This window comes from Diospyros lotus, chromosome 1 (genome assembly GCF_014633365.1).
Source record: "Diospyros lotus cultivar Yz01 chromosome 1, ASM1463336v1, whole genome shotgun sequence".
NCBI lineage: Eukaryota > Viridiplantae > Streptophyta > Magnoliopsida > Ericales > Ebenaceae > Diospyros > Diospyros lotus.
In genome coordinates this window covers 45,269,906-45,414,084 of record NC_068338.1, presented here as the reverse complement: position 1 = coordinate 45,414,084, position 144,179 = coordinate 45,269,906, and the positions used below count along the sequence as shown (strand labels likewise).

The following is a 144,179-nucleotide window of genomic DNA, read 5'->3' as shown; positions in this document are numbered from 1 at the left end:
CACAACAACAGTCCCACCGGTCATGTACTCACACCCATGATCACCAACACCTTCTACAACAGCTTTAGCCCCAGAATTACGAACACAAAATCTTTCTGCTGCCATTCCATTAAAGTATGCCTCCCCACTTGTTGCTCCATAAAGTGCCACATTGCCAATCACAATGTTTTCCTTCGGATCAAATTTGCTTCCTCTTGGGGGATAAACAACAATCTTCCCTCCTGAAAGTCCTTTACCAACATAGTCATTGCTGTCCCCTTCAAGCTCTAGTGTAATGCCAGGGCAGAGGAAAGCCCCAAGGCTCTGGCCTGCACTTCCATTGAGTTTGATATATAATGTATCAGCTGGAAGCCCTGTCATGTGATAGCGCTTGGTCACTTCATGGCTAAGCATTGTTCCAACAGCGCGATTGATATTAGAAATTGGTGTTTCAATGTACACTGGAAGACACTTTTCTAGAGCAGCTTTGGACATAGATACAAGTTTTTGATCCAAAGCCATGTCCAAACCATGATCTTGTTTCTGTACACAATACTGGGCAGCTTCTGGCCGTATATCAGCAGCAGGTCTGAGTAATAGGGAGAGATCAATGTTCTTTAGCTTCTCATTATTCTTTGTAACGTCTTTATCCAGTTCAAGCATATCTGACCGACCGACCATTTCATTGATTGTCCGAAATCCAAGTTGAGACATTATTTCTCTCACCTCCTCTGCTAGCATGAAGAAAAAGTTTATTACATGCTCAGGTTCTCCAGCAAATTTCTCTCTAAGTACAGGATCTTGGGTAGCAATGCCAACTGGACAAGTGTTCTTGTGACATTTCCGCATCATTATGCATCCAAGTGTAATAAGAGGAGCTGTACTGAAACCAAACTCCTCTGCACCAAGGAGTGCAGCAATAGCTACATCTCTTCCAGTTTTGAGTTGGCCATCCGTCTGGAGGACTGTTCGACCACGAAGGTCATTGGCAACTAGAGTTTGGTGAGTTTCTGCAAGACCAAGTTCCCATGGGAGGCCAGCATTCTTGATGCCAGTCCATCGGGAAGCACCAGTACCCCCATCATGACCAGAGATCAATACATGATCAGCATGCCCCTTCACAACCCCACTGGCAATCACACCCACACCAGCTTCAGATACCAACTTCACACTAATTCGAGCACCTGGATTGGCATTCTAGAGATTGTAGAAAGAAGTTAGACACACTAAATGATACCATTAACATGAATCAGACAATATACAGAAGCAGCTTGGAAGCCTCCTGCAATGACAAAATCATTGTGAACTCACAAAAGTTGCACAGGCTGGAGTGCATGTTATTACCTTAAGATCATGAATCAATTGAGCAAGGTCTTCAATTGAATAGATATCATGGTGGGGAGGTGGGCTGATTAGCCCCACGCCTTGAGTTGAATTCCTAGTGACAGCAATATCTCCAATAACCTTGTGACCAGGAAGTTCACCACCTTCACCTGGCTTGGCCCCCTATGTAACATGATAGCCAGAAATTAATAATAATTCAGTGCACAAAGGATAAACAGGTTTAGTTTATATTCAACCTCACCAAATGCCAAAGGTAGGTATCAGTTAAAGATGCAAAGACACCCAGAGGTGCTTTGCAGACACAGCATCATCTGTCCATGAACATAAATTCATAAACAAAGGGAACCTCTGTTCCAATAGGAATACATGGGCTAGGAGGGATAGGTGAATGATAATGACAGAAGCATTAGTCTGGTAAGAAGTTTTTACTCTCAACTGTATCATCAGCATATACCTGAGCCATTTTTATCTGTAATTCATCTGCATTTGTTAGGTAATAACTTGAAACTCCAAATCTTCCACTTGCAACCTGCTTGATAGCACTCCTTTTTGGATTCATTGAACCATCTGGAAGGGGTTCCATGCGAGATGGCTGCTCACCTCCCTCACCTAGAAAGAAATTGCACACAGTAAGTTGAAGGAATGAAGCATGTAGGGAAACATCAATATCCTGGACAAGCAACTGAATTATCTTGTTCTTATACATACATATACATATACACAAACACTTTGGCTAAGCGAAAACAAGGTAAAGGATTGTACTGCTTATTCTTCTCTGGTTGAATGAATTTTCACTTGTCCAAAAAATTAAAAAAAAAAAAAATAGATAGGTTGCAACTAGTGTGGCAACACTGCCTGCGGGTCACCAACACAACCCCTTCCTGTTGGGACCCATAAAGGAGGAATAAGGCAACATAATCGACTGGTAAATTCTAGATATAAAATGAATAACAAATAAATGAATGCCTTCTCCACAAGGTAATACAACAAAGATGAAAGTATGATGTATAACTGAATCAAACATCAATATTCCTTCCCAGTTTTCAGATTTTTGGGTACACAACTACATAATTTAACAGAAATACTCAATGAGTCTTAATTAAACCATACCTGTATTGGACTTTCCCCCAATCTTGTTCATAGCAATGGCAAGAGTTGTGTGTGCCTCCAAGGAAATCGATCCATAACTCATGGCACCTGTACAAAAACGTTTCACAATCTCGCTGGCCGGTTCCACTTCATCTAAAGGAACCTTCACCTCTGCCTCTTTGAATTTTAATAGCCCACGGAGATTGCAGGTTTTATTCAATTCTTGTATCCTCTTGGAGTACTCCTTATAGGCAGCAACACTATTACCTCTGGCAGCCTCTTGCAGCTTAGCAATAGCAAGGGGGTCATTCAGGTGGATCTCACCACCTTTCCTCCAGTGATAATCCCCAGGATTGGGCAATGATACAGCCTCTGCACTTCCAGTAGGGAAGGCCCGGGTAGGAAATGCCAGTTCATGCAAGTGAAGTGCATCATGGGCAAGCACTTCAAAAGTTGCACCCTCAACTCTACTTGGGGTTCCAGCAAAGCACCTATCCATCACTTCTGATGAAAGGCCCACAGCCTCAAAGATCTGAGCACCCTTGTATGAGGCCAAAGTAGAGATCCCCATTTTGGCAAGAACCTTCATCATTCCATAGTTGCTAGCTTTGAAGTACTTCTTGACCAGCTCATCCTTGGAGAGGAACTCACCACTTGCTTTGGGTGGAATTTTTCCATCAACCTGCAGTCTCCAGATGGCCTCTATGGCTAAATACGGACATATAGCATCAGCACCAAACCCAACAAGTGTACAGAAGTGATGCACTTCACGGGGCTCGGCAGATTCAACAACCAAGCCTATTCGAGTTCGTTCAAGCTTTTTAACTAGATGATGGTGGACGGCACCAACAGCCAAAAGGGAGCTTATAGCCACACGTTTTGGCGAAAAGCCTACCCAAATGAACAAATTACAAATTATTTCTGATACTAATAATTCATTTTATAATAAAAAATAAAGACATTCAGAGATGATCTCTGGCATTTTTAAGGACAAAACTAGCATAGGATGCATAATTTACCTCTGTCAGAAAGAACTAGTACCGTATAACCCTCCTTAATTGCACGATGGGCTTCAGAACATATCCTATCCAAGGTCTCCTCCAACCCTTTCCCGCCACGATCTCTAGAATATGTTATGTCAAGAACTTTGCTGCGCCAGCCCCTGTAGTTCATCTTTTTAATTGCTTCCATTTCTTCAGTGGATAAAAGGGGGCCTTTTAGGGACAACCGATGGCATTGTGCTTCAGTGGTCTCTGTGAGATCGCCTTCTGGACCAATCATGCACTCCATGGAGGTGACTATCTTCTCCCTGATAGGATCAATAGGTGGGTTTGTAACTTGAGCGAACATCTGCTTAAAATACTCAAAAGTGAGCTTCTCCCTGTCTGACATCACAGCTAAGGGAGCATCATTTCCCATTGAACCAAGGGCCTCAACCCCATCCTTTGCCATTGGCAGTAGCAGCATTTCCAAGGACTCCACAGTATAACTGCATAATGGGCAAGCATTAAATTTCATTTCCACAAATTATTCCAACAATCAAAAGTTCACTAGAGGAAGATAAGGGAAGAAGAGATAAATACCCAAAAGCCTTTAAAGGAGCCAATAAACCATGAATACCCACATTTTCCATGTCATGATCATCATGAGATGCCTGGTTACAAATGTAGTTCCAAGTTCAGAACTCTCATAAAGAGAGGCATGATAATAAAGAATGCTAACTCAATGTGGAGACAAAGGATAAGCATTAAGAACAAGAAGTTACACTTACTGGTATAACACCTGCTATGGTTGGAGGAACTCTCTCAGAATTGCTAACAGATTCTACTATGTCTTTCAGCTCTATCTTCTGTCTTTCCAGCCACTCCCCATATGGTCTTGCAAGGGAATACTGCTGCTTCAGTGCTTCATCATCTACAACAACATGCTTATCAAAGTCTACCAGAAGCATCATGCCAGGATTAAGTCGTCCTTTCCTACATACATCTTCAGGTGGAATATCAACTACTCCGACTTCACTTGCCATTATAACTCTTCCACTGTGTGTGACATAAAACCGACCAGGCCTTAATCCATTTCGGTCCAGTGTAGCTCCAAGATAGCGACCATCAGTAACTGCATATTACTTTAAGTAAGCACGGTAATGCTGCAAGGAAACCAAATCAGTATGGAATGAAAAGTTTTGGAGAACTCTTACATGATATCAGGGCAGGCCCATCCCATGGTTCCATGAGGGCTGAAAAGTATTCATACAAGGCCTTCCGATGAGGATCCATATTCTTATCATTTTGCCAAGCTTCGGGAATCATCATCATGATGGCCTCTGGAAGACTTCTACCAGCTCGAACCAAAAGCTCAAGAACACCGTCAAAAGCCCCTAAAAGAAGAGGAAAGTTCAGATAAGAAGGCAATCAAAGTAATGAAGCAAGAGAACTTAGAGAATTAATCAGGGCTACTACTCCTTACAATATGGAATTTAAGTGCCATTATGCCGTTAATCAAATTCATGCACCATTATGCAAGCACAAAAACATATAGCTAAATTATAACACAACCTGAATCAGATGAACTAGCATCCACAATTGGCAAAAGCTTCTTCATCTCATCCTTTGACAGGCCAAGTTCCTTGCATTTCAGGAGACCTTCGCGTGCCTTCATCCTGAATTATGTTTGATAATATATCAACTCTTTTAAATAGAAACCTCAAATGGAAAATCACAACATACACTTAAATAATAAGCCATTTGAGAGGCCCACAAGTCCCAGCAGCAACCTTGTCCATGGAATATGGTCCTGAAGTTACCTTCAAGGCCTATTTCAGATTTTTAATAAGTCCGTGTATATATCTTAATCATTTTTCAACTTTACTGGTCAATATAAAGGTCTGTTACCGTATCAGCAAGGCCTCAGTAAATGACAATGGCATCTGAGGCCACAAGATGTTCCTTTTCTGTATTCAACTAATGCATTGAAGTGAAGAAAGATGCATATTTCCTTTGCCTAACAAAAGAAATATGCACATTACTACTAGATCTTACTAAATCAGATGCATATCAGTTCTTCATTTTTATGCCACATCATACTCCTTTTCTGTATATAACTAATGTGTTGAAGTGCAGAACGATGCATATTACTTATACTTCTTATCATTATATCAGACAGACCACAATGGTCAACAAGACTACACTCGAAAAGTAAAATAACATCAATAGCTTCACAAGTAAAATTCTGACGCAACAGACCCAGGAGCATTAAAATTAATTGTAAAAGGTAGAGTGAATACAGTAAAAGAACTCTACAACTTTCCACTTGCAAAGTGGAATGCTCGCATGCCAACCATTCAACAAGGTATTGTTCGAAATACATGAAGAGGATGAAAGGTTCCCATAGCAAACTTAAAAATTTCACAAATATTGATGATTCTCCGATCCACCAATAAGCCATATTACAAAATATGGCTAGAAACTTATCAAATTGTTCTTCAGAATATAATTCCTAGCATATTCAACATCCCAAGGGCAGCTCTAGTAGTTCAGAAAGGATACCAAAGAACCCAACTGAGAATAAAGAGCATTCCAACACCATTTAGTTAGCCACGTCAAATGAAGCTAAGAAGGTGTGGCGAATGACTGGTAGAAATATCCAACTTCTCCCCAACCAATACTCACGAAAATTCACATTCATGAACAGTTAATCCACTATTTGCTCAACAACTTACCAGTTGACATTGCCCCGAAGTGTGTTAATTTCACCATTGTGACCTAATACACGCATGGGCTGAGCACGATCCCAACTTGGAAATGTGTTAGTTGAGAATCTAGAATGTACCTGCATGAAGAGGAGAACCAAAATTTACAACCCAGTTCTCATCCAAATTAATCACGAAATATGGTCCAATCTCTACAAGTGCAAGCATGTAATTGTGTTCAGGGCACTCCAGTAAGGAATATACAACAGTGCCAGTAGAAATCATCACAGAAGCCCCAAGCTACCTTTTAACCAAACACATTTTCTTTTCCACCACTAAATGGAAGTTTATCCTCAACTGATCATAGAGAACACTGCACCAAGTTTCTGCAAACACGATTTACTTGATAATGAGGTTCCTTACCAACTCACCCAAGAATCCAATCTGGCATCCAAATTCAAACAGTGATCAAGGGAGTGGAAGAACTTAAGAGATCATTCATACTTCAATGCCTCAGAAGTCATTCCTCAACCTTGCATCTCTTCGGTTAACTGGTTGATCCTATTCTGTTCGTTGTTAAAGTATGGAGTCAGTGGACAAAGAAGAAAGTGAATGGATTATATATTTACCAGGGCCATGTAGCTCGTAAACCTTTCATTGCCTAGATCTGCATAATAGTATTCCTTCAACTGGACGGGCTTCAACTGACCCTTATAGACGACAGTCCTGAGAAAGTGGCAGGAAAGTATTTATAACCTGGCCAAAATAATAGCAGTAAAAAAAAAAAAAAAAGATTTTTTTTGCTTTCAAAGGAAAGGCCAAAGCAAACAAACCTTGAGGAGAGAGAACATATGTAGAAGTCCCTTACCCCACCATGTTGAAGGTTTAATGCAGCCCGAATTGCTACCATTGAAACCCTCCTTAATATGTACAGCTGTTGCAAAACAAAAAAAGGAGAGTAAACAAATTGTTGTAAAATTTTCAAGCTCGCAGAATAACTGTATGAAAGACTAAATAAAGATATGGCTAGCATCTCTAAGTTCTATGCCAAAGTTGATTTTGCAAATTAAACTGGCCCATAATACAAATGTTGACCGCCAAAATGGAAAAAAAAAAATCGTTTCTCCACTAAAGGAGAGTGAAAATAGCTGAATATAATTGGTAACTACCTGTTGCTCAAAATCAGCTTTCGACCTGGGAGTCGGTGTAAGAAAGACCTGCTCAGTAACAGGTTCGGTCTGCAAAGCAGAATTACCCAACCCTGAGTTATCTGTTGGAACTGAGCGCCAGCCAAGAACAGTATGACCAAGTGACTCCGCAACCTAGAGATGCAAGCATAAATTTTGTTAGGCAAGTATACCAAAAAAAGATTGAAACATACACAACCTCATCCAGGAAAATGGAGGACAACTCAGCTAAATTCACTTTGCAAACACACAACAAATTCATGTACACAATTCATCTGCAGAAATAGCAAAACCAAGAAATTCTAATCCTGAAACTCACCTTTGTAAATACAATTTTGCTTTGTTCTCTTCGATTTCTGGATGTGGGCAAGAAGAACATGCCCACAGCGTATTCCCCCGGACGTGGTAGCTCAAAGCCCGATTCTTTAGCAACCTGAAAAAACAATGGAAAGACCAATTACAGGTATCAGTCAGCAATATTAGAAATAAACCAAGCAACACCAACAGAATTCAGCCTTGGAACTTCAAAACCACTCTTAAAGTGCTATTTTCTCTATCAAACTTAAGGAAATTTCTTTCCCCACCTCTTTCCAATGTTCACGAACAATTTCTTTTATTAAAAGAGACACAAAGGACTTGTAGATTAATATACCTCTCTGTAGAACTCGTGAGGAATACCAACTAGAATGCCTGCACCATCACCAGTATTCGTCTCGCAACCACAAGCCCCTCTGTGGGCCATCCGCACCAACATCTCCAGTGCATCAGTTACCTATAAACGAAAGAACAAACAGCAATGTCAAAAGGCAATAAACAAACTCAATCAAAAAATCAAACACCGAAGAACAGAAATATTCCTTGTATCGAAATATTTATTATGCATATACCGTTTTCCGGCTGCTATCTCCGGATAATTCGGCGACGAACCCGACCCCGCAAGAGTCCTTGTCAAACGAGGGATCGTACAGTCCGAGGGGTTTCTCGGGCACCAGCGACAATGCGGATCGCACCACCACTCTCAGCTCCGGGGCGCGCCCGGGACCGTCGGATCGCCAAAGATGCAACTTTCCAGGACCGGCCGAGCGCAATCGCTTCCCGTAGAATCCCTTCTCCAGTACACTACACCTGCTCGGGACAAACCCACGAACCGACCCGACCCTCCCCACGCCGACCCGACCGAGACGCACCGCGTTCAGCTGATGGTTCACAAACGGTTTGGCACACATCAGCGAGTCGTTCCGAGTCGGAACGGTAGAACTCGGAGCCACCGACATTGCCAAAATCTCTTCCGCTCCGCCTAACAAAGGAGCCGTTCAGAATCTCAGATCTTCCCTTCGCCAAGCAGCGGGAACTTCCAATTTTCCTTAGATCTGTGACTGATTAAACAAATCCAGAACGAGGAGAGGAAAGAAGAGCAAGCTCCGAACAGATTCGAATTCGATTAGGTGGAGATTACCATGGATGACCAAACCTGCGAATGATTAAACAAAAAGGAAGAGTCCTTATCCGGTGCGAACTCTACGAGATTCAGTGCTGGGGGAGCATAAGGAGGATCCAAAAAGCCGAAATACACGGGAAGTTCTGATTCTAAAAAAACCTAGAGAGAGAAGAGGGCAAAGAAAGAGAGAATATACGGATAGGAATAGGAAATGGGAATGGTGGAGGAGCTGGAGCTGTTGCGGGTTCTTCCTCGGCGAGGTTTAGAGCGGTGTGAGAGTTTTGGATTTATAGAGCAGAGAAGGGATTATGAGGCCGAGATAGTGGGCCCCGCTCTGCCTCTCTGTAATTTTTTTTTTTAAATTACCATCTTTTCTTTTTCTCTAGATTGACACGTATTATTTTAATTAAATAATAAATTTCCCGGCAAATTAAAACGTACTATAAAATTGGATTCTTTTTTTTCAATATTCTTTGTTGAATTAAAATTTCAATAACGGAGTTGGATGATCCGTTAATATCCAGTTTTATGATTTGAATTTCGGCTTTTGGCTCAACTGACGCGACAGCTCGAAACTCCCTGTCGAGTGCCACGTGTGACGTTAATTTTGCCCGATGCGGCACGCGACAGCCGCGCGTGGTGGGGCCCCAGCGGCGGATGCCGATGCCCTGGCCTTGGCCGCCTCTAGGCTCGGTTCCCCCGAGCCTCCGTGGCTCGGGCCCGGTTAAAGAGGTTAAAAGCCACACATTTTTTCGGTTCCGTCGCCATTACCGAAGCGGGTACAACGTGTTAATGCGTTGTTGACTTCCCAGATAGAATTAAAAATTAAATCAAAGCCGTGTTTGGAAATCGATTAGAAGTGGGACATTAAAATATTTTTTTTAATTATGGGTTTTGAAAAACAATTAGTGCCCTTAATATCCATGCACCTAAGCGCGCGCGCGCTATTTTTCTTCTTCTTCTTGTTTGTTTTTATGTTTTTTTTAAGGGTCATTTTCGGAAAATAAAAGAAATGGAAATGGCAGGTTAGGTGGGTAGTTGACAACATGAATGGTGACGAATGGTGACGGTATGAGTGACGTGAGGAGATAACGGATGTGGATTGATTAGAATTGCCATGTATATATATGTATATATATTCTGAGATACGCGGCGGGCCAACGGTATGCGGATTGAAGCTCCGGCAGTTTTATGCGGCCAACAGTAACAGGTTGAATTTGTATATATGCCGTCGCGTGCTCATTAGCGTACTACGTACGAAGTCATGAACATCTCGTGATTGGTATTGGGATTCAAACTCAAATGGTCATTGGCGATAAATAAGTTAGATCGATTCACCGATTGGGCCTTGGGTCACAGTCAAAGCCGCTTAATTTTTTTAATGAATAATAACTTGTAATCACTGTAATTTTTCAAATGTGTATTTAATAAATTTATTAATTAAAATAACGATTCACGCACTAAGTGTACCAAACAATCACAAAAAAAAGTTTGTGTTCAAACTCATTTGTAATGAGATTTGAACTTTAGTCATAAATAATATCATTATAATTTTCACATTCACAATAACTTGTTATGGTGGTTACATTAAATACTTTTTCTTAATTGGAAATTCACTTAATCTTATTTATTTAAGTGATCATATAAAGATAAGCTTAGTATTGAAAAAAGTTGTTAAGATTATGGACCTCCAAATTTTTTATATTGGTATGATATGTAGATTCTCATGGATTTTTTTTTTGAATTTTTATCTAAAAAGTCTCATACTAATGGAGATGAAGATGTTGTCCACACTTGTATGTCATTAATCTTTCTTATGTCTACTCGACTAGGGACTTTAATTTGCACATCTAATAATTCTATTATCAAATAAAAGACCACATCATTGTGATATTTTTTTTTTTTCAGTCTCTTCTCCAACGAGATCATTCATCTATCTATTCCATTGAGATCAATAACTTATTTTCACTATGGGTCATCAACACATCCATTAAGTTCCAAATTGGCCCCTACCTCAAGAGCCCGTTATAAATAAAACCCAATCATGGATCCAATCATGAGTTTAACCAAGGGCCACTGCCTTTGTCTAGCATTTTAAGAATTTTCTCTAAAGATTCTCTTGGCTAAGTCTATAGCTTAAGCTCTGATACCATTATTAGGACTATAAATCTCTCAAATCTCTATATTCATATAATATTGTTCACTTTATGCCTAAATTTTTATGAATTTGCTTTTGAATTTTTATCCAAAAGTCCTCATATCAATTGAAATATCGTCCTCACTTATATGCGCTTAATCCTCCTCATGTCTAATTAATGTGGGACTTTAGTTTACACACTCAATGAAAGTACGTGTCTTCGTTTATGATTTTAATATAACATTTAATTCCATGCATTGACATTATCCATTTTAATTTTTCTTCTTTTGATCGTTCTTCAAGTGTACTAAATTATGTGTATTTATGATATTTTATAAATTATACGATATACATTCGTTAGATAAATATTAAAACTCTATATAATATAAAAAATGGAAAGAACATTTCCAATAACTAAATTTAATTATACAAGTTATTTGATATAATTTTTTAAACACTATAAACAATTAATACAATTTTTAAAAATAGACAATACTCTTATATTTATAATAAAATTGAGAAATTAGAAAGTGTGTTTTTCCTCAAAATAATTGGATGTACCATCCCCACCAAACATTCAATCATGAAAAGACACAAGTAGCCCTGTGGGGGTAGGGGGATGAAGAAGGATGGTATTGGCATCTCTGGTAGGTGAGCGAAGCGATCGCCAATAGTAATCCCAAGTAGCCAATGCACCAAAGTCAGCCAGCCGCGTATACCGTACCAACACCTCAAGGGCATAAATGTCATTTCACACTCAGTTTTGCACCCCAGTCGTCCGCCCTAACCTTCATTTATTCTACGTCACTGACATGCACGAGAGAAAACGGTCACGCAACCTCGCAAAGTCATTATATATTTTATTATGTAATAATGATTAAGATATTTGAAAAATTTTCTATTATTAGAAGGTAGAAAACATTATAACTAATTAAAAAAAATACAAAAATATGTTAGTAATCTCGTAACTTTTAGACGTCTAAATTAAGACTGGTGACTGACTATAAAATTATCAAATTTAAAATTATGGTACGCACAAAATCATCATAAATATCCTCCTCTCAACCATCTCGATCAAACTATAAAACATATATTTTCTTTCAAAAAACAGCCTGATCGAGCATCCCATTTTATAATTATAACTCTATTGCCAGATGGAGATACTAATTAATATGTGGTCTCAGATTCTTTGGCTATCAATTAGATTCCGACCTGATGTTTTTGTAGCTTTCAGCATCGTTGTTGCAAGAGTTTCAAGTAGACATTATTGGCATGTATGACGTAGGAAGGATTGATTTTTGGAATTTGGACCATTTTTTTGTGGGTGATGACTGATGAGACAAAATTGACATCGTGGCTTGATTTTGAAGCATTTGGATGGTCCTGTCTCTTGACCAAAAAGCCCTTTTGGATATATATATATATATAGTCTCACACCAACCTAGCTCATCAGTACTATCCAAATGCATCTCAAAAGTCATCCTATCCACAGTGTCCATCGTTGTATCAATTATCGGTTTCAAGAAGGCATTTTTATCCAAAGTATGTATGAACCATAAAGAGACAAATTGGGTTCAAGGAGGAAGGATATATCTGATCACCATCGGTCATCCTTTTTGGAGTGAAATGGAAATGGGGTCGATAAATAGAGTTATCTAGATATTATATATATAGTAACATTATTCGATATTAATAACAAGAATAAAATGTAAGTTGAATTATATATAAAGTGTGAGGACAAACTTTTTAACTATTTGTTATATCGTAATTAAGTTGGTAAAAATAATAAATGTTTAACATTTGTAGTTAAAAATAAAAAATGAAATTATTTTCATAAAATATATTTATGTCATATAGTTGTAATTATAAATTATTTTTTAGTATATAAACACTAATGAACCGCACTACTATATATATAATTGAAAAAAATTTAATAGAACCTAACAACGCAACGCTAGTATCTTACATAACTCGACTAGTATTTTTGTATAATTTAAAAGAGTTAAGTGTATGGTATATATATAAATACTGCACCATTTGAGTAGCAGTATTTTGTATATATAAATATTTTTTGAGTTGAATAAATTACTAATATTCATGAATATTATAAAAAAATATTTATAAAAATTCTCATAAAATACCTATACCGTTATACAGAACACCTTTTGCATGTTAAAGATGTTTGCTTTCCCCCTTAAAGGAAATGGAGAGATTGGCCGGGGGGGGCGGGGGGGGGGGGGGATCCATGAAAAATCCAGCACTTTAGGTCATTTTAGGGTCCCGTGAGGAGGAGCCACGAGCTGGGGAAATGGGGATAAAAAAGAAATTTTTTAATTGCATGGCAGCTGTCATGCGGGTCACGAGGATCCTCCGGTTGCATTTAGAGGTGCATGTGTTAAACGCGATTAGATAAATAATACTTTTAAAATTTATATTAACAGATAATGAGTTTGACTTATCATTCTATATAAGAATTAAAAGCTCAATTTATGAATTTATCTCCCTTACTTAAATAGAGGACACGAGCAATACGAGTCGCGTAAGGGTGGTCATTCCAAAAAAATATTTTTTTCGTGATATCATGATATATTATGTTAAGAAAAATGCTTGTATATCATGATTTATATCTTAGGTTATATAATATAGTTAAAATGTTTAAAATACTCATTACTCAAAGTGATGAGGCAACATGAGACAATGATGTATATGATTAAAATATGTTTTATCTAAGGCGGTACGAAACGGTGAAACGCGAAAGGTATTTTTATCATTAGTGATGTATTGTGTAGTTCAAAAAATACCAATAACATGGCCTTTTTGTTAATTTATTTACGTGTATTATAGTTGTTGGTGTGATGAACTTTATTTTGGTAGGTTTTTTAAATTTATCAAAAGTCATTCATTATAATATATTTAAAATTTAGATTTATAAGTTATCAAGGTGATAACGTAATATCACATTTGTTTTAGTTAATTAAGGATTCAAACGTAGGATTGTTTTAAGTTTCATATAAATTTAAATTTAAATTAATTATAATCAAGTATAAAATTTAAATCATATTAAGAGAATTTTGGAAGAAAGGTGATATAATATGAAAAAACAATGGAAAATAGAGAAATCGTGTTCTTCAAGATGTTTTATATATGTTTGAGACTTTTTTTTATTTGGTAAAAATAATATTTAGAGAAAGGTGATATAGATGATTGAGACATGTTCTCTTACTCAAAAAAAGGTAGAAAGTGGTGCACTTGCAGAGATATGGCATCTACATTAACCTAATCTTAGTAATAGACATGACATTGCATGGTGGAAATTCATTAGATTTTTTAATAATAAGGTGGCCATGATCTAATGCTTCATACACTTTGGAGCTTAACATCATTCTCAACTAAATATCATTTTCTGCACGAGGGTTTGTCTGCCCACATTGCCAATTATGAGCATTTTTGACAATTTTGGGAGCTGAGCTTCTGAGGTTTGTATGCCTAAATTTCTTAGTTGATATTTGAAGTTGTAGGAAATGTACTCTCTTTGGGCATGGGCATGGGCATGGGCATGGGCAAGTGGGCATTTTTCTACTTTGAAGATTCTCTTGTCCCACTCTTTAGATGTGAGTAATTGGTTATAATTAGGGTTAAGTACGATGATCGAGTACTTTGTGTCGGATTGAATGTTTGTAATTGAAAGCAAATTAAGTTGTGATTAGTTAGTAGTAAAACAGATAGTTTGAAGGACGTGTACTCAAAATAAGCTTGAATTTGATAAAAACATTCTATATAATTAGAGTTTAAGTACTTGATTACTTGATGTTGAGACTAATGCTTGTTTGTCCAAGATTACAATTTTCTTTCCACCAGCTACTGTCAATCTATTATTGAAGCAATCTCACTCCGACATACAGAGGTTAAATTTAGAGATTAGTGGGATTCAATTTTAGTTAATTAATAGTGATTAATTAGTAATAAAATATATATTTTTCAGCATATATGCTAGACATAGGTAAGAATTTGGTGAAAATATCACAGATAATCTCATAATGATAAATACTCACTGATATCATTATGATGTGTAATATATTTTTAACAAATTTCATTATTTATTGTTCGTTCGAAACAAATTAGACCACCATAATGATAGTCTAACGATTGGGGAGACATTCTTTATGGGTGATGATAGAATCGAATAATAATATTCTTAAATATGAATCCACATGCAATAATAAACTTGATCAAATATAAAAGTTCACTCTGTGCGTTATAGTGTGACTAGAGTAATTAACTCGACTTCACAAATAATAGCTATAGTTCAAACAGTCTCTACCAGAAAAGATTTTTATTTGTACTCTTAAAAAGGGTTGTTATGGTGGTTGTTACTTGTAAATTGTCTCATATTTTTCTTGTTATTATAGTAAAATAAAAAATAAAATAAATTCAAATTTCAGAAAATTCTTGTCATTTTTCTTCAAGAATTTTCACAATAATTCTATATATAATGTAAATATCCTGGAACGTCATGAATAAATAAGCATAATTTTTGGTATACGGGCCATAGTAAAATTATTATAATTGTAGTGTCTATAAGTGAGTTTAATAGAGTTAGCATGTGTATAAATGGTATAATATGTATAAATTATAAATATATATAAGTCTTGAATAAATAAGTAAATATAAGGTATAAAAACATATTTATATCGTATAAAATATATATTAAGTAATGAGTTTAAACATGGTTATACCAGAAATTATATATAAAGATTATGTATTAAAAATTAGAATTTTCTTACAAATATTATTATATAAATTCGTATATATATATATATATATTTTATAAAAAAAAAATCAATCAATCAGACGCCATGGCCATGCTCTAGCCACGTCTGAAGCAAGAAATCAGAGATTATGGCAAGTTAAGGCCAAAATGGCCTGAGGTATGGTGCTTAGGGCATGGAACTGTCCTTGATGGAATAAGACACGTCTGGATTTGGGCTATAAATAACCGAGTTCAATTAAGGTTTTTCATTCAAAATTTACTTCGAAAAATCGAGTATTAAGGCAGCGTTTTGAGAGTTTGGTGAGAGAGTTTTTGATCCTTAAATCGTGGGCAAGATTTCTAGAGAGTTTGGTGACCAATGGAGTAGAGGAAAGCAAGGAATCGAAGCTCGCTGGAAAATCGCGCCATCGCCGGAGCCGAGGCTTTAAACGTCGATTTGAGGTATTTTTTGATGTTTTTTTTTAAATTTTAAAGCCATATTCAGTGTCAAGAGGTCGAATTTAGGGGGGATAAGGGTTGTTTCGAAACTTGAGGACTTGGGAAGGTTAGCGAAGGCGAAGTGGCCGCCGAAGATGACCAGAAGACAGCGCGTGGTGGGCACGCACTATGGGCGTGGGAGGCAGCACATGAGTCATACTCGCACGGCAAGTAAAAAAGAAAAGAAAAAAAATAATAAAATAGGAAGAATTTTCAAAAACCTGAAAAAATTTCAGAAAATTTAGAATTTAATTTATGCCTTATTTTGGAAAAAAAATTCTGGAAATGCTAAATTAATTATTTATTTTGTAATTTTGTTATTATGGAAAATAGAGAAAAAATATGAATTAAATCTGAAAAATTGCAAGAAAATTTCAGAAGTCTAGAAAAGCCATTTTAAGAATATTATTGAAGAAAAATTGGGTTAAATAAGGGTTTAGATATTTATTGTGAATTTTAATAAAATAAGGCTTAGGAAATAAGGAGAAATTATGAAAATAATGAAAATTATGAGAAGATTAGGAAATTGATATTTTGAAATAAATTTGATGTTTAGAAACCCTTGAGGCCAAGGATTGAGAAATAGCACGTCTAGCATGTCTCTCGATGTTGACACGCTTACGAATGTAGTTTAATTTCAAAAGGTAAATGTACTTCCACAAGCTTTGTACAGTTATAAATTATATACCCTTAAGTAGGTACTTGGTACTACGTAAGTGATTATGTTTAAAAACCCGATCCTCATGAATATTGTCATCATATTGACATACCCTGATATATATTTATCATGTAAATTACATACATAACATGATTATGAAATGCATATGTACACGTTGATATTATTGATCATGCGTATTGAATTCGTTTGGGAATACGAACTGGCACCGCTACTTTACCAAAGGTACTCCCATACACCCTGATTTCGAAAGAGGTGATTGTAAAAATTATGAATAACATGAAGAGTGCAGTTGACCCTTATGAAAACGTAAGACATTGTATACATGCATGATAAAATATTTTTTGCCCTTACTTAGATGGTTCATCATCTAATTCGTGTTATGCCCCTGGAACATTTAACGTTCCAGTTGGGATTTGCAGTGAAGGTGCAGAAATCAAAGATGTGTAATGATATAAATTGTCGAGGAATGAACAAGTTATACCATGTTTTGTTGTAGCATAAGTATTTCAAGTATTATGTACTATGTCATAGCAAGAATGTATGTATTAAGTCGTTTTTTGAAAGTTTATGTATTGTGTCTCATGTACTCAATTTGAAATAATTTTGTATCAAAAACCATGTTCGGTTACCCATATATGAGATGTCATGTTTAGATTCGATTCTAATTTTCGCTATAAAAGATTTTATTTCGGTCTAATGTATGAATTGTATAGTCTTGCTTTAGATAGATTTATGAGAATTTTAGCAATGATTAAATTTAGCAATGAAAAAGATTTAAAAAAAATTAAATTTCTTAAGTTATAACACGTCATGAGTAAGTGGGGGTGTTATATATAATATAAATTAAGGTAGTCGTTATTTAACTAAAAAATCTAAAATGAGAGATTTTTGGCATTTTAAGGTAGGGTATAGGAAAAAGTTAAAAGGATTGTACAGTTGGTTATTAATATCATGCAAAAAACTTAAAATGTGTATTTGACAACTAAAAAGGACAACGCATTTATGTAAGTTCTTTTAGCTCCCCAATGGAGATCCCACTCATTAATGATATTTATTCCAGAGAATGAAAAAGACGTCTTACCAAATCTAAACTCACAACCACAACGTGCATGTACAAGATCCGTCGTTATAAGCCTTTCGGATTAATTAATTAGATTATGATAAGTTAAATTTATATTAATAATTTATAAATTTAATTTATTCTCTTGTATAGTAAAATAAATTTGTTATTTATAATTTATTTCTTCTGTTACAATCAATGATATAAATGATAAAAAATAAAGCAAAAATAATAATCTCAAAACCCGTCATTATTTTAATTTTCAACAACCCATCATATCTATATAATATATTCTAAAGGCCATTTCACAAACAAATTTAATTTTAAATCTCTTTATATTTAACAACAATGTACTAAATTTTAATTTCAATAAATAGAAACGACTATATAAGTTTTAATTCACTAATTATCTCCATCCATAATCATATATTTTATAAAATCATCATGTATTACTCACGTATTTAGATATTTTATTTCACGCTCTTTAACATAACATCTTAAGGTGTATTTGATAACATGAAAAATATCTCGTTCAAGAAATTAAATTCTATCTTTGGTGTTTAACACATTATATTTTCTATGAAATTCAATTTCATAGTACAATCATTAAAGTATTTTTTTAGTTATTTTTCATGAAAAATTTCATTTAAAAGGAGATAATTTTTATTTTTCATGTAAGTTAAAAAATATTTTTCTTTCTACTTAAATGCTATCAAATACGTTCATAATTTTTTTTGAATAAATTATCTACATTGTATAATCATATTATATTATAATAAGATTATTATAATATATATGATGCTGCAAATCGGTGGGCGTGGGCCAGCTGAATGTGGAGAGCTCAAGCAGCCATGCTGATTCAATAAAACATTTGTCTCATTCATATCTCCACCCAACACCCTCCCTCCAATGTATCTCCACTATCATAATATATATATATATATATATACACATGCACACGTGTATAAGACTTCAGTATCCACAACAATTACAGCCATCCGAGCCTAGTAAAGGGGGCCAAGGTTCGGTGGCTCGCCCGAACCAAAACCTCGGACATGGCTCCTGAGGCTGCATGGGAATCTGCTACATAACTTTCATCGACGACCAAGCAAACAGAAAAAGGATAGGGGGAGAGAGGGAGAGAGAAATAAAAAAAAAAAAATTAAAAGTGGGGTTTCAAATGGCTTTTTCTGAAAGCTCCGACTTAGTTTAATCATGCCATCATCACATTCAAGGAACAAAGCATAAAGTTGCAGTTGCAGAGAGCAATTAATTAATTAATTAAGCCATTAAATTTAAACTAAACTATGCATTGGTCCAACCTTAACTGTAAACGTACGCAACAACAAAGTGTCTTTAATTTTGAGATTACTCAATTAAAAATGGCATGTGGGTGGGTTGTGCATGCCCCTCCCTTGTAATTTCATTTAGCATCTTAATTATTTGTAGTATTTTATGTTGCATTGTTGGCGTACGTTGTTGGTGGCGGCAGCTTTGACCTTATTATCTCTAGACATTAATCAGCTTTTCTTGTTAGTAATCATGCAGTTGTTTATTGACCAAATATTTTTTTTTGTTGTTTGTTCCATCTCAAAAACTGATTTTGTTTTAAGATAATATATGTAGTAACTTCTTTATAATTAAGATTTAAAATTTATTTTATACGTCAAACGTATAAAATTTGTGTGTTATGCAATGTACGTCCGTGTCAAATAAATTTATTAAATAGGCACTTAAAAATAGTGATACAAATTTTCGTCATCGATGATAAAACTATAAAAAATGAATATTAATAATAATTAAACTCAAATATTAATTTTTCATCTTTCTCTTTGTATGGCAGTATTAATATTTTTTTTGAGTCACTGGGACAATAAGGTTTCAAAAAATGAAAAAAAAAAAAGATAGAAAAAAAAAATTATACACTTTTGAGATTAGCATCCTTGCATGGTTCCATGTCTCTCTTATCCTCGATTTTGATAAATGAGGTAAATCGCAGGTGAAGATTTTGTCTCATTACGTAAGGTTAGGAGTCGAACCCATGATCTATTAGTACGAATCCCAACTTATTATGATCCAACCACTTGATCTGTGCCCTGCTGGGGATATAATTACTCATTCTTTATTTATAGATCGATGGTGATGGTGGGTGAAAAGGTAAGAAAACGAAAAAATAAAGAAAATATCTATATTATTATTTGTTTTCGGTTAAGGTATGCTTTATCGTTCTTGTCTAATTATTATTGATTTATATTTGGATTTGGTGATCTAATATGCCTAATTTGTATCAAATAATTTTTTTTATTTGGTGATCTGACGCGTGCCTATCGAGAGGTCGATAGCATTTTTAAGAATAAGCACATGTCAGTAGAGGTCTCAATTAAGGGTGCCATGTATAAATATTGCTACATTGATAAACTCTGGAAAACAAAAATGGATTAAAATTATTTTAAGGTCTAAAGGTATTAGTATTTTTCTTAAAATTTACCATATTAATTATGATATATTATTATAATAATTTATTTATTTAAAATTAACAATATTTGATCCAACGAATCTTATGTTGACTAATGGTTAAAAATACAAAATCAAATAATCTCAATTGACATCCTTCTTTCTTTTTCACCAAAAAAGATGATAAACTACTAAAAGATTATGAAGAACATAGTATGACAGAGAAAAAGAAACACAATTTCGAATCCATTTGTCTAGTGTTCTTAAAAGAGAAATAGAAAAATAAAAGAAGATAATTGCCAAAAAGTAGAAAAGTAGGAAGTGTAAGTCAAGAAGAAACAAGTGGCCTCCTCCAAGAACTTAGAAAAAAGGAGAAAATTGCTTGCTAAGTGACAAGAAGCCAAAAAGCTACTTGCACAATATGCGTATTACTCTAAGGAGAGATGCGGCGACAAAAAATGGTTTGTCACTTGAGATGTGTCGCTGAAAATTATGTTAATTTAGGGCACAAATTCAAGAAATAATGTAGCAATGTCTGGAGGTTAGGGGTCATGATCCCATGTTATTAGTATGGCCGGTTAAATGGAGGGTTTGGATTTGATACTGTGGAAATGGATGGCTTTGATCGACACACAATCATGTTGACCTTTTTCTGATCTTAGATTTGATACATTGATATATAGTTGAAAAGTTTATACAAAATTTCTCATATTTTTTTAAATGAATATTTATATACAAGATGAATATGACACGGCTCATTAAAATAATAAAAATTCATGATATCTTTGGTTTGATAAATTTTACGCTAGTAGTTAACATTTAACAATAATATATGGAGAAGAACACTCGCTAAAATTGTTCATAACTATAAAGTATTATTTTGATGGTATTTTTTTATATAAAAAAATTACATATTTTTGGGAGTGTGAAAATAAACAATATGAGCTCATTGGCCGTTCAAATGGACGGGGAGACCACACTCCGCAAGTCTTCACTCTTTTGCTGGTTCCAAGGGACATTAGGTTTGCAAGTCGCTAAGAGCCAGGGCACCTACAAGGGCCTTAAGGAGCCACTCTCCTGTATCCAATCATTGATGTCATTGCAGTATTATTATTATTATTATTTTGTGAAGTTTCCATTTTTGGGTTACTTTCTCCCGTCTGATTTCTTTTCAAAGTAGAAACTGTAGTATTTTACAAAAAATGTTCAGAACTGTCACCGAAGTTGTGATCATATTTAACTAAATTAGTTTAAATAAATTTATGCTTCAACTCTTTCGAACTCAAATAAAAGAAAAATATTGTGTTAGATTATCAATAGCAACATATAAAACTCATAAAGTAGTGAATTTAAGTTTATATAGTTAATCCCACGTAGTGAGACTAATAATAAGACTTGAAATGATGTTGTTTAAATAAATTTAGTTTTATTATTATCGTAGCAGCTTAAATAATTTTGAAAACAGAAGGGGATGAAAAGAATTAAAAATCAGACCACAAAATCTGGGTTTTCAATTAATTGTTGTTGAATGTTGAGTGGTGGACTTGGCATCTTGTATTTGCTAGTTATAATAATTAAGTAAAGATTCTTGCAGTTTCTGCCACTCGGACTTCATTAACAAGCAGAGATTATTGCCTAATCTTTTATGCTGAGCTCACCAGATCTTATAGCAGGGTTCATTTGAGATTGTCGCATTTCAAGTTTATTTTTTTTTAATGTATATAAAAAAAGATATAGTCTATCGACTTCTATTTAAGTGGAATATTTGAGTCAACATCATCTTTTTTTTGTTTTCTTAAATTGATTAACTATATAAAGTTTGATTCAAGTAATTGTTAGATACCATAATTAAAACTAAAAATCTTAGATGCAAAAAGAGAATTGACGAGATTCCACTCTTTCTTCACCTACCCAATATGAAGGTGAGAACAATAATGGAGCTGCCAAAAGGTCGTCTTTGAGATGGTTCATGCATTTCCACTGCTGACAATAATGGACTGAGGCCTTTGGCTTGACGGGCAACACTCCCTAATAAAGCTACTTGTCTGGCTGCTGACTTATGCTGAAAATATGTTTCCCCCAAGGAAAATTTCTTGAATCTTCCTATAAACTTCTTGGAGAGTACTGGTAGTAGAAGTTGGTCTTTCACCGTGTTTGGAACATGAGAAAAGAAGTGCAAAGTAAAAGGAAGTGGGAAAAGAATCCTACATCCATGATTAGATTAGGATGGAAGTTTCAATTTTCTTTCACTTTCTTTTAGTTTCGCACTCTATTCTTTCTCTAGAAACCAATCAGGAGAGAATTATTTAATTCTCATGTTCTTTTCCTTTTCTCACCCAACCAAAGAGAGGAAAATAATTACTCTTCCTGTGTTTTCTCTCCATTTGAGGTATGCTTCCTTTCTCTTTCCCTTCACCAATTCCACACGGAGCCTTTAAGAAAACACATGCTCAGAACCCATCATCATGGAACTTGGTTGATCTAGTATTATGCCTTTCCTTTTTAGTCCTTTATCCCACCTCATAAGTCATAAGCCAATTTCATCTGGCAGCATTTGGGCGTGCACCACACGTAAATTTACTAGACACACATAACATGATATCTTACAAATTAAGCACGCAAAAAGTTAAATACAGACTCACCCGCAAGGAGGTTCGCGTAGAAAGCCCTAGAACCTCTTTTATCACCGTTAAAGTCTTGGGTTCCACTAGTAAGTTTCCACAATAATTTTCCTGTGACCCACAAACCCACATCTCTGAGTAGGTTTAAGGCACACAGTCACCTGCAAGATGGTAGTAGGTTGATCACGTAGTGGTTGATGCACAATTGGAGAGGTAGCTGGCACTTCTTGATGCGGATTGATTGTGAGAGACATGGGCTTCCCACATGGTGTTTGGTTGGCATGAAAATTTAGCTACTAATCATGGCAATCTAAGGTGCCTCCACCAACCCAATTACTTAAGCAGTCTCTTCTTTAAGCTTTTGAATAGTCAAACCAACTTTACTTAGCTGTCTCATTTGTTTAATGAGAACATCCTCCCCAAAAAGCACCTTGGTTTTCCAAACCAAACAGGGCCTAGGTTTCCGAGGTTCTTTGGATTTTATTAACTTGGAAGTGGGTTTCCAGTTGCAAATATAACTATTTCACTCGATGCAAGTAAAAAAAACTACAAAAAAAGGGGGGGCAATCTTTCTTGGATTTATTATTGCAGTGTTTCCTTTTGTACATCTTGTTGCACAAAAATCTAACACCCTTCCCAAAGGTTGGAGAGGTCGCATTCTGTCAGGGTTGGTCGTGGCCCATGGGCCAACCCTTTTTGCTTTGCAAGGCTTTGTTTGATTGCTACTTTATTTCCAGTACCTCCGTGGTCCACCTCTAAGGCAGAAAGCAACTGGTGGGGCTAACAGAGCACAATAAAGTAGAAGTAGATTGTGGCATCAGTGAAAACTGAAAAGCTTAATATTATTGGAAAAGTCGTCTTCCTGTCAATGCAATTCCTTGTGTGGTAGGTGGCTAACATTGTAAGGTAGTTGAATGTGAAAGTCGAGGTTCACATTTCCCTGTTTGGCTGAAAATGGCAGCTTAGAATCTACCTTTCCATGTGGCTCCATTCACCATCTGTAATTGGCAAGCAACAAGCGATAAGAAGCGTTAGAGACAAGGAGAGTCCATGAGAAAGACACGAGCTGTTGCAATTCCTTATCAAGGTAGAAGTCGAGAGGTTATCAGAAGAAATCGATTGCCATCCGAAAGGGATATCTGATAATCTACAATATTTGTCACCAAAGGAGTCACAAGCCCGCAAACCAACACCAAACTCAGAATGAGAGATAAACCCCAAAGAAAAGGGAAAGAGTTAACAATCAAAGTAAGAATCAAACAAATCTCAGTGTTCATTGTGTTTCTCTTTCTGGAGCCAAGTGATGAAACACTTCTTTCAAATGGCAGTGTCTATATTTCAGTGTCAAATAAACGGATTGTCATGTCAGAGACCACCCTACGAGCAAATGGAATGTAACTCAAACTGTACCTGGAACAATGGAAAAATCCTTGCATAAGCAAAATGGATGTTGAATTATTGTATTAACTAGGCTCTGATAAAATGCATTTCCAACCAAGCCCCCCTCCCCCCCAAAAAAAAAAACGAAAAAAACAAAAAAGAAGTTTCATTTATGTGAAAGAGCACATGCAGAAACAAGCAAAACTGGGAACTATAGAAACCCCGAGTTTGCGCACAATATTAGGGAGGGAGAGCATAGAGAAAGCATGAAGGAATTGGGTACAGGAAGATACTCACCAAATAAGGGCACAGATCTCAATTATAATTGCCAGTATTGTCAAAACTTTACTGTGGATCTGCAAGACCGAAAAGGTGAAAGAATCAAAGTATATCCCTGAAAAAAGTTACTGTGAACATCGTGCAAGTGCTAATTCCGAGTTTAAAAGCCAAGGAACAACAAAAATTCTTTAATTGGACAAGGGAGACGTTAGAGAAAAGACCATGAGTAGAGAAAGAAGGAAAATAATTCTGGATGCAACACTAATGATTGGGCAATTTTCAAACTTTTGTACTTGATTTGTGGATGAATGTTGGAGAGTTTCTGAATTGCCAAGGTTGTCTGTTGGACACTGTTGCAATTTATGTCAGAAGGAAAACATAAAATCCTAAAGACCAATGCACAAAATGTATTGGGTTGGATAAACTCTACCATCCTATCTCATTACATATTAGTAGAGAGAATTAAAAACTGTACAAAAAAATTTCTCCTATGAACTAGTTTGCCTCATTGGTTAAGCAGTTGAAAAACTTAGGGGAGATTATCCATCTTATGCCAACATCCACGTGATGGGGGACTCTACTGGAAGATTCTTCCCTCAGGTCATGCAGTTGAGTTTTTACCAGCTTTTAAGATTAAGATATTAGATTCATTCTACTTCATTCAGTCAAAATATGGAAGACTTACCCATAGAGCGCAGATGAGGGCTAAGACAACACACCCGACATAAATAGCAGTTGCATAAATACGAACAGGATCAAACATCATTCTTACTTGTTGACGAGGTCCAATAAGGAAAGCTGTGCTGGCACACAGAATCTCAAGTTTAAAGTTTGAACAGAAGAAATAAGGGAACGGAATATCCAAAATAAACTCAACTGAGACGGTTATAGGAAAAATGTTATGCATAATTGCACTCAATATGAATATATACAGCAGCTAAGCACAGTGAAGCTGTTTTCTGCGACACCAGTGGTGAGACAATAATATAAGTGTCCTTGATGATTGACCAAGAATCCATCAAAAGCAAGCTTGCTAGCTTAGCTGCTGGTGTCTAAGCACACAACATTAGATGAATAAGATTGGCTTGGATCAAGTAGCATAGCAGCTACCAAACAACAGAAAACATGTTGCTAAAGTTAATAATGATGGATTCCTGACGGGTTTTAGACTTGAGCATAGATGAAATAACATAAACTGGGCCAATCAGCAGACTGACATACCTTCCAACAGCCAACACGTTCCCAAAGGTGAATAATAGCGCAAATTTGATGGGCTTGATAAAAACAATCAATGACTGAAAAAGAGGTACAAGGAAGAAGAATTATCAGATAGGCATCACCCATGGAAAAGCACATTTGCACAAAAAGCACCATGAATTGTCTATGTTACATAGATACCACAAAATTCAATCTCAAAACATATACCAGATCGATAAGACATTTTGACTTCAACATCAGTGACTTGGTACTGTTTATTATATATTTTTGGATGAGTTTAATAACATAATAGAAATAAGATCCTACAACAAACATGATTTCAACAAATAATCTACTTGTTTGCTAAAGAGAAGCCAGTTTCCTGAAATGTGAGATTCAAGAAATTGGATTCATGTGAAAAATGTGTGCTTTCATAGACTATGCAATCTGTTATGCCAGAATAGATCTTTCCAGTAGGTCCTTGCGAGAATAGATCTTTCCTGGAGGTCCTTATGACCAAGGACCTTAAACATGCACATTAGGATAAATGCAGTAATCTGTCTTGCGAAACAATGGTATACATGATCTCACACATTAGAAAGCCTGACATTAAGGGTCTGAGCACTCGTCACAAGGTCTTACCTGTGCGGTAAAAAGTCAACAAAGTTGTTTGGAAGTGGTGTGGTGTTAACAATCAACTTGCAAACTATCACGGGAAATTTTCTCACAGACAGCATTCTCAGGAAGTGCTGTGCTTTCTTATTAAGAATGCTGGTTTGACTACGAAGCTGAGAGTCTCAATCCAACAAAGTGTGTCAAAGGTATTGCAAGGAGCAGGAGATTTGGTAATGATATCATATCAACCAAGATTTGAGTACTACAACCAAGAACAAACATTAAGGAACCGTTCCTAGCAGTGTGTGACACCCAAAACGTCCTTAGCAGGGGATAGAAGAGTGCATCTTCTAAAAGCTACATCACAAATGAACAGGTCCATGGTCTCCTACCTAAGAGATGCAGGATATGGCAGCAACTTTGTTGATTGAAAATTTAAGGGAAGATGACAGAATGTTGACCTTAAGCAAGGTGCAATACATACCAAGCCTTCATTTCACTATGTAGGGTCAGCTACATGAATTCTAGCCCAGCACTCATTCCTATCTATGACCTTATTTTCTATAAGACCCTTATAACTAATATTGAGTGTCTCCCACCAAGTTTTTTTCAGTCCTCCTCTACTTCTTTTTGCCAGATACTCGTCTGATAGGCCTCCAGTGCTGCGAACCTACCAAAGGCGCTTCAGGAGTCAAGGGCAGGAGGGTAACACAGCTGGGTTGAGTAACAGCCAGCATGTGCACTAAGGGTAGAATTGGAACTAGGCTGGTTTGCGGTTATGGAGGGAGAATAACAACCTGTAAATAGGGAATAGAAGAGAGAGGGAGGGGAGGAAAAATTGAGTAGACACTACAGGAGAGTTCTGGGCCTCTCGAATTCCCATTCTTTTACTTTCTTTTCCTTGTTTACCTTGTTTCTTGTAATCGGGAGTTGACAAACCAGCAGCAAATTCTTTAACTAATCGGAATTCTATCCGTTTTCTTGAGATCCTATCATCATCCTATTCCATCCACTCTCCTTAGAAAGGCCTATATTACATCGTCTCACATAACCAAAGAGGTCTGATTATGTTTCATGCATCTTATCTTCAATAGAAACTACTCCAATCTTATTGCGAATAATCTCATTTATAATTTATATGTTCTTGTATGGCCGCACATACATCTTAACATCCTATCTCCACCACTCATATTTTTTGTACATGTTGGTGCTTTTACTACCCAACATTTTATATCATACAACAAAACTGGTTATAGTTTTCATATAGAATTTTCCTTTCAACTTTAGAGAAACCTTATTATCATATAAAACACTGGATTCACTCTTCTATTTTAACCATCCAATCTCATTCTATGGGTAACACCGTCATTAATCTCCCCATCTTTTTGGACGATTGATCAAAGATATCTAAACTTATCTTTTATTGGTATGACTTGATATTCTAATTTTACCATAACATCATCCATGATATTTTTACTAAAATTACAATCCATATATTTGGTTTCCATTCTACTTAAATCTTCTAGACTTAAAGTGATCCTTCATTTCTCGAACTTAGTATCCATGCTTTCTTTTGTCTTGTCCACCAACACAATGTCATATGGAAATAGTAGAAAAACATAACCAATGCACCTCTGCCTAAATATGTTTAGCGAATTCATCTATTACTAGGGCAAATAGGTAAGAGCTTAATGCAAATCCTTGGTGTAATTCCATTATAATTGGAAAAGCCTCCATACCTTTTCCACATGTTCTAAGACATGCTTTTGCTCTATGATACATATCTTTGGTAACCTGTATATAAGCAATTCAAACTCATTTATTCTCTAAATCCCTAGAAACTTTGTCCTAAGCTTTTCTTTTCTTTTTCTAAATGTATAAACACAACATGTAAATCTTTTTGTTTATAACTTTCAATTAGGCACCTCAACAGATATGTGGCTTCTGTTGTTGACCTACCAAGCATGAAACCAAATTGGTTTTTCAGACACCTTGGTTTCTCATCTTGATATTTGCTCAATCACTCTCTCCCAAACTTTCATGGCGTGGGTCATTAATTTGGTTCCACTATAATTTCCACAACTTAGAATATCCTTTATTCTTTTAAAGAGCCACTAAAGTACTGAGGTAAACATGAAAAATTAGATCCATTTATCTGCATGGTTCATTATTATAAACTGGACAAGCACAGGATTCAATCAAGTATACCCTCCCAAAAAAAGATACAAATAACTAACCTGGATTAGAGAATCAATCAGTTCAACACTGGTAAATATCAACTGCTCATGTAAAGCTCACAAAGTAAAACATGCCATGGTTTCTATAATGTTAAGATTTGACTTAGTAAATTTCTTATTATATTGTCATTTTCCTGATCTGCTCTATCAAAGTTTCTTTTAGCATAAATTTGGATTTGAGAGATAAAAAAGAAGCCTTTATGTTTGTATCACATAGAATACAATCACAGAGTTATAATAAATCTTCCTTATTCATTCTATTCTTGATAAACTACATTAAGCAAAGTCCTAGCTTTCAGCAGCCTTGCAAGGTTTGCAAGTGGATGATCACAGAAAAAATGTTCATTTTCCAGCTTTCTGACTACCGACTAGTGCCGGCAAAGAATGGGATGAACATAGCCAACACAACCCAGGTTACAATGATTATAGTCTCTTTCACCAGGGGGGGAAAGACATTTTAAGACAAAAAACTTTTACAGCCATAAAACAAGAAGCTGACCCCAATAGTGAGATGATGAAATATCGTTGTTGTAACTGCAAGCCAAGAATATGGTAGTCAGAAATATCCATTTTGTATTAAAAATTCCATTAAGGCTCCGTTTGCTTGGGGGAAAGTGTTTCCATTGTTTGGCTGTAACCTGAAAATGTTGTTGGAAGACCATTTCCAGTGTTTGTCTGGCACTTAGAAAATTACAATATTTTTTTTTCTTTATCATCAAAATCTATAACATAAAGATAAAAAAGCATAATAAACATATAATAACAATAAAGATCAAAACATTATAATATAATAAATTATGATATATATGATATGTAATATCATATATATAACATTAAAGAATAAAGAGAGAGCCGGATAGGGGGCCAAATGGCAAATGGTGGCCAACAAGAGGTGAAGTGAGACAGCAACATCGAAAGGCAGCTTCTGTGACATAGGAGAAGATGAGAGAGGTAGATCTCGACGGAGACAGATAGAGGTGGAGAAGGATAGAGAGGCAACCAATCTGGATGAAGACAGACGGAGATGGAGCTTGACGGGAGACGGTGACCAGTGCAGCAACGCAAGCGGAGGCTAATAGAGTGCAATAGAGACGGAGAGAAGTTGATTGACCTAGGCAATGTGAGGCTGGGCTCAACAGATAGAGATGGAGAAGGCGTTAGAAGCTCTGGAAAATGACTTCCTCTTTTTAAGTCAGGAAGTCACTTTTCGAAAATCCTTCACGTTTTAGCATTTCACTTTCCATTGACTGGAAAGTCATTTCCTTTGACTTTTTTAACGCAGCGTGTAGCGCGAGTGTGAAGAAAACACACCAAAATAAACCCTTAAAAGAACAAACTTCAATGGCCAAAGCTTGGCTTTCAAAAAAACACAAAAACAAGACTGTTTTGTTAAGAAAACCCAAATAGATTACTTAAATTTGTATTGAGAAAAACTTGATTACAAACTCTAGATCCTAGGTATATTTATAGTATTTGGGTAATCCAAATCCATCCAATATTTGTAAACAAAATCCAACTAAAATTCTAATAAAAATAAATCCTAAGTAAAAGTCAACTAGAATCCTAATAAAAATAAAACCCTAATCAAACATGAAGTAGAATCCTAAATCAAGTAGAAACATGAAATAGAATCCTAAATCAAGTAGAATCCTAAAACTTATGAAGTATTAAAATATTATTCTGGTGATACTGTTCCGGTTTGGTTGGGTCGGCCTTGAACCGAATCTTGATTGGTGACCGCATCATTTCTTGCTTCCCTGGTACCAAACAAAGGAAAAAAAGGAAAGTGTTTTTCGAGAAAATGTTTTCCGTCGAACAAACAGAGCCTAAGTGTGAGAAGAAATGAAGCTGCTACGAGGGAAGTACACAAACTAAATTTGACTTGCTGTTAGAAAATTCACCTTGCAAAGGTGCTATCTATATGGGATGCACACAAGAGTTTTTCCTACTTTGTAGCCACACTTTAGTGTTATTAAAGGCCCAAGGCACAAAAGGGTGTTAGAGCCTAAAGCGCAAGGTGAGGTGCGCACCTGATGGAACTAGGCGCATGCTAACTAAAAAAAAAAAGAAAAATATATATTCTAGTTGAAGAATAAGGTATAAAATAAGTTCTAACTTCTAATAACATATTCACAAGTATGTTACCAATAAACTTAAAAAGTTTAACATATATCAATGAAAATAACAATAAAAAATGTCAAAAGATGCAATTTAAAAGTCTTTAAGCCAACTTAAATTAAATTTTAAACAATTTATAAGTCTTAAATCTCAATTAAGATTAACTAATTATGCATTTTAAATAATCTAAAAATCATCCTCATCATTGAGATCAAACATTTCCATATTTTCATCTTTAGAAGCATCATCTCTAATATCCTATTCTTCCACATCATCTCCCTCTCCATCTTCATCAAGTTCGAATTCAATTGGAGCATTTGAAGTAGTAGCCTTTTTACTCATTGTCAAATTTGTAGTTGAAGCAATAAATATAAATCCTAAACAGTAAAAAAAATTAAATAAAATAATAAACAGAAATAAAAACCCTAAAAAATAGTTAAAAAAGTCCAGGCGCGCCAAAGCCCCAGGCACCTTGGGCCTAGGTGCAGCCAGCTGGTTTGAGCCCGCCCGGAAGCACTCCACGCGCACCTTGCGCCTAGGCACACCTTTAATAACACTGGCCACACAGCAACAGATGTATCATTTTCTTTAACAAATGATGCAGTAAACACATCAGTACCTTGTTGTCAGCAAACAGTTTGGTATTCTAAAACAACATGGCAATTGGTTTAAGAAGCTGCTAGGCTTACGGGTTAAGGGTCTCCTTCTTGTGAACCCTGATGCTTAAATAACCAAAGATCAAGCAAACAAACAAGAGTCTTGTAAAAGGCAGCCGTCAAAGCTAAAATCCCATATTTTATCAATACCTGCTTCTTGATATACCCAAGCATAAGCAGCTATATTAGGCTATCACATCCTACACTTTTAATACTCGGTCTAGCTAGCGTTTTTTCATAACACTTTTAGAATAATGGTTTCTAACCACTGGCTTGTAAAAAATATGATATAAATAATATTGACTTATTGGCACAATAATGAGTCAAACTCGTAGTGGATTCAAACTAACATAAGGTTCAATGAACACTGCAACTATTTCCTCAAAGTTTCAAACAGAGAATTCTAAGACGTGATAAAGCACTTTACTCTCTGCATACAGTTTCTTATGACTTCCCAATTTGCAAATAAGCCAACCAAACATTTACGTTAATGAACACATTATCACACATACCCTTCTACTTGTAAACTTCTAAACTTCATTTGGTTCTAAAACAGTCTATAAAAATTCTTGCAACATTGTTTGGGTATCTATCGTCCATCCCAAGCCAATAGTAGCCCTCGGACATTGCCCCACTATAATAACATCAACATGTGGATTACAATCACTGCTCAAGAAAATGCCAACTCGTGTATCATAGTATTTACTTCAATAGATTGGGGGCTTTTAAACAAAAGTTCCCCAGATTTCAGATACCCATTTAAGCAAATTGAGTTAAAAAAACTAGAAATTCACAGTAACAAATCGTCTTTCAGCGAAAGATTTACATCTAAAAGCAATGGGATATCAAGTGGGTCGTACCAGGAACATGCAAACCAAGCCAGCGACCAAGCAGGCAGCAAACCCATAAATTCTCTGCTCAAACAAGCAGCATGAAAGAAATAGTTCAACCCGGTCGGAAAGAAACTATATAATTTTTCGCAATCTTTTCTGTGAGGCTTGGTGTAAGTATAACTCGAAGTACCTGCAAAGGGGAAAGGGAGCAGAGGCCTTCGGGTTCGTACAACAGATTGTCTTGCATCTCCTCATCTCCGCCCAAAACGGATTGATTCAGCTTCCACATTGCTATGACAGCTTATCGAGCTTTCTCGCGCATGAAATGGAACGCCTCCGATTCTTAGCCAGATCACTGTTCGCCCCTTCGGCTTTCACAGGGTCGGCATCACTACGGTGGAGCGTCCGTCGAAGAATGATGATTCTGCTTTAATATTGTTTTATTTGCGAAACAGCCCCAGTTCTAATCACTATTTCTACATTTACCTATTTTTACTATGAAGTTTACACATTTACCCTCAGACAACAACTGCTTGATTATCCATGCAGCTCTTTTTCTGCGCCAATTTTATAATAGTTTCTGATCCCTTTTGTTTAGTTAATTTTCACAAAGACATTTTATGGTTCATTTAGTATTTTAAATTTTTATATTTTTTAAAAATTAAAAATCAGCCCATTATGAAGAATATGCCTTTTTATTTTATAAATATTATAAAAAAAGTAAGTTTTAACCACTAGGATAGTAATTTAGTAGTAAGTAGCTCTGTTGGTGAGTCTAAGCACTTGTGTTCCAGTTTAATAAGCCTTATATTTACTCTTTTATGTCCAATATGCTCTTTAGCTATTATTAGTTGTGTTAAAAAATGAAATGACTAATAATTCAAATTACACAAAATCTAAATAAAATTTATTTTTATAATCAAATGATTAATTTACATCGTCCATAAAGTTAAGATTTATCATTTTATAAGACAAAATCTCTATTTATGATTTACTTCTTCTATCAAAATCGAAAACACGGACGGTGAGAGACCACGCAAGAATAATAATTTCAATATTTATTATTTTATAAATTCAAGATTGTGTCATAATAGGTTATGCTTCGAATCATAATCCTATTTATTTTTAACACTCTTGTGTTATAATTAATAGTTTTTTATTTCTGTAAATAGGGTTATATTATATATAGGTTTGGAGTTTTAAATTTAAGATTATTGATGATATTTCTAAGAATAGTTTGATAGAGCATGAATGAAGACCAAAATGCATTGTAGATCACACGAGGAGTATCCCACCATGCCATATTTATGGTGACATTTAATTCCTCCTGGGACCTCAGAAGCCAGTCGACCGACCAAGGTGCGAAATGCTTCAAGCCGGTGGCTTCTCACCGCAAGGTGAAGCGCAGTTTCCCCCAAAGCTGTTACATCTTTGATGGACTCTGGGCAGGCGGGCATCAGCACATCTATGACTTCGACTGATCTCCCGTACGTGGATAGCAGCAAGGTGAAGATCGATCGAGCTGTTCTTCAGTCTTTGCCTTTAAGCCGACAAATTTCATTAACAGCATTAGTCTTGATAAGCTGCTGCACTATATATATCTCCAGTACACCCCAGTCGCTGAAGCTATGTCCAGTGGTCTGAACCCATCCTTGTCCAATTCCCTTGCCTGTTCTGTTCTGTTCAGGCTTGTGTTTCAGGAGCTCTTGTACAAAGTTGAGTTGGCCAGCTTTGGTAGGTATAGCCACATGTAAAATAGGTTGTGGAGGAGACAGAGAAGCGTCATCTCCGAGAAGATGTGGATGGATTTTCTTCAGCTAGTTGCTGTTGGAGCTGAAGATTTCCTACACAAGCAGCTTCAACCAAAGTTTGATCATAAATATCCATTATTCTTTCCAATCTTTTCTGTAACTACTAGGGCCTGGCCGGGCTTGCAGGAAATTAAATTTGCCCACCCATTATCGTGTATTAATTATATAACACATAGATAGACGGAATCCATATTAAAAGAAAGTTGTTGAAAGCAAAGCCTAAACAAGACCATTTGGTCTATATATGTTGGGCAATCATATTGGTACCTCCGTGCAATGAGTTTAAATTATACTGAGATAATTTTATAAATTTATGCTTATAAAAGACGCTGCATCTTTTTTCTATTCTTTTTAAATTCACTTGATGAGTATTCTTAATTCTGCACTTACTCCCACTTAAATTGATTCATCTCAAACATACATTAATGATTCACTAAAACTGGAAAAGAAGAGGAAAAATTAGGCCACCAAGTGATGGCATCTTTTGCCTTCAAGATATGATCTTGGGTTGGGAGCCATTAATCCTGTTTTCAAGTAATAGATACATTTATAATGTAAAAAAATTAATTAATTCTCCATGTGTTCCAGTTTCTAACTCCCTTCCTATATCTATTAAATACAGGATTATCGGAAACTAGTATTTTATTTATTATGCTTAAATTAGATGTACATTTTAAATTCAATAGAATCGAAAGTCACGCGGGTCATGTATCAGAACCAAAGAGATTATTAATTAAATAAATTATTGTTTATTATTTAATTAAAGTATATTTTATTTATATCTTAAATAAAATATATATTTAAAATATAAATATTTTCTAAAACAATTGAAATAACCATAACATATATGGATAAACTCCCACAATAAATAACCAAATAAGGGGAAATTTTGTATCATATTTACAATTATAAGTAAAACTATTTCAAATCGAATTATTGAGACTAAAAAAAAGGATTTAGTTATAAATCACTATTAAAAAAAATATAAAACTAAAAAATTGGCCAAACATTTTTTTCTCATTTATAATTACCCAAGCAATTTAATTTTAATATAAAATTTTAAATAAAATAATTTATGATATTATTATTTCAAATTATATTTTTTAAACTACATATTTGGATAGGAGAATTTTTAAAATATAAGTTTACTCTACTAATCCCACCTTGACTTGTTAACTTCATCGGGTCGGGTTGAATTCAAGTTGAATGCATTTGATAGGTTTAGGATTGACAAACTCATTGCAAGGTTCCAAGAAATTATAGAAAGGAAAAAACATAAATTATCTTAAAATATGATATTTTTTCTTTTAAGTACCCTTTCATAAAATAAATAAGATAAGAGAATATTAAGATAAAATCAAAATACTTTTCAGACCAATATATGAAATAGTTAAATATAAGATTTAAAAGTATTCTAAAATTTTTATTAAATTATTTGTTAAATTTTTTAAAATGTACTAGAAAATACAAATATCTTTTTTTTTTTCTTATGTTGAAGGGAGGAAAAGAGAAGCATATTTTAAAAAATTAAGATAAAAACTCACATGACTTCTTTTTTAAGATTACCTTATAAATTTAACAAATACGTTGAAAATAATAAATTCTGAAATGTTTCTCATATTTTTCACCCCATATATTGATTAACAAACACTACCAATATAATTTATAGTATAATTGTAATTTTAAGTGTATAACTATGTTTTTAATCGCAATTGTACGATTATAAATTTTATAATTATCTTCATTATCAACAAATTAATTGTATCTATATTTTTATTTGTAATCATTTTAATGAATTACATAATTAAATAAAAATTATAGTAGCAAATAAATTTTTTAATTAAAGTAAATAATAAGCAACCAATACACGGGTTGGCAATTAAACTAAAAATATACACTTAAATTAGTAATTACAAAATTAAATTGGAATTGGCCTAAAAAAATCTAATAACTAAAATTATGGAGAGATGTTAGATATTTTTATGGAAATAATTTTATTATTTATTTTAGAGTTATCATTTTATTTGTTCGAATTATTGGCATTGCGTGGTCTCCTGTCGCTCGTGTTTTTGATTTCGACAGAGGAAGGTAAGGAATCGAACTCACGATTTACTAGTGCGAATCCTATGTTATCATAGCTTAACCACTTAACCTGTGCTCTAGGGGTAGAGGTGCAAATGCAGGGGCGGATCCAGCATTTAAGAATGTGGTGGGCTGAGCTGGGTTGGGAGTGGGCTAAACTGAATTTGAGTTGGGCTTTTAGCTTCAAATTTTAATTTTTTTTTGTAGGTTGCCCTGGGCTAAAGCCCAGGGCAGCTCATATTTAAATATGCCCGTGTGCAAATGAATCGAGCCGAACTTGGCAAATTTTATCACAGGCTAAAGCTCGAGCTTGAGTTTAAGTCGAGCTTGGAAGCTTGGCTTGAGCTTGAGCTCGATTAGCATACCCTGAGCTTGAGCCGAGCTCAAGCTCAGGTGAGCCCCAACCTGAGCTTGGGCTCGAGCTAAAACATATCAAAATTTTATTTAAAAAAAAACCTAATAAGTTGATCTATAATAAAAGTAAATATCAATCTGATAATCAACAAATATACCTAAATATACCCAACTTGATAATCAACAAATATAACATCGACATAATAATTAAATAATGATAATTTTACAAATTATAATAAACATAATATCATTTACTGTACAAAAAGATAATCAAATTACTTGTTTACTTATTTTTCAAATACAAACATAATCAAAATTACAACACGACAAATATCAACATGCAATTTGAAATTGCAATATTAATCAGTAATCGTAATTATATCTCAAATCATATATATCAACTTACAAAATACCAACATATCAAAACCTTCCAAAAATCACATATCTTATTTTGTTTCTTTATGTTATCCTATATATAAAAACATAAAAATTAATAATTTTTATCAATATCAACTAACAAGTTACTTACAAGCTTATAAGCGAGTTAGCTTGCAAACCTCTATTCAAGACATCTTACGAGTGTAACGCTCCACTTTTTCGAGCATTAAATAACTAAGAAATTTCAAAAATATTTTTTTTCAATATAAATCATTTCTTGGCAATCTCGTTCTACCTTCCCAGTATACTAAATAAAAATCAATAAGTTAAGATAGCTAATCATCATAAATGCGGAATCTTAAAATCGAAACCTGATATAATACATAACTGAATTCACTTAATTATAACATAAGAATCTATACCATCATAACATCAAATACTTAAATACATAGAGACTTATTTGTACAATCTGACGATTCCTTATAAATACATTAAATAGTAACAATTATACAAGATTTTTAATATAGTATAATCTTCTAACCATGACTAAAGATGTATCCTGAATCCTCACGAATAAACATATATCAGAACAACTCGTCAAACCCATTGGCCACGTCATCACATGCCATCACATCTCAATCATCCCTTTGTCATTGCAAATCCTAACTGGAATAATTGAATGTTCCAGAAGAATAACCCAATTAGAAGATGAATCTTTTAGTGACGGTTTAGAAGCATGATACATGAATACATGATGCAATAACATAAATAATCATATGCCCTAGTGTAACTTCCCTGGCCCACCAAACCGGCATAGAACCCTAGGCAGAATCTCGACATACCTTAAGGATAATTCTAAAGTTGTTCTATCATTTACCCTTGGAGAATTATGGCTACACTATTAGGGCGACATTCCAATCTCATGCACGAGTATCAATATGCCAATAATATCGTGTCATGCAAAAATCAAAACGTTCCATGCAATATGACAAAATGATCATAACTTCAATAAATATCATACATAATGAAGCAAATATGTCATATATAGGTTCTCAGGACAAAACCACTCACCTTTAACATGAAGTTCGATCTACCTCAAAAAATGTGCATCACCTCGATTTGCGTGCCCGACCTCGATTTTTGTGACAAACTCCAAAAGTTGTGCAAATAACTATTTATCGAGCATAACAATCCTATAAATCATATTTAATCACAAAATATTTCAATACCTCAATTTCTTGATATTTTCCTTCATTTTCTTTCATTGTTCATTATGAAAATCCAAATAAACACCTCTTTTGATGTTTTACATTCTTGTGATTAGTTTTGATGATGAAAAATAACATTTGATTTTGTTGGTTTTGATCCTCAAGTCATGAGTTAAGTTTATGATTTTCAACAAAAATTAATTTCAAGTACCTATGTGAAAATGAAAACCGAATTATCTATAATTTTTTTTAAATCTAGAAGATTAGTATATTATAAGGAGACATATATGAAAATGTTTTCATTTTGAAAAACTATTTTCCGGTATTTCAATAACTAACATTCATTAGTATTAAAATGATTTTTAATCAATTTTTCAAAAAATATAAAGTGTATATTTTGGAGGTGGTAAAATCGCAAAATCCTAAATTTGTACTAAAATCAAAATTCTACTTTCTTATTAGTTTGGTTTTTGATTTTTTAGATATTTTTATTGAATCCAAATGGGAGTACTTTCTTATTTATATTTATGTATAAAAGTAAATGAAAGGTAAAATATAAATAAAATAAAATAAGAACATTTACTTAAACTAAAGAAATGTAAATATATTGTGATGTATACATGCTATGAATTGAATTATCAAACAAATTATTTTTTTATTAGCAAAACTGTTGACCGTTTGTTCCTTTCTGTCGACTGGCTATATGGACTTGTCGATCGATTCTAATCATGTTGTCGATCGGTTGCTCGACATGCTCTCAGTTGTTTGTTGTCGACCGCTTCTGCATCACAACCTGTCAACCGGTTCATCGCAGACAACATGTAACAGCTAGTTTTTCTACTCTCCAAAGTGGTTTTTCCACTACCAACGACATTATTCGTGAATGGGCTCTCAAGGCACTGTAAATACAAGTCAAATGAGTGATTCAAACCAACCAAGAGATTACATTACAAGCTCCCAAGTGCTAAACTCAATATTGTGCTTCATTTGGTATATTTAGTTTCTCTCCAAGGCTTTATATTTATCTTGTTAAATTCATTATCAAGTCTTGTCTTTATTTTTTAGAAAATTTATAACTAAGAATATTGTTTCTCAAATCCTCTCTTACCTTGTATCTCTTTGTATTTTTCCTAACTTATTTTGCTAGAGAGCTTACATTGCTTGTAGAAGGATTTTGATTCCTAACTTGTTGTGCTAGAGGACTTGCTTATTGAAGCAAGAGATTGAAATACCTAACTTGGTGCTAGAAGGCTTGTTTGTCTAAACAAGATGTTGTAAATTCCTAACTTGTTACTAGAGGGTCTATCTGGAAAGATATGAGGTTTTTAGTGGATTGGTTGAAAAATCCGTAGTGATAAGCTAAGGTAGTGGATTAGACTTTATTTAAGCCGAACCACTATATATCGTTGTGTCTCTTATTTGTTTGTGCTATTTCTTTCATTTATTATTCCAATCATTTCAATAATCCTCACTTACACTAAAATCTCATTTTTCATCAAAAGGATTTTCAAGTTCTATCAATTTTTTAAATAACCCAATTCACCCCCTCTTGGGTATTGGTGCCATAGATATTCGATTCTAACATTTTTAACTATTTTCTCCAATATTTTTTTCATAATAATTTATTATAATCTAAGAACTTCAAAGGAAAATTTCATAACTTACCTTTAAGCTTTGTTTGCACGCAAAACGAGGCTTGTTGTTGTAGAAATTGAGACATTCAGAAGGCAAACACTAAAATTTTTCGCACAACCCTCGAGATCTCATTTTTCTAGATTTTTTCAACATTATTGCCGAATTTTTCATCCAAGGACACGCCCTTATGAGCTGGCACGTGCGTGGGCTGCTTATGGTGATTAGCGCGTGTGGCCCATGCGCTGGTCGTCTTCCCTAGCGCCGGCACACCGACAAAGCTGGATTTCTGCAGCATCTTGCTCTCCTTGCCCAGTCGATCCAAATGGGCCATCTTGAAGTTTGAAAGGAGCACCGGAAAGCCATCAACGGGTCGGCCAAAGACTCGGCCAAGCGGTCCGCCTCCCATCTCTGATGAAGTCTCGAACACCCTTCAAACCTTAATGAAAATGCTCGAAATTCTCCATATATCATCCCCATATCACGGGCAACAAAATTCCCAATGGTTTGGTCTCTCAATTCGTTCAAAAATAGCCTTGATTTGAAGCCAAAAACTTCTCCAAATTCGGCCATCATGAACGCATATTTATAGGCTATTTCGGGCATTCAAAAGCTCGAGCTCAACCAACCCAAGTCCCCTAGAGCCTCTACCTCCCCCAAGTCGGTCCAAAACCCACTAAAAAAGCTCTCAAAATCAACTTCTCAATGGCCAAACTTTCGGCCACTTTCGGCCGAAAGTTGGCTAATTCTGACGTGCTTTTGGCCATTTGTCGGCCAAGAATCTTGTCTTAGCCTTGCCCTGAAGCCCCAAGCCACTTCCTCGGGTCTTCAATGGCCGATTTCGACGATTGGATGGGTTGGTCGGCCATAGCTGTTTGGAGGTTCTCCTAAAATTTCACTTTGTCCCCTCAAACTTTGGCTTTCTCATTTTGGCTCATTTTCACAAAGCCCCTAAACTTTGCATAATTGCATTTAAGATCCTCAAGTTCTAAAACATCAATTTCCTTCTCAAAGATCATTTCGACCTCCCTCTGGCAATTTCAAAAAATTACACTTAGGCCCGAATCTTCATTTTGGCCCTAAACCTTTTCGTTTCTTCTTGAAATCGCTAAAGAGTTGTCCTACATACCGAATATGAATCCCCTCGAGGTTCCGTTAATTTCTCAAAAGCCCCCTACGATAATTCAATTTTGCAGCCTAAATCACAGTTGCATTTTATTTGTACTGAAAATCGTTCCTGATTCGGTTTCTTTCGATGCCATAAATCATGCCTCGAAATACTCATCATTGTCATATCATTTTTCTTTGGTATCTCGGCTCTAGGGCACTCCCTACAGTTAATTCAATCACTCATAATGGTAAGTAATTACCCTTATACCCTCAATTTATCTGTAATTTCACTTTTGCCCCAAGAAAATTTACTCTTGAGTCCTTTTAAAATTATTGGGTATTACAATGAGCTTATAATCGATATAGATCATGAGCCTCTATTCGAGCCAATTCGCGAACTAACGAGCCGAACTTTACTAAGCTCAAACTCAACTCGTTTATAAATCGAGTTTCAAAGTTAAATTTAAGTTTGTCTTATTCACCTTAACGAACGAACTCGAACGATCTTTTATCGAGTCAAACACCGAGCTGAGCCTGAACAAGTAGGCACATTTGCACCCCTACCTAGGGGTTATAATTTTATTTCTTGAACATTATTGGAATGAATTATAACTTAAGAAAAGTTTATAAAGAAATATATATTTAAATATAAAAAATGCTATATTGTATATAAAAAACTAATATTATATATACAATTGTCTATCACACTTGTAGTTACTTTTTATAATATGGGTGTGTTTGATATCATGAAAATTTCATGAAAAATGCCCCATCTAAGAAATTAAATTATATCTTTGTTGTTTGACATACTACATTTTTCTATAGAATTAAATTCCATGGTACAATCATTAAAGTATCATTTGGTCTATTTTTCATAAAAAATTCCATCTAAAATAGGTGATTTTTGTTTTCTATGCAAGTTGAAAAATATTTTATTTTCTAATCAAATGCTATCAAACACATCCTAAATATTTTTCATCATCTCAACTCCACACAATTATCATTTTTTTTAAATTAACCTAGCCACACCCCTCCCTTCATCTCTATTTCTTTTTTGAATTTCTATCTACAATGTATAATTTGGTTTGTTATCATCAACCCATGAAGTAAAAATAAAGAAATTTGCCCCACAACATAAGTTGAGTGGTCGGATAAGCAATATATTGGTGTCAATCTAGTGAATTGAGAGTTCAATCCTTACTCTGCGCAAGGGCCAAAGGCTCAACCTATGATTTATTTCTTTTGAAGTAATCGAAGTCACGAATACCGGGAGTCGCGCAAAACGATCATCCCAAAAATAAAGAAATATAGCATCAAAGCAAATACAAAAAATTAACAACTATATATACATAGCATCAATTACAAAAACTGCAAGAAATACTATGACAAAAGAGGAAAATATCACTTCATAATATAAACATATTTGAGTTGAACGAATTATGTAGAAAACAACAAATCATAATAAATCAAAATATTGAATAATTCGTTAGAGTATATGTACAAAATGACTTAAAAATCACATGATAAAAGATTGAATTTATCCCATAAGTAAAATTGTAATTCCAGGGTAAGACCAATGCTTATCAAATTAGGACAAAACTAACTGCTACAATTGGAGAAAATCAACAATCCATTGCTAGTTTGGTCTTGACAAATAATAATAATAATAATAATAATAATGAAAAATATTAGCCAAATTTTGATTGAATTTGAATGGAGAAGTTGAATGGCAAATTAGATAAAGTATCTTCATTCAACCTATCACTTGCGAGTGGAAATACCTACAAAATCAAGAGTTCGTGAAATGATCAAATCTTAATTAGAATATCAAAATTATACAAAGTAAATCAAATAACTCATTTAGCCAATGAATGAGAGTCACAAAGGTTATAGATCAAGACTTAGATTTGAATATCCAATACTACTTAGGTAACACCAAGAATAGGATTATCAATCTACCAACGAGCCCAGCCCCAAATTGCCCATTTCTCGGTTGAATCGACCCTCTTACCTTTTCCAACCCCTATTGCCAAAATAAATCGAATACTCTGCACGAAGTAGAGTTCACAAATGAGCAAGAGTTATAAAGATATTGGATTGCAGAATATAAGCTAAGAACTTCCGGCTAAAGAGAGTCATTGAAGCGATTTAAATAGGTAACGCAAGAGACTTCATCAGATCGCCCAAAATGTCAAAAAGAGATCTAAGAGATGGGGCTTAAGATAGCAAAGAGATGTCGCAAACAATCGGAAAGGAGGCTGTTGAGTCAATTGGCTCATATTAATTAAGTTTTAATGATTAACAAAAATATTTTTATAATATAAATGTTTTCTCTTACTCATGTAAAAAGTAAATTTATTTTGAATTAAAATAGAATTGCTTTTAGATAAGTTTTTTTATTTTAATCATTTATGTCTTAAAAGATTATATTTGAATTTTCAAATTTTGAATTAACGAAAAAATATTTTTAAATATGTTTTCTCTTACTCATACAAAAAGTAAATTTATTTTGAATTAAAGGAGAATGCTTTTAAACATATTTTCTTGTTTTAATCACTTGTGTCTCAAAAACTTATATTTGAATTTTCAAATATTGATTTTTCATGCAAAAAGTAATTTTATTTTAAATTAAAGGTGAGACATGTTTTCTTATTGTTTGAGAAAACTTAAATATTTTTTGAATTCAAACTTTATATTAATCCTTTATTTAGTGGCTAAAATGCTTATAAATATCCCTCAAACTCATTTTTTGAGTATCCAAGTACTTTCATTGCATATCTAAAGTATTCAAAAGCTCTTAAACGCTCTCAAGCAAATCATCAAAGCAATCAAAGACTCTCGAAATATTATTACACATCCACCGAAGAGCCATAAGAAAATAGGAGAAAAGTTCTTCAAGTTTTTTACGACAAATCCGAACTTCTCCATTTGAGGTTACAAATTTATTTATTTACTTAAATATTATTATCTTGTATAATTTGTTCTTATTTGTTTATTTGTGTCAAAGTGTGGACAAAATATTTGTAAACATTTAAATTATTATTGAGTATTGTATAGGTTTCTTAGATCCGTTAAAATCTAGGTGAATATAGTTTTCAATGTAAGTTAGGGAGAAAAATCTTGGTGTAGTAGTTGCCTAAAACTCGTTGTAATTTAGGCGTGTATCTAGTTTTCAATGTGAGCTAGTGTGGAAACTTTGGTGAAATTATTTTAGTGGAACTCTAAGGGTGGTTAGACCATGGGAGAGTGGACTACGTGTATATGAAGATATCAAACTATTATAAATTGTCTTGTACCTCATTTGTATTTATTTTTATTATATCTTGTGGTTTACATTTATTATTAATCTTAAATATAATTTATTATATTTATCAAATATATATATTTCAATAAAATCATTAATCGAGATATTTATTAAAATTGAAAAAAATTTTAATCACTCAATTCACCATCTCTTGAGTGGCCATACCCTAAAGGACCAACATAGGCGAGGCACATGGTGTCGCCAACAACAAGAAGGGGGGGGTGATTTGACTATCATACTTGAGAAGAAGAGAGAAAACAACACTTATATATGATAAAGTTAAGACATGAGAGGCAATGGGTTGAACTTACTTGAGCAAATGGACTTAGGCCCCATTTCTCCTCCAAAGTAAAGGTTAATGAGGTTATGACTCAATTTCTATTTTTAAGCTATCAATAAATAGAGTTGGCAAATAGACTCGGCGGCCCATGAGCCTGCCTCTCAGCCCTGCTTGGTATTGTAGCTAACGGGTTCGGCCCCAAAAATGTAGGTCGTGCTTGCACGATGCTTTGTGGCCCACGACCAAGCCCGCCTTGGCCGATTTATTAAGGGCCATAGGGTAGGATAATAAAAAATGGGGACTCAGCAGGCCCACGTCTCAGCCAATTTGTTACGGGTCATAGGGCCGTGTCGGCCCCCCCCCCCCCATTTCTCATTGTCCGGTCCGAGCCCATTTTTTAACTCTAACAATAAGTAGTGTTAGAATTAATTGATACTTTATTCACATATCAAAGCCTATAAAATTTAAACCTATCCAAAAAATCGTCACCATCTAAGCCTTTATTAGAAACACGGACCCAACAAGACCAACCAACCATCTCCTCCATTAGACTAAAGAATTTTCAACGTATAAGAATGCTCATTTTATAGATTCCGGCTGCCTGGGGTAGGGACAAATGGCCGCCTAGGGTAAAAACGTCGTCGTTTGTTCCCACACCTTGCTGCAGCTTCGCACAGCGGAGACCTAAGACCCGAAACGGACAAATCCCCTGTAAGCAAAGAGGGGGCGAGCGAGACAGAGAGAGCACCACCGCCACCACCACAGCGAAGCGAAGATGTCGTCGACGCTGCTGGAAGTTACAAGGGCGGGGCACGAGGAGGTGGAGCGGCTGGAGAGGCTAATAGTGAAAGACCTCCAGAACGAGCCTCCCACCGCCAAGGACCGCCTTTTCCAGAGCCACCGCGTCCGCAACATGATTCACCAAATCTCCTCCACCACTCTCAAGCTCGTAATCTTCCTCTCCCTCTCTCGCTGCTTCGTTCTGTTTTCCCTTTCATTTTTTCTTACGCTTTCTGCTCGCACGTACTTTGCAGGTCGAGACTTACGAGGACAAGGACAATGGCAGGAGGGACGAGATTGCCGCTCTCGGTGGCCAGACCGCCACCGGAACCAATGTCTTCAGCGCATTTTATGACAGATTGAAAGAGGTTTTCTTTTTTCTAGGGTTTTTCTCACTCTTTCTCGAATTCGGCTAGGGTTTTGGCAAGCAATGTACAGAAGTTAAGGGATTGGCTTGGAATTTTATTTGTTTGTTTTCTTGTTTATTTTATGGAATGAGAATGTAGTAAATAAATGTGCATGGGATATATGGTGAAGCTGAGGTGATTAGGCTACTTGAAAACAATCTGAGTTGTTTCTAATTTGTAATTCTTATTGCAATGTCCACACCTTGAGCAGATTCGGGAGTACCATAGACGTCATCCTGCCGCACGTGTAATCGATGCAAATGAAGAGTTTGAGGAGTTACTCAAGGAGGAACCACGGATTGAATTCGCTGGGGAGGTAGATTCTGTCTTGATCTGTGTGTGTATTGGTGGGCGTCCGTGCAATTTTGTACTTGTGCTTGTATGAGATTCAGATTGAATAGTTGAGAGACTGGGACATCATGGCCTATAAAAGTCTTTAACAAAACTTAATTTCCTTAATCTTATGGAGAAGTTACTTATGGAAATGAGGTTGTTGAGTTAAAAATAGAATAATCAACATGAACACAGAAGTTTTGTAGTGGTTCTGCTTAAAATGGGCCTATATCCAATAGAGGTTTTCTAGGCATTCCTCAAACCTTTTACACCAAGTGGCTTTCCAAAGGTTCACCACTTCAACCTATATGACAAATTGTGGTTTTCTTGGCTCAGTACACAACCAGTCCAATCCTTGATAGTAGATACAATGGATTTGATACACTTGTTCAAGGGTATATCAATACAATACATGAACTCTTTGAAGGTCTAAATGAGCAATAGTTACAACCCAAAGAAAGCAATCCAAAGGAAAGTTCCTACAAAATATACCAAAGAAAGCAAAACATGAAAATGATCACTTGAAGCCTCTTGAATGCTTGTATAACTTGTGAACCTTTGTTAGCTTGCAATGCTTACTGTGCCACTGTGTCTTGTTCTAAATTTTGAAACTTTGAGCCTCATTTGAAGCTTCAAAGTTTAGAACAAGGCATAGTGACATGCATAGCGAGCTCAAATGAGGCTCTACTTATAGGCAAAGGAGAGTTGGTTTAGAATTGTGGCCATTGGAAATTGGCAATTAAAAATTATCCTTCCAGCACAATGTTTCAAAACCTTGATTTGGGTGTTTGAAACTTGTCTCCTGCTCAAACAAAAATCTGAGAAAATTGAATGTGCATAAGAAAACTAATCATTTCTAAATTCAAAATTTTCTAATAATAAGCCAAAAATTTCTCTTGTACGCTTACAATATTCCAAATACAGTTGATCCAAATTTTATTGATTCTTCAATGATGTTTCAAAATTTGTTGAGATTAGCTGGTTAGGATATGAAACTCTGGAATTTCGCAATCCTTTGTTCAAAAGTGTCCAATTAGATTTTGAATCATTGATGGGAAGGTTTGAAAACATTGGAATTTTACAAACTCTCTGCTTGAATGTTTTGAAACACAGAAAGATGTGTTTTGAAACTTTACACTTGTTTTGCAAAATCTGAAGAGTTTTGAGCATGTATCAAGATATAAACCAATTCATCATTACAATAGACCACAGAATACATGAATAATTTAACTGTACTTTAAAGCACACGCTAATAATACATCAACTATTCATCAAGAACATAACCATCTCATAGTTAGCATTTAGGCAAAATGAACATACCAAAATATGGACATCCCATTTAAAAATTAATCAATTCTCATTTTTATAAATTTATTAAAACAAATTTATCCAAAATTTTTGTTAAAACACAACATTCAACATTGTGTTTTACCTTAAATGAAGATTGTCAGTTGTTTCCTTAGTCTCAAAATCATAGCATTTTGAAAATCATAGATTGTTAGTTCTTAGTTTTTTCTTTGGTAAGTATTTTACACTTAGCTAACTTTGGTTGATTCTATATTCAGGAAGCCTATGGGAGGTACCTAGACTTGCATGAATTATACAATGATTACATCAACTCTAAATTTGGGGAGCCCATTGAATATTCTGCTTATCTTGAAGTTTTCTCACAACCACATAAGATTCCTCGCAAAATGAAGCTGACAAGGTAAATACTCATTCCTTGCAAGACTCACCCTCAAAAAAAGAAAAGAAAAAAAGAGAGAGGAAATGTTCACCTTTACAATTTCTAAGTTGGAGGTGTCTGAGTGGTAGGAAGGAGCATTCACGTTTTATCTTTTTGCAGGCAGTATGGAGAGTATTTGGAGAAACTACTGGAGTATCTAATGTATTTCTTCGAGAGGACTGAGCCTTTGCAAGATCTTGATAGAATATTTTCAAAGGTTCACTTCCAATTACCACTCTTTCTCTCTATCTCCCTCATCTTCTAAGAAAGGAACAATTTGTTTTTTTTTTTCATATTTCATAAGGTATTGTTTATTAAAATATATAAAATTTATGGCCTATAGAAATGAAAATTATATGTAAAAACAGAAAAATGCATCTGATCAACTGAGTTTGGTGGCCTATGGAATCCTGGTAAGCTGTTTTAGAGTTTTTTCCCCTGTAGATGTGTGACTGCTGTATGGCAGGTAACAGCTGAATTTGAGGAGCAATGGGCTAATGGCAATGTGCAAGGATGGGAGAAAGGTCAAGAAAATGGTCATGTTTCAGCTCAGCCTAATGTGATTGATCTTGATTATTATAGTACAGCTGAAGAGTTGATGGAAGTGGGTCCTGAGAGATTAAAGGAGGTAAGTTGGGTCCTTGTAGCTTGTTTCAAATCCATGGAGATCATTACTTGTATTGAAACTTAAACCTGTTCCATTTTCTCATGTGTCATGTGGGAATGAAGTTTTGTAGTAACTGTAATCCTATATAAAAAAAGTGAAATGTCTATAGAGTCAAAATTCACGTATTAGGCTTCTTAAACAGTGTTATCTTTAACATTTTCCATTACTTTTGTATTTTAGTATAAACAATAGCAGTTTAATTTCAAGCTTGTGAACAGTTTTCTATGCAAAGCAAACTCTTCTATAGATTTCTATACTAAATGATGTAACATGCTGTGATCTTATCATTTTGAAAGAAAATCTCTGTTACTTTTGTATTTGAGGATGGCTTCAAGTCATACTAGAAAAGAAAACATCTGAATTGATCAATCCCCCCTGCCCCAAACACACACTTGATTCCTGAACATTTATAAATTATGTGAAAATGGATGGCAAACTCATGCGTGTGTGACTTTCTGGAGCTTGATCCTGTTGAATTTAAAAATTGGCTATAATCAATCTGGACTGTTTGGCTGCTGCCAAAATATCATCATTCAAGTAGTTTAAAAGAATACAGTACAACATGGATGCAGTCACAACTTTATTTAGGTTCTAAAGTGACTTTAGATAGAGCCAAATTTTGAAGGTAGAAGTTAAAACAAAATTTGAGACATTAACTTTGTGTGATTTGTGTATTGGTGCTTTATCAGTATCTCCAAATAGGAGAGACTTGTGAAAAGGAATTTTGAAGAGAATAGAAATCCTTAACTTCCATTCCGTGTGTAAGCTAAGATATACAAGAAATCTCCTAATAATTCTCCTAAAAACTAGGAATAGATTACAATCCTAATTAGTAGGACTAGATATCTTCATAATTTACAGATTTACATAAGAGATTAAAAAACTTAAGACAAATAAGGATTTATCTTCTCAACTCCTTATCCTCTTCTATTCAATTGCCAATCATTCTACTTTAAACTTCAATCGTTGACACTCCCCCTGAAGATTGAGAATGGATATCATCCATTCCAAGCTTGCTAGTCATCTTCTAATAAATGGCTGTGGGTAACCTTTTACTTAGAATATCTGCAAGCTATTCACAAGATGATATTTATGGGGTACAAATCAAACCACTACCCAATTTTTTTTGGATAAAATATCTGTCCACTTCAACATGCTAAGTTATGTCATGTTGGACTGGATTGTGAGCAATACTTATTGCTGATTTGTTGTTAGACTAGAGTATCATAGGTGCTGCCAAAGTGATTTTCAAGTCATCTAGTAATATTTTCAACCAAAGTGACTCACAAACTCCAAGAGCCATGGATCTGAATTCTGCCTCCGCACTTGACTGGGCCGCTACACCTTGTTTCTTACTCCTCGAAGTCACAAGGTTACCCTCTAGGAAGGTACAATACCTAGATGTAGATCTCTTGTCCACCATTGATCTTGCATAGTCTGCATTAGTATAGGCTTCAAGTGTCATGCATTCTTCCCTTTTGAACATAATGCTTTTTTTTGGTGTTCATTTCAAATAATGCAATATTCTATAAATTGCCATTTGGTGAGTTTCTTTTGAATTATGCATGAATTGGCTAACCTCCCCCACTGCATATACAATATCTGGCTGAGTATGAGCTAATTTGTCTTCCCACCAGCCTTTGGTAGGACCCTTTATCAACTTCATTATCCTCTGGAACTTCCCCCAATTTATGATTTGGTTCAATTGGAGTTTCAGCTTCCTTATAACCTAGTAGTTTGATTTCTGTTAGCAAATCCACAATATATTTCTATTGTGAAATAAAGATGCCTTCTTTTGAGTGGGCAACTTCTATGCCTAAGAAGTATTTCAATCTCCCCAATTCTTTAATTTCAAACTTCTTGATTAGGCATTCCCTGAGTTTATTCCTATATTCTTCATCATTTCTGGTCACAACAATATTATCCACATATACAAGTAAAGCTATCACCCCCCCCCCCCCCCCCACGGTGGCCGAGTGATGTATGAAGAGGGTATGGTCTCCTTGATTTTGTTTATACCCTATAGTAAGCATTACTTTCGTAAACAGGCCAAACCAAGCCCTAAGAGATTGTTTAAGGCTGTATGAAGCCTTCTTCAATTTGCACACTACATTATCTTGGTTAGTTGGACTATATCTAGGTGGTAAATTCATGTAAACTTCCTCTTCTAGGTCTCCATGTAAGAAAGCATTTTTTACATCATATTGCAGTAATGGCCAGGCTAGATTAGCATCTAGAGATAGGAGTACCCAAACTGTGTTTAGCTTTGCAATAGGGGCAAATGTGTCTAGGTAATCTATGCCATATACTTGAGTGTATCTCTTGGCCACTAGTCTTGCTTTATATCTGTCTAATGTCCCATCAAAATTATATTTGATTGTGTAAACCCATTTATATCCCATCGGATATTTTCCTTTAGGTAATTGAACCAGCTCCCAAGTTTGGTTTTTTTCAAGGGCTGCTATCTCGACTTCCATGGCATTCCTCCAATTCTCATCCCCTATAGCTTTGGTAAAATGCTTGGGAATAGGTATGGTATGCAGGCTGGTCAGGAAGGTTTTATGTGGGTTAGATAATTTGGAATAGGATAGAAATAGATGCAATGAATGCTTGGTATGGGTCCTAGTGCCTTTTCTAAGGGCAATAGGCCATTCAAGGTCACTTTGAGAGATTTTAGGCTCACTCGAAGGTTCAATAGGTTCGGTTATAGATCTAGAGGGATTAATAGGGGATTTACCTGATGAGATTTCAAGGAGAGTGTCAGTGCTCTTATCAGCAGTAGGTTCGATATATGAATTGGATTCTTGGACATGCATAGGGCTAGAAACCAACCGCTTTCGTCTTGAATAGACTTGTAGAGGAGGAGTACTTGGAGTAAGGTTTCTCCTAAGTTATATTTGATGAATCCTTAGAATTAACCGGACCAGAATAAGACAAAGAATAAAAAAAATCTAGATCAGGTAGAGATGAAATTTGGTCTCTGTCTATGATTGTTTGGCTGTTATGAGAATGGTCAAAATAAGGCATGTTTTTCACAAAAGTCACATTAGCTGATACAAAGAATTTTTTTGAAGGGGGATGGTAACATCTATAGCCTTTTTGGGTAGATGAGTACCCAATGAAGATGCATTTTAGAGCTTGAGGGTCTAACTTGCCTCTATGAGGATTATGAATATGGACAAATGATATATACCCAAAATTTTTTGGCAACTAGGGATATGAATGTCAGGGAAGCGTTTAGTTAGAAGTTGCATAGGGCTGTGAGAGTCAAGAGTTTGGGAAGGCAATCGATTGATGAGGGATGTGGCAGTTAGAACCGTTTCTCCCCAATAGTGTTTGGGAACATTGTGGTGAAAAAGGAGTGCTCTAGTAATAACCAATAGATGCCAATTTTTCCTCTCGGCTACCTCATTTTGTTGAGGAGTATAGGGACAAGAGGACTTATGGATAATCCCTTTTTGTTTCAAAAAAATTGATAGGGATTGGTTAAAGAAATCTTTGGCATTATCAGATCTTAGTCTCTTGATTTTCACTCCAAATTGAGTACTAATCATGTTATAGAAGTTAGGAAAAATAGTGTTCACTTCAGATTTATTTTTCATAAGAAATAACCACATCACTCGGGTGCAATCATCCGCAAACACTACAAACCACCATACCCTAGAAATATTGGGAATGGTTGGCCCCAAACATCACTATGAATGAGAGAGAATAGAACATATGTTCTTTTATTCAATGAAGGATAAGTCACCCTCTTATGTTTAACAAATTCACAAACTGAACACTGAGAATTTTTAACATCTAGACCCCTAAATAAAGCTGGAAACATGACCCTAAGAGTAAAAAACGAGGGGTGGCCAAGGCGATAGTGATGTAACCAAATTTGATCTCTACTAGATTGCACCAAACATGACACAAAATTCACCTTTTCCTTTTTCTTATGTTCATTTGGTCCTTCATGATAGTATAGGCCGGTCCAATCATCTTCTTCGATTCTTGTCCCCAAATTTCACAGAAAGTAGGATAAAAGTTAGCATTGCAATTGTTGTCTAGAACCAGTTTTTGAATAGAAATAAGGTTAGTAAATAAGTTAGGGACATGGAGAACATTCTTGAGTGTAATACATTCATTGAGAATGATATTTCCTTGGTTGACAACGGTGGTTAAGGACCCATCTTCCATGGTTATTTTCTTGGAACTTGAACAAGGGCTGTAGGTAATGAAATAATAGGAAAGAGGGGTCATATGATTTGGGGCAATAATAGGAAAGAGGGGTCATATGATTTGGTGCCCCAGAGTCTAGGATCCAAGAGTTAGGTTGGGTTATTCCCGAAGCATGTAGGGTAAGAGAATGAGAGGAAATACCTCTAAGTGCCAGAGAACATGTACCTTTTTCTTTCTTGTCAAGAGATTCTAGAAAATTCCTTAGCTTCTCAATTTCTGCCTGGTTGAGATCCAAGCCTTCTCCCTATTCTGATCTTTTTTGCTCTACTTGCTGTTGGCTGCTAGCTATATTATCCATATAAGCTTGGCTTTGGCCCCCCAGCTGCCTTCCTTTGGATGGTTTTCCATGTAACTTCTAGCATCTCTTTATGGTATGCCTAGGGTTTTTACATAACGTACACCGCAGAGAGTCTTTATCCCTAGCCTTCCTCTCCTCTTTAGGACCCTTGTTAGGAGTCTTTAGTGATACTAGTGCTGATCTCTCTATTGGAGAGTCGTCTAGCATCACTCCCCTTCTCCCTTCTTCAACCTGGATTATAGAGATTACTTTATTTAAAGAGGCTAAATCCTCCTTACCAAGAACTTGGAACTCTTACCGCATCAAACTCCATATTAAGTCCAACCAAGAAATCATAGATTTTTTCTTTCTCCACAAACCTTTTTTGTAATGCTGCATCTTCACTGCATTTCATCTTTAGGCATTGGTAATGATCCAATTCTTGCCATAAAGTTTGCAATGTATTGGCATACTCAGTGATAGACCTTGCCCCTTGTTTGGTGGCAGCAATCTTGGTCCTTACTTCATAAATCTGTGCAGCCATCTTTCACCTTGGAATAGGTGAGCTTGACTGCCTCCCATATGTCTTTCGCAATTGTTAAGAACATCACCGTATCACTTATCTCCGGTACCATTGAATTTCAAAGCCATGACATCACTAAGGAATCCTCCTCATCCCATGCTGCAAACATAAGATCTTCCCCCTTAGGACCAGTTCCCAAGAGATGACTTAATTTCCCTTTTCCCTTGAGAAAAGTACAGATTAACTGGGTCCACTTCAATTAATTTTTCTCATTCAACTGGTAGGCCACCTGGAGATTTTGCAACTCACCTCCATTGCTTGTACTGCCCGTTCCAGCAAACAGAACTTTCGTGGTGCTGCTGGTTTCCATCGTCTTCGGTGCAGGATTTGTGTTAGAGGTAGTAGACATCCTATCCTATCAGGTGAAGGAATAAATGATCAAAGATCGGGTAAAAAAGGAAACAAAGAGGGCTTATTGGGTGAAGAAAAAAGGCAAAGGAGGCCTTGATTATCCCACTAAGGTGGTGATAATGAACGCCTGAGAAAGGCACTGGAGGCCAGAAAAAGGAGCCCCTTAGAAGGCCGACTCTGATACCATGTCAAAAAGAATTTTGAAGATGTCATGACCCAAGGGCATTAAGGGAGTAATATAGTAATAGGCTCTTGATAATGGTAAGGAGGTATTTTAGCCAGTGGTTTGGAGCACATGGGTGACTTGGGATGCTGTTAGGAATCTGATATGCTTATACAAGGCTGTTGTAAACAAATGAGATGGTTTTATGCTTGATTTGAATGAATTCTTAATTCTCATTTCTCTCTAAGACTCTCTCCAATCTTCTCACATTCCTCTACTGTTTCTCCCCCCTTTCTCTCAATATCTCTCTCTCTTTCTACTAATTTCCCCATTCCTTTAATTCTGATTTCTCTCCTAATTCCTATCACAAGCCTAGCTAACTCTAAGAATGTGACAAATGGTATCAGAGTAGTCATTCTTCGACTGTGAGTTCGACAATCCAGTTAGGTGTCTGACTTTTGAAGTGGCAGAATTAAGAGAAGATAGTAATGGGAGAACGAACACCAATCCATGGTAGGTTTTGACGCTAACCGACGATCAGTGGCGGAAAGTAACAAGTTGCAGGAGGCGATTCCAGAAACAACACAGAAGTGACAGAGCGACGGAGTCAAACCTTTTCGGTGGTGCGATTGGAGTCGATACATTTAGGAGTCTGTTCTAGAAGTGACTCATAAAAGCAAAACTTGAGGCAGGAAGGTGATTGATGGCAGGTAAATGGTCACTTCCGATTTGAGTTTGGAAGGAGTCGGTGGGGAATACGATCGTTGAATCCAACAACGATCGTGAGCGGAGCAGATCGAAGAAGTTGGTCGAGAAGATTGCTCGACTTTTGGAGGCGAGAAAGAATCCGACTCTATTATCGATCTCCAACGGTGATTTACATTAGTGATTAGGTGAAGCGATTCTGATAAATTACAAAACCAAGCTAGTGGTTGCGGCCATGGGACGATGATTGGGTGAAGCAGACGGTGATGAGTGTTGGTATCAGGACTTAGCGGAATTGAAGACGACACAATCAGGAGGTGTGGAATTGAAGACGACACAACCAGGATGTGCCGACGGTGATACCGAGTTGCTGTAGTTGATCAAGAAGGTGAGGCAATTGTAGGAGACTTTTGGCAACAGACGAGCCAGAAGGCGGAATCGGATCCGTGGCCTAGCCGTTCAGTTTGCTGGAGAATTGAAGATTGCTAACGGTGGTGAGGTGATTGCTTGTCTTGGGCAACTATTGTGAAGCAGGTTGATTGCGACTATTTTTCGAGGCTAGGCAGTGTGGATCAGCAAGTCGAAGCACAACATTCCAACGAGTTTAGGTGGTCTTTGTTGTTGAAATTGAGACCAATCATAACCGAAGGGGAGAAGCAACTCTCGGGTCGGAAGTTTCTGTTGGTTTTATCAGAAATTTCAGACAACAATTGATCTAATAGATCCAAACTCTTGCTACTTGGACTTTGAAGTATACGGTTTGTGAAAAATCAGCCATGGAAAGCAATGCACGCATGAGGTAATTGGAGCCTCAATGGCAGCAGAAGAAGGCTGCAATTTCAGTTGGAAACAGCAGGGAACAAGAGAAGGGGATCAGCCAAGTTGACAAGGAAACAAGAAGTGTAATACAAGATACGAGCAAGGATTTCGGCCATATGTTACATGAGTAACTGCAAGAGTTTGCAATGATACTAACTAAGAAGTATCATTATAGCTTTCCGATTGAATTCTTTGAAGATTATCGTGGGAGTTTTAACAAAGAAGAATTCCTAAAAATGGAGCACCCGGAGGAGAAGTGCAATATCAAAAATGATATTAAAGGTGAATGGCATTATCTAAAGAGAATCTGTAATGAACAGATTGATAGGGCAGCAAAGGCAAAAAGAGAATTAAAGGAACACACCGATTCCTTTGGAAAAGAAGTTCTTGATGGTGATGTTTTTGGGATTCTGCAACAAGATTAGTCTAACTTTAAGGAAGAAGGAGAAGAGGAAGAAGAGGAGGTGGAAGAAGAGAGTGAGGAAAAGGAATTGGAGGATGGCACTCAAACAATTGACAGCCTCTCAAGCACTCTTACTAGTGCTGAGACACTTGGCCTGTAGGCACCTTAGGCGAATCCCACATCGGCCATGGATCGGGGGGAGATCTGGGACCGGTTGTAAGGTCGCATGACGAGAACATCATATACTTAAGGGGGGGAGAATGTAATACCCCGAGAGCCCATAGAAGTTAGTATATATCGATGATAGTGTAAGAAAGGAAACAACATCAGCTGGATATCTTTTGGGCTGAATGTTGGCAAAGAACTCCCAAGTTAAGCGTGCTTAACCTGGGGTAATCCAGGGATGGGTGACCCCCCCCGGGAAGTTCGTGTAGGCCCATCAGGGTAAGTTGTTTCGGTCCTTCCCATCGCTCGAACGGGATGTTACAGGTGGTATCAGAGTTGACTCCCGAGCCTCTGAGCGCGGTGGTGGGGCAAACCTCAGCGAGGACGCTGAGTCCCCGAGGGGGGGTGCGTGTAGGCACTTTAGGCGAATCCCACATCGGCCATGCATCGGGGGGAGATCTGGGACCGGTTGTAAGGTCGCATGACGAGAACGTCATGTACTTAAGGGGGGGAGAATATAATACCCCGAGAGCCTAGAGAAGTTAATATATATCGAGGATAGTGTAAGAAAGGAAACAACACCAGTTGAATACCTTTTGGGCTGAATGTTGGCAAAGAACTCCCAAGTTAAGCGTGCTTAACCTGGGATAATCCAGGGATGGGTGACCCCCTTGGGAAGTTCGCGTAGGCCCATCAGGATAAGTTGTTCCGGTCCTTCCTATCGCTCGAACAGGATGTTACATGGCCAGGTGTCAATCATTGAGAAATCATTGGCTGGAATTGAAGTTGCAGCAGCTCCTAATGCTAATGTTCACAAATATCCTTGGTATGAGTATCCAAGGCAAGTCTACAATCCTCCATTGCTGCGTTTTGAGGATGCTGTTGATATTTCTACAACGGAGCATGGTTGTGGGTTGAAAGGGAAGACAATAATTGCAACTAAGGATGAAGGTCTACCATTCTTACTTGTATTGGATGGTAAAGAACTACTAACGGAGGTCACAGACACAGATAGTCTTTACGTTGGACTCCAAGTTTCAGCTACTAAGTATGTATGTCCGGAATTTGCTGATCATGTCCATAGATTGGAGATCAAGCTTGATCAAACAACTATTGTAGAAGGTGGGTGTATTGGATTTGAACGCTATTAGGTTGCTCCCATTGAAGTTCTAGGCTAAATTATGCCTGGGATTGATCTCGAACACTTAAGAACGAGGAAGAAGACGAGGCCTAGAAGGAGAAAGAAAGAAAGAAAGAAAGAAAGAAAGAAAAATCAGATAGAGAAGGCGGGAATTGGATGAACAATGGCTATTTGCTGCAAGTTTTTGGGGACAAGAACTCTCTCAAGGAGGGGGGAATTGTCATGACCCAAGGGCATTAAGGGGGTAATATAGTAATAGGCTTTTGATAATGGTTAGGAGATATTTTAACAATTAATTAGAAGCACATGGCTGCGTGTGCAAGGTTGTTAGGAGACAAATATGCCTATATAAGGCTGCTGTAAATGGATGGGATTCTCATGTTGAATGATATAGAAATTCCAATTTCTCTCCCAAGATTTCTCTCTCTCTCTCTCTCTCGTTCTTCTGCCATTCTCTCTCAATTCTCCCCCCATTCTTCTTCAACTTCCTTTCTATACATTCTGTTCTTGACCTTCATTGTATTGGATCCTTCCGATTTCAATATCTCTCCCTCTTTCTACTGATTTCCCCCTTCCTTCAATTCTAATCTCTCTCCTAATTCCTATCACAAGCCTAGCTAACCCTAGGAATGTGACAGAAGAGAATAAAAATCCTTGACTTACATTCCGTGTGTAAGCTAATATATACAAAATATCTCCTAATAATTCTCCTAAAAACTAGGAATAGATTACAATCCTAATTAGTAGGACTGGATAGCTTCATAATTTACAAATTTACATAAGAGATTAAAAAACTTAAAACAAATAAGGATTTATCTTCTTGGCTCCTTATCCTCTTCTATTCAATCGCCAATCATTCAACTTTAAACTTCAATCGTTGACAAGACTGATTTTATACTTGGTCTGCAGTGTCCGTCTGCTTTACTTGTTGAGTATATTTTTTAACTTTTACATGATATTAATTGGTTACTACCGTGTTATTGGCAGGCATTGGCTGCACTAGGACTGAAGACAGGTGGTACCGTTCAGCAACGTGCAGAGAGGCTTTTCCTAACAAAGGTGATTATGCCAGCTCCTTTCCATGGACAAAATGGTCCTGCCCTTGTTTCTGTTGAAACTTTCTAGTTCCCTTATATGACGGTATGAAAGTAAAAGCTGTAACTCATCAACCATGTGATTGTTTAATATGGGCTACAGTCTGAGTCCCCCCCCAACTCTTAGTCAAAGCAGTATTTGGTTAGAAATTTTGTTGTCCCATAAAGTTCCAGTTCTGCAAATCATCTTGAAATGTAAATAGATATATATATATATACATATTTATATTTAATGGTGCTGCATGACCCAAGATATTTGGTTAAAAACTTCAACATCCCTTGGTGTTTGTAGTGCCTATGAATTATGGACCTAGATGACCATGCAAGTATTAGTACGATCTTGACTCTTATTACCTCAGCTGTATGTTATTGATATAACACTGGGGAATAGTGCATGAATGTAGATTTGCTTCTTTAATAACTATTGGTCTTGGGGAAGAAAATTTAATTCTATAATTTACTTTCAAATTGTTTTCTAGTTGTTTAAATTTTTAGGAGTTTAAACTCAATATCTGTTTCAGTTTCTAGGATTTTTCAGCTTCCTGGCTTTGTTTCTTTCATCTTTAGAACCTTATTTTACAGACTTTCTCACAGAGATCTCAGATCAGCTATGGGCTTTTCTCACAGGGCACACATTCAGAAGTAGTCAATTAATTAGGAGTCACTATCAAACATTTTAGGGATTTGTTTTTTAGTGTGATTTTATTCTGGTTTCCTATCTTGGTAAGTATTGGTATATTCTGTTGCTTATCTTGATCAGTTTGTAGTATAAGTTTCATAGTATTCATTTGATAAAGTTGGATTATTGAATTTTTAGAATTCCGGCATTCCATTTTCCGTCGCCGGTTCTCTCTGTTCTCACCTCTTTCCTTCTTTTTTGTTACACTTCTTTCTTTTTTCTTGCCTGCTTTAGGGCTACAAGTTCTGCACACGTTTATATTGGAGTCTAGCCACAAGTTCTTCACTGCTTTTTATTGCAGCCTAAGTTCAATCCATCTTGTCGACCCATCTTCAATTTTCCTTGTTGAGTGTAACAGCAGTAGAACAAAGCCTAAACTTCAAATTCAGACTACCACTACATTAGGGTACCTCAGCCTAGCAGGCATTGATTGCATATGAAAGAAAAGCAACCAAGCAACAATCTGCAGCAATTGTTCTTCAACATCGATGTTACACTCATAAATTGATCTTCTAGTTCTCTTTCTCTGCTTATGTGTTCCTCTTCTTTCTTTTTTTTTTTTTTTTTCTTTTTTCTCCTTGGCTGCTTAATACCTATTAATTATTGAGGTATATTTTTGACCGAACATGTCTCCATAACCTTTTCATTTCCTTATCTGCAGCATACACCTCTTGAACAGCTGGACAGGAAACATTTTGCCAAAGGCTTGCCTAGATCAGAACAAAATGGAGCTGCTGCAGCTTTGCAACAAGCTGAGAGTGTGAAAGAAATTGGCCTGATGGAAGCCAAGATTAAAAAACTTTGTGACCTACTTCATGAGGTTAACTTGTGCTGCACATTTTCTTAGTTTTTTCATGAAAAACATACATAAGATCTAGACAAAATCTCAATCCATCTTATCTTGCTAGAAGAAAAAAAAAAAAAAAAATAGAATTGGACAATGAAAGACTCCTGAAATAAGGTTTTGCTAACTTCTATTTGTACTTATCATTTGCATTGAAGTATTGGCATACACTGAAGCATCATTGTAAATCTATTGAAGATGATACAACTGTCCATTGATTGCTGTTTGATGCAGTCTTTTGTGACCTTATGCAGACAATTGTCCGGACAAAAGAGAACATTGAGAAGAAACAGGCTCTGACATATGAGGAAATGGAAGCCGAGCGTGAGGAGGTAATAAATCACTTTTGTGCCCTTACATTTTTCCCGCTCTCTTTTTCCCACTTACTTGGCAGTTGGCCTTACAGAGTTTCTTCTACTAGATTTTTATAAAGAATTGTTAGTTTGTATCTCTTTGCAGATCCACTTTACAATTTTAATTTGTCAATGTGAATCATATCTTTAGTAATGCGTCTGGTATCGCAAATTTCAGAACTATGGCATACATGCCTGTTTTCTTTGTTTACCAAGAGTCAACACTAAAAGTGGTATGACAAATGCAATAAATTAAAAAAAAGTGGTGTGAATCAACCATTATGGTTTTAGATGCTTAAACTAATCAATTATAATATATAATTTCCAATATGTAATGTGATTGTCTTTAGATGCTTAACAGATAACATATAATTAGCATGTTTTAGGAAACTGATAACAAGTATCAATATCTTTAAAAATATATCGATTGGTTAAGAGCCTAATTGGCGGTGAGGTGAAAAGGCAAAAAAGTTCTCTCTCTCTCTCTCTAAATAAAAGTGCTTCTTTGAGTGCTCTTTGTGGTGTTTGGCCAAAATAAAATAAAAGCACTTTTACTGACAGAAAAGATATTTTTCTGCTCAAGCATAAGTAGAAATTGGGGTTCTTGATATGAAGCAAAAGTCAAAACAGAAAATAAAATTATTTCTAGACGAAATTACCTCTAATCAATTTAAAATTACAAGCATTACCCTTGTCAATTAGTATTAACTACATAAACACTTTAAGTCAGTATTATTTTTGATGATTTTATTGTTATAAACACTTTTTGCATACACACACTAAAAATGTTCTCGGATGATCTGGTCAAATGGTAAATTGCTTTTTCTTGAAAGTGATTTTTATAGAAGTGTTTTTTACTTAAGTGATTCTCGTAACAACAGAAGTTTTACAGCAATGCTAAATGGGCACTAAGAAATATGTATCTTTGAAAAAATTTATCGGTCGGTTCAGATGTTTTTGATAGTGATCAGAAATGTAATTGAGAGAAAATAGTATGTCTTGCAGTGTTTTAAGCTAGCTTAATATTTTTACTAATACAAGAATTATTATGTATTTGAATTTTATTCTGTGGAGATTTTTGTGTTCTACTTGAATCATTATCCCAAGTTCTTGCAACGTTGCCATGCTATTTTTGCCTGTTTCAGGACTCTATTTAATGAGATGTATCACATGAATGCTTTTGTCAAGAATCACTAAAACCACAAATTTTAACTAATACCCATTTCTGGGGAATGAGTTGGTTTGAGTTTACATTTTCCATCAACCATAAAAGCCTTATTAAATTTGAAAATTTTAATCAGGAAGAGGAACAAGCTGATACCGAAAGCGATGATGAGGAGCAGCAGATCTATAATCCCCTGAAGTTGCCAATGGGTTGGGATGGGAAGCCTATTCCTTACTGGTTATATAAACTTCATGGTCTTGGTCAGGTAATTTCTGACTGAATGGATGCTGATAGGGCTCCCATATTATTTTGTAGAAGTTTGTTATTGTCATCCTAGATGTTTGTTGTTTGAATGATTTTAGAACAGTAAAATTATCGTTTTCTTTAGGTAACTGAATTTTGCAAAGTGCTTTTGTTTACTTAGTTACTAAATGGATATATTTGGTTGTATAAATTTGCATCATGCAGAGTTCATGTGGTTATTTGTTTATTTTATTCTTTGTGGAGGCAGTGATGTTAGTGTTTGGCTTTGACATATCTCTTTGGGTGAACCTAGTATGTTGTTTCTTTCCGGCCTCTAAAAAACAAATATCTTTTAACTGCATTTTAGGAATTCAAATGTGAGATATGCGGGAATCACAGTTACTGGGGCCGCAGGGCGTATGAACGCCACTTCAAGGAATGGCGACATCAGCATGGAATGCGTTGTCTTGGTATTCCAAACACCAAGAACTTCAATGAAATCACATCAATAGAGGTGTGCTTCTATCTTAGTTTCTTTATGCATGATGCAATATGAATTCATCCTGCAATTTATATTTCCTACTATTTTGTTTTCCATTGTGGTATTATTCCATTCTTCATTTTATTGGCCGTGATACTCTGTACTGGAATTTTTAAGCTAAGCTTGAAATTTTATAAATGATTATTGCACTTTCTCCCCTATAGAACTTATTTCCACCTGTGGGGGGCATGGGTGGACACTGGCTTTTTCACTATTAGGTTAGATGACCATCAACTTCTACATTCTCATTCAAGTAGCAAGCAAAAGTCCAATGGCAACTTTTCAGAGATGTCATGGGTTTTTTTGGCCTTGTTTGGTTTGATTTGTGCATATAACTGGGTGCGTAACTACATTTATATAAACAGTCCCAACAGACAATATATAAAAAAAAAACTTCCTTTTGCTTTTGTTGTTTTATCAAATGGGAAAGGCTGAATTTCCATTTTGATTCTCTTATAAAGGAGGCAAAGCAACTCTGGGAGAGAATTCAAGAGCGACAAGGACTGAACAAGTGGCGTCCAGACCTTGAAGAAGAGTATGAAGACAGAGAGGGCAACATTTATAATAAGAAAACCTATACCGATCTTCAGCGCCAGGGATTAATTTAAGCAAACAGTTGACGAGAATCTTCTGTACAAAGTAAGTCTGGAAGGTGGGGAATTTCTATTCCTGCAACCCTTGTTTGTTTTTAAGGAGGACTGGCATCCAATCCCCAAAACAAACAGTTTTCTTAAGTGGATGCATGGAGATGGCTTATTTCGTCATTCCCTGCACCAAATTTTGCCCCCCTTGGAGTACTATTGAGCCTGAATTTATTTTGGCAGGAACAATCTGATCTCTGGCAAATCCAGAAGATTGGTTTGTTTGGGTTTTCATTTATTTGATATATTGATTTTTCTCTTCCGTTTTTTTTTTTTTTTGGGGGGGGGGGGGGGGGGGGGGGGGGGGTGGGTGGGTAAACCCCTTTTTTATGTTTAATGATTTTTATTCCTTATTTTGAAATTACCAATATACTTTTTTTTTTCCTGCTTGCAGGTTGTGGCCCCAACTTGAATCCTGAGGATTAACTTGGTGACTGAAATTTCAAGAGGAACACTGCCTGTTTGATATACATGAATGTTATCGTTGTATTACTTGGTTAAGGAACCTGAACTAGGTCAAGTTCATGGTCGACAAAGATTCCAATGTGTCTAGGTCGTGAGCTGTGATCTTTCTTGCATGCTCATTTTTTGCAGTTTAGCAATCTAGCATACTCAAATATGGCCCATAAAAACTGTTAAAAAGAGTAATATCACAGTTCTCCTTGCATGCAATTTGCCAACTCACTGTCACCCCTTAAATGGTTGCCAATGTGTTTGTTTATGTGAAAGAGTGTTCCCTTTTTATGCTGGATCTGGATAAAAAGGGTGACACTTGGCCCCGACCTCTTAAACTAGGAACTATTCTCTCACGGTGGTGGAGATGTTTCCTGGACAAGAGGTTTGATGGAAGAGCATCTTCCTTTATCCCATACATCAATACTCAGACTACCCGCATACGGAAAATTCAAGACATTATATTATATGATGTCATCTACACTACAGCTTTCTTGTGTGCAAGACCTAGTAAACAGGAGAGCTGACCCACTAATCCCACGCAACACCAGCAGCCTAGAATCCACATACGTTCCGCAAACCAGCTTCGAGAGGTCGAACATTTCAGGTGGAACCTGTATTCTAATCTCACGTACTACATTCTTGGCAGCGTCCATATTTTCCCTCAATGAAGGATGATTCAGACTCATTGTGACCTCAACTTCACTGCATATAAGTTTGGCCACGGGAAGGCTTGAAGGGAACTCCTTGAATGGAAGTGCTTTCCTCCATCTCCTACCAGAGAGTTTTTTGACGACAGAATCATGGGTATTTGACTCGGACGGTTGGAACTTTGTTGTGCTCTTTTCTTCCTTGAGATATAGCCTTTTCCCTGCTGTTAATCTGATGGAAGAGTTTATTTCCAGCTTCCCCGGTACTCCAGCTTTGTCGTGTGGCCATTGTTGCCCGATCAGAACATTGAAATTAATGCCGGAGGTGACCGAAAAGGCCCTGCTTGACTTGGGTGATCGATTTATAGTCAGATGGACATCACCAATGAGGGCTCGAGCAGGAGGCTGCCGAAGGGTCAACCCTATGTGCCTTCCTGTGCAGTACAACAGGCGCCATTTTCCGGGTAGGAATCCCACCCAATTCTGCAAGTGTAAATACAATTACAAATTAAACTAATCAGTCAAATCTCTCCATTCAAGTATATGACAAACCACTCCCATCCGAACCGAATTAAAGACGAGCACAACCATATTCTTAAATGCTAATTAACCACATTGCTTAGTAAATAATTGAGGCAAGAGGACTAAGCACCTTCATACCTTTGGCTTTGAGTGCGGATTCAACATTTCCATCAGTTCAATGAAGTGTGCAAGCCTACTACGCTGAAACACAAAATTGTGCTAGTCAGTGAACTCCCTATAGCATTCGAATTTCAATTTTAAGACAATGATTTAACAGACAATTATCAAAAAAAAAAAAAAAAAGTAACAAAATATGCATTCAAAGTGCCTACAACTGCAAATAAGTCATCCGCAATCTCTCTCTCTCTCTCTCTCTCTCTTCCTAAGTCATGATTTCTCTTTTCAAACAGTGCAAATGTAACAATCTCCATCAAATAAATAGTTTAAATTGTAGACGGAAACAGTTAATTCGCCCGGACAAAGGCAAACAGGATTTACACCTGTTGATGGCCATAAATGTACTCCTCTGTAATTCGAACTGCAGTTGAACCCAGACCCCATCTGATGATGTCCATAGATGGGTCCACCCGCCATCTTGGTCCACACAAAAATGGGTGTCTCAAAGCATCCAAACAACTGTAGCATTCCAGAAGAGTTGTCAATGGTCGCAACAAATTGCAATTTCCTTTTACTTGTAATCCGTATTGAAAGAGTATGACGTGAGTTTGTGACTGCCTTTTATCCAATGTGTTAAGTGGGCACAGTGAACCGTAAAAGTATCAATTTAAAAATGAAACTGAATGCTATATTGAGATAGGAATTTCTTAGAGAGAGAGAGAGAGTATTCGTCATTCACAAATTTTGATTGGAACTAAGTCTTTGGTGTCATATGCAAACATTTTATATAACTATAAGAAATCGGACAAGTGCTATAATCTGATTGGAAACAAGGACATGCATGTTTTATTCTAAAACATTGTTACTGAATTTAACTAAAAGTTTGTCATATATTGTGTCTGTTTCATACACTTTGTTTGGTTACAATTTACTTGCATCAATCCAAAAGATCTAGTTTCTGTTGGAGCTACTTTTACTAAAAGCACGTGCATCAGTATATAACTCAAACAAAAATCTGCCTATATAAGTCTTCTTGCTACATGCAAATTGCAAACCCATATAATTGATAAATAATATATGTTATGAATCACTATAAATCAATATCTACTCGCTTAAGTCAATATTTGCGTACACAGTTTGCTCTGAAACCATCAGTCTGCAGTACTTTGAGAACGTTGATAAAAAAATCTACCTGAGGCACTTTATCAAAATATAAAGAAAGTTTCATAGCATCACATTCAACGAAATACCTGATTCTCTCAGAAGGCTTGGCAGCAAGCAGTAAGGACAGCAAGTTCCAGCCTGCACCCCAGTTCCTGTCAAGTATCTGCAGGACAGATAACACGGCAGTAGATCAGTAGATTACTAGGTCTTCACAAAAATGGGGAAGCATAGCAAAACAATGTTCTGTACTCGAGGAGCATTCACTAACTTGTAGTTCAGACCTCCCAGATGAGGTATTTCTTCTTAGAGTTTGCAGTAGAAACTCACGCAAGCAGGCAGGATCATTTCCCTACACTTGCAAATGGAAGTGAATTAGCACCAAACTAAGTTTGATTGAAAGGCATTCACATTTCGACTTGACAATACACTTCTTTGTGCCAGAAAATAAAGTCACTGTGGACAGGCCAAGTCAGCATTGCAGGAATGAAGAAATGAGAGGACTGTGTAGGAAACAAATCCAGAGATTCATCTGGATGTACCTCAAGGTTGTCTACAAATTATTATATGACACAAATATTAGCATAAAAAAGTAGTTAGAAGTATGCACCAACAATTCAATGATGAACATCCTTAAAAAGGACCACTTTCATTTGTATCATGCCAGTATGCACAAACTGCTTCCAAAACAATGGACCTTATAAAGAAAATAGATCATTGGATTTCGTTGAGAGATAGTGTTGTTAATTTTCAAATTTCTACTGAATCTAACATGAAAGTTATGCAACAATGTCCTCCAATTATCTGGAAAGAAGCTTAGATAGCATGGTCCACCTTATGTTTCAAGTGAATTTCCTACAATCCTATTTACATACGTTCTTTTAGTGTCCTACAATCCTACCTATTTATTATGGCATCTGTGTCAGTTCACAAAGGTATTATCTAAAAAATGTAGAGTAAAACATTTTAAGATATGAATATGGTCCATAATTTGCAGATCATGCCTCCTTCCTCATTCCAACTAAAAACATAAGGAAGGTGAACCCCATCTATAGAAGAGAGAACTGACAGAAAAGAAAAAAAGATCTGAAATCGTAGTGTTTATATTTTGTACCTTTGTAAGGAATGACTTAAACTTTGTGAATATCAATGGATCCATAAGTTCCCGCAAAACCATCTTTGCCATAATGAAGCCAACACATCTGTGTAATATATAAAAGAGAGAGAACTTCATACAAATTTAACGACAACAAAATAATAACTCAACAAGTCTTAATCCCCCTAGGTGGGGTCCACTTTATATTAAATTGGACATTACTTAAAATTTCCCTTGTTACCCACACCATACCTCATGTCAAAGGCAATCATCATTTGTCGCCTGTCCATGTTGCCACCCGTTGTGCTTGTATTTGGACTGTTATCATAAAAATCAGCAGCATTTCCTAATATGCCTACCTAGTAAATGAAACAAAAAAACTTTAGGTCAAGAGAAAAGGAAAATGACCCAAAACATATTTTAATTGTTTCTGTTTACCTCATAGTTATCTTTACAACAATTTTTCACTCTAACAAAACTACTCTATCTTTGAGAACCTCTTACTATTTTTTTTTTTTTTAAAAGACTACATGTATGTATATCAAAAAATTCATTATGGGGAAAAACCCTATGCAAGAGAAACAATTGGGAACCAGAAGTCCAACTATCCAAAATTAGGGCAGATCATCTATACTACAAAAAGGAGGACAAACGAAAATAAGTGCACCGCTTCAGCAGTAAGAGAACAGAAGAAATAATGCAATCCTTCAAATAAAAGGTAAACTTGCCCAAATTACCCATGTTTTCATGCTAACTCAAGACAGAGAAAAAGGAATGCTCACCCAAACTGTATTATATTATGTACCACATACATAATATGAAGTCTTACTACTGTTCCCCTTAGTCACTCCATACAGCAGTGAAGATCTAATCCACCATTTTTACTCAATCCCTGCTATCTGGTAAGTAAAAGAAGCATCTCCGAAGTCCCAACATCTTATTCTTTCTTTTTTCTTCCTCTTTTTTTTTTTTTGGACTAAAAATCATACAACCCCAAAAGCATCTCCTATGGCTTATGACTGCGGAGTTAACTTCTATCCATTTTTTATGGCCAAAATAACTGGAGAAGTGAAATAAAAAACATAGAAAGTTCCAAGCAAGTGGACAGGCTATCAAACAAACCATTGAAGATTTAGGCAAACTTGGTGATCTCTGGTTCAAAATATCATGGTACTTAAGCAACAAGAAGAATCAAAGTTATGGCAATGAGAGAGAGAGAGAGAGAGAGAGAGAGAGAGAGGCACTCACTTTAATATGTCTATCCACAGGGCAGACATGCACATTCTCCAGCCTCAATTCTGTATGGGCGAGTCCATGGCTGTGTAAGTAATTTACCTATGGAAGCATAGAGAGAGAGAGAGAGAGAGAGAGAGAGACATAAATCCCACTCTCGAACAAGCAAAGACATGAGATGTAACATAAGAACATGGACGTGCAATTGTTGAACATACTCCAATCAAGAGATCCCTCATTAAAATTCGAATAAGGCGCAATTGTCGAGAAACAGCAGGCCCTCCAATTGTGTCATCTCCAACCCTCCTAACAGATTCCTCATCCAAAGCAAGAGTAACTTCCAATATTGGAAGCCAATCTGATTGTTGAAGCCAATGCCTTAAAGAAAAACTGCCATGGTACTGCCAAGAAAATTCAGACAAGACTCAATTTCCAACAAGTCTCACAGCAATCATAAAATAGATTCTTAAGGGGAAGATGGTAGTGGTCTAAGATGATGGGAGTTTAAGAATATCCTTGAGGACAAGGCCGAACTTACTACTCAATATTGGCAAAGAAGCCTTCCCTTTCAACAATAACGTGCTCTCAAATATCTGAACTAGTTAAAAACATCATCCAATTAACCCTAATCCATTGACATGAAAGTAAATGTGAACCTTCACAGACAAATTTTCTTGTTATGAGCCAACTAATAGACTGATTTATTCCATATACTTGCAACAATGACATCACTACTGAAAAAACAAAAAGTATTTACCAGAGTTAGACTTAGTTGGGAGGACCTACCCCATGCACGAGGGTAAATGAACCACAATCAACACTTGTAGATGGGTCAACATAGCCATGAACTTGCATTGAGTAAGAATGGTACATAAGTCTACGGCGAGCTAGCTTCTTTAACACCTATAATACATGACAATAGTAAAAGTCACGTTAAGGCTGAGGAAACCGCATTCGCAAACTAAATAAAGATCTATAATCCAGTACGCACAATCCACAAACCTCTATTGCCCGTTTCCCCCTACGTTGTGCTTGAGCACTTGTAAGTTGTCTTAGCACGACTCTTGAGTTATGTAATGGGCTATATTGTAAAAACAAATAACCATGAGTATCTATTAATTTGCACACGAATATTTTGAACTAACCTAGCAATACTAAAAAAAAAAAAAACTCTAATTCAGGCTCTTTGAGAAAAATATATATATATATTTTTTCATAAGCAACACTTTTGTAATATTTTATGTACTTCTCAAAAAAAAAAAAAAAAAAAAAAATTGAACCTACCTATGAACATCCTTCACCACCGCTTCAAAGACCATCTCATCTGCCTGCAAGATTGTTCTAATGTATTGCTTAGATCAAAATATGATAATTTCTATTACATTACAAGTTACAACAAAACTTAAATTTACAATTAGATCTTCTTACCCGCCCTCCAAGCCCAATGCTGACCCGATCATGAACCTTAAAATCTGACATCTTGAACTTCATAACATGCCCCAATTCTTCCTCCAAAGAATCTAGTAAAGTAACATTGTTGCTTTCCTCTGACTGCATTGGTGTGGAATTTGTTCTTGATAAAGCAGACATAATTGGGCTTTGTGTCCACCTCGAATGATCACCTTTACCGATGAATGGAACAGATGTTGGTCTGATCAGTCTTGTCGACGAATTAAAGCTAAAGATAGGTACTTTGACACTTTCCCGACTTGGGCAGAAGCCAATTCCACGCAATGCCATTGTTATCCAACCTAAACAAACACCAACCAATAACAAAAAATTACATTTCCGCACAGAAAACACCCAATTCAATCCACTGTTCCACTGCCAAGAAAACTTGAGAACAAAATGCAATGCAAATATAAGTCAATTATCCTAGATTCCCTCTAAAGAAGAAAATCATCCACGCCCAGTGGTTTGTGTATCTCAATTTAACTTCGTCCAAATTCGGAAAGAAGTTCGTTTCTTGCGTTTTCCCGGCCTTTCTGAGCCACAAAGAAAAAAAAAAAGACAACCCCTCCATGTTTCACTTCTGAGAGAACAGCGGGAGCGGGAATAACACGAACAAACAGAAAATCAAATTGCGTGCATCCTAGAAACTGAGAAATTAGGTGCAACCAAGCCAAAACAATTAAGGTAGAGCAAGATCAGTAGAAAAGCAGGAGGCATTAAAAGAATTATATTCTTCCTTTTTCCATCGTTTCCTCCTTGGCAGCCAAAAAGAACGAACTTCTTTAGAAGCTGAGTAACTTACCAGAATCGGAGAACTCGTTGACTGCTAAATTGAACTATTTACTCAGATTTTGGAGGTTAGAAGATCTACGATGAATATAACATTAATATAGGAACAGAGGGAGAGAGAAAGAGAGGGACACGTGAGAGTTGCGTGGGAGAGAACGCTTGAAACGTTTCGCCATGAGTTTCTCACGTGTCAACGTCCGCCCGTCCGCCCGCCTCTTCAATTAAATATCTCTTCCTATCCAATCAAAGAGGTGAAGGCCCACTGGGCCTGTTCCTGTTGGCCCATCCCATAGGGCAGTTGATTAAAATCAATGTTTTCATTTTTCAATTAATTTTTCGAATTAAATAGATTTTTCATTCTTATTTGATTTTAAAACGTTATTTAGTTTTAGCATGTAACTTGGTAATAAATTATAGTTAAGCTCTTGGGATAAAAAAAAAATATATAATTTATTTTTTTAAATAAATTTCATATAATTGGATGGACAGTGACCATGACTTTTGTAAGATTATTTTGTAATTTTAAATAGAAGCTAAGAGGATAAAAAAAAAAAAGAAGACATTATAATAATTTATAAAGAAATGAAATAAGAATTCTGTTGGTAATTGATACTTGAAGAAAATAGTGGATTTCATTACCCAGTTCTCATTTATAATTCATCCATCAATCCCATTTAATCCAAGCAAGCAAACGTAAGTTGTTCAGTCTCAGGTTTATTTGACAATTGTTTTATGAAACATTTTGATGTAAAATGTTTTTCCTTAAACTTTTTTTCTTTAAACACCAAAAATAAATAAATTAGATTACCAGAAACCATTTAATGGAACCCAAATGTCAAATTCTAATTTTCTTTTTGCTGAAAATTAATGAAGTTAAAAATAGAAACAACCCTGCTAAACCAAAGTTACTACTAAAAAGAGTAAATATAAGAAGATGACGAAGGAAAAGCAGAAAAAGATTGTTCAATGAACTGCTACAACAGAACAGTGTGCGTTTGGTGCCAAGATGATACATATATCCCAATACGATTTCAACTTTCATACGAGATGATTCCAGATGAAATCTGGATTTGACAATAATCACACCAAGAAGTGATATCTATCAACCAATCAACAGAAAGATTCATTCATCGAATAACAAAATCTTTTTATATATATTTATTAAGTCTGTTAACATTTACCAAAATCTAAATACAAAAACTTTCTTTTTCTTTTTCCCCAATATGTTTATAAGAAAAGAAAAGAAAAGAAAAGAAAAGAAAGAAAAACATTTTATATATGCCTGCCTGATGTGCAGGAAGAAAAGTTACAAATTCATGAGCAGAAATGAACTGAACTGAACTGCAAGGGCCCCGGGCGTATTGGAGGATTAGAGCTATAGTTCCTTTGGGAGAATGAGAATTCAATGGCTACTATGGCTATGGCTATGGCTATTGCTATGGCTATGGCTGTACTCTCTCTCTCTCTGCCTGTAACCTACTAATTCATGAACTTCCTGCAGTTTGGAGCTTTACACATGCAGGGGACTTTGCCTTCGTCGCGCTCATCTGGATCAAATAGGTAGTCATACCTGCGGAATCATGTGCACAACCAACAACAACAACAACAAATTACCCGTTACCAACATGCAAAATCGAAAGCATAGAGGCAGACCGAGAGAGAAGATATGGGCGTACGTCAACTCGTCACCAGCAGGCACGTCAGACTTGGCAATCAGCACAATCCTACTTTCATCATGACCCACACTCATGATTCTTGCATAGCAATTGGGCAGGCACTGCCAGTTCACAATACAAACAGTACTCTAGCATCAACAGTGTACAAATCATATGCTCTCCCACATTTGTATGATCTATGCAGTTATCTTTTTCATCACAGGCTAAGATCTATTGCCAAAATATGCAACAAATGGCGCCACCTACAGGAAGAAAATTTCAGTGAAGATAACTTACTGAATGGTTGATTAAGCGAGCAATGTTTCCCTTGTTGGTCGCATCTATCACCACTTCTTCACTGATCTTAAACAGCTGCAGATTAACATTCCAAAACACTTCAGCAATGAGCAAGAAGGGGACCGAGGGGAGAGTATGTTTCCAAAGGCTAATTACTTACATAGCAGTCTTTGCCTTCCAACCGGTAGCGTATCTCCCTCAAATCTGCAACACTCCGCCTAACCTGTTCACCACGATATTCAAGAACCTGAAAGAAACATGGGCAAGCTATTTTCAACATTCATAATTTCACCAAGAGAAGAACTAAAACCTGATAATATAGAGAGCATGAAGGCATTGCATACATACGAAAACATGCAGCTTACTTTTTAAAAAAAACTAGGAAATATGACATAATTAATTAAAGATTTCATAAAATGATGCTGTATAGTTTGTACTAACTTTTCCCCTGATGAGGGCACTTAATACTTGTCTAAGTCTTGAATATATAAATAATGCCTTCAGAGGCCATATAGAAGTACAGAATATTGCTATTATGAATTTCATGTGAATACGGCTTCCAAGCACATCCTAACGTTACTGCTCATCTGATGACTCCAAACATAAAGCTGCGTTAAAATAATTGTCTCACTTTAAGAGCTAAAAAAAAAAAAAGAGGAGAGCAGAAACAAGGAAAATAAACACAAGAAACTACATACCATTTCTCCTTCTTGGATTCTCCGATGGGCAAAGAGGCCCCACCCATGAATTCCGGATCTTCCAAAGCAAACTCTATCATTCTCGGTTCTCTGGACTCGTAAAACCAAACAGAAGATACAATAGTTATTTTAGGAAATGATCCAAAGTCCAAACTCACATCAACGATCTACAATTGTGTATCACCAGCCACTTAGGACAGGTGAGTCCGGTTGATAGGCCAACCTTAATGCAAGGGCTCAACTGTCCCTACTTCCCCCCACAGCCCCCCACACCTCTCAGCAGGATAAACAAAAAAGGGAGAAAAAAACAAAAGGAAATAAATGGCAATGATGATAAAGAAAATATGCCTGTAAAAGGTGCAGCCGTTCCTTGAAAGTACGAAAGGCTTTGGAATCCTCTATTTCCTGTTTGAAGGAAAACACAATGTTATTAGCTCTATTGGCTACTCTGAGGGTTGGCATCAAACTGGACTAGATCATGACATGAAAGGGCAATTACTCTGAATGGCTGCAATCTTTGTATTGCACTTAAAGAGTGAAGGCAAGGTCCCATCACTCGATGGGGAACAGCCTGTTTTCCAGTCTGCAAGAAGAAAAAGTGAAGGGATAATAAGATGTTGCAGATATAATTGTAAAGACAACAATGGAAGTGGTTACATCAATAAGCTGGCATGGATAACTGAATCTTTCGTCTTTTGAGGGAACGGAATTACTCAAAAACCAAAAATGTGAACTTTATCAAACTACAACTAACAAACTAAAATGTGGGAAAGAAAAAGGAGAAACTTTAACTTTCGGCTATAAGGTAAAATAAGAACTCTGCCACCTTAGAAGAAATGGACAGGTATCCGCAATCAAAGAAAAGATACCACATATGTACCCGAGAAAAAGAAAAGAAAAGAGAAGAAGAGAAAAGGATAAACACATCATGCATCATATGTATGTGACAAAACATAAAACCAGAATAGCATCGAACAGAAAAGAAAGGTGAACTCAGTGCATGAGGCTTCCATACTGTACAGTAAGTTTTTAAGGAATATGAACATTGTGTAGTTACTCGCGCAATTTTTAACCACAAAATAGCTTAAGTTTCTTAGCAGTATATTGTACACCTAAAGCTACTAGGATGGAAACACATCAAACAAAACCTAGTCAATGATCTAGGAGAAGACTTTACAAAGACTGAGCAAAAAAATGTGGAGAAGCAACTGCGCTTTGCAGAAGTGTCTAATAGGACTGTTTCCCGCATATTTACAGAGGTTATATGCATTGGAACAAGTCGTTTTAAGAAATGACAAATGATTTCTTCCCAAAATAAAGCACCTAAACTAGAGACTCCAGCCAAAATCACAAAATGGCTGAACTGACCTATAAGAAAGGGCCAAATTAGGGAGGGAGGGGAGGGGGAGGAGTGGTGGAAGAGGAATCCTGACATTCACCAGATTTGTCAGCCATCCTACCACACTTTCTAAAATGTCCATTGTCCGTTAACCTCTCCTAATGCATATGGAGGTGAACAGAGATATCCTCAGAAATATATGCATTCAAAGGTACCTTGTTGCTCAATCTTGAGAAGATCCGACATCTTGCAGCAGAAAACGGCTCAATCTCATTCTGTATTATTGGAGCTTCTTGAAGTTTCAATCTGTTGGATGATATAAGCCTTGAACCAGTGTTCTTTTTGTCTTGGAGTAGGTTTTTGGTGGAAAAAACCCCTAGCGGAGTCTGTATGATCAGAACAGTGTCGGGATTTGGTGTCCTATGCACAATAGATATAAAAGTAAATGAACAAACAACCGATGAACACAATACATAAATTTACAGACAAATACAAAAGGGCATTTATGTAATGCAAATTTAGTCACTGCAGGTGGTGATGGAAGAGGTATCTCAAAACAAACTTGACCTTGAGCATTATGAACATAAAGGGAATAGAACACATAGTTGCTTGTGGAAGAAGCTAGTAGGTTAAAATGTCCTTGAACCCGTCTGAAAAGGGGACATTAGGAACTAATGGAACCTGACTGCAGAAAATATGATAGAGAGAAAGAGAGAGAGAGAGAGAGAGAGAGAGAATATGACAGAAAGAGAAGGGGAGGGGATTTTTACCTGTGGTAGGCACAATAGGAAACCATTCTTGTAATTTGTTTCCCGTTTTTCTCCAAGCAATGCAACTGCAATTTGGAAGGCATTCATTGCATTAGCAAAGAATTTGGCATAAGGGATTAATACCAAATGCAGGCAATTTATTCAGGTTTGCATAAACCAAAACAGAGAATAAAGCAAAATGGCAGAAAGTGAGCCATATTAAATAAGAGAAATTAAATAGGTTGTACCCATAGCCAGACTTGAAGATCATATATACTGTTGCAACAAATATTACTATTTCCATTAGTCAGTGGCCTGGGCATCAAAGGTCAGATCCTGACAATACAATAACTTCTTTGCTAGTGTCATCAAACATGTGTTGACAAATATAACAGTGAGCATATTTATGGGAAATTATTGGCATTAATGCATCACGAATTATGGCATACTTGATTTCTGAAATTCCAAATATGAATGGGACACTCTTTACTGTTAGAATATATTGAGAATATTACTACAATATTTTAAAGATCTCTTATATTCTTTGTAATCTTTCCATAGTTGTTTATTACCTTTTTAGGTTCATCAAGGACCCTATATATACCCATTGTATACCTTCTACACTACAATAACAAAAATAAAATATTCTCTTACTTCAACAATATATCAGAGCCTTGTTGACCTATTCTAGATCTCATGTTTTCTCAAACATGAGACTGACTATATGTGATCCAATCTTCAGTTGTTCAGTTTGGCCACCGTCTTAGTTTGTTTCAATCTATTTTGTTCTATTAGTGTCTCGGTCTGTTTCGTTTAGTGCTTGTTTTTGTCTTCTTCTGGTCATCATCTCTGCTATCATCACTGTAAACCAGATCTGCCCATCACTGCTCGGTTTTACCATTAATGGCAAGATGAAATCTACCAAAGTTCTCTGCTCCAGCTGCAGCTCAGCCATTATCGCTGGACAAGGAGCCTGCACTGACACTGTCAAAACCTGAGATTGCTGTGGGCTGCTGCTGTTGTTTGGAGGGAGGAGGCCACTGGTTGAAGAGAGTCTGTTTCAGATCTGATCACTGTCCCAGATTTGGTTGCCGATTGAGATCTGTGTACTGCAATCTGCAGAGGAGACCCATGGTTCCTCACTACCACTGCCATTATTGGCAAAGGAACTATCAGATCTGAGTGTTGTCCTGTCACTGCTTTGCAGAGTGATCACCGTTGAAGAAGGTGAGAGAAGCAGGCCATCGCTGTGAGTTGCAGACCACAGGTTTTGAAGTTGCTGCCACTGGCCACCGCTGATTTCTGCCGCTGAAAGGAGGAGCCTGCTCCATTGCCAGTGTGTTGTTTTGGCCAGAGAGTGAATAAGTTTGGCCACTACTGGTCACACCCATGTCACAGGGCCTCTGCACTAGTGTGTTGGCATTCAGGAAGAGGAGAGGTTGAGGATGCTCTGGTTGTTTCTGGTCAAAGGAGGTTTGACTTTGGTTATTTTGGGTGATTTTTGGGTCCTTTTCTGCGTGTTTTTGGGTGGTTTGCCTCAGTTGATTTAGATACAGAAATCCACAGAAATTGGGGATTTCTGTATATCTGATTTGTGTTTGAGTTTGCTTTGGCCTTGATTTGTGAGGCCCCATTCTGTTGTGCTTGCAAAGCTTTGCAATGTTATGCTGTGCCAAATTAGAGTTGCTTCCCTGCATGAAGGGGAATCGCAAAGTCGCTGGGTGCCACGACTTGATAACCAGAGTCCTGGGGATGTGTTGGGAGGGTTTTGTAGTTTCTCCATGCAAAACTAATTATCCTCTTGTGGTGAGATAGTGAGTGTCACGAGAAGAACCTTCCCAGAGTTATATTTAAAATTTTCTTGTTGCTATTTACTGCTTTCAGTTATTTTCACTCCTGTAATTCCTAAGATAGTAGTTAGCTTCCTTATTTTACTGCTGTAATTCCTAGAAGGCAGGTAGTTACTGCCATGTGGTTAGAGAATCCAGAGTTTGTTAGGGGTGTAGGGCCCACCCTGGCAGGAGAATCTCTCCTAGACGATGGTGTATATCCTCCTAGTTGTGCAAGGGGGAAAGCATCATGAAAAATATCAGAATTCTCATGGTTTCTCTCCTCTCTTCTCTGTTCTCTCTGTTCTCACACATGCTTCTCTTTCTCTCTGTTTCTACTCTCTGTTTTTGGGCGTTGGGTCCTTCTAATTTATATTGGAATTGGGAGGAAGATTGTTGTTAGGCTTAGGCCGTGACAGTGAGTGACCAGTTATTTGTAGTCAGGATGTTTGTTGGAGTCAGATGATGTCAATCAATCAACTCTTTCCAGCCGTGCCTCTTTCCGACCATATTGATGCTGCTTGATCCAGCCAAAGCCAACGTTTATCACAATCAGTATGCAGTTGCTACTTCATCTACCCTGTCACTTCCATGAATACATTTTTAGATTCTTTGTAATCTTTCCATAATTGTTCATTACCTTTTTAGGTTAGTCAAAGACCCTATATACTCATCGTATATCTTCTCCATTACAATAATAAGAAAATTATATTCTACTTTTAACATTTACAAAAAGTTTTTTTTTGTTTTTTTTGGGTTAGGTTTTACAAACAATTTTTTGATGGGTTCAAATTATTAAAAGGAAAACTAACTTGCAAATTATGTCCAAATGAAAACTAATGCTATGACCAAGCATCAAAAACTAGATAACAGGAAATCCCATCAATGAAACTGTAAAAACTGCTGTCTTCAAGAATCAAAATGCAATAGAGCAGAAAAACTACAGTGTTACACGTAGTTTCACAGGAAACTTTCCAGTTAAAACATATTTTTGCGGTAATATTCAACAGATTGGATGCACTACAGAACAGCTTAACTCTTCTTCTGATCGAGTCCTTCAACTCCTTTGCAATGTTTGATAGCCATAGTCGTGATACTTCTAAGAGGTTTTGCAGGAGTTTACACAGGTAAAAAATTAAGGAATCCCCTCAACAGTTCCAGTGTTGAATGTATTCCTCTTTATCATAGCTGATCCCAAGGATCTTTCAATATGAATTCTAAACAAAAATTAGAGAGGTAGAATTCATGTAGTCGACCTAGTGGGCTTTAACCACAGTTATTTTGCATATTTAATAAGAATACATGCAAAATAGTGTAAAAAATATTTTCCCAAATATAAGGCAAGAGTACGTTCAATCTTTATGTGGGTTTACATTGAGTAGGAAAACATTTAGTCACCCCCCGGCCAAAGTACTTGAATCTTCAGGCTTCTTCTCCAGTTGATGAAAAAAAAAAAAGTTTTGGATAAAAGGCTCCTAATACTTCTGTTTAAGAATATATATTTTCACAGGCAGAGATTTTTCTGGAAACTTATACATGAAGGTCTATCTTATTTTCCAGGATACAGGTATACTTGTTTAGTAGATTCCTAAAACTGTGAACTTGTAATCTTTTACCAAGGTACAGTGGCTTGAAATTTGCCGGCTGATTGGGGTTTTTCTTTTGATCTTAATTATGCATCTGAAAACTAAAAACAAATGGAAACCGCAATAAGCATTACAGTACGGTATCTGTTGAATTCCAAATCAGCAGCGCAATTAGGGTAGTATTTCATACTTCTAAATCCAAATATTTCACTATTTTTAACATATAAAGCACTCAATTACTGCAGCTTGATGTTCACATTAGCAATCAGTTGCACCAAAACACAACAGAAACACTGCACACTTATTTAATCTGCCATGCAGAAATGATATTTGTTTCTCAATATCTACAATCATGGCATACTTTCTAAATAAAACAAAAGCAGAATGTAATGTTGGGTGCCAGAAATATCATTAATCAAGAGAATCCATTTTTATGGAGAAGTGTGATGACATTCTATAACATACAGACCACTTCAATATAGAGATAATAAATGTTGCTGACTTACCTCCATACGATACCCAGCCCTTGATGCGCACATTGCATGGAAGTATGTTGAACACTTGCAGCACTGTGTGCAGGAACCATGAATTTGCTTACAGACCACACATATCTGACATTCATAGAAACAAGATAGAATTCAGATAGTAACATTAAATGACTTATATCAGCTGAAATCCACAAATCATTACCCATCAGCATTTAATGCTCAAAAGATTCTTCATGGTGATCTAATGCAGCATCCCAAATCAATTATGGTAGTTGCAATACTTCAAAAAGAAAAAAACAAAAGAGAAAAGGAAAGCATAGAAGATCATGCTGAATCCAGAATTTCCGCTTAGGCAAGCATTTTTTAGTTATTCGCGCACATAATATTGTATGTTTCTTAAAATTGGTACAAGAGTGCCTCTTTTACAAGCAAATTTTGTAACTAAATGCTGACACAGAGGGTTCTTTCTAGATTAAATTGCCATGGAAGAAAAGAATGTAATTTTCTCATCTCTTCCCTTTGGATATATTGTTTTACAGAATGAACTGTTGCATTGCCATGAGATATACCAAGAGATGGATAAGCTTACAAGATGGCTTTATCTAGAACATGAAAGCACATTAAATAGAACAGCAATTCTACCTCTGCCCTCCGAAAATAATACTAACAGAGGTACATTTTAAGTTGCAAGTAAAAATACCTTTATGAAAGAACTTGATGGTATTCTCAAGATTCCAACTGCTGGCTCCATCTTTTCATCGCTTGAAAAAGAAACTTCAGGTTGAAACCAAGCACAAGTAACATGAACCCATAATGACTCAACATCAGTAGGTTTAAGAGCACCTCCTAAAAGGGAAAGAAAATGCCATTATAAGAAAAAGCGATTTAGAACCACTTATATGAAATTAGATAATCTTGATAAGCATGAACTCCACAAGACATGGGAAATAGGAAAGAATCTCTTGACAGGACAATTACCATCACTTTGGGCCAAACCTGGCACTAATATAATGAGATTGATTTCTTGTAATTGATTTATTTTATTCATATTTTAAGTAATTTGAGATTCAATAATTTCCCTCTCCTACAAGCACAAAACACTAATGACTCCATGATATCTGAATAATGGAAAGTGATTGAACATAATAGTAAAGAGATCAAATATGACAATTCCAAAGCAGTCACAACATTTTTCAAGTACCAGTAATCACTAGAGTGTTACATGTTATGCTACTCAATAAATCAGGCTGCATGCAGATATTTGTCAGAAACGTTCCTGAAAAACAAAATAAAGATTTATGACTCATGAGTTGCATTCAGTGGAAAGTGTCATGCCTTTTACAGGACAGAGGCAACACTCCCTCTCAATCTCAGGTGTCTCACATGCTCGGCAAACCCATGAAGTGAAATCTTTAATGTTTCTTGCTCCATAGCATTCTTGATGCACAGCAATTTGGCATCTGATACAAAAACAAAATTTTCAGAGGTATTTTCACAAATTAGAGGAATACTGTGAGCATGCAAGAAATTTTTTCCCTTTAATCAGACAACATAGCACACAGTCAAACTGATTATTTGTGGGAGAAGTTAAACCTTGTATTGGTTCAGCAAATATACTGCCATATATGACTAGAAGTAAGAAAGATAGTGCACAGGAAATCTCTAGATGCTTTAACAAAAATTAGTAACTAGTATTAACACTGTATCAGAAGATCTCAATGATCATGTTCAATATGCTTTCTGAGAGTGGGAAATCAAAAAATGCTACACAAGGAACAGCCAGTCCAGAATGTCCCCAAAGAAATTATAGGGAGCATCTAAAACTTGGTTTTATATAGTTGCTGTAAGTAATATTTCTAAATATGTTCAATACATATCATAATTGACAAAAACCTGTTGCATATGATAATTTTGTTGTAGTCCCAATCTTCTACCCATCTACATACAGCGCACCTTTCTGTTGTCCACTTGGCACAAACAGGCTCGTATTTCTCTGTGAAATTAACATATTACAGAGTCAGTCCACTTGATACAGGAGGATAAAGTCAAGTTCACTTGCTATGGTAGCAAGGAATGTGGAAAATATTACAAAATTGTATAATTACATGCTTAGAAGAAAGAATACCTTGCAAAAAAGCAAGCAGCTTCTGCTTCCGTACTTTTATTGAAGGGCGTTTTAAAGAATTAACTGAAACAACAGTACGGGCATGATATTCTGCTATCTGCAGCATCTGTAAAACAAAACAAGATTTTAATAGATAGATGCAACTGTCCTAATAGTAGTCATGAAGTGTCAAATATCCATATTATGAGGCACATTCCACACATGACTTTTCACCAAAAAAGAAGATGAAAAAGAAGAGGCAATATCTGGTTGATACCATATCCTAATGATTTTTTTGGCCAAGTAAACTAAAGGGGTAAGGAGGGAGCAACTTTTGTATCTCCTAGTCAAAGGGTGACACTGGAAACTCCTTCCCTGCCAAGTCTTGAGGAGATCAAGATATCCATAGCTGTGCACTTGAGCTCAATGAAGGATGTTAGGTGAAAAAGATGCCCTCTCTCAAGGTGTCCGTGTATGGAACTATCATTTGCAACTGGTTTTGCCTCCAAAATCACACAAAGAGGGAAGTACGAGACTCAAACTCAAGACCCCAAAGCACATTCTCTGTGCCTTTTTCACAAGGTTACAACCCTGGGTGGTATATCCTACATGCATTTTACCTGGTTGTAACTGTTGTAAATATGGAAAGTTCCCCTAGGGCCACCAATACCAGATTTAAGATTTCAATGTCCAATCAGCCACGGTTCTTTGACCAGTATTTTTGGGCCCAGAAAATAAATTCTAAAAATGGGGGCATCCTGTCATTCTACTATAATACTTGTGCCATGACATCCATGCCCACCCTATCGACCATGGGATATGCATGCACATAAACTAACTGGATGGCTGAACCCCCCACCCCAAACAAAAGAAAAATAGAAGGGAAAATAAGTCGAGCATATCATGTACCAGAGTGCTGAATAATAAGTCCAAGATAAGACTTGACAAGTCAGTTATTGGGTCTTGAGCATGTAGAATGAAATTGGCAATGGAGAAAAAAAAAAGCACGGTAATAAGTGATCAACTAAAATAGAAGACAATCGTGATTATCAAGAGCTCATATGTACATGCAGAAAGGTCCATACATACACAGATAAACCTGTATAAATGCAGACTTGGAGGAATAAAAGTGAATGTGCAGAAAATGAAAAGATCAATTTCAAGTACAAACCCATTGTTCTAGTGGTAACATTGAACCTTTCACTGAAACACTAGCCTTCCAATTTCTTGTTCTTGAACCTGTATGCCGTTCCCATTCACCAAGTGCCCGCTTTTTTGTCCCACAAGATCCACATTTGCATGCAACTCTGCCACAAAAGAAAATGGCCAAAAAAAAAAAAAAAACAAAATTAAAAGAGAGTGAATCTATCTCTCAAGAACAAAAAGTTGAGGACCAGAAATAAAACAATCTCAGGACAGAATATGATCATGCAAATGCAAATTGATTTCTGTACTAATTGAAGGTTATGGTAAGCAATATGAGGTCACCCGTAAAGGATCATACCCAAATCAATATCAACCAATATCACAGTTTCAACTATGAAACAATAGGCAGATACTTCAAACACTTGTGGTTTGATGCACATATCAGTGAAACGAAAACTACTAGCAATAAAAGAAGAGCTTAAATACTCCAAAGGTTTTCCATCTGCTTTCTTATTATCAAAGGTTATACATGAATCCATCATCTCCTGTCAAAAGTTCATATCACGGAAGAAGCTTCCTCAAGCCTATTATGCACAGTGTTATAAGATAAAAGGGCAACCTAGTGCTGAGAGCCCTTGTCATTGCAAGGTCTAGAGAGGATTAGAGATGCACAGCATTACCCTGGAGAGGCTGTTTCTGTGGTTTCAACTCATGACTCCAAAACCCCAGGCCACATCAGAGCAATGTTTAGCATTCCCCAAGGCTACCGTAGACTACTGGTGTTTTTGCCCTTTGGTCATTTCTGGTTGCTAATTAGAAACTATATTCCTGGTTAAAATGCACAGAAGCTCAAGATGTTTGCCTGAATCTAATGGTTCAACTTGAAATACCACATTGCTCGTACTTCAATCTAAAAAGAATACAGCCTGCCTGGAGAAGTGATGGGCTTTAAATCTGTTAATGGAAAGCTTAACAAGTATGCTCTTCCAATGATTTAATAAAAGAGATGATTCACTTGCACCTCAACCTAGATGCACACAACCTCCTTGCATAAGTGACAGGGTTTAAATCAGCTAACCCAAAGCTCAACTAGTACGCCTTTTTGTCTTAACTATGTAATGGAACATGATCGTATCAATTATCTTCATTCACCACCATCTCATGAAACTTTTCCATATAAAGATGGTGTTGGAACTTTATCTCGTAATTCCCTCAATGGAGAGTTGTGTCAGGAAGGCCACTGAGCATAAAATTTTGCCAAAATATTCTTTTGCATGGATTTATATTGTCAATGTGACTTTTAGAAGTCAACTGACATTATGAATGTCATGGCAACAACCCTCATTTGGTTAGGATAAGATGAAGTTGATGATGAAGATGACAGTTCATGGTAAGCAGCCAAAGAGTTTTATCTACGAGGGTAGACCTTATATAAGTACATTTTTGACAGGTAATGCGTGATAAAAATGAAGCTGAAGCTAAAGACATCAAATCAGCTTAATTTTTTTATTAGAAATCTAAAAAAGCAGTAAATAACAGCAGTGGATTAGTAACCCTAAGATTAACACTGTTTAATAGAGTATCACGTACTTTGCAGAAGTTTCAGAGACATATTGAGATGTTTGTGAACAGGAGAGTTATGTTGTTTTAAGTCCTAACCAAAATAGTTTAGATTTACAGAAATGTAACTCTGGCTACAGATCTTTTTTATTATTTATTTATTTATTTATTTTTGCAGGGGAAGGGGGTGGTTTAGTGGAAAAGAATTTTATCATGATAGTGAAAGATGGAAAAATATGCAATTAATCAAACACAAAACTATTAATCTTACGAATGGAGACTCGGGAAATATATGCCTTCCACCCCACAGCAGACCACTGTAACCTTGTCGGGCAGCACACTCTTTTTGTTATTTCTGCACAAACACCTACAATCTTTAGATGCACAGAAGTACAACATCCAATATTGGTCCCACTACCACATAAATAGTACTAGTAGATAGGCAGTACAAACTTACTTGGTTTTAGGTTGCCAGTTGTCTGAATCTGATAATTCAAAATTGAACTTTGCTCTGCATTCAGGGCAGTAATAATCATCTGCCCCCATATCCTGAAGAAGATAAGTAACTACATCACCCTGCATGCAGAAGGACCAAAAAGGAGAATAACAATAGGATAGATCATCCATGAACATACCTTAGAAAGATTCCTAGATAGTTTGTCACAGGCTTCATGAACCCAAACTTTACAACTCTTACAACGTATCTGATTCAATAAAAAATATTAAACATGAATTATTTAACAGATGACAAGACTTATCTGCAGTAAATTATAGAAATAAAAATAAATGGATATTTATGTCAACAGAAAAAAAAAAAGAAGCAATAACAAATCATATTGGATTGTGTGCCTCACCCAACGGCTGTTGTCTAAATGATTTCTAATCTTCTTGCATATGCCACAAGAGTGTTTTAACTTTTTAGCCTGTAGACAGAGCACAGAGAATAAAAGTAAACTTCTTGCATTGGAATGGATTAAGTGTACATTGAAATAGAGAATTTTGCATTAAAAACACCAGCAAATGGCAAGTGATACAAACCCTGGCACAAGAATTACATAGACGGCTCCCATGAGTTAAAGTCCTCATTTTATTAGAAGCTTGAAGTAAGAGACTTGATCCACAGCTTTCACAGGACCACATTCCTTTCTCTTCAAACACAGTCTGTGCAAAGAATAAATTTTTTGAACCATAGAACAGAAAGGACAATGACAAAGACTTACAAATGAGAATCCTGCAACTAAAGGAAACCTAACCCTAATCCATGCACAAGGTCCAGAAAGTATGACATTTTGTTATCACAAAAATACAATAGTAATAATGAGAATGACCTTCGTATGCTTCAAGTTAGAAGAAAAAGTGAAGCATGAATCTTGAAACTTGCCTGCTTGAGGGTGTTGCTTTCCTGATCCTGATTTGAATTGGTAGCTTTGTGGACCCCTCCACGAATAGATTCTAAATAATCTAGATTCCCAGCTGCGGCATTAATTTCCAACATTAACATCTCAGTAAACCCACATTCTGCCAAAAATGCCTCTTCTATAGCAGACCGAAGATCAGCTGGCTCTCTATCATTCAATTCAGTCTGCCCCTGAAACCTGATTTGAGTCAAAAGTGAGCACAATTACAGTTACAGATGACGCAAAAAATTAAAAAGAAAAAGAAAATGTCAACAACACACCTGTCTACATAATCAACAAATGGGAATATCATTCCATGTCTAACCCAAGCATAGTCCTGCTCATTATTATCAAAAAACGACAAATAAGAGCAGATATTCAGGTTATTCACACAATGCACATACAAGTAACTGGATATTAGTGAAGTTCACCATTTGGCAACTAGAATTGAGAGATCTAACTTACCCTCTGTGTTCCATTTCCACAGTAACCAAAGAACATCACACAAGCTGCATTTGGAACCCTGAAACCCAGGACTTGATGAGGAGCCTGTGTCACCGGATCAAGAACAATAGCTGGCCATGCAGGATGATTTTGCCCTAACATAGCCCAGACAGTATCACCAGGGACAAAGTCATCAGGCCCATACAACCCTGTTTCCCTACCAGCAACCTCCTTGAACAATCCATCCATGCCAGTCAAATCTATTGGTTTCTCTGATTTCTCAAATGGGGACTTTTCTGAGTTCATCAATTGCTCATATAGTGACCTTAGTGTACAAGTTGAACTTGGGCCCTTCCTACTGTTAAAATCCTTGGACCTCTGGTATCCTACTTCTTCAACTTCCTTCAACAATTTAGGCAACTTGCTGTATTGATAGCTAACTCTATACTTATTATGATCTTTACAAGTTAATTGCCTTTGATGTTTGGGGTGGGGGGTTTTGAAGGTGTGCTTCTCCTTGTAGGGAGTGAATTCAGGATCCAAACTGGATTCGCTTACACTTGGCTTACACTTTTCCTTCTTCCAATTATCAAGAATTGAATCATTGAATCGAGAAGGAAGTACCTGGACCCGCCCCCTGGACGTCCTGACCAGCGGCGGCCGTGAAGCCCCCGGCAGCGGAACATTCCTTTTCTTCGCCCCCTCCTCCGCCACGCCAGCGCCGGAAATACGCTGCAGTCCGTACCCGCTGAACGGAATTACGCCGGCGGCGACATCTCCTAGCAGGTGCAGAGGGTAATAGCCTTCCAGTTTACGTTTCTTCCTGTTCCCGGAACCCTCATCGTCATCCCCGCCCGCCTCGCCGCCTCTGCATCGCTTCAGAGCCGGCATTGCCGATTTCAAGTTCCTCTTGATTATCATCCCCCCGAATCACCCCCTCCCAATCGCCCCCAATCCCAAATTCCAACACAATTCCTCCGAAAACCCCCAACTTTCTCAATTCCAAACCCTAATTGATCAGAATGAACAACAACTCCTCCCCACGAACGAACAACCAAAGACCCGAACAAGAAGCAAAATTGTAAAGAACACGCAAAACCGAAGAGAAAACGAGAGAAAATCAGGCAGGATAAACAATCTTACTGAATTCGAGAGACCCAGAAATCGGTCCCTTTCAGTGCCCCAATAGGGATCTCTTTCTCTCTCTCTCTCTCCCTGCGACCAAGTTCTCTCTCTCTCTATCTAACTGCTCATGACTCGACGAACACAATAAAAATAAATAAATAAAAATAAACCCCTCTTATTTAATAATCCAACGCAATCCTATAAACCTTGCCGCTTCGTTCCATCGAGTTCTCTTTTTCTTTTGTTTTTTTTTCCGAACTATATGTATCTAATGTATGTATATATGACATGTATCCACTGAAAGTTAGAGAGAGAGAGAGAGAGAGAGAGAAAGATGGAGTTGGCCATATATATATATGATGATCGATCATCAATTGCAATTCAATGGCCTTGTTTGTCGATATTTTGTATGTATATGGCTCAGCTTAGCTCGCGTGTTTCGACTCAATTCTGAAGCTTCAGAGCCATGGCAAAGAGTGTGTTCCAAGAAACTTGGAATCCCAATTTCGGATTACAAATTTGCCCCAACTTTACATTTCACTGACTTTAGTCCAAGTAGGTGCGTTTAATCCGAGACCCAGCTCACTAAATTCATGAATTCGAACAAGAACCGTGGAATTTTCACTTGCAAACTTCGGTTTGGAAGCTCCGAATTTGAGCCCATTTTTTTGGTGTGGCATGGTGGTGGGATTCCGTTTCACTCTTTAATGTCTCGTTTGGATTTTATGATTATTTGGGCCGCTTTTTAATCAATGGAAGCATTTGAGAGCTCTGCAATGCAAGAAATTTGAACTTCCTCTCATTATATATATATATATATATATATTATATTATATGCTTAGTTCTCTAGCAATTTTGTTTTTTTAATTTTTGTTTTGTTTTGTTTTGTTGGGTTTTTATTTTGGTTGCCATGGTGGCGGGAGCCGTCGAATTGGCTAGTGGGTTGCCTGCCTTGCAAGGCTTAAGAGTTACAGAGGCTGTGGCGTAGAAAGAGCAATGATTTATCCAACTTTTGAAGGAAAGTAGTTGGGTAGCCGGCCGGCGTCCGCCGGAGTTTTAGAAACTCAGGCGACCCGCCACTAGTAATTGTTTCAACCATACGAGCTGAGTTGAGGAGAAGACGATGATGACGTCGAAATTTAAGGGAAATGAAATAACTCTCGTCTCTTTCTTATTTAAAGGGCAAGAGAGAAGTGCCCCCTTTATTATTCCTTTCCTTTCCTTTATTTTTATTTATATTTTTTCCGTAACAATAAGTGAATTTCTAGTGTTCCGCTCATTTTTGCAAAGGGAGATATATGTCCATATATAAACAGAAAGAGAATCTTGGATATGTGACCTCTGAATCCAAGAATAACATTAGTATTTTGCAGAAGATTTCTAGACTCTGCTCTGCTCCACACGTACGGGGTCGGTCTGTCTTGGTTCAACTAATTGAATCATGGAATACAACTCCGATTTCCATCCGAAAGATTGACAAATTTGGATGAGAACTTTTCGTGGGTTGGTTGGATAAGTTGGTTTTTAATCAACTATTTGAAGATTCCTCCAAATCCAAGTGTGAAGAGCACAATCATTTGGAAAATGCCACCAATTTTCCACCCTATTTTCTTTCTCAGGGTCTTGGGTACTGCTTTCTCGGAAAATTTTTACTTGGTTGATATGGGTCTTTTAGATAACTTCATTTTCAAGATGGTGTTGGCGATCATCATGAATCTGAATCCCCTCTGTAAATTTTTAACTTTTCCCGAGAAAGTTAACTGAAAAAGAAGAAACGAAGAAGATGGGTGGTTTCAAGGGCATGGAAGTGTTTCTATTCCTGGTTTCCCCATTTATTTTTCGGGTATATATATATATATGTGTGTGTGTATATATACGAGCACGCGCACGCGCACACACACATTATAGGTGGCAAAGTGGGTCTTTGTTTTTATTTAATTATTATGATGAAGAGACACATATGAGTTTAATTAATCCACTGGGAATTATTATTACATAAGATCAAAGGGGAGCTGAACTGTGATCTGGCAGCCTGCATAAACCAGAGATCTAACATGGAGAGAAACTGCCCTAATTGGGGCACCATGTTGGATCATTTGAACCCATGCAAAGAGCTCTCTGAAGCTATGGTAGCTACTCTCTCTCTCTCTCTCTCTCTCTCTCTCTCTCTATATATATATATATATATCTATATATGTGTGTGTGTGTCCTTTTCCTAGTGTATTCGAGGGCCCCAATATCATCATGGTTAAGACCAAAAAAATGTTTTAGTATCAAACTATTATCTTTGTGAGCCTCAATGTGATATTAAACGTTTTCCAATGGGATAACATTCGTAATTGTGCATAATGATATAGTTGTATTAATCATTTGCATAAGATATTATAAATGACTTAAATAAGTTAGCTTAATAATGTTAGTAAAGTACACTCGATAGAATATAAATATAGTATTTTGAGGGGATAAAAATAAGAAATTAAAAACAAAATTATAGTCAAAATGAAGCCTTACTATTAGAATCAAGTTGATTTTCGATGTGTAGTTTTATTTAGAAATTAGATTAACTTAAAAGAGAATGTGATCATAAATTCTAATCTCATAGTCTATTTAATTTTGTTATAAGGCAGCTGTTGTCTTGTGTTAATTTTGTAAAAATAGCATTGATAAAAGTCATGATTAATTAGTAACTATGTGAGATATTGTATTTATTAATATTAAAAATAAATAATTAAGTTTAGTTAATATTTTACTATTGAGTTGGAGTCTCTTAGATGTACAAAGGATTAAAAAATATAATAATATATTTAATAAGCATTTTAAACAAATATTTAATATTAAATTATTTATAATATTTTATATATTATTATAATAAAATTGTCTATAAAAAAGTAAAATTATAAAGTTTAGAATTCATAATGCTTGTTAGATAAACAAACAAAATTAAAGGGTATTCTTTTTTAAATTAGGGGTTGTAGCATAAGCTCTTGTGCTTTTAATTTAAAGCAGGGGATTCTTTGTTTTTTTTTTTTTTTTTTGGTCTAAAGACAAAAATCACAATTGAGGTTTTGGTGGTGACTTTTTAAGGATTTTTGGCCACTAAAAGCCGGCGCAAGTTCTCTCTCACTTGGCCTGAATTCCAAGCCGTTATTCTTAGGAGGTTATATGATCAAATAGAGCAATAAGATTGGTTAGAATTTGGCTTGAAAATAATTTTTTAATACTCTAAAGTCAGCATTAAAATCTGCGAAAAGAAACCAAAAAGGGTATAGAAAGGAAGGAGAAAGGGCAGAAAGCGAATATGACTTGGTTGTGGTTGATGGCCAAGTGTCAAGTGACCTGAATTTCCTACGAGTCTGGGGGGCTTTCTTCATGAATATTGTTGTTGGTTGTATCCCTGCGTTGACGATGGACTCGCCAAGAGGATGGGTTGCGGTAGCATGATGACGTTGTACGCAAGATTGAAATTGTGAGCTGACTTGGTTGGAAGACCAGTCAAAGATGGTGGCGCCGACTGCTGTTCAAGCACTGCGCAGCCAAATGATTATTTTTTGGGAAGTATGGGTTTCGTACCCCGCAATTCAAGTCGTATTGCACCTCAACATTGTAATGTAGATGATACCACTGATAAGGATAATGCTACACGAACTGGAAGTTAGACAACTTGATGAATAACCCAATTTTTTTTATATTTTATATCTAAATTTTGAATGCCCGCTCATGTTCTCCTTCCTCCCCCCTCCCTCCCTCCCTCTCTCTCTCTCTCTTTCTGCTTCCCCTTCTCTTGCCTCATTCCTCTAAATTTTAAATGCCCGCTCATGTTCTCCTTCCTTCCCTCTCCCTCTCTCTCTCTTTCTCCTTCCCCTTCTCTTGCCTCATTCCTCTGCCTCCGACGTCCGCCTTCGTCTACCTCCGCCCGCCTCCATCTACCTCCGCCTCCGCCCGTCTCCGTCTACCTCCGCCTCCATCTGCCTTTGCACGCCTCCACCTCTGCTCCCGTCTGCCTTCGCCTCCGTCAGTCGTCCGACTCCGCCCCTCTCTCTCTCTCTGGATCTTTTGTTCTTACCTGTCGCCTCTCTCTTATCGTCGTCCACCTCCGCCGCCAACGCTTCATCTCTCTCTCTGGGCCTCCGTCTCCAGCAACGCCTCTAAATAAATAATATATTTTGGTTTAAAAATATTTTTATGCTGTTATTTATTTGTATAACATGAAATAAAATACTATAATTTTATACAACTTTACATATAATTTTTTACTTTTGTAAAATGTTACATATAATTTGACTTTTATTTTTTTTATGATAACTAGTGAATGTCAACTATCCATTCATTTTTCCTGTTCAGTGCCTATCTTGTAAGATTTTTATCATCTCGTAAAATAGAAATGTTGCATTTATATGCAAGCGTGTGGATGGTCTTGGATTTGGACGACAAGTAGTAATAAGCAAATTTTGTGATTCTTTGCCCAAAAAGTACAATTCAATACAACACAATAAATATTAAAATAATAAATTTCCCCTACTTATTAACTATATATTCAAATGAATTGAGAATTGTTGTCTTGAATTCCATTATATAGACACTCCAGTAGGCCTTTCTTTCAAGGCAAATATATGCTTTCAAAGTATGCATATTTGTCGAAAGCTGAGTTAATAAAGATATCTATATGCATTCTATTGTTAAGGGATAATCATAACTATTGAACATATTTTAAAATATTTTGATCTTTAGTGACCTAAATATGAATTTCAATAAATATTATTTTTATAAAATAATCAAATAAATATATAATTATATATGAAAAATAACCTTTAACCAATCCTCCTCAAATAGATATTTTCTTCACATATCATAAACGGTAATAAATACATAAATAATTTGATTAATTCCCGAAAAAAAAAACTAATAACAAAGTATGAAATCTGCTTTGTAAAAATAATATAAATAATATTTTCTACCCTAACTATCAAACATACAACCAAAATAAATCATGTTATTTAATTTTTATTTCAACAATCAAATTATTATAAAAAAACAACAAAAGTAAACAGAAAAAAGAAAAATATATAAATATACGTAAATATATAAATGGTGCGGTGCAGATGGGGGCTCAACGGTGGCGGTCCGAGCGACGGTGTGGTGGGTGCGGGCGGCGGTGGAGGGGTCTTTGTGGCGGACGAGTGGGGGCGACCGGTTGGGGGGGCGATGGCGGTTCGAGAGGCGGTGTGAGGGGCAACGGTGGTCTGTGGCTGGTGGTGTGGGTGACGGCTGTGTGAGTGATGGAGGGAGAGATGACGGCGGTGTGAGCGGGGGCGACGGCGGGCGGTGTGAGCCGCGTTGGCGGAGGAGACGGTGGCCAATAGAGAGAGAGAGAGAGAGAGAGAGAGAGTGAAAGAGAAAGTGAGTGAAAGAAGATGCAGTGAGGTTGAGCTAGCCCAGCAGAGAGCACAAAGAGAGTGAAAAAGCAGAGAGCATAGAGAGAGTGAAAGATCTGGGAGAGTGATAGAGGGAATGAGAGGTGAGAGTGAAAAGAGGGAGTCTCCATCAAGGCTAAAGTAGTCTTTTACCCTAAGGGTTAAAATAGTAATTTTGATGGAATTGTTCACCAAGTTGTTCAACTTTCAGTTCGTGTAGTATTATCCATAATAAAATTTAACGAGATTATTTAAAAATAAAAAATATATATTTAAAAATTAAAATAACGTGAAAATTTCAGCATTTTTTTTTCTCTAATTTACCCTTCTAAATTTCTCAAACTTTCAATTTTAAGAATATCAAAAATAAATAAAATGGAAACACAAATACAAAGTAAAATTGAGCCGCCGCCTTTAATAAAAACCAAAAGTGTTCACTTTTGGGGGGGTTAGGGGAGACCAGTCATCTTTGCACGCACCACTCAAACCCGTGCCTTTCAAACACAAGGAGCAACCTTAATCTTACTACCAAAGCTCCCACTCTCCATCGCCACAACAGAAAGGAAACAGAGAATCGGAGGATTCATGCCAACCAATGAAAGAGGAAGGATCCATAACCAGCCAATTCACAGCATATTGCAAATCTTCCTCCTAATGAAATAATGAACTGAAATAGATCTTTGAGGATCCTCCTCAAGCTCAAGAGGATTAAGGCGAAAGGGCTTCAACACATCCATGGGATTAACATTACCTAATCATATTAAGATGATTTCACAACACCCATATCATATTAAGATGATTCACAACGCGTGAGTTGAAACAAACTTTTGAGACTGACTCTCTTTGTTTTTTTTGGTTGGGGGGGGGGGGACACCACATATATACAATACCATCACCAACTCTACTAGCACATTTCCATTTATGACGATTATTACAAAAAAACACAGGGGATCAACTAGTTTTTGCAGGTGCCGGGGAACTGTCTTATTGAGCGAAACCCATTTCTATCTTCTGGAAAGTCGAGTTTCTGCTGGTATGTCATTTGTTACTTGCTCGTGCTGCTTCTTGATACTTCATCCTATATGCTATATCCGCTTCAGACTGCTGGATCGATTTTAGCTATTGCTTCTTCAAGAGGTCAGTTTATTCTGTCTTTGCAAACCTTCCCCGAATCCTTGGCTGACTATCAGCCAGAGCCTTCCTGCAAGCATACTGAAACGGTACCCAGCAGAATGAGCGCAATGGCAAGAACTCGGTAAATTAATATTTTTTCTACATTGCAACCAAAATGAAGTAGAACAAAACCAAATGAAAACTTTGCGATTCCAGCATTTTTAGAAAAATAAACTGCCTAATAAAGTAAAATCACAAAGGACAGCCTCTCTGAAATGATTTTAACTCCAGGATTAGAACCAAGTAGGAAGCAGTGCAAAAATTCACAAATTTGCCAATATAAATTATAAATGGAAATTAAAATAGTGGCCGTCTGGAGATAGTAAACTTTTGACAGATGAGGAAAAAAAAGTAATCTTGACGCAAAAACTTCTCCTTGGAAAGGGAATTGGTATTCTGAATAATAAGATCCTCAATTCCTCATACAAGAATGCTGCAGAGGTTTGAAGAATCCTGGAAGGAAATAAGCAGATATGATGAATAGAACTCATTTTGTTATTAGAAAAAGAAGACAGGATTGGTAATATGTCTTGCAAGGAAAAAGCTAGAAAGATTGCTATGATTGCAATGATTATGCTAGCTGCTTAAAAGATATTAAGAAAAATCATTCTAAAAGGAATTATATCAAGGCCCTTGGGAGTTTCACAAATATCATACAACCCATTGTTCAATGTTGTAAAGATTGGTTTCATTCATATTAGTTATCTTCATTCATCACCATCTCATAAAACTTTTCCATGTGAAGATGGTTCAGAACTACATATCATTGTTCCCTCACTAGAGGGTTGTGTTAGGAAGGGCATTTGGTGTAAAAATTTGCCACATTCTTCTTTTGCATACATTTGTATTGTTAGTGTGACTTCTAGAAATCAACTAACATTATAAATACCGCACCACTGACTGTAACTTGGTTAGAATAAAGTATAGTTAATTATAATGATGATGATGCAACCTACTGTTCCAGTACAAGTTGAGATCTTTTGATGCTATAGGCAATCAATATGAGCTTGAACCACTGCTCAAGACACTGGGTATATGAGGCAAAAATGATAGATGATGTTTGATAATGCTCTCAAAAGGATGCTAGAAGGGAATCCCCAGTGCATGAGGCTTCCACTTTGCAAGTCGGGGGAGGATGTTGCATTTGTATGCAGCCTTCCTCTTGTAGTTTTTTTTTTTGGCAAAGGGACTGTTTTCAGAATTCAAACCCATGACCTTCTGGTTACAAACCTTGATGCTGCTAGCAAAGTCCCAAAAGGATGCTGTCATGATAAAATAAAGATGCACTGGCAACCTCCCCTGCAAAGGGGTGTGAAGAATGCATCATGCAAAATCATAGGAGTTTAATGCTTCATCAACGTTGAGTTGTGAAAAAATAAAAATCATGGAAGTCAGAATAAAGGCCCTAAAATTATGGTTTGTGACTAACAAGCATGAATACTATGAGTTCTAGAAATAGAAACAACAAAGCTTTGGAAATAAGTGAGACAGGTGCCAGAAGGGCAGTGGGACAGGAAGTAAGTAACCAAGTGTTTTCAACATTGAGAATCAAGTGAATTTTGGTTGCATGTGGCCCCGCAATGATGGGATAATAATAGAACACAGGAAGTGAAAGAACCTTAAATTATAAATTACCTTGATTTTCCTGCCAAAATTCCTCTTTGTCTTCTTGTTCCTGTATCTGGAAAGCTTTTGTCTGCGGTCTTCAGCATTACAGTTGCTTACAAACTGTGGCAGCCCAACGGAAGATTGGATGAGGTTAACATTGTGATTACCAAGAGTCTGTCATAAAAATTCAGTATGAATGACCCAGCCCCATCCTGTCAATATATATATATATATCTAATTGTTTCTCGGTTTGCAGACTTAGTCACAAACCAATATGCTCTTGCTCGTACAAAAATATAAATTTTTGAGACTTGGTGGGATTCACCACATGGGAAAAGAAACCTCAAGCAAAGAGAAAAATCAATGTATAATGTAGGTTAAAGCATTGTTCCCCTATCCCAACTCCTTATTTTCTAGACATCGTAATACTTTATTCAACTAAATATATGGGATTAGTAGTTTAGCCTAAACATGAATGCAGATTGACAATGAGATCTCTAAACTCTGCAACCGTAGCAGGTGCCAAAATTTCGTAGAGAACAATTTATAGGTTCCACTTTGAAAACGACATGGAGAAATAAGACAGAAACAAACAAACGGGTGAGAAGCAATATCCCAGAGAGATTAATATTTGACCTTTATGTCACCTTCACTGAAGGCCCTTCGAATCCCATAAACAGCATTAAGGTCCATTCCAGGAAAATCCAGAAAGTTTGGCCTCATCGGAGCCCCGTTTATCCATTCCATTGAGGTTAAACATCCTGAGCTAACGCTTTTCTGGAATGACCCTTCAGGGATGAATTTGTCCTCTGCAATCTGGTGTTCATCTGTCCCTACAACAGGAATCTTGAAGTCCAATAACTCAGAGAGTGGGGTGTCAATAGCATCTTTGGCCAACAGATCCTTCTTGCATTCATAGAAAACCTCACTTAATAGTTGCTCGGTTTGAATTGAGTCAATGTCTGCAAACTCGAGCGTTTGAGGGGATATGCCATCTTCCCCACAAGAGATTATTGTAATCGAAGCAGAAATGGGATCAAAACCCACAACTGGTTCTTCAATAATAGGTTCTGGAGCTTTGAATAAATCCCCTTCTGCCCCCAAGTCATACTCTGATATTGTGGAGGTCTGAACCAAGTTTCCCTATCAAAAGAATTAGATTCCAAGAGGTAAGGGGTATGGTATGGCATGTGGCAAGTTGTTACTGACCAGAAATATTTATAGCTGACATGCAGAAACAAAAAGCTAAAACACTGAAAGACAACCAGGATTCAGAAACCACAACTATCCACCATAGAAGTTTTTCAAAAGATGGAAATAGTACTAATTACCTTCCAAATTCCACTTTTGAGAAAAAAAATCCGAGAATTTTAGTAAACCAGGATCCCATTCCCTTGACAAGTCAATGGTGAAATATGAAATTTCAATATTACCTATGTAAAGGTCGTAATTCACTATGCTGTTTAGAGAAATAGACAATTGAATGATGCAGAAAAAAGCCATAGTAAAGACGACATTAAACAAGAGTTCCAAAACTACAATGATTGTTCTTGGTAGGCAAAAGCAGTAAATGTTAAAAAGAAATGTAAGAAATAGTGTTTATTGAGGAAGCATACATGTAATAATTTTTTATTGACACGTACACCACGCATAAAAATTAAAATGCCATGCAGTGTGAAAAGTTAATGATTTCTATTTGAATACTATTGTCAGCATAAAAGAAACAAGTTTGATATGTGAATGGTGAAAATATACATGGCATTCAATAGGAAAAGAAACATCAATTTGATAATAATAGTTGAAACAGCTTAGATCATGGTGATGTCCAATAACTCCAAGCTGTATCCTATGAGAAAAATGGAAGCACTACATCTGGATATCAAGCATTTATGTGAAGATAGTGGATTTGTTATATCAACTATGCTGAGGTAGCCAAAGATAATATTTAAACCAAAAAAGGGTAAACCATGTTAAAGGTTTGATTGAAAATTTTCTTCAACAAAGTCGCAACAACTACTAAAATTAACGTAAAATTAAATGATAAGCATCAAATCATCCTGGAGTGTGATGAAGAATCAAAATTAGGTTGTGATGGCATGGAATCTTGGTTCTCTTTATGTGCAAGAAATATGCTTCAGTATGTGCTTGCCTACAGAAATATGCTTCAAGGAATCTGTACTTTCAAGAACTAACTTGAATGCTTTTGTCATAGAGACCTGCTTGATGATCTTGCTCGTGTTTTTTATCGAAACAGATTAATCATGAAAGAGGGTGCAGTAGTTAAGAAGTGTCAACTTTTGTATCAAGTATTGTTCAAGACTTTGCTAACTACAAAATAGCAAAAACAGTAGTTTAATGCAAGGGAAAAAGACTACTCATGCATTGTAACAGAACATTTTGAAAGTGGTGTAATCTTGGGCAAATTAAGAAACTTCTGGGAAACAAACATGTTCTGCTCATCCTGAAAATTTCACCAATTCAAACCAGAACATTCTTCAAGGTTGGGAGCAACAGTTAAACAAAAAAACAGAGTTAAATAAATTGCTACCTGGAAAAGAGAAAGTGAGGATGCACAACAGATTTACATCAGAAAATGTTCACTAAAAGTGACAATTTAATATGATCCAAAACTAGGGGAAGAGAAAAAAAGCCATTGATAGCATAAGCATGGAATTCAAAATTACAGCATATGCAAGAGTAAAACTTGGAATGAAAAGAAATTACAAATCGACCAAGATTTCACTTAGTAAAGATAAGCCATGCTCCTAAAAATTCAGACCAAGAGTTACAGTAAAATCAGGAAACATTCAGCAAAACTACGGTCAATATGCCTCCTATTTGATCCATTTCCAAGATATGACATGAAGAAAAGTGGCTGATTGATAAAAAAATGAAACAAACATCTGCTGTACAAATCTAACCACTTAGCTGGCGCTGCAACCCCAAAACAAGTCTGAGAATCCACAAAGACAATGCTTCCCAAAAGTTTTCAAAAACTGAAAGTTCGTATCATCAGAATTTGCTAACCAAGGAAGCAAAAATTCTTATGGTTGGTCCAAATACATGTCAATCCTACTTATAAGGGAAATGGATTTCTTATCCATACCACTTCTGAGTTCTAACAAAGGAAGAAGTGACTTCCAACTTCTCTACGGTGCATCCTTCTCTTTCCAAGATTAGGTTTCAATGATCTGATGCTTAAAACATAACATAATAGTTAAATTTGCTGTTACTTTTTAACTTTTTTCCTTCTTTTGTTAGTGCGGCGAAAAGTGAACCCTTAAAAACCAAGTTGAGAATCTGTGTCTAAAGAAGTGGCAAAACAAGTCCGTGTCTACTTGTGTCTTTTCCAATTGAACACGAAATCATGATTGTTCAATCGTTTTCCAAACACATATCTTCTTGTTTCTAGAGATAGCATACAAAGTTGAAGCTCAGTGTTCCTATGTTTGGATGCCCAGGAAATGCTGAAAGTCAAGAAAATAAAGAAAAATCAGGTACTAAAATATATATATATATATATAAAGAATATTCTTTCTTTCTTACTCAATGCTCTTATCTTTCCCCTGGATCAATACTCCCAACTGGGTATTCCAATTAAGGCAAGAATTTATATTCCCAATTTTTCTCAGCAACAAAACAGAGAGCCCAAGAATTAGTCAAGCACCTCCAAAGAACTAAATTTTAGCATCCAAGTCGTATTCCAATCAGATCACACTTCAGTAGCAAGAGAAAATCAGAAACCTCAACTCCACAAGTAATGTTCACTCAGCAATTTGTCAGTGAACCCAATCGACAGAAAACAGAAACCACTTATTCATAAAAAGAATATAGATATACATACACAGAGAGGGAGAGAGAGAGTTCTGACCACAGAAACATTGGAACTGTTGGAGCAACAGGACTCCTCGAGGTCCTGTTCTTGAAGAGAGAAGGTCTCGAAGTAAGGGAACATTAGCTCACTGTCTGCATACATTCTCTTTTGCCACTCTCTCTCTCTTTCTCTCTCTCTCTCTCTGTGTGCGTGTCTCTCTCTCTCTCTCTCTCTCTCTGTGAACAATAAGTGGAGGAGGAGGAGGGGCTTCAATGGAGGATGAAGCCCTTTTAAAGTATTCCCACAGAGCCAAAAAAAACAAAAACAGAGTAGCGGCAGGGGCAGGGGCAGTGGCAGGGACAGCCGCAAAATGGAGAGAGAAAGAGAGAAAGGGCAAAGAAAAAGAGAATCTTCATTGGTTTGTTCCGCCTGGGGTTTTCATTCACGCCTTGAAGACAGGGAATTTATGATTAAAATTAAATAAAAATAATATTATTGTTAAAAAAAAAATAAGGACACTTAACTTAAAAGGTCTAAAAGTATTCGGTATTGTTCTCAAGTCATCGTTATCAAGATTTGAATCAGGGTAATGGATTAAAAGACATATTTATTATTAAAAAATAATAATAATATTAGAAGATAAATTTTATATGAATTATATCGAATATCTAATTCTGAGTGTGTATAGATTATATTCACATCCAAATTTATTTGAAAAGTACATTAAGAGAAAATGTATCCGTCTCTAGAGATTAGTTAGGCAAAATTTAAATACATAGGTAAATAAAAAAATATATTATTTAATGTATATATTAATATTACTCTTAAAAATGTATACATTATTAAGAATACATACATGGGGTAGGGGGTGTTGAGTGAGAAAGCTAAAGCTATGGACTTTAGTTCGATATTATTTTCAACAGTTGGAAATGTGTATGGAATGAGGACAAAGTAAAATGGACATTGCCATTTTATAATATGCACTTGTCTCATGTCACCTGTCATGCTTTCCCCTTTTAACTATAGCTTCTGTTGATGAATTAAATGAACTAATAAACAAAAGGCGGTGACTGGTGGGGGTGGGAGCACAGTAAGTAACTGTGAAATTAGCAATTATTTTTTTATTTAAGTTTATATAGTAATAAATGGAATTTGTTGGTTAGAAAGTGACAACACTAAATGCCATAGTCTGCCGCAAAGGTAGAGCGGTGGAGGCGCATGATTGGCTTAATTAATTGCTCTTCTTCAACGCTTGCCAATTGAAATTTGAAATTAGGGTTTGAAGTGTTTTAGTTTGGAGTAGGCTTCCTAATTAATTAATGATGATCAACAATGAATTAGTATTGGCTTGTATATCATCAAAGTGTTTTAATTAGTTTCCAGTGTAGACTTCCTAATTAATGATGATTACCTGTCATATAAATTATTTTAAACTGTGTATATTATTGATAGATAATTTTTTTTATATTTATAAAAAATAAATTATACGAGTAGTTTATAAATTTTATATTTCGTAAGAAATTAGTCATTGTACTTTAATTTTTTGTATCACAATTACAAAATTTTGATTTTTTAACAATTCAATCCCTTTTTTTTTTTTTTAATATTTTGTCAAATTTTATGAAAGAAAGAAAACTAACATGGAATAGATAGAATCAATAGATCCACTGGTGGCTCATGTATTTTATCACAGTTAAGGAACTAACTAGTAGCGTAATTACTCTATTTATTAATTAATTAGGAATGTAAGCAGGAATGATTGTGTGGTTTGAATCGGATTATAAGAGCTAAAGATCCACTGGCTCATGCATTCAATCAATAGATCACTCCTCAAATATACCATCATGGCTCTTGTTGAAACCCTATACTAATTAATTATAAGTTTCATAAAAAAAAAACAATGCTAAGAGTTTAATGATATTGTTATCAGTTATGTATTACATTCTTATTGAAATAAGTGTTAGATAAAGAAGATTACAGAACACATGTCAAGTGGTTAGATCACGATAAGTTGAGATTCACACCAGTCGATCGTAGGTTCAATTCCTTATCCTGAGCAGTAAAATAAAGCTTCTACTTGTAATTTATCTCTTTGACTGAAATCGAGAGCATGAGCTGAGGAAGACCGCGTAAGGATGATAATTCTAAATATTAGATAAAGAAGATAATGACATATAATTTATTTAACCTCTTTTAATGAGAAAGTGTTATATGAGTGATACATTATCATCAATCATAACTCTTCAAAAAAAAAATATTCAACCACTAGTATTTTTTAATTTGTTATTAATTAATGTCCACAAGCCACGGCCTGTTTGGTAAAAAAATAAAAAAAAAAAGGGAAAGAAAATAGTATGTAGCATGTAACGGTGACATACCCATTCCGGCCGAAGAAAAATCATATTTAGAGAGACAAGTTGTGCAGAAAATCTGCATCATTGATAGCATGTGATAGAGACATTTTTTGTATTTTATGATATCTCTATGTTAATGTCGTCATGGACAAATTTTGAACGTGAAAACTATTTTATATAATTCTAAGAAAAAAAAAGTGGGGGGGGGGGGGGGGGACCTATTTATTGTTGAAATAGTAATTAGAAATGGGGTGCATGGTTATTGGTTATTGGTGAAAGGGTGAGCAGCAGTACATTAATGATCACAAAGAACATGATTAGAAATCGTTGTTGTTTTGTCATATAATTTCATTTGATCATGAGTTGCTTTCATCCCTCATTTTGCTGCCTTAATTCATTCACCTAATCGCCCCTTTAACAATCCTTAATCCCTTCAAGTTGCAGATCAGTGATCAATGGGTCGATTACTTTGAAGAAAAAGAAAATCATAATAGTTATTCTTTTTTTTTTTGGGGGGGGGGTGATTAATATATAATTAAGGCAGATAATATCTTGTTTACAATATATATATATATATATTAATTTGATGCGACTGCTTGAAAGCTCAATTTGTGTGTTTATTATTGCAGGGGGTGGGGGGTAGGGTAGGGTATGTGATGGCGAGGCATGCGCGCGTCATGGAAGATGCAAGTGTGAGAGCCGGCTAAAATCAATTAGTAGAAAATGTTTTAGCTGTAAAACACAAGGAGAAGAGATTCTGTGTTAATATTAAATAGTGTTTCCAAGTGAAGTGAAGTGAAGTGAGACCGACTCTTTTTTGCCGTTGCCGCCGGCTTCCTAAATCCTAACTTCAAAGCCTGAAAGCCAGCCATGTAGCATAGATCGGATCCCATTCCCTTACTTACACACACACACACGCGCGTAGCGCGTATAATGTATTACGGCAAACAGGCATAACATGGATAGTTCACAATAATAGAAGATTACACCCAATAATACAAGTTTGAGTTATGGTAGTCGCAGTGTGAGAATTTCATCCTTTTATAGGGGTGGTTTCTTGTGGACATTATACACTGTGTCTTCTATCTTGGAGGCCACCGTGTTCCGTGATTAACCCCTAGGGAGTCGCCATGTTCTGTGATTAACCCCTCTCATGTGCGTAGAGCAGTGTGTGAGGCCCTTAAGGTAAAGAATTTTACCTTTTGCACTCAATTATACGAGTTTTTTACAAGAATCATGATTAATTAAATTAGTGAATTAGTCAAAATATGTGTATATGTACCCAATGTATAATTAGAGGTGAATATATATATATATATATATATACAAATATCCTTCCTTTCATTTATTTGTTCTTAATTTGTGAATGAATAAAGATGAAAAAGTGAATAATTGACTGAAAGGTATGGATGGATTAATAATTTAAGGGTCAAAATAGCTTTCAAGTTTGAAAGAAAATTTTGGATTGGAGGGGGCAGATGGAAGGAATATAGAGCAGAGGTGGTGGGCTGTAAAGCAAAGCAAAGTGCACAAAGGCCGAAAAGCCGAAAGAATCATTTTCACCAAATAATAATAATAATATACACATAAACATTAGCAAATTAACGTAGAATTCAAAGAGTGAAATTGTACATGCATCTTCTTCTTCATCAAAATCCTTTGTAAGGTTCATCAAACCTTACGCTGTCCTCCATCCATCCTAACACAATCTTAGTTTTGTCCATTCCTAACCCAACACCTGGTTTCTTCTTCTTCTTCTTCTTCATCTTCTTCTTTTGTTTCACAATTCTGAATTCTCCCTCTTTACATTCATAAAACTTTTTTTTTTATATATATATTTAGCTAGATAGTCTAGTGTTAAATTTTTTTATCATATTATATTATTATTATTATTATTCTTATTCTTATTCTCTTTGTCAGAGTGTTGAGTGTTGTGTCAAGAAGAAGCCATTAATTAAGGACAAAAATGCATGGTTGCCCTTGCCACGATTGACTGATGCAACTAAAAAGAGCAGCCAAAATGCATATGGAACCCAATAAAATGGAACTTTCAATGGGTTGAGTTGAAGGGAAGGAAAGGATCATGAAGTGGTACTAATTAATAATGCTAAGAATAGAAGTCGAAGTGAGAGATTAAGTGAATATGGTCACTTTTGAACAAAGCTTTTCATCTGCATGAACTTTTTGCCATGTCCCCCCATTTCTTTTTGTCTAAACAAAGTAGATGATCATTGCAAGCCCCACTTTCAGATGATGCTGCAATGCAAACTCCGCCTAATTAATTCCAATATTAGCTTAGTTCAGCTCAAACAAAACCTTAATTAAACACCACAAAATAGCCCATTTTCTTTCTTCTCTCTTTTTCTTGTGAAGAAATTGATCCATCAGCTGTTGACGGTGTTGGCTGGGCATGACAATTGGAGGGCTGGAATTGCAGGCATGGAAGCTGAAAGAGATGCCCAAATAGAAGTTCAAAAGAGATGGGCTGGGGAAAGAAATGAAAAACAGCTGGAGGGGATTGTCTCAAAGTGGCTTGTCCTTGTTGGATGAATTGTAATTTGGAATTAGAATTGCTTTTGGCTTATGGGTCCCCTTTCCTGCCCTTCTTTGGCCTCTTACTCCTACATGTCTCTTTCTCTATTCTTCTGTATGTATATTATTATACAAGAGTGTGTGTGCGCGCGCGCGCGCGCGCAGAGGAGAGAGAGAAAGAGAAAGAGAGAGAGAGGTGTCTTAAGTAGTTGACATTGACAAAAGTTTCAAGTGGGACTTTTGTTAGAGACTTGGGTTTTGTAAAACCTCACTCCAAGGCCACTTTTTGGTTTCTGGGAATCACCTCTTTTCGGAATCCATAAAGGAGATTTGACTTTCATGAAGAATTTCACATAAAACGGCATTATATATATTTTAAATTATGTGCATTCCTTTAATAGTATTTCAATATATATATATATATTTATACCAAACGAGTCAAGTCATTTATTATATAAAATTCTACAAGTAAATCATTACTCATTTGAGTAAATGATGAACCATGGCAATGCCAATATTGCGGGGGTGTGATTCCCCTTCAAACTTTAGGTTCCATCAAGCTGTTGGTTTCTTGTCCTGCAACTGCAAGCACGAAAGAATTTATTATTCTGGAGTGGCATAATTCACTTGAAGAAGCCTAAAAGTGAAGTGCAACTTGATGTTTTATTATTGCATCCAATTTAGGCTTCTGCTCATTTGGCATATCCATGTTCCATGAATTAATTGGATACCAATCGAGGAAGGTGATGATTGGTGCATTGATTTCCCCTCAAATATCAACTGTTTTAGTTCATGCTGATTTGTCAGTTTTGTTTTTGTTGACCTTGTCTGTGTTGTTATTTGACACGGCGTGCAATGGGAAGAAGAAAATAATTTAAAGGGAGTTTTAGTCTAATTTTTTTTTCCAGTTAAAAGGTAATTCTAATTTTATTAAAAACTCTCATTGTGATTATATTTAAGAATGATAATATATATATATATATACATATATTAAAAATCTCAAACACCCTAACTAGCATTGATAAAAATAAGATGAATAATTACTCCCATGATCATGGTACAATGGTAAAATACTTTGAGTTTTACATGAAATATTAGAGTTCGAATCAATGCGACAACTTGAAATGCAAAATTATTATTGGGAGGCAATAGCAAATTCTGCATTAACTGTGTTGAATGTCTAATTTTGAATGTGTATAAATTATTTCTGTATCTAAATTTATTTAAAAATATATGAAAAGAAAAGGTCACTACTTTTAAAGATAAATAGGGTAAAATTGGAACACTCAAATAGATAAAAAATAAAAAACTGATTATAGCTGGAAATAAAATATGAAGGGGAAGACATTTCCCACATCTCCCAAATGAGGCACAGCCATAGAAGAAGTCAGCATGACCTTGGAGTAGATAGGTGTGTTAATCAAGTGATTTGACATGACCATCCTCATCATTGACATATATATATATATATATTTTATATAATGTTCATTCATTGAAATTGATGGCTCCATATTTGTTCCTTTACCTTAAAACAATGGCAGCTGCTAAGGTTTTATCACTTGTGAAATGGACAAAAACGGGTTACTCTAATCAGGGCCTCTGCCCGTTCTTTAATCAGAAACCTTGGCTTTGCCCTCTTTTTGGTTCTCTTCCTATCTCCATCCAAATTTGTCACTCCACGAGTCTCATTCTTTCCCCCACCCACAAAACCCCTTTTTTTTCTTAATTTCTCTTTTTCAAGACTCAAGTTTGGGGAAGACATTCAATCTCATCGTGAGATACACTGCCTCCATTTAACTAGTAGCATGGAACGTATAAATTACTATTTTTAATATGTCAAATTTTTTCTTACATTTTGAAGAGATATTGTTTGTTTTAGTTTATATAAGTATGGATTTAATTTTATGTTTTTATTTAAAAAAAGAATTTTATAAGAAAAATAATAATTAATCCTTCACTTATAAATCATAGTTCCTTGTAAATCAAGGTACCCCTAATATGAGATTGTCCGTCTCCGATACAAGCCACCAACTCAAGAGTAAATTGTGTAAAAAATTTAATATATTTTCACATATTTTATCGTATTTAAAAAGGAATCTCTCTTAATCCTGTAGAAGGCCTAAGAAGCTACATACCCTTATGCAAGATTTTTTTCTTAAAAAAAAAAATTGGATGAAAATTATGGATGAATTTGTGGTCATTATTATCTATACGCAAGTTTGTTTGTTAGCAGGGAAGTAGTGGTGATGGAGAGTCCATTTGTCAAATTCAATTAGAGAGAGAGAGAGAGAAAAGAGGGGGAGAGCATTTAGAGTGGTGTTGGTGACGTGGAACTGATCCAAACGTCGTCTTGTGCCTCTACTCCCTTCCCATTTGATGTTGGTGTTGCAAACTTATGCAAATTGGTTCCAATATGGCAATAAGAAATCGGCAAAAGACGAATAAAAAGTGGGTAATCTTCATTTAAGCTTAGAGTTGTATTTCTCACACAGCCATTCATTTAAATGCCAAGAAACATTTAATATACTTGCTCTAGAAAATAGGTTGATTGGTCGGATAAATAATATATTGATATTAATTTATTAGGTTGTGAGTTCGATCCTTATAATTTGCAAGGATCAAATATCTAATTTGCGAGAATCAAATATCCAATTTGCAATTTACTTTACCTGACATAATTGAGGACACGAATATTGGGAGCCGTGCAAATGGTCATCTCAAAAAAGTATTTAATATACTTATTTTAAAAAAATAAATTATATTATGTAATAATTACCTTAAAATATGTTTAAATGATGAAACATTTAAATGATCTAATTATTTTCATAATGGGTCTCTATTTTTCTGTGTTTGTGGCCGTACAAGTTGTGAAAGAGAGGAAGATGAGACAATATCTGGTCCACTATTTTTGCTTGCATTCATGTCATTAAATGAGCAAATTGGAGTGTCGTGACATTATTTTCTGGTCAGTCAAAGTTGCAATTGTTCCGTGGTAGAACAGAATCCCTTCTTAAAACTTAATTTTAAATAAAATTATTATGTAACACCTAAAAAATAAAATGTTCTAGTGTATGGGACCTTTTTACCTTTCTAGGAGGATATAGTAGCCGAGTAAGCTCTCAAAGACGATGAAACAAGAGTTTCCCAATTGCTTCTGTTTCCTTTTAACTGAGAAATTCCATTAGAATCCTAATTATAGAGAAGGATTATGAATCTTAATTAAAACAAAATTATGTTTATTAGTTTCACATATGTAACCGTTTAAGATGCACTTGAAGGTGAAATTTGATTATTGATATTAATTTGAGTTTATTGATGAAGTTTTTAATGAGTTTTTGTGACACCAATTGATATCCAAGCCATGCTTCAATTGGTATCAAAGCCTTTCACTTCGTTGTGCAATCACCAACTCTAAATATGTTTGATATATTATTGTTGTAATAGTAGTACCAAAATACATACGCTCTAGCCAAAAAACGAGCGTTGCCATTATTTGCTATTTAGGGGGGACTCTAGAAAGCACCAAGTATTGTCACAATCGTGCATTTAAGTGAGAACCCAAATGGACCCTCCCTTGCCCGGGAATGGACAAATAATGGGGGACCCCTGAACTTTTGATGGAAAATGTCGCGTGTGAATGCTCCGTGCGGCATTTGTAGGGCAACACACGTGCTAAATCGTATAGTTCAAATGCCCATAATGGGCATGGTTTTTGTCTTCAATTGCACTTGCTTAGAACTTGGTCCCATCCCCTCTCTCATTATTCAATTGTTGGACTCCCACAAAGCAGACACCCTTAGCATGCCCCATCTCATCCCATCATACTATCATTCTTTCCTCAACTTGCTCATTTTCCCCCCTTTTGGCCCCAAGCCTTGGCAGTTCTGTTATAGCCTGCAATCAATGAATTTAGACTTGGGCTGTAAAAAGTTCCAACTTCAACTTGACAACTTTTGCGGACAAGCAGAGGTGATTTGATACAGATTTATAGCCATACAATCAACTAGAAATATTTTAAGGGGTGAAAAGATCTATAGCCATAGGAGATCACTATACTTGATTTAAGGGGTGAAAAGATCAGTCAAGTTAAAGACCCAAGGGCATAGACTTTAAAATAGTTTCGCGTTTGAAAAGTACATCTCCGGGTGCTGCATGAATCAAGAAAGAGAGAAGTTTAGACGACCAATCATGATTCCCGGGGGGGGGGGGGGGGGGGGGCGAGAGAGAGTGCAAAGAGCAAAATTAATAGTTCTCGCAGTCAAATACTGGGAGAAGGAGAAACTGGTTATTGATAATTTAGTATCTTTACCAAAATATTAGGTGAAGGGAGAAACGAGATTAGAGAATTACCATCATTTTTTCCAGTCAGAACAAGTTTCTGGGTCAAGATCAGATAGCTGGTTGCTTTTGGGTTCTACCTTCTGAGTATAAATTTCTATATCACCTTTCACCACACTCTTCCACCATTCCATTTGGTTTTGGTTGGTCAGGAGTACAGAGATGTATTTCTTATCCTCTGCATGCAATATCAGTTTAAACAATACAGAAAATATAAGAAATAAACAAATAGATAAATAAATAATATTAAAAGTAAAATACAAGTATGAACACCAGAAATCCAGACAACAGCCAAAAGAAAGTGGTGTATGCAAGCAGAGTCAATGGAGGATATAATTTTCCCCCAAGCTGCTATCAGTAACGAGTACGACCATGCTTGTTATCCTGTTTGGTTATTATGAACAAACAACTGCACGGGCTATGTATTGGTGTATGAACATACCTAAGGTCCAGAAGCAATCATCAATCATGACCAGCTGAAGTAGTTCACCCTGCAGGTAGGCAAGACGATTGCTGATAATTCCTTTGCACGAGTCAAAACACGGTACATAAAAATTTTAAATGGCAAAGAAATCCATGAATAATATATCAGGCTACATAAAGACATACATCAAGGCTGACCCTTGAATCCAACTTTCAGATGGTTTTTCTTTATCTCACATGCTATGAACCTTGACTTAATTCCAGGAGGGACTGGAATATTGATGGTAACTTCTTGCAAGGGCCGACCCCAAGAATAACTGTCTAGATCAGGGCGATTGCCTTTATTGGGGGGCTAGCAATACGTTTGGAAATGAAAGAAAGAAATTAATTACAAAACAGTATTACCACCTCAGAAGAAAATATATATGCAAAGAAACCCTCCTCCAATGAGTACAAATGTTGCCTTGTAATTACCCATAAAAATTGAACTGATAATTCAAGCCAAATGAGGAAGATTACATTGCCAAAAACATACTCACTACAGCATGTTACGACCAACTACAAGGTAGCGTTGCTATAATGTCGCAAAGAACAGAGGGTTTAACAGGAGTGAAGCTACTCTAATTGCCTTAGAAGTTATCAGGAGCAAGCAATGTTTTGTAAATAGGCAGCTAGAAGGAAAATTTGTAATAAAATAACTACAAACCAAGGGTAAAAGGAGCAAAATATAAAGCAAACCATAAATGTGAAAAACTCGAGTGCCACAAGCTCACTGTTTTTCCACATCTTTATCACACCTCATCCCATTTCAGAGAGAAACAACACTTTGCATTTTCATTAAATGCGTAAGAGAGAATACATGCATAAGGAGTATCAAAAACATATCTAAGCCCTTTCCTACTGCGTTCAGAATTTTCAAACCAAGAATATGAATAGGAGGGTTCCCAGGCTCACCTGTTTTCTGTCATGATACATGCTCTAGCAGAAGTGATTTCCAAAACTCTCCAACCAGTACAGGTCCAGGGATTTTGTTTTCCTTTGGTTGTGAAATTAGGGTGAAATAGACTTAACTAACCTATTTTCAAAATTTCATGTGTCATAAAACGGAACTGAACTACTTATTACTTATTAGGCTTCATTATACATTCCTGAACCACCTCTCGCTTTATCTCCTAGATGCTACCTTCATCATCCCATGAATTAGCACATTCAAACCCATCTCCTGTAGATTGTAATCACATAAACACTTGTTCATAAGTAATAAGATGATTATTTAAATTAGTAGAATGAGAGAAACAGGGTAAGGTAAAACTACTTGCATTCTTTCCTTGAGGATAATATTTTGTGTCAAAAGTACCAGGACTTTGTCTAGGCTTACTAGTTCCATTTACCATTCCTCAAAGACCAAAGCGGCATGGCCAAATCTCAGAAGCTCAATGAAATTTCCAATCCTTGCAGTATCAGGCTATCACAAAAATTTCATACTGGAACCCAGTTTAGTACTCCCTTTTTTTGCTAATCAGAACCAGTTTAGTACTTTTATCAACGATAATTATAAAATTTTCTTTGATTTAGTGATTCATTTTTCTCCATATGCAACTCACTTTGACAAAGGTAAACTCGTAAGAAACATTTCTGAGATGTTTTCAAAAAGCAAGGTGAAAGAAAATTCATAACCTGCCAAATTTTGATGGAAAACATTCATATACAATTTTTATTGCTCTCGAAAGCTTATTCTTCGTTATTAATATGGCAAATTTATCCAAATATAATATAACTTTGTGAAATAACATATTTAATTATATATCTTATAGCACTTCCCACATCCCATAATACTTGTTACCACATTCCGCACTTTGGTGAAACCACTTTCCATTTCCATTTCTTATATTGACAACCTTGCAGTTGTTCCACACAGTTGTCAAGTATCTTAAGGGTCCAATTGGTTGGGGTCATTTGACCCTTTTATTTAGCTTTTTAAATTCCAAATTCATTATTAGGATGTATCCTGGTTTAAAGCATTTGAATTTGGGTATAAATATAATAATTTGAAATGACTCCAACGCCTGCCTGCGGGAGGGGGGGGGGGGGGGGTTGTATTTGAAATGCAAGTATTTCAAATTACAAATCTCAAATGATATCATTCGGAATCCCTTTATCTGAATGCAACCTAATATTATCCTGTTGAATTTATCATCTTCAAAAGTTAGTTACTGAAATTCTTTAAACTTCCATAAGAATACATTCACTTAAGTCTTTAAGCTATACTGATTTCTCAAAGCATATCTCAAGTGGTAAGAACGTTGTTTAATGTCAATGCATCCACAAGTCACTTGCTTCAGAAGAGAGGCTAAACCTATAAAGGCAGTAAAAAAAAATTGTCTTCAACTAGTGCTGTGTCTTTTTCCTCAAACAAAATAGTTTCACATTTCAATTATTTGCCTTTTTCCCTTTCCATTTCAGTTTCAATAATAACATGATGAAGTTTTCTGGAGAAAACATAGGAGATAATAACGTAATGACTGTAAAATTAAAAAACAAAAGTTTTTGGACTGGTTAAAGCTATAATCTTCATAGTACCGTTTAAAGTAGAAAACACATCGAATCGAAGCACTGTAAACTGAAGTGTGAATCTAAGTTGGACTTTCAATTACATCAACATTGTGCACAAACACTAATGAAAGAATTAAAACGAAAAACGAACGGGGACAAATTCCAAGATACAGAGCATTACCTCACTTGCCATCACTCATCTTCTCATCCGCAGCGGCCAGAGGCTCGTCCTTGGCGATCGTTTTGTCAACCTTCAAATTGCGTTCTGCCATCTCCTTGTCCTTGATTTTCTTATCTTCATCGTCGACCTTCTCTTTCACCGTTCGGAGAAAGGGATTGACGTCTCTAATTACTGACTCGCTCCTGAACGGATCGGACTCACGAGAGACGAACTCGAGAAAGCTCATAGGCTTAAAAGGATCGAGCACTGCATTGAAATACACGATGAGGGCGGCTGCTCATCTTCCTTGTATTCTGAGAGTATCGCCGTGGGGTTTGGGGATAGAGAGATTTTCCCGATGCCATTACGGGTTAGGGTTTTAAGTGTCTACCGCCCGTCTAGTCCCGTGGAGGCCGCTACACGGTGTAGCATCGGGAAATTTGGAAAAATAGGACTCTCGGTACGACACTTTGCAAAAATAAGACACTATAAAATTCTTTACAAAATTAAGACTTTTTTGAATGTGTATTAGATAAAAATATTCCCATTTTTCAATTTATTGTCTCTTCACGTTCTTCCTTCTTCTTTTTCACCTATTATTTTATATATAAAGTACACACACATATATATATATTCACCTATTATTTTTTTTTAACCATTCTTTGTAATTTAAATATATGTGTATATATTGTTCATGTTCAATGATTGAATTCAAGAGATGTGGGTCCCTCCCATTCTATTTCCATTATATATATATATTATACATGTACTGTGTGTTTTTGCGTTGATGGGAATGGAAAAGAATCAGATGGTGGCCATGTGCAGAAAAAAGAGTAAAGCAATCGTAGCGACGATCATGGAGTTGTTGATATATTAGTTAATAGATATTGGTTAATCGATATCAATTAATAGTTAATAGATATATGTTAAAATATATAAAATTTTGAATTTAAATTGAATTAATATTAATTAATTTAATTCAATTTAATCTGGGTATTCTAAAAGTTTGAATTTTTTATTTAGTTTGAAGACTAATATTCAGTAAATGAGAATCGAAGGAAACAGTAATTGTGAATGAAGTGGTTATTAAGGTACAATTTACTTAGAACAAACTTAGTTAATTACGTTCAATTCGATTATTTTGATAAGAAAGAAGATAGATGGTTTATATATAAAAATCTTTTGATAAATTTTTTATATTTTAACAGATATCTGTTACGGATCTCGATTAACCAATATCATATCGGTTAATCGACATTTGTTAACAACCGATATCGATTAATTGATATTTGTTAACAATCGATATCGCATAACCAACATCTGTTAACAACCGATATTGCTTAACCGATATCTGTTAATAACCGACATCTGTTAACAACCGATATCTGTTAATCGAATTGAATTAAATGTAATTAACTCAGTTTCTTTAAATAAATGGTACCTTAATAACTACTTCATTCACGATTATTGTTTCATTCGATTATCATTTACATAATATATAGTTTTCAAACCAAATGAAAAATTCAAACTTTTATAATACCCAAATTAAATTGAACTGAAGATAAAAAAAAAAAATTGAATCAAATTAATTAATTTTAATTCAATTCAAATTCAAAATTTTGATATTTTTAACCGATATATGTTTAATCGATATTTGTAAAGATATCTCGATTAAACAATATTTGTTAAGGATATCGATTAACAGATATAGGTTGTTAACAGATGTCGGTTAAACGATATCGATTGTTAACAGATGTCGGTTATGCGATATCGGTTGTTAACAGATATCGATTATTAACAGATGTCGGTTAATCGATATCGGTTGTTAACATGTATTGATTAATCGATATGATATTAATTAATCGAGATCCATAACAGATATCTGTTAAAATATCAAAAATTTATCAAAATATTCTTATATATAAACCATCTATTTTCTTTCTTATCAAAATAATTGAATTGAACGTAATTAATATATATCGATTAACTAAGTTTGTTCTAAGTAAATTGAACATAATTAACTAAGTTTGTTCAAAATTTTAATATTTTAACAAATATTTATTAATTGTTAATTGATATCGGTTAACTGATATCTGTTAATCGATATATCAGCAACACCATGACTGTCACTGCGATCGCTTTACTCTTTTTTTTGTACATGGCCGCCATCTGATTATTCTTCTCTCCTATCAACGCAAAAGTACATAGTATATGTATAATACATATATAAAATGAAAAGAGAAGTAGAAATACCCACATTTCTTGAACTCAATCATTGAACTTGAATAATATATATATATATATATATATTTAGGTTACTGAGAGTGGTTAATAAAAAAAATGATAGATGAATATATATATATATATATACACTTTATATATAGAGTAATAGAGAGAGAATGAAAGATTTATTAAAAAAGAAGAACACGAGAGAAAGTCAATTGAAAAGCTGGGATATTTTTGCCTAATACACGTTCAAAAATTTTAATTTTGCAAAAATTTTTAAAGTGTCTTATTTTTGCAAAATTTGGTACCGAGAGTCCAAATTTTCCGTGTAGCATCATACTCGATCGATCAATCGATCCTATTCCATTTTTCTTGTACTGAAAAGCACTCGTATCCCTAACACTGCCCCAGAGAGATTTTCTTTTCTTTAACTATTGATATAATGTGTGTGTATATATATATATATATATGTATTTCTGTTTAAAATTCAAAACAAAAAATGCAAACCAATTTCAACCCGACACGTCAAGTCTTTACTCCATGATTTCTTCATATTTCCATCTTAATCTAGTTAGTTTAGGGTCGGTCCCGACTTAAGAATGAACCTCTCTAGTTATACAAGGGTAAAATGGGTTTTTCACAAATTCTTCCCCCATCATTCAGGCCCCAAAATTAATCACGCTAATTAACATTATTATTCCAATGCTATATATTTAGTATAAAATTTAGGGTCAAAATTAGTTAATGGAGCTAACTAGCATTTATTCTAATAAACCACTGAAAAGTCTGAAATCAGTTGTTTAATCAGCGCCATCAAATTGAACTAGGAATCAACTTGAATTATTCTAGTTTCCTAGTCAATTTTTTAACTTTTGTTTTGTTTTCAAATGTTTGAAGATAATAATAATAATAACAAGTTAAAAGATTTAAAAAAAAAATAATTGAACTCTTTGGATGGTGGATAATATATGCTAACTCCAACCCAAAAAGAAAGGTGACCAGACATAAACTCACAGCGATCGAGAGCAGACTCTAAAGGGTGACTGACGCCTATAAACACTCCGACGCTTTTGTAAATAAAATAGTAAGTTGACAGAATATTAGTAGGTTAGAGAAAAACATACTTTGACTCTAGAGAAAGCTGATCTATATAGAAAGAGTAGAGGTCATCCTACATATATGTGTCGTGTATTGCTGGGTGATAGACTGGATATCTAGCATTAACAGGGCTCCTTGACGATGGTATGATGTCGATGAGGCTTTCATAAAATATTAATGGAATCTACTATTAATGAGTATGAGATCCTCACAGAACCGGCCCTATTATAAGACCAAATAGGCGGCTACCTAAGGTCCCCAATTGTGAAACTAGGTTGCACGGAAACGGAAACGTGAGACGTTTCCGAACGGAAACGGAAACGCAGAAACGACATTTTTTAAAAAAAGTAGGAAATGGAAACGCGGGGTAAACTGTAAATTTTAAAAATATAAGGATTTTTTTATAAATATAATTTTTAATATAAAAAAAATATTCAAACATAAATAACAAACATAAATTTTATAACGTATTAGAAATATATATATATAAATATATATACTGTTAGCTTCACATATGTGTATATATATATATATATATCTTCGTTGCAGACACTGTTAGGAAATGTATGTTGCAGACACTGTTAAGGGAAGGAGAAGGAGAAGAAGAAGGAGAAGGAGAAATCACTGGGAGAATGAGAAGAAGAAAAGATGGGAAAAGAAGAAGAAAAGAGGGAAAAAGAAAGGAGAAGGCAGGAGAAGAAATCGCTGGAGAAGAAGAAGAAAAAGAAGAAAAGAGGAAAAAAGGAAGGAGGAAGCTGCTGCGTGAAATTGCTGGAAGAAGAAAAAGAAAAGGAAGAAGAAGAAGAAGAAAAGAGGGAAAAAGAAAGGAGGAAGCTGCTCTGTGCGTGCAACCTTGCTAGGCGGCTGGAAACGTCTGATTATGTTTTTTAAATTTCGAAACGGTCCGAAACTTTTTAAAAATTACACAAACGGCCTAAAAAACGTTTCGGAAAAGGAAAACGGTTCGGAAACGCCGAAACGACACCTTCGAGCCGTTTCCATGCTTCATAGTTGTGAAAGACCCCACTTTCTAAATTTTATATATTTTTTATTTTTTAATAATAAATACTTTATTAAAAAGTTAAATTCAAAATTTTATTTTTTATATATTTTTTCTGTATTCGGTAACTTTGATTTTCTTTTAGTTTAACTTTTATTTTTGGGTGTATAACATATGTTGTTTTTTAGGTTTTTATATTATTGTGTGGGTATTTTTTTGAGTTTAATTTGTTGATTATTCTGTCATGATTATTGATTAACAGCTAAACTAGTTGCCTTTTTTTTTTTTTGTTACTTTTCAACCAACATGTACCTCCAATCATTTTTATTTAACATAGATGATTTGAGATGGACTCTAATATAAATATATAATATATTTTTCATGAGTCTAATGTAAATTTTAAAAAATTCATTAGGTTATTTTTAATATTTAATTAAATTATTCATCTAATTTATAACTAATAATTGTAATGATTGAATTAACGTAGATCTACCAATAATATTTTTTTACTCATAGTATGAATTTGATGTTGAATACAAATTTAGTAAAATTAAACGATATTTTCAATTTTATTTTAAAAAGTAATAAATAAAAATAAAAAATGACATCAATTATGTAATTGATTGAAATAAAAAATTAATAAATTTTCTAGTGGATTGAACTTCAACTTTTTTTTAATTTAATGAAATAATGAAATTTTCTAGAAAAAATATGTATTATTTTTTTTTTTAAAATTAATGCTTTTGAAAAAGCTTCAAAAAAAATTTCCGCCTAGATCCCCCAAATTGGTTGGGCCGGCTCTAGATCCTCATTAATAAAGATAGGATCAGGAGTGAGCGCGAGAGTATTCAGCATGCAGTTGCAATAATGCTGTTGTAGGTTAGCGTAAAGTCAAGACCAAGTTAGAATTGGACCGAGATTGAGTTAATACGGAGCTAGATTGGGCTATGGGTCAAGATAGAGTTGGATTGGGCTAAGGGCTGACATAGATCGGATTGGGCTAGGAGTCGAGATAGAGCTAGATTGGGTCAAGCTCGATTTAAGTTGGTACTGTTTAGTGTATACATATATATATATATATATAAGTTAGTGGTTCAATTGTCATTCAAAATAAACAACAGCACCAATGAAAACATCTATAATGACATCTAATTTGAATATTGTCGGTTCATGATTTTTTTTTGGATAATTTAGATACTTGATTTTGATGTTATTTTATTTTCATTCTAAACTTGTATTAATATTGTTGTGTGGACTTTTTTTTTTTCTTTTTAATTGAAGTATTAATTACTTAATAAATTTTAAAATTAATAATGATATGAGATAAATTTTATTATTTTTATTTTTAAATCAAAATTTTGATTATATGTATTTATTTATTTATTTAATAAAAGTAAATCAAAGTTTGATACTAGTTTAATGTTTGATCAGATCATTAACTTTTGATATTCTTCCAGTTTGGGTTTGATTCTATTTATTAAACTCTTACGTTTAATAAATAGATTTTTTATTTTTATTTATATTGTCAATTAAAAAAATGTTTTTAAAATTTGAATACAAAGATTTAATTAGTGATTTTGTATTTTTTTTAAAAAATAATTTTTAAATATTTATTTATATTATTAAAAAATTACTAAAATATCTCTTATTTAAAATCACATATATTATAAGAATTAGAAAAGAAATCGTGGTACTCAAATAGTAGGGATGGGTCGGCCAACATGGTCAATGGGCCAGTTGGTGTCGGGCCAATTTGGGCCAGTTCACGTGAGGCCTTGTGGGGCAACTTACCTGGCTTTGACAGTAAAATTAATATATTTTTATTATTTTCTATACAATTTGTAGTAGCTTTTGCTACGAAATGAAAATTAAAAGTTTGCAAATCCCAATTTTGAATGTAAAAAATTTAAAATAATGCATTAAGATAATTCCTAAAAACTAAATAATTATACCCCCAACTTTTTTGTTTTTGTTTTTTTTCAAGTACTAAGCTATAAGAAGTTATAAATTATCTACAAACTTGAAATTACAAATTATAATGCTTAAAATTACAATAATACACAGAAACAACATTTGAACTAAATAACAGCTTGAAATATTTTTGTTATTTCAAAATTTTGACAAATGAATAGTTATAATTTGCAATTATAAAATTTAAAAAAATTATTTACAATAATTTAATTTATGAAGGCCACAAGTTGTGTGAGGTTGGGTTGTAGGCCTTAGGGCCTTAGCCTAGGGCATCGGCTCGTGTTTAGCACAAGTCTTGTGGTGGACGACTTGATAAGAGAAGAAAGTATGTGGAAAAGGTGGGAGAAGCGCTAAGTGCAGGAGTTTTATAAGATACAGTGAGAAGAAATGGAATGGTATCGATATTTGGAGGCTCTAATCTAAGGTTAATTACCATCTGCTCCTGGAATCATAATTCTGTATTTAATTAATTGGCAGAGATATACATGAATTGAAGATGATCCTTATATAGAAGCTTTAGAAGGGTCCTTGAATCCTCCATTATATTTATTTATTTATTATATCATGTGTGATGATGATGATAATGATTGATGCCCATATTTTTATATTTAAATTTGCTCATAAAGTCAGATGATACCTACCACTTACCGTATAATAATTTAGGAGCTGCAACCTGCAACGCAAGTGGTGTTCCTTCCTTGCCCTTAATTGGCACTTTGGCGAGACTTAATTTGAATTAAGAGTCTTGATGGTATTTTCTTCTAATTATATAGTTGGCTTGGCTTGGCTGGGTCAAAAGAATCTCTTTTGTTGCTGGGCTATATGATGATGATGTCACAATAATCATGATTTTCTTTTCCTTATCAAAATAATTAATGAGCTGACAACATAAAATAAGGAAATTACTTCCGCCCGCACTGCTTGTATTAATTTTGTTCTTTAACTAATTGACTCAGTCTTTTCTTATCAATTGCCACCAAACTTTCCAAAGTCTTCTTCGCTTCTGCACTGCTTACTTGGCTCAGAATTAAATTAAAACCTACTGATAATGATAATTAAAACTAGATCAGTATTTTTTATTTTTTTTTTGGTCACTTGGAGAGAGTGTAAGCCCATTTCTTAATTAATTTATGAGAATAAAGACAACTTGCTCTAAATATTATTATTTTATGATGATATATATATATATATATGTATATTCAACCCAATGGTACGTAACTTGCTAGCTCTGAATTATCAAAATTTAATTTGTAAAGTGTCCTGGATGGGAACCACGTTCAGAAATCGCCTTCCCTTTAATTATATATTATTATTAGGGAAGTTTGTGTGTATAGATTGGCAGGCACACTGTGATGAGTTTGTGACAGTACTGGCACCAGAAGCAATACATTTGCTTCCGTCGGCGTCGATGCACTTAGGTATTAAACCTGACGGACGTCAGGGGCGGATTTTCCCGCCGGGGGGATTTATTATGCATAGTTCTGAAACATTAAGCGACCTCTCCCCAATTTCATTAATGACTTATGGATCTGGAGATCAGCCCTCTCTCAAATCTATTTTCAAATCCGTCTCTGACGGAGGTTGACTATTGTTGCCTTTGATGGTGCGTATAGGGGGTATGGCTGGTGGTATGATTCCAACGGTCCAAAAAAAATTCACATAACGGCGTTAATTAGATTTCAATTTGTCACTACCTCGTAATTTCATACAATAAATAAATATTGTCATGTCATTATTTTATGTACGTGTGTACGTGTGTGCTTTTTCTCTTTGCTTAATTTATAAAAATTCATCATTTTATATATGTATAAATATTTCAGAGCATTGTGAAGATAAGATTGATCATTGAGTAACCAGTTTTATCAAAAATACAGAATTTATTAAGATATTAATGTTTTATTAAAAAAAAAAACTAACTCTAATTGATGCTTAGATAACCAATTGAGGAACCGGGGGTGTAGCTCATATGGTAGAGCGCTCGCTTCGCATGCGAGAGGCACGGGGTTCGATTCCCCGCACCTCCATCTTGTTTTTGCTGTTTCTCTCATTCTTTGCTGTCTGTCTCTTTAAATCTTAATGCCGTTGTTGTACGCATTTGAAATTTTCCAAATGGAATTCAACTCAAAACCCCGACAATTAAGTGAGATTAATTCTCTCTCTCCCGTCACTGTCAATTACAAAAATCAGGTTGTTGTTGTTGTTGTAGGCTTTGAGTTTTGCATTAATAAGGTTGGTTGGCTTTGCCTTTGCATGTTCTCCCACAGACTCTGCAACAAAAATTATTCAATGTGGGAACTTGGAAAGACTCCAATATTTCATTTAGAATTGAGTAGAGCTCAAAGAAAAGAATAAGAAGGTAAAAGAAATGTGAAGTGACGAAGGAAAGAGGAATGTAAAAGTAGTTTAATACATACATTACCTTTGCATTTTCATAATTATAAATATAACGTTTGATTTTTAAAATGTAAAACGTTAAGATTCAATATCTTGATTATTAAAAATTATTCTTGTAAGTTTTTATTGTGATTGAGAGTAAACGGAATTGTTATCTATGTATGTTATGCAAGATGACACATCAATGAGACATGTTAAATTAATCTTTATACATAAATATGACATTTGCTTCATCAACAATTAAAATATTTGACATTTGATCTCTAATATGAAAAAAAAAAAGGGGACCAAATTTAATAAAGAAATACCTAAATTTAAGACCTAAAATTTTTATTTAAAAATAAAAGTAATAAAAAAATTAAATTTTCATATAAAACTTAAAATTTTCATAAAAAATACTTAAAAATTTCATTAAAAAGACATAAAAATATTAAAAAAATGGCCAAAATTTTATAAAAGACCTAAAATATTAAAAAAAATACCTAATAATTTCATAAAAATACCTAAATTTCATTTTATATGTTTTATTTTTAGGTTTTTATGAAATTTAGGTCTTTTTTTATTTTATGTCTTTTTTTATGAATTTTTTAGGTCTTTTTTTAATAAAATTTAGGTCTTTTTTTTGGAATATTTTTAAGTCTTTTATGAAATTTAGGTTTTTTTTATTAAATTCTTTCCTTTTTTTTTTCATATTAGGGATTAAATGTCAAATTTTTTAATTGTTGAATTACCAAATATCATATTTATGTATTAATTATAATATAATGTGTCTTGTTAATATGATTTTTTTTATGTATCGTGGTATCATATATAGGCTAGATAATGACTATGTTTATTTTTTGTCATAATAAAAATTAAAAGTAATAATTTTTAATAATTAAAATATCAAATGCTATATAACATTTACTATTCAAGAATCAAACTCTATATATTTTTTAATGGTTGAAGACGCTATATTATGTATTAAAAGCCTATAAAAATTGGGGAGTAGATCTTGAATGCCCTCTCATGGCCATGGGATAAGCTAGCTAGCTTCCTCTTGTAAGCCATAATTCCTTCTTTCTCTCTTTATCCATGCTAACTTTTAAGATCGGCAGGCTTTTCTAGTCATTTCGGAGTTAGGGAATAGGGAGATCTCCCTTTTCAGAAGTGATATTGGTGGCTCTATCCTGCGCCGATTGCACAGGCAGGGGGAGATGTGCTAGGCCTTTTCTGAAATTCCTCCTCAAGGCCCTTGAAATACCCTTTTGGGGAGCCTGGCCATTTGGGCCTTGATTGGGCGATCAGTAGGGTGTCGCCAAAGGGGGAAATGGGTGGCACGGTTCGATTCAGGTGCTTGATGGTTGATGGGCTGGCTGCGCCATCGCCATCGCCATGTAGCCTTAGGTGTGTGTGGCCGGGCTGCATGGCGAGAGCATCCAGAGGCCGCCGGGGTGGTTTCCCCTCATCAACACTTTTACCACAATTAAATGAAAGGATTCGGATTCTCATCCAACAAAATTTTTTGATAGAAGAAGGCTTGTCATGTCGGTTCCATAATTGACCCTTTTTTTAGAATACAAATCAACAATAAGAAAATGTTATTATATTATATGAGATCAAGTAAATAATAAATTGTAACTCATCTGTCTGTGAGCTTAGTTTTAGTAATGCTCTTATAACTAATTAATATAATATTTAAGTGTCTATCGTCTAGGTTTTTTTTAACCTTACTTTATTTACAGAATATAAATTAATCCAGTAAATGAGCATTTGTTAAAATGAACAAAATCTAAGATATCAAGATAAGCTTGTAATACTTTCTGAATTAAGATATGAAATGATCAAGATAAGATTGTGAAATATTTCAAAATTTTTATCAGAGTGTTTGTTAAATTTTTTAGAATTTATTAATAATTGTACTTTTTCTTTTTATGTGTTCACTAATATATATGATAAACACCAATATAAGAGTTTTTTTTTTTTTTTATCAAAATATCCCTATTATCAAATTTATTCAAAATTTTTTGTTAATATCAACAACAAATTTATGATTAAAATAGTATTTTATGATTAATATGAATTGTCAAAAAATAGAAATAAAAAATAAAAATAGTATTTTATTTTCTAAATCCATGTTCAAAAATAGATTTAAAAAGATTTGAAAAATAAAAATAATTATTGTTGGAATTACAATAATTCAATTCCACCTAGATAATTAAAAATGGCCAAAACATATTTTCATAATAGATAATAAAATATAAAATTAAATAAAATAATTCAAAAATTGGTGAAAGGAATTGTATTAGTTAATAAAATATATATATAGAGAGAGAGGGGGAAATTTAAACTTTAAAAATCAATAAAATGAATAATGTTATTTAAATTTTAAAAATTGTTAAAATATATAATAATTTAAAAATGTATTAAATAATATTAATTATAAGACTTAAATATATAAGTTCTTTTAATAAATTTAAATTTTAAAATGCATTAAATTGCATTGAATATCCTACAAGTAGGTAATTGGGAGCTATCTTGAAAGAGTTAGATAAATTTATTTTAGGGGGAGATCAGATAAATTTATCATGAAATGAGAAAATAAGCAATCACGTAAAGGTTTTTAAAAAATAATCAGATAAATTTAACAAATACATTAAAAAAAAGCCAAACATTCAAAATATTTTTATATCTAATATTTTTCTCTCTTATCTTAATTAACAAACGGTTTCTAAATAAAATTGTAATCCAAATGGAAAAGGACTGCAAATTAATAATTAATCTCATTTATCAACGAATGGGGACAAAGCTGTCATTTTAAACGTTTCTTGGCAGGGTCCAGTGGCCAGTGGGGCCATGCATGGTTGGCAAACACGTTTTGTCAATCACAAGAAAAACGATTCATTTATAATAATTAATGATATAATACTTTATTATTGCCTATCAATCCAATATATGTATGTGTATGAATGATAATTATGAGCATGACAGGCAACTGTTGTAATAAATTAAAGAGGAGAGTGATGCTTGGAAAGGTTTTAATTGTCACTTTCATTGCTAAACAAACACGCCTACCCCATCCATCCATCTACCTTCCACCCAAATAAAGGTTTATCTCCATTTAACTCTTTTAAGAGTTACTTAATTGGTAATAAAAGGGTATATATAACCTTCTGTATATATATATATATATATCATTAAGATTTAGATTTCCTTTATGATAATTTCACGAACAAATTTTTATATTTTTACTTAGTACCTATAATTTTTGAGTTGTTATACATAAATTAACTCAATTTACCCAATAAACATTAGAAGTATAATAACTGTAAGTTGTCATTGATTGAATAAAAGAGCGTCAGTCTCATACTATATATATGCCATAATACTGGGGGTTAAGGAAGATACCGTAGCATCGGTGACTTAGCTCCTCCTCCTCACCAAGTTGATGGTTAAGAGAAATGGTCATTTGCTACGAAGTCAAACACCTTGGAACCTGGCGCCTCTGCACATAAATATTCCAGCAAACAGCTGCTGCTTTGTGAGCTTGGCTCCTCCTCCTCCTCACCAAGTCGTCGTCGTCGTCGTCTCCTCCTCGTCCTTAATTCTCTCTTGTAGTTGCAGATCGAGCTATATAACTTGGGGAATTAAGGAGTTCACAGGTAAGTTAGTTTGGGAAGCTATATATACATATATATATATATTGCTAAGTATTCGAATTTAATTGCCAATTGACTAGAAATTTAATTTCTTATATAGTTGTTGTCGAAGCTTAATTGATATAAATCAAATAACGATATTGTGCTGGTGCTGGAAAATTAAGGTTAATTAGAAAGAAAGGAGAAGGAATAAGAGCAGAAGGCTAGGGATCGGATTCGGAGCATCCATCTAAATATTATTCATGGCCTCTGAGAGGGAAATTTTCGGTCTTTCAGGTCCATCACACCTTACAGCTGTTGATTGGTAAGGTTTTCTCAATCCATCAGTTAATCTCTTTAATTCTTATCTATATATCTATCAAACAAATGATGAATGTTGTTTAATTAGGAAGCTTTTGTTGGAACTTATTCTAAATCTCAAAAAGGTTTTTGCGACGTTTTAACCTAAACTTGAGTTCTGAACTTGTACGTATGTTAAACTGTTGCAGGGCAAACCTACACCACCGCAGGTCAATCGCCGCCAGCCTGGTTCAGGGCGTCTACATTCTAGAACGCGACCGCCAGCAGATGCGCCAAGGGTCCCAAGCCCTAGCTCCTCCGTGGTGGGCCTTCTTTCATTTCCATCCAATCCAAGTCCTCGCTGACGATGCCGATCTCTCCATCTTCGCCGCCGTCTACGAGCTCCGATCTCCCTTTTCATATCCCTGCAACCTTCCAAGATACGTTCTCGCGTTGCGCGGCACCATCACCAAGCCAGGCTCCAGATCCCAGGACCTCAAGCTCGATTTCCAGTTCATCAAACACAAACTCCAAAAAACCCACCGATTCGAGCTCGCTATGCAGGCCGTCGGGAGACTAGTCTCTGTTGCCGGACCCGCCGGAGTCTGGCTGGCCGGCCACTCTCTGGGAGCCGCCATGGCCCTTCTCGCCGGAAAAAACATGGCGAAGCAGGGATTCTTCCTGGAAACCTACCTTTTCAACCCACCGTTCGCGTCGGCACCGATCGAGAGGATCAAGAACGAGAAGGTCAGGTACGGCGTCCGTTTCGCGAGCAGCGTGATCACGGCCGGAATTGCGGCGGCCGTGAAGAAGACCCAAGATAACTCGTTTTCCATATTATCTGGGTGGATTCCATACCTTTTTGTGAATCCGTCGGATCCGTTTTGCTCGGAGTATATTGGGTACTTTGAGCACAGGAAGAAGATGGTGGACGCCGGTGCTGGAGCGATTGCGAGCATTGCGACACAAAATTCGATTGTGAGTTTGTTGTCCGGCGGCCTGGGGAAGGATTCATCGGAGCCGCCGCATCTCCTTCCTTCGGCTTATTTGACCGTAAATCTCAGCCCCTCCAATGGGTTTAAGCGAGATCATGGGATTCATCAATGGTGGAACCCTAATATTCAGTGCCAATTCAAGCTACACCAGTTCAAATAATTAAGGTTGAACGAACGAAGTTGTCATGCAGAAAAGACTGTCGGAATCATTCAAATTAATTTGCATTAATGTTGTTTTTCTTTTCAATTTTATTATATATAAAATAAATTATTAAAAAATTTAAAATTCTTTTTCGTGTATTAATTATATAATAAATTTTATCAATATATATTTAAACTTTTATAATTGTAATAACGTCTCAAATTTCTTTGTTCTAAAAAAAATGAAAATATAGAAAAATTTAAAAAATGATAAATTGCAATAGTGAAAAATTGAACTTTATAACAATTTTAACATAAAATAGTTTTAATTGAACACATTCATCAATAATAAATAACATTATTTATTATTTATAATTAAAACTTATTTAAATCCAATTTTTATTATTCATTAATAATAAAAATTGTTACATAACACTGTCATTTGTTTGGTTTTTTCTTGTGTTGTGTGTTTATTTTTTATTTAAATCCATTTTTTATTCTTCATGAAATTCAATTCGGGTGTTGTGTAATTATTATAATTATAAAAGTTTATATATACATATTAAGAGGAGAACACCAAAAAAAGTGATCATAATAAAAAAAATGCCATAATCTACATAATTAGCCCAACAATTCAGTTTGGCTAAGCAACACCTTTATTTTGTAAATTAAGAGGGAGCTATTTCTATAAACTTTTTTTTTATAAAATATTATTTTTAGTAAATACAAAAAGTACATTCTAATTTCAATTACACGTAAATTGTTTGTTAGGGTACAATAATTAACTTATATATCATATACAAGAACTACACATCTGCAAAGTCAATAATAATAGGGAAAAAAAATAAAGTATAATAATGAAAACTGCAATTAAAAGCTGAATGGTTGAGACACTGTTCATTACCAGAGATTGATTCTACAGATATATATAGTAAATAATAAAGACATGCAAGAAGGAAGGAGAGAATCATTTAGAACTTAACCTCTAATTAAGCACTTATATACATCAACTGGGTTAATTAGTCATCCTCGCTTGGACGCCAATGTGGGATTTGGATTTGGCACTTTGCCCTGTTCTCTCCCCCTTTTTCTTCTTCTATTTTCTACTAAAGTAGACTTAGCAAATGGGAAACGTACGTGCTAGATTTGTCCTCACTAGTTCGATTCATGGTTAGTCATGTAATGGGCTTCTCCACTGTGAACCATCGGCCCATCCGATCTCAAAGAAGCCCGAGTGGAAGAACCCCAGCCCAGATTGGAGACACCACAAAATGAATTTGGTGTGAAGAGGAGGGAATTGGGATTGCAGAGCTTGGGCTTCTTCCTCTTGCTTATTCTGTTCATCTTCTGCTCCTTGTTTGTTGTGTTGTTGCTAGTAGCTCAATCCTTGAGTAGGAAAATTTTGGATAGATCAAGAAAGTCAGACATGTGTCAGAACGTTCTCTTGTTAGCATGAGACAAAAATCATGAGTTGATACAGCAAGGAAAGGGTTACTAGGTATCGATAACCAGACTTTCAACAATTTGAGGAGATTACAATTTCAATGTAGAAATAATTTCTACACTCACTTAAAATCGAATTTTCTGATACGCTTTTATTGTATTACATATGATTTGATGTAATACCATATTGCTTAATATTGCACACCCTCCGGTCAACAAACAATTGGGTGAGTGGTGTTAGGACAATAATAAATTTTACATAAATTCTGATCACCAAATATCTAATGTCATAAACCCACCAATTGGAGTATTTTAATTAATTGATTTCAAGATAAATAATAATAATAATAATAATAATAATAATAATAATAATAATAAATTATATGGAGAGCTTTTTGGTCATCATGTTTTGGAGTACAATACCCAATTAAAACATATTTGCGTGAAGCAAAATGACTGGGTTAGAGACTTTGAAGATGGCACACTCCAAATGTGCTTTATATTGGATTATTTTGAACTCTATTGACTATTGGTGTTAGAGTCGTTCTACAGAGTTAGACAGTCTTATCGAACGTCTCACAAAATAGGGGCAAAATGATAAATTTGTCTCCGCCCTTACTTTCTCGTCTTCTCTGTCATGCCTGTCGTCTCGCCTCGTCGCTGTGCCTCTCTGCCGTCGCCTCTCGTCTCACCTCGCCGATAGTCGGTGCAGCGACTGTTGGTGAGGCGAGGCGAGACGAGACGGCGATAGTAGAGAGGGGATGGAGACGAGGCGACGACCATGACAAGGGAGACAAGAGAGTAGGGGCGGGACAATCCATTGGAGGGGAAATGAGAGAGCAAGACATGGGGGCAAAATCATCTTTTTGCCCATTTTCAATAAGTCTGTAAGACTTTCTAGACTTTTCCTTGGAGTTAAGATGTTTATTTAAAAATAAAATAAAATTAGTTACTATATATTATTATATGAAAGAAATGTGTAGTGTAGTAGTAAAAGATAAAAATAAAGACTAAATAAAATTTAAAGGAACATATAGATTAACAATTAACGGGGACCATATAATCATAGATTAAAATGGTTTAATACCTAAAATTTATATAATGAATTCCATGTAATATTGAATTAATTAAAGTTTATTGCTATTGTTCTTGTGCTTGTCAAGGATGCCATTACCGACATTGAACTTCTTGAGGCTCCAAATTTGATTAGGTTAGGCTATCGTTAAGGAATCTTTTAAATTGCAAATTAAAATGACAAAATGGGGATGCTTTTTTTTTTGTAGAATAGCCCTTGTGAATTATGACAAGTCAATATTTTTGCCTCCAAAGTGGAAACTAAGGTTGATGGTTGCCTTTATATCTTATGGAGGTGTTTGGTGAAGATTTGATGGTTTTTGCAAATGTTATCAATGGCTAGATTTGGGTCGATTAGGTTGTTGTCGCACTTGAAGTACTAAATAGATTTTGATCCTCCTCATTATATGTTGAAGCCCAAGATTTTGTCATTTCTTATGTTTTTTTCATTTGTGTTAATTTTTGTTCTTGTTTAGTGTTAGTTTTTGATTAGTTGTTTGCCTTTTTTTTTTCTTGAAAGATGATGCATTAATCTCCTTAATGGTTGCTTGTTACCCATTCTAAGTTTTCCTAACTTGCCTCAGGACAGTTATTCTACGTGGGTGGCAACCTTGTGTTGTTTTTGGTCTTTTATGTGTTTATGTTTTTTTTTTTTTATCTTTTTAACTTGAATTGGGTTAAGAAAAAGATTATTAAAATAGCTTTGAAAAGAAATAACTCATATTTAAAAAAGAATAATTTAATGATTCTTGATTATATTAGCCTAAGTAAGTGATATTAGTATCCCTTACTAGATAAGCAACTATTTAGATCAACTTATCTCTCAAACCACACCTCATGAGTGGCTCTAGTGGTATGAATATGGGGTGGATATGTGTCAAATTTTAGGTTCGAAATCTTCTAGAGGAATTATATAGAGATTATGTCATAATTTACCTAGGGGTGTGGGTTGGGGTGAGGCCTACCTCCCCTAGAGATTAGTCAGGCGAAACCCAAGATATCTCAAGTTAATAAAAAAAAAAAAAATTCTCTCAAACCATATGCGAAGAGAACTTATGTTCACGAGTGATTTATAACAATATTTTTATTATGAAAACGAGGTTTGGATTGGATTTATAAAAGAAATTGATGTGCTATCATAGGTAACTAAAAATAAAACCTATATTCTTAAAAATTTATATAGTGGTGCAAGTAATGATCGTTCATGTTAAGTTCAAGGGTAAGTAAATACGATTTTGATGAGAACAATTTTTTTTTTATAATATAAATGTATTTTTTTGTCATACAAAAAGTAAATTTATTTTAATTTAAAAATAAATTGTCTTTAGATATGTTTCCTTGTTTTGATTATTTATGTTTCAAAAGTTTATGTTTGAATTTTCATTTCTTAATAAATGCATTTCTTACTCATGCAAACAAATATATATATATTTATTTTAAATTAAAGGAGAATTACTCTTAAACATGTTTTTTCATTTTCATGCAAAAAGTAAATTTATTTCGAATTAAAAGAGAATTGCTTTTAGACATATTTTATTGTTTTAATCATTTGTCTTAAAAGTTTATATTTGAATTTTCAAATCTTGAATTAAAAAGTTTATATTTTTTTCTCTTATTTATGTAAAAAGTAAATTTATTTTGAATTAAAAGAGAATACTTTTAAACATGTCTTCTTGTTTTAATCATTTATGTCTTAAAAACTTATATTTGAATTTTCAAATCTTGAATTAAAGGAGAATTATTTTCTCTTACTCATGCAAAAAGTAAATTTATTTTAAATTAAAGAAAAATTATTTTTAGATATATTTTCTTGTTTTAATCATTTATGTCTCAAAAATTTATATTTGAATTTTCAAATCTTGATTTCTCATGAAAAAGTAAATTTATTTTGAATCAAATGTGAGATATGTTTTCTTATTGTTTGAGAAAGCTTAAACATTTTTTGAATTTCAAATTTTATATTAACCATTTTCTTTAATGGCTAGTGTTGTGCCATAGAAAAAAGATAATAAAAAAAAAAAAAAAGAAAAGAAAATGGTGAAAGAAGTGAAGGAGATGGCGACAACAATTGCCGCCAGCTGGCAGCCTGCAGCCGCGAGGCAGCTGTGCCTCGCGGCTTGCGGCTGCATGCCGCAGCCTTGCGGATGCAGCTGCAGCCTTGCGGTTGCACGCCGCGAGGCACAGCCTCGCCGCTGTTTGCTGCGAGGAGAAGCTGCCTTGCGGTAGTGTTGGCCGCAAGGCACACTACCGCGAGGCCCAATTGTCGCGCAGCTGCGTCGTAGCAACCTCCCCCACATTTTTTGGCTTGGCTTTGACCCATTCAGCAACCGTCACGTGTCGACACCAGGTAACTCCCTCGAAAGGGTTCCCTCTATCTGAAGAACTCCAAAGGCGACCAGTGCAACCAGGGTTTGAGCTACCGCACCTTTCTATATACTCAGGAAGGGAAGACCCCGAGAAACATTTACAACATTTTGTCGTAGTAACCGTGTTACATGGATGGAATGAGGTCATGAGGTGCAGGGCTTTCCCACTCTCCCTCACAAGACAAGCTCAATAGTGGTTCACCGAATTACCAGCAGGGCATATACAATCATTCGAACAGTTGAAGAAAGAATTCTTGAATGCATTCTCCGTCTATCTCCCGAAGAAGAAGAATGCAATATATCTAATGAGCTTACAACAAAAACCAAATGAATCCCTGAAGCAATACATCGAGCGATTCAGAGCTACAACGCAGGAAGTAAGGGATCTCCCAGTCAGGTTAGCGGTGTCAACCCTACTAAACGGAACTACATACGCCCCGCTTAGAAGATCCTTAGCTTTCTCCGAGCCAAATTCAGTGACTGAGTTGTTCGACCGAGCAGAACAATTTGTCACCCAAATGGAAATTTTGGATGCAGGGGAAGGTAATAGAAGAGGAAGAGAAACCCAGCCCGAAGTGCGAAGGACCTTACAAAATCCAGAAGATGATAGACCCCAACAGGTGCATACTACCGACACCACAAAGCGAGGCGATAGGAAAAGCTTGGAACACCGTACACCTCGAGAGGTACTTCCCGGCTTTAGCCCCAGGGGAATGGACGAAGCACGAGACGTAGAGTCAAGCCTGTCATCAGAAGTGTTACTCGACCCGGTTAGAAGCCGGAATTATCTTTAAATTTTCCATTGTAATAACATCCCCCGATAAATAAAAGAATATATCCCATGTATTCCCGTGGAGTAGGCAAAACTATAAGCCGAACCATGTAAAATCTGCAGGAGCCCAGATTATTTGTATGTGTCTTGCAGGTATGGCAGCTCAAGCACAGCTCGCTTCCAATAGGTTAAGTCGCCTAGCTGTAATCTGGTGCTGATGACCACGGAATGGCCCGGGATTACCAGAACATCCGACACCTATGCCCGCAGACTCACTCGGATCCCTCGTTTGAGTTCGATGCTATGACTTTTGGGCTAGGTTCGACTCCTTGGTTGATCTGGTGCCTAGGTCTCCCGGCAAACTCGGATGTCTGGTAGGGATCCCGTGCTGGACCACTGGCCAAACCCAGATTCCCTGAGGTAGACTGGCTCTTGGAAGGCGGAAAAGAAGTCAAGTGATCACCTGATAGCTCCAGCATAAGACCGCTCCCGAAGGTCAAGTCGCCTAGTGGCAATCTGGTGCCGATGACCACGAGCTGGCCCGAGATCACTAGAGGATCCGATGCCTATGCTCGTAAACTCACCTGGATCCCTCATTTGAGTTCGGTGCTATGCCTTTTTGGCTGGTCCAAACTCCTTGGTTGATTTGGTGCCTAGGCTTCCCGACAAACTCTGATGCCTGGTAGGAATCCCGCGTTGGGTAATTGGCCAAACCCATATTCCCTGAGGTAGACTGGCCCAAGGAAGGCATGAAAAGATAACAACCCTATGACGACTCTGCCATGACCCCGCTTATCGGAGTTGAGTCATCCTGTTACAATCTGGTGCCTATGACCACGAGTTGGCCCTGGATTACCAGAACATCCGATGCCCGCAGACTCACTCGGATCCCTCGTTTGAGTTCGGTGCTATGCCTTTTTGGCTAGGCCCGACTCCTTGGTTGATCTAGTGCCTAGGTCTCCTGGCAAACTCGGATGTCTGGTAGAAATCTCGTGCTGGATCACTGGCCAAACCCAGATTCCCTAAGATGGGCTATCTCCAAAAGACAGACATGGAGAATATAGTAGCCAGAGATTGTGCCCGTAGGCTCGTCGGGATCCATTAACTAAGTCCGGTGCTATGCTCCCGAGCTAGACCCGATTCCTTAGTTGATCCGGCGCCTAGACCTCCCGGCAAGCTCGGACACCCGACAGGAATTCCATAGTGAAGTCCATCTATCAAGGGCATGGTTGCCCAGAGATAATTTGGTACTCCAACCCCTGGTCGAAATAAGATCTTTTGGGCATTTTGGAGCACTTGATTGAGTCAAGGCGCTAGACCCAATTCCTTGGCTAATATTTTTACTCTTCAAATTTCATCTAAAGACAAAACAAAAGAGTATGGGCAATTGTTGTGCCATAGAAAAAAAAGAATAAAAAATAAAAAAAAAAAAGAAGAAGAAAAGAAAGTGGTGAAAGAAGTGAAGGAGCTGGCGACAACAATTGCCGCCAGCTGGCAGCCTACAGTTGCGAGGTGCAACCTCGCGGCTGCATGCCGCGAGGCAGCTGTGCCTCTCTGCTTGCAGCTGCACGCCGCAGCCTTGCGGCTACATGCCGCGAGGTGTAGCCTCGTGGCATGGCCTCACGGTCGCATGCCGTGAGGCACAGCAACCTCGCGGCTGTTTGCCGCGAGGAAAAGCTCCTTGCGGCAGTGTTGGCCGCAAGGCCTAATTGTCACGCAGCTGCGTCGTAGTAACCTCCCCCACCTTTTTTGGCTTAGCTTTGACCCATTCAGCAACCGTCACGTGTCGACACCAGTCACCCTTGAGAATCGTGCCCTATAAATACCTAGCTACAAGACATTAATGAGGACCTCTAACTTTGGTAAAATCTGGATACTTTGAATATACTTTTACTGTTTTCGTGAATAGTCATTGGGATCCGAGACTGACTTTAGCATCGGAGGGTCTTCGCTGGGGAAGATTCCCACGAGCTCTCTAACTCATTTTTTTGAGCATCAACAGGGAAAAATCCTTATGGAAAAAGCTAGCGGCGGAAGCTTGTGGCAAGAGCTAGCGGCGGAAGCTTGTGGCAAGAACTAGCGGTGAAGCTTATGGCAAGAGTTAGCGGCGGAAGCTAGTGGCGAGAGCTAGTGGCAAGAGTTAGTGGCGAGAGATAGTGGCAAGACCTTATGGCGAGACCTAGTGGCGAGAGCTAGCGGAAAAAGCTAGTGGCAAGAGCTAGTGGCGAGAGCTAGTGGCGAGACTTTGTGGCGAGATCTTGTGGCGAGACCTAGTGGCGAGAGCTAGCGACAAAAGCTAGTGGCAAGAGCTAGTGGCGAGAGCTAGTGGCAAGACCTTGTGGCGAGATCTTGTGGCGAGACCTAGCGGCAAAAGCTAGTGGCTAGAGCTAGTGGCGAGAGCTAGTGGAGAGACCTAGTGGTGAGAGCTAGCGACAAAAGCTAGTGGCAAGACCTTGTGGCAAGACCTTGTGACGAGAGCTAGTGGCAAATCCTTGCGGCGAGCATCCTAACGGTAATCTCCCTTGAAGTGACATCTCTTACGGTAACCTAACCTCACCCGACAACAAGCTCGAGTAGACCCCACATCATAAATTTTAATTTTTGTATTTTGGCAACAACAACTAGTGTATTTGGAAGATGTATATATATAGGGTAAGTATGGAGGCTCAAATTAGAACAAAATTGATAGAGCATTCAAACAAGAGTGAGAAGGTTTGAAGTACTGGAAGTGTACTGGCTGGTGGAATTCTCAACTATTAGTAACTTACTTGTAATTATCTCTGGTTGTAAGTTTGTTATTTTTACTCACTTGTTATGTGAGGGGATTCTATTTGTTAGTCGTGTGCCAGTGACTCTTGTTTAAGCAAATGATTGTATGTTGGTTCTAGTTCCAATTAAAAGCTAGTACTGATTCTCCCTAGTGAAACCTCAAGCTAAGTCCTGAGAGAGAGAATTAGGTTCTTTAGAGCCGAACCTTTATAAATTTCTCTTGTTCTGTGTGGCTGTGTGATTTTATTATTATTAATCCTATTACAATTACCAAATATTAAGATCACAAATTTAAGAGTTTTAAAAAGAGTTAAAATTATTAATTTTTGAAGAACCCAATTCATCCCATCTTGGGTATTTTTCTGGGTAACAATTGGTATCAAAGCATGTATATAATCTACTCTAATTGTCTATTACTCTCTCTTGTGATATTTATCTTTTATATTTTACTACGGAAGCCATTATTAGTAATGGTACAACCAAAGGTTAGTCCACAAATAGACCTCCTTTGTTTCATGGCACAAACTATACTGATTGGAAAGGTAGAATGAAAATTTATGTTCAAGTTAATGATTATGATGCATGGAAATCCATAACTAAAAGTATAGAAATGCCTACCAAAAGAAAAGAAGGTGAAGTAGTTCAAAAACTCGAGGAAGAATATAATGAAGAAGATATTAAGAAGGCACAAAGCAATGCTAAAGTTATGAATCTTTTATATTGTGCACTTTCACCTACTGAATTTAATAGAATCTCAGATTGTGATACAGTTAAGAAAATATGAGATATGTTACAACTAACACATGAGGGGACTGATCAAGTTAAGGAAACTATGATTGGTATGCTTGTTCATAGTTATGAACTTTTTAAAAAGAAATCTGATGAGTTTATTTCTAAAATGTTTACTAGATTTACTGATATTATTAATAATCTTAAATCTCTTGGCAAAACTTATCCTAACCATGAAATTGTTAGAAAGATCTTAAAGTGTTTGCCAAAGGAATGGAAGCCTAAAGTCACTGTCATTCAAGAGTCAAAGAATCTCAAGACTCTTGCTTTTGATGAGCTAATGGGATCTCTCATTACCTATGAGATGGAGCTCAAAGAAGAGGAAGAAAAGGACAACAACATAAAAAAGAAAAGAACTATTGCGTTGAAGTCCATTGAAGAAGAAGATGAAAGGGATAGCAGTGATGAGGATGATGAGCTTGCCCTTATCACAAGAAGATACAATACGTTGATGAAGAGAAAGTTACTCAAAAAAAAGCCTCAAAAGAAAATGAAGGAGACTTAAAAGAAAGAGTCAATTATTTGCTATGAGTGCAAGAAACCTGGCGATATTAAGCCCAAATGTCCAATGCTTAAGAAATAAAAAAAGAAGGCAATGGTGGCGGCATGGCCTAACAGTGAAAAAAATGAGCAAGATGATGAGGCTCAATATAAGATTGCAAGTGTAGTTCTTATGGCTCTTGAGGATGAGGTAAAATCAAACTCTTCTTCATTAGATTTAACATATGAATAACTCCTTGATGTATTTTATGATGTTTTTGATAAACTCGAAAAAAATTCTACAAAAAATTCCACTTTAAAAAATAAAATGACTTCTTTAAGAAAAGAAAATGATGCTATGAAAATAAAAATCCAGTGTTCAAAAACGCAGCCTAGGCGGCCGCCTAGGCGTTAGGCGGACCTTTGCCGCCCCGAATACATGGAAATCGGCATCCTAGGCGTCGGGCCTGATTAATCGGGTCTAGGCGGCGCCTAGGCGGCGGCCCAGGCGGTGTCTAGGCGGCCAAGCCGGGGCCTAGGCGGCCCAGGCGGCCAAAACGCCAAAATACAAAACAATACCTTGGCACCATTTATATATATATATATAAATATATTATTTATTATTTATATATAAACATATATATATAAATCTCTCTGTCAACTAGTACATCTAATCTGTTTATATAAGTTTCATTTGTCTTTAACTTTGATTTATCTAAAACTAACATGAAATTATATCAAAAATTAAAAAAAAAAAAAATAACAGTCCGCCTAGGCCCCGCCTAGGCATCCTAGGCGCTAGGCCCCAGTCTGGCGCCCGACTAACGCCTAGCGCGTTTTAGAACACTGTAAAAATCGAAAACTTTGAAATAAAAAGTGTCTCTCTAATATTAAAAAATGAAAGTCTGAAAAAGAAAATGAAAGTCTCAAAAAAGAAAATGAAAATTTGAAAAATCAAGTAAAAGATAAAATAAATTTTGTCAAAAATAAGAAAAATAAATATCATAAAACAAAGAAAAATAATTTTTATAATTCTAACCAAAAGAACTATAGAAATATGTTTTGGCAAAAACCTAAAGAAAAATCATTATTCTTTGATACATGTTTTTCTTGTTATGAAAAAAGGCATAAAGCCTACTCATGACCATATAAAAGAAAATTAGTTAAAAAAGTATGGGTGCCTTAAAATATGCTTCCCGAATTTTTTAATCAAGCCAGACCCAAGGAAGTTTGGGTACCAAAAACAAGTGCTTGAAATGTTTGTAGGAAAAATCAAAATCTTAATGGAGAGCAAAGTGGTTCTTAGACAGCGGATACTCAAGGCATATGACTGGAAATTCAAATAATTTTCTTGAACTCAAACAAAAGGATGGAGGTTTTGTAACTTTTGGGATAACGCTAAAGGTAAAATAATTGGTGCTGGAAAAATAGGTAATACTCATTCCACTATTATTGAAAATGTGTTACTTGTTGATGGATTGAAATATAACTTACTTAGCATAAGCCAACTATGTGATAAATGATATATTGTAATATTTGAATCATCTAAATGCATAGTTAAACATGAGTCCAATATCATATTTGTTGGTCAAAGGCATGAAAATATAAATAGTTGATTTAGATAACCTCTTAGCAAATAATGCAAGATGTTTATCTACAACTAATGAAGATTGTTGGATTTGGCATAAAAAACTAGGTCATGCTAGTATGAATTTACTCTCAAAATTAGTAAGACTTGACTTAGTAGAAGGTTTGCCTAAAATAAAGTTTGAAAAAGATAAAATGTGTGATACATGTCAACAAGGCAAACAAATAAGAATCTCGTTTAAATCTAAGGATAAAGTATCAACAACTAAACCTCTTGAATTACTTCACATGGATCTATTTGGCCTAACTAGGACACTTAGCTTCGGAGGAAAGAGGTATGGTCTTGTCATTGTTGATGATTACTCTAGATATACATGAGTTATGTTCTTAGCATCAAAAGATGAAACATATGATTACTTTTTAGAATTCCGTAGAAAAATACAAAACAAAAGTAATCTCAAAGTAATTAGTATTAGAAGTGATAGAGGTAAAGAATTTGATAATCAGGGTATGAATCTCTTTTGTAACATAAATGGCATTAATCATAATTTCTTAGCTCCTAGAACACCCCAACAAAATAGGGTAATGGAAAGGAATAATAGAACTTTAGAAGATATGACTACAACCATGCTATGTGATAGTAATCTATCTAAATATTTTTTAGCAGAAGCTGTAAACATTGTTTGTTATATCTAAAATAGAGCTCTTATAAGACAAATTTTAAAGAAAACACCCTATGAACTTCTTAGGAATAGAAAGCCTAAAGTCAGTCATTTTCATGTATTTGAATGTAGATGTTTTGTGTTAAATAATAACAAAGATGCCCAAGGAAAATTTGATCCTAAATCTGATGAAACAATATTTATGGGATATTCATGGTTTAGTAAAGCCTATAGAGTTTTTAATAAACGAATTCAAACTATAAAAGAATCAGTGCACGTTGCCTTTGATGACTATTCACATTCTCTACCTAGAGTGTATTTAGATGATGACGATGTTTCTCAAAATAATAATCAAATTTTACCTCATCTAAATAATTAATTAGAAACTCAAAACCCTCAAAATGATTTAAGTAATCTTCCTAAAGAATGAAAATTTGTCCAAAATCATCCTAAGGATCAAATCTTAGGTAATCCAAATGAAGGAACTAGAACAAGCTCATCGATTAAAAATATATGTGAACATTTAACATTTGTGTCTCAATTGAAACCAAAGAAGTTTGAAGAGGTTGAAAATGATGAAAATTGGTTGATGGCCATGCAAGAAAAGTTAAGTTAATTTGAGAGAAATAAAGTTTGGTCATTAGTTCTTAGATCTAAAAATTACCCTGTTATTAGAACAAAATGGGTGTATAGAAATAAAATGGATGAGACTGGAATAGTAATAAGAAATAAAACAAGGCTTGTTGCTCAAGGATATAATCAACAAGAAATAATCGATTTTGATGAAACATTTACCCCTGTAGCTAGATTAGATGCTCTTAGAATGATTTTGGCTTTTGCTTGTTATAAAGATTTTAAACTCTTTCAAATGAATGTTAAAAGTGCTCTTTTAAATTAATATTTAAATGAAGAAGTATATGTTAAACAACCTCCAGGTTTTGAAAATGACAAATATCTAAACTATGTTTATAAGTTGTCAAAAGCTTTATATGAATTAAAGCAAACACCTAGAGGTTGGTATGAAAGATTAAGTAAGTTTCTTCTAGATAACAATTACTCAAGAGGAAAAATAGATAAAACTTTATTCATAAAAAATGAAAAAAATGAAATGCTCATAATTCAAATATATGTAGATGATATAATTTTTGGAGTCACAAATGAGGAAATGTGCAAAGATTTTGCCAAGTGTATGCAAAAAGAATTTGAAATGAGTATGATGGGAGAATTAAATTATTTTCTAGGTCTTCAAATAAAACAATTAGAAGACAGAATATTTATAAATCAATCCAAATATATTAATGATCTTCTTAAGAAATTTGAGCTTGAATTAAACAAAGTAAGTCTAACTCCCATGAGTACTTCAATTAAGCTAGACAAGGATGATAATGGAAAGGATGTTGATCAAAAGAAATATAAAGGAATGATAGGATCTTTACTTTATTTAATAGGTAGTAGACTCCACATAATGTTAAGTGTATGTTTACCTGCTAGATTTCAAACTAATCCTAAGGAATCACACTTAATAGCTGTAAAAAGAATCTTTAAATATCTTTTAGGAACAAAAGATCTAGGACTTTGGTATCCAAAAGGATATTTTTTTTGAATTAATTGAATATTCATATGCTAATTTTGCTGGAAGCAAGATTGATAGAAAAAACACAAGTGGGACTTCTCAATTCTTAGGAAACTCACTTATCTCTTGGTTTAGTAAGAAACAAACATCAACTGCACTCTCAACAGCTGAAGCCAAATATATAGCGGTCGAGAGTTGCTGTGCTCAAATCATTTGGATAAAGCATCAAATGGAAAATTATGGAATCAAGTTTAATCATATTCTCATTAGGTGTGACAATACTAGTGCAATTCAATTAACTAAAATCTCATTCTTCACTCTAAGACAAAGCACATTGAAGTTAGACATCATTTTATTAGAGAACATATAAAAGAGAGAGATATTGAATTAGAATATGTAAACACAAATGATCAATTGGTTGATATTTTTACAAAATCCCTAGAAGATAACCAATTTTTCAAAATTAGAAGAAAGTTAGCGTTGGTCCCTTAAGGTATGGCCATTCAAAAAGGAGGGTGAATTGAGTGTTTAAAATTTTTCTCCCTTTTAATAAATATTATTGATTAATTATTTTCTCTAAGAATATATATAAATTATTTTCTTTTAATTAAATTATTGTTATTTAATTTTAAACAAATTAAGATTTTATAACTATGTATATGTAAGTTCGAGATTAATAAATTGTAAGTCACAAGACAATTTATAGTGGTTCGGTGTCTCCACACACACCTACTCCACTTTCCCAATGTCTCAACTACCCTTGGGATTCCACTAATCTCACTAAGGTTTTCACACTAGCTCACCTTGGAAACTAAATACACTCCTAAATTATAATGGGTTCTAGGAAAACCACCAATACAAAGGTTTTCTTCCTAACTTATATTGGAAACTAGATTCACCTAGATTTTAACGGTTCTAGGAAACCTATACAATACACAATATATAGTAATTTAAATGTTACAAATAATTTGTCTACACTTAGACACAAATAAGCAATTAAGAATAAATTATACAAGGCAATAATATTTAAATAAATAAATAAGCGGTGACCTCAGTTTGAATGGAGAAGATCGGATTTGGCTTTGCGATCTCTTTTTCTCTTCTTGTCTTGTGGCTTTTTGGTAGATGAACAATAAATCTTTGAAAGCCTTGGAATGCTTAGAAATTAGCTTGAGAGCTTTTGGGAGCTTTGGATGTGCAATATGTGCAATGGATACTCAAAAAATGAGTTTGGGGGTATTTATAAGCATTTTAGCCACTAAAGAAAGAATTAATATGAAGTTTGAAATTCAAAAAATATTTAGACTTTCTCAAATAATAAGAAAACAAGTTTCACCTTTAACTCAAAATAAATTTACTTTTAACATAAGAAATCAAGATTTAAAAATTCAAATATAAGTTTTTGACACATAAATGATTAAAATAAGAAAACATATCTAAAGTAATCTTATTTAATTTAAAATAAATTTACTTTTTGCATGAGTAAGAGAAAACATGTCTAAAATTAATTCTCTTTAATTCAAAATAAATTTACTTTTTGTATGAGAAAGAGAAAACAAATTTAAAAGTAATTCTCATTTAATTCAAAATAAGTATACTTTTTGCATAAGTAATAAAAGTATTTATCAATAAATAAAAATTCAAACATAATTTTTTAAGACATAAATGATTAAAAAAATGAAACATGTTTAAAGACAATCCACCTTTAATTCAAAATAAATTTACTCTTTGTACCCATTTTTAATTTAAAATATTTTTTTTATATGAGAAAGAAATATATTTATATCATAAAAATATTTTTGTTAATCATCAAAACTTAATTAATATGAGCAAGTTGGCTCAACAGTTAGGAATGCTAAATCTTTTTGATTAATATGGATCTTCAAGTTTATTACCATTTCATGAGTAGATCTTAGTTTGATTATGACAAAAAGGGGGGAGAAATGACCTCATGTTTTATTTTTTGTCTTGATCTTATGTACTCTCATATTTATTTATCTTATGCAAAATGAATCTAATTATCTTATATTTGATAAGTTTAATATGTTTTTTTATAGAAAATATTTTATTAGTTAACTATTTTATCAATTTTTTTTATACATAAAATCAGGGGGAGCATATCCCTAGTTATGTTTATATATGATAAAATATGAAATTTTTGTAATCATAAAAAATGAGGAGATTGTTAAGCTCAATGGTAGATAAATACGATTTTGATGAGAACAAAAATATTTTTATAATATAAATATATTTTTTTCTCATACAAAAAGTAAATTTGTTTTGAATTAAAAATAGGTTATCTTTAGATATGTTTCATTGTTTTGATTATTTATGTCTCAAAAGTTTATATTTGAATTTTCATTTCTTAATAAATGCATTTCTTACTTATGCAAAAAATATATATATTTATTTTGAATTAAAAGAGAATTACTTTTAAACATATTTTCTCTTTTTCATGCAAAAAATAAATTTATTTTGAATTAAAGAGAATTATTTTTAGATATATTTTCTCTTACTCATGCAAAAAGTAAATTTTATTTTGAATTAAAAGAGAATTACTTTTAGACATGTTTTATTATTTTAATTATTTATGTCTCAAAAATTTATATTTCAATTTTCAAATATTGAATTAAAGGAGAATTATTTTCTCTTACTCATGCAAAAAGTAAATTTATTTTGAATTAAAGGAGAATTACTTTTAGACATATTTTTTTGTTTTAATCATTTATGTCTCAAAATGTTATATTTGAATTTTCAAATTTTGAATTAAAGGAGAATTATTTTTTCTTACTCATGCAAAAAGTAAATTTATTTTGAATTAAAAGAGAATTATTTTAGACATGTTTTCTTGTTTTAATCATATATGTCTCAAAAGCTTATATTTGAATTTTTAAATCTTGATTTTTTATGCAAAAAGTAAATTTATTTTGAATTAAAGGTGAGACATGTTTTCTTATTATTTGAGAAAGCCTAAATATTTTTTGAATTTCAAACTTCATATTAATCCTTTCTTTAATGGATAGGGTGTTTGGAAGATGTATATATATGGTAAGTATGGAGATTCAAATTAGAACAAACTTGATAGAGCATTCAAACAAGAGTGAGAAGGTTCGAAGTGCTGGAAGTGTACTGACTGGTGGAATTCTCAATCGTTGGTGATTTGTTTGTAATTATCTTTGATTGTAAGTTTGTTATTTTTACTCACTTGTTGTGTGAGTGGATTATATTTGCTAGTAGTGTGCTACTAGTTCTTACTTAGGTAAGGGATTGTATGTTGGTTCTAGCTCCAATTAAAAGCTAGTGTTGATTCTCTCTAGTGGAATCTCAAGCTAAGTCTTGAGGGAGAGGATTAAGCTCTTTAGAGCTGAGCCTATATAAATTTCTCTCTTGTTCTGTGTGGTTGTGTGATTTTATTATAATTAATCTTATTGCAATCACCACATATTAAGATCATAAATTTCAGAGTTTTTAAAAGAGTTAAAATTATTAATTTTTGAAAAACCCAATTCACCCCCATCTTGGATATTTTTCTGGGCAACAGTTTTCATGGAGAGTATTTAGCCCAATTTTTGTTATGTGAACAATGATGGGGAGAGGGGGTTGAGTATAATGAAAATAATTTTAAGAAAAATAACTAAGGAACAATTCAAATAGGAATATTGAAATTAATCAAAAGAACAAACCTTGATCTTAAGGCCATATCCACTATCAAAATCTTACAACTAATCATCGATGCAAGTATATATCAATTCACATTTTAAATATTCACTGTTGGAACTATTTTCTTATCTCTTCTTAATCATAATTAATTAGAAAACAGACGATCTAATCAACTCTAACTACTAAATAACTCACGACAAGTGCGAAATATTTAATCTAGTAGCAGCCTTAAGAATTACAGAGATTGATGAAGCTAAATAGCACAAACACAAACGGTTGTATTCAATTCAGTCGAGCGTTCTTCCTAAGATCTAATAATTTCTGATGTAATAAATCATTAAATATTAGTTGCTTCACAAATTAGAGGAATTAAACAATTACGAATTTGATATCTAACTTAGCAGTAGATTGTAATGAATAATAAACTAATATGGCTCATAGAAATTAAACGAGACAATCATGAAAATAGGTGTCGACATTCAGAATTGGTCGAGCTTGATTCATTGGCCTGCAGTGATGCAGTGGATCTGAAATATGTGTATGAGAGGTCTGGTTCGATTTCTTGAGCCATTGGTCTGTCCTTGTAAGGCACTCCGAAGCTCAAGTTAGTGAACGAGTAAGTAAGTGTCCTGATTCTTGATAAGTTGGTGTAGATAAAAAGTCTCTTACATGGCTCTCAAAAGAGCTGGCCGATATATAACAAGAGGTGTCCCCCCTGCATGTGCAGCATGCCTGCTGCAGGAGATGGGACAGAATACCTAGTGCCGGCGAAGGATGTCTATGCAGTAGAAAGGTGCTGATGGAACCTCCATTAATGTGGATGGGATCTGTTATTAATGACGAGGGGACCCGTCATTAATGAGGATGGGATCTTAAGGTGAACGCGAGGAAACCCGGGCACGGTGGTAATGATGTTGTCAGGAAAAGGCTAGGATGGGACTAGCATGGGGCAGTCCCTGGCCCATTAGCGCATCAGGGCTTATACCTTTCTTATAATACGAGCTGGTTGGCTGAGCCAACAAGCTGCGAGATCGCTGGGAGCTTGCTCGAAGCGTAGCTAGGAGCTCGCCCATATATATTAATAACCTGGAGGCATTACCGGGAGCTCGCTAGGTGTTGTTATACCAGCCTGGGCTTCAGTCACGCACGAGCTCGCTCTGAGGGGCTTAGCTTGAGGCCTTTTGGCCCTTTAGCGGTTGGGCCAACCCACCGAGTTAAATCCAGCCCTTATAGAGTAGAACGGGAAATACCCGTAACATCAAGCCCCCCAGCTCGCAGTGCGATCTTCAGTTTGGGAGTTGACACATACCGGCCATCCCAGCTATCAATGCATCTTTTCAGCTTCCCGCCTAATTGTTTCATATCACGTTGCTTTATGCAGTATGTTGATTAGTGGTTAATTTTGTAAAAATTTTGTTATAATTATACCCTTCTTTCGATCTTAAATATGGTTTAAATTAGATATTAATATATATTTTATAGTTATATGTAAATTTAAATTGAAAGATGAATGAAATGAAGTTCTAAAGTAAATAATAATAATATATAAAATTATATATAATACATATATATCATTATATGCATGCATGTAATATATATATAATATAATCTAATATATATATGTGCCATGTGTAATACATATATATAATATATAATTTATTAATAACATTAAATTATTTTTATTTTTTTAGGCATGAAGAATTCAAGCCCATGAAGACTTAAAGTCCATGAAGAATTCAAGTCCATGAAGAAATCAAACCCATGGAGAAATCAAGTCCATGAAGAATTCAAATCCATGAAGAAATCAAACCCATGAAAAATTAAACTCCATGAAGAATTCAAGCCCATGAAGAATTAAGGCCCAATTTGAGCAACCCATGGAAAATATTATTTGGAGAAGGCCCAAGGATTATTTTTAATCCTAATGAAGATTAAAAACCAATTTATAGAAATCTATTTTTATTTTTTATGTGAGAGCTTTATTAGGTGTGTTTTTTTTAGCTAAAATCCATTTAACTATTAGGTGGATATTATAGCTAAAATCCATTTAACTTTATGAGTGCTTTATTAGGTATGTATTTTAGCTAAAATCCATTTAATATTAGGTGTGTATTATAGCTAAAATCCATTTAACTTTAAGTGTGTGAGTGCCCATTAGATATAATTATGTCTAATTGAATAATTAAAATTGTGTGGTTTGTATTGCATCTTGTGGCCTATAAATAGCTCACTTGATTGCATTTGTAAGTGTGATTATTATTCTTGAATAAAAGTTTAGTTGTTTCCTTATAATTCTCTCTTTGA

The 144,179-nt window shown here is 35.3% G+C and overlaps 8 protein-coding genes and 1 non-coding gene across 17 annotated transcripts in view; 3 read left to right on the top strand and 6 right to left on the bottom strand.

Moving 5' to 3' along the window:
• Positions 1-8,992, bottom strand: part of LOC127788239 (glutamate synthase 1 [NADH], chloroplastic) — a 13,057-nt gene extending 4,065 nt beyond the window's left edge. The window contains 16 exon segments of the mRNA XM_052316353.1: positions 1-1,176; positions 1,324-1,485; positions 1,778-1,932; positions 2,434-3,303; positions 3,432-3,901; positions 3,996-4,066; positions 4,184-4,527; positions 4,610-4,789; positions 4,968-5,071; positions 6,131-6,240; positions 6,730-6,826; positions 6,934-7,034; positions 7,270-7,422; positions 7,607-7,720; positions 7,940-8,059; positions 8,175-8,992. The exon segment at positions 1-1,176 is cut by the window's left edge and continues 426 nt beyond it. Coding sequence (XP_052172313.1) covers positions 1-1,176; positions 1,324-1,485; positions 1,778-1,932; positions 2,434-3,303; positions 3,432-3,901; positions 3,996-4,066; positions 4,184-4,527; positions 4,610-4,789; positions 4,968-5,071; positions 6,131-6,240; positions 6,730-6,826; positions 6,934-7,034; positions 7,270-7,422; positions 7,607-7,720; positions 7,940-8,059; positions 8,175-8,561 — 4,614 coding nt within the window. The 5' untranslated portion in view covers positions 8,562-8,992.
• A 14,510-nt stretch (positions 8,993-23,502) lies between these two features.
• On the bottom strand, positions 23,503-32,660 carry LOC127794926 (uncharacterized). The gene is made up of 6 exons (XM_052326246.1): positions 32,430-32,660; positions 32,267-32,320; positions 25,805-25,878; positions 25,269-25,386; positions 24,602-24,660; positions 23,503-24,334 (listed from the first exon to the last, which is right to left on the bottom strand). The coding sequence occupies exons 1-6, from the start codon at positions 32,526-32,528 to the stop codon at positions 24,256-24,258; spliced, it is 483 nt and encodes a 160-aa protein (XP_052182206.1). The 5' UTR covers positions 32,529-32,660; the 3' UTR covers positions 23,503-24,255.
• Positions 32,661-45,010: 12,350 nt separating this feature from the next.
• LOC127806472 (splicing factor SF3a60 homolog) lies at positions 45,011-63,382 on the top strand. Its single transcript, XM_052343798.1, has 13 exons — positions 45,011-45,347; positions 45,433-45,546; positions 45,797-45,901; positions 47,484-47,626; positions 47,765-47,861; positions 48,111-48,272; positions 58,130-58,201; positions 59,577-59,735; positions 60,014-60,091; positions 61,414-61,542; positions 61,888-62,034; positions 62,523-62,700; positions 63,097-63,382. The coding sequence occupies exons 1-12, from the start codon at positions 45,174-45,176 to the stop codon at positions 62,667-62,669; spliced, it is 1,527 nt and encodes a 508-aa protein (XP_052199758.1). The 5' UTR covers positions 45,011-45,173; the 3' UTR covers positions 62,670-62,700; positions 63,097-63,382.
• Positions 63,383-63,596: 214 nt separating this feature from the next.
• On the bottom strand, positions 63,597-70,348 carry LOC127806456 (probable plastid-lipid-associated protein 14, chloroplastic). Of its 3 annotated transcripts, none has more exons than XM_052343769.1 (14): positions 70,189-70,348; positions 69,363-69,685; positions 69,219-69,262; positions 68,937-69,015; positions 68,721-68,837; positions 68,153-68,335; positions 67,950-68,036; positions 66,954-67,060; positions 66,720-66,807; positions 65,877-65,957; positions 65,695-65,771; positions 64,828-64,963; positions 64,466-64,528; positions 63,597-64,288 (listed from the first exon to the last, which is right to left on the bottom strand). In XM_052343769.1, exons 2-14 carry the CDS (start codon positions 69,672-69,674, stop codon positions 63,620-63,622), a joined length of 2,043 nt encoding a protein of 680 aa, XP_052199729.1. In that variant the 5' UTR covers positions 69,675-69,685; positions 70,189-70,348; the 3' UTR covers positions 63,597-63,619. The 3 variants fall into 3 exon arrangements, with proteins under 3 accessions (XP_052199729.1, XP_052199737.1, XP_052199745.1); XM_052343785.1 differs by having other exon boundaries at positions 64,146-64,288; positions 64,458-64,528; XM_052343777.1 differs by lacking the exon at positions 70,189-70,348 and having other exon boundaries at positions 69,219-69,275; positions 69,363-69,539.
• A 1,080-nt stretch (positions 70,349-71,428) lies between these two features.
• On the bottom strand, positions 71,429-86,981 carry LOC127812978 (histone-lysine N-methyltransferase ATX4-like). 2 transcript variants are annotated; one of them, XM_052353612.1, is made up of 23 exons: positions 85,489-86,981; positions 85,305-85,360; positions 85,008-85,221; positions 84,665-84,787; positions 84,481-84,549; positions 84,262-84,330; positions 84,084-84,175; positions 83,898-83,993; positions 82,092-82,227; positions 80,942-81,047; positions 80,710-80,809; positions 80,152-80,276; positions 79,517-79,662; positions 78,835-78,939; positions 74,935-74,999; positions 74,380-74,584; positions 73,325-73,408; positions 73,174-73,230; positions 72,826-72,915; positions 72,288-72,374; positions 72,128-72,202; positions 71,852-71,952; positions 71,429-71,745 (listed from the first exon to the last, which is right to left on the bottom strand). In XM_052353612.1, the coding sequence occupies exons 1-23, from the start codon at positions 86,386-86,388 to the stop codon at positions 71,655-71,657; spliced, it is 3,192 nt and encodes a 1,063-aa protein (XP_052209572.1). In that variant the 5' UTR covers positions 86,389-86,981; the 3' UTR covers positions 71,429-71,654. The 2 variants fall into 2 exon arrangements, with proteins under 2 accessions (XP_052209572.1, XP_052209582.1); XM_052353622.1 differs by having other exon boundaries at positions 83,898-83,981; positions 85,489-86,976.
• Positions 86,982-92,711: 5,730 nt separating this feature from the next.
• On the bottom strand, positions 92,712-99,019 carry LOC127789744 (zinc finger protein HD1). 6 transcript variants are annotated; one of them, XM_052318721.1, is made up of 5 exons: positions 98,629-99,019; positions 95,421-95,927; positions 94,812-94,904; positions 94,407-94,475; positions 92,712-93,215 (listed from the first exon to the last, which is right to left on the bottom strand). In XM_052318721.1, exons 1-5 carry the CDS (start codon positions 98,758-98,760, stop codon positions 93,147-93,149), a joined length of 870 nt encoding a protein of 289 aa, XP_052174681.1. In that variant the 5' UTR covers positions 98,761-99,019; the 3' UTR covers positions 92,712-93,146. The 6 variants fall into 6 exon arrangements, with proteins under 6 accessions (XP_052174681.1, XP_052174664.1, XP_052174670.1 ...); XM_052318704.1 differs by having other exon boundaries at positions 94,812-94,958; positions 98,629-99,018; XM_052318710.1 differs by having other exon boundaries at positions 94,812-94,958; positions 98,656-99,012.
• A 7,859-nt stretch (positions 99,020-106,878) lies between these two features.
• LOC127791543 (protein BOBBER 2) lies at positions 106,879-111,402 on the bottom strand. Its single transcript, XM_052321485.1, is given in 7 exon segments — positions 106,879-107,378; positions 107,541-107,632; positions 107,835-108,000; positions 108,265-108,319; positions 108,430-108,597; positions 109,200-109,467; positions 110,980-111,402. Coding segments are annotated over 4 exon segments (408 nt in total). The 5' UTR covers positions 109,221-109,467; positions 110,980-111,402; the 3' UTR covers positions 106,879-107,378; positions 107,541-107,632; positions 107,835-107,836.
• Positions 111,403-119,204: 7,802 nt separating this feature from the next.
• TRNAA-CGC (transfer RNA alanine (anticodon CGC)) lies at positions 119,205-119,277 on the top strand. The gene has a single exon. It is a non-coding gene; the product is annotated as a tRNA-Ala (tRNA).
• A 3,763-nt stretch (positions 119,278-123,040) lies between these two features.
• On the top strand, positions 123,041-124,778 carry LOC127791166 (GDSL esterase/lipase At4g10955-like). Its single transcript, XM_052321001.1, has 3 exons — positions 123,041-123,288; positions 123,450-123,589; positions 123,774-124,778. The coding sequence occupies exons 2-3, from the start codon at positions 123,528-123,530 to the stop codon at positions 124,717-124,719; spliced, it is 1,008 nt and encodes a 335-aa protein (XP_052176961.1). The 5' UTR covers positions 123,041-123,288; positions 123,450-123,527; the 3' UTR covers positions 124,720-124,778.
• Positions 124,779-144,179: the final 19,401 nt, after the last annotated feature.

Excerpts from the sequence above, each read along its gene's own strand:
- LOC127794926 (XM_052326246.1), bottom strand. The coding sequence starts at position 32,528 with ATGTGGAAGCTGAATCAATCCGTTTTGGGCGGAGATGAGGAGATGCAA. Across the intron at positions 25,879-32,266 it reads GCTTGGTTTGCATGTTCCTG|TCATTGATTGTTTTTATCAA; the intron begins GTACGACCCACT and ends CCTCTTTTTCAG. Across the intron at positions 25,387-25,804 it reads AACGTGTTGGCTGTTGGAAG|CACAGCTTTCCTTATTGGAC; the intron begins GTATGTCAGTCT and ends TCTGTGTGCCAG.
- LOC127806472 (XM_052343798.1), top strand. The coding sequence starts at position 45,174 with ATGTCGTCGACGCTGCTGGAAGTTACAAGGGCGGGGCACGAGGAGGTG. Across the intron at positions 45,547-45,796 it reads TTTATGACAGATTGAAAGAG|ATTCGGGAGTACCATAGACG; the intron begins GTTTTCTTTTTT and ends CACCTTGAGCAG. Across the intron at positions 48,273-58,129 it reads GTCCTGAGAGATTAAAGGAG|GCATTGGCTGCACTAGGACT; the intron begins GTAAGTTGGGTC and ends TGTTATTGGCAG.
- LOC127806456 (XM_052343769.1), bottom strand. The coding sequence starts at position 69,674 with ATGGCATTGCGTGGAATTGGCTTCTGCCCAAGTCGGGAAAGTGTCAAA. Across the intron at positions 67,061-67,949 it reads CTGTGGATAGACATATTAAA|GTAGGCATATTAGGAAATGC; the intron begins GTGAGTGCCTCT and ends TTCATTTACTAG. Across the intron at positions 64,529-64,827 it reads ACATTTATGGCCATCAACAG|CGTAGTAGGCTTGCACACTT; the intron begins GTGTAAATCCTG and ends TTTGTGTTTCAG.
- LOC127812978 (XM_052353612.1), bottom strand. The coding sequence starts at position 86,388 with ATGATAATCAAGAGGAACTTGAAATCGGCAATGCCGGCTCTGAAGCGA. Across the intron at positions 80,810-80,941 it reads GCTGCTTGCTTTTTTGCAAG|AGAAATACGAGCCTGTTTGT; the intron begins GTATTCTTTCTT and ends TTAATTTCACAG. Across the intron at positions 75,000-78,834 it reads GGGCTGGGTATCGTATGGAG|TTGCATTGCTTGGAGAAAAA; the intron begins GTAAGTCAGCAA and ends TCCAAATTGCAG.
- LOC127789744 (XM_052318704.1), bottom strand. The coding sequence starts at position 98,760 with ATGTATGCAGACAGTGAGCTAATGTTCCCTTACTTCGAGACCTTCTCT. Across the intron at positions 94,959-95,420 it reads TCAGTGAAGGTGACATAAAG|ACTCTTGGTAATCACAATGT; the intron begins GTCAAATATTAA and ends TTTTTATGACAG. Across the intron at positions 94,476-94,811 it reads ATTTTGGCAGGAAAATCAAG|GGGAGGTTGCCAGTGCATCT; the intron begins GTAATTTATAAT and ends ACCCCTTTGCAG.
- LOC127791166 (XM_052321001.1), top strand. The coding sequence starts at position 123,528 with ATGGCCTCTGAGAGGGAAATTTTCGGTCTTTCAGGTCCATCACACCTT. Across the intron at positions 123,590-123,773 it reads CACCTTACAGCTGTTGATTG|GGCAAACCTACACCACCGCA; the intron begins GTAAGGTTTTCT and ends AAACTGTTGCAG.